At 40.6% G+C, this 144,179-nt stretch overlaps 3 protein-coding genes across 9 annotated transcripts; 2 read left to right on the top strand and 1 right to left on the bottom strand.

Annotated features, from left to right (window-relative positions):
- The first annotated feature begins 921 nt into the window (after positions 1–921).
- Positions 922–47,588, top strand: abcb5 (ATP binding cassette subfamily B member 5). Of its 4 annotated transcripts, NM_203923.1 has the most exon segments (29): positions 8,857–8,870; positions 14,358–14,470; positions 14,647–14,698; positions 15,373–15,523; positions 15,674–15,716; positions 17,160–17,351; positions 17,438–17,609; positions 18,541–18,665; positions 19,910–20,084; positions 20,658–20,771; positions 22,481–22,591; positions 23,676–23,801; positions 23,900–24,103; positions 24,857–25,027; positions 25,572–25,733; positions 26,858–27,007; positions 29,619–29,762; positions 29,868–29,972; positions 31,725–31,802; positions 32,227–32,310; positions 33,373–33,576; positions 34,107–34,207; positions 36,520–36,660; positions 37,750–37,906; positions 41,202–41,399; positions 42,601–42,807; positions 44,377–44,523; positions 44,986–45,453; positions 47,179–47,588. In NM_203923.1, coding segments are annotated over 27 exon segments (3,786 nt in total). In that variant the 5' UTR covers positions 8,857–8,870; positions 14,358–14,396; the 3' UTR covers positions 45,184–45,453; positions 47,179–47,588.
- Positions 47,589–54,018: 6,430 nt separating this feature from the next.
- On the top strand, positions 54,019–88,248 carry LOC116406449 (ATP-binding cassette sub-family B member 5-like). 2 transcript variants are annotated; one of them, XM_002933288.5, is made up of 28 exons: positions 54,019–54,101; positions 57,676–57,792; positions 58,645–58,702; positions 59,056–59,206; positions 59,428–59,470; positions 60,751–60,942; positions 61,196–61,367; positions 61,704–61,828; positions 62,432–62,606; positions 63,877–63,990; positions 65,236–65,346; positions 66,207–66,332; positions 66,843–67,046; positions 67,238–67,408; positions 68,873–69,034; positions 69,879–70,034; positions 71,324–71,467; positions 71,576–71,680; positions 72,611–72,688; positions 72,783–72,866; positions 73,185–73,388; positions 73,686–73,786; positions 75,372–75,512; positions 79,090–79,246; positions 84,335–84,532; positions 85,301–85,507; positions 86,054–86,200; positions 87,142–88,248. In XM_002933288.5, the coding sequence occupies exons 2-28, from the start codon at positions 57,719–57,721 to the stop codon at positions 87,337–87,339; spliced, it is 3,798 nt and encodes a 1,265-aa protein (XP_002933334.2). In that variant the 5' UTR covers positions 54,019–54,101; positions 57,676–57,718; the 3' UTR covers positions 87,340–88,248. The 2 variants fall into 2 exon arrangements, with proteins under 2 accessions (XP_002933334.2, XP_017950082.2); XM_018094593.2 differs by lacking the exons at positions 54,019–54,101; positions 58,645–58,702 and having other exon boundaries at positions 57,704–57,792.
- A 37,717-nt stretch (positions 88,249–125,965) lies between these two features.
- Positions 125,966–131,815, bottom strand: sp8 (Sp8 transcription factor). Of its 3 annotated transcripts, XR_004223084.1 has the most exons (3): positions 131,618–131,815; positions 127,330–130,289; positions 125,966–127,183 (listed from the first exon to the last, which is right to left on the bottom strand). XR_004223084.1 is itself a non-coding variant. In XM_002933286.5 (2 exons), the coding sequence occupies exon 2, from the start codon at positions 130,254–130,256 to the stop codon at positions 128,748–128,750; it is 1,509 nt and encodes a 502-aa protein (XP_002933332.1). In that variant the 5' UTR covers positions 130,257–130,289; positions 131,291–131,813; the 3' UTR covers positions 125,966–128,747.
- Between the last annotated feature and the right edge of the window lie 12,364 nt (positions 131,816–144,179).

Here is a 144,179-nt window from a genome sequence, read left to right on the forward strand (position 1 = left end):
GATGACATCCCCCCCTAAGTTTTATATTTTGTTTTTTTCCCATTGTATTAAAATCGGTCTTTGAATAGTCATTATTGAAAACAGTTACGTTTTTGTTTTCATGTTGTTTGTATGTATGTATATATATATATATATATATATATATATATATATATACATACAGGTATTGTACCCCTTATCCAGAAACCCATTATCCAGAACTGCAGAAAGGCCATCTCCCATAGACTCCATTATAAGCAAATAATTCCAATTCTTCAACATGATTTCCTTTTTCTCTGTAATAATAAAACAGTACCTGGTAACTGATCCCAACAAAGATATAATTAATCCTTATTGGAGGCAAAACAATCCTATTGGGTTTAAATACTGTTTAAATATTTTTTTAATAGACTTAAGGTAGGAGATCCAAATTACGGAAAGACCCCTTATCCGGAAAACCCCAGGTGCCGAGCATTCTGGATAGCGGGTCCCATACCTGTGTATATATATATATATATATATTTGTATATGCAAATATAGATATATATATATGCAAATATTTGTCACTACTGCATAGCTTTTAGGCTGAGGCTAATGCATGTATTTACATACACCTTGATGAAAGTGAGGTTCCTTGAAATTTACACACAATATGTTAGAAACACATTCCTAGTAAATACTGTTTTTCCATGGGAACATTGGATGGAGATGTAGAATTTTCCTAGTGTGCAAGGCTAAGGGATTTGTATAGTCACTCATCATCATCTCAGGTTGCGGGCATGGTGCCCTAACAGTGCCCCTGAGGCTTACAGTATGGCAGCTGGCACAGTAGTTGGCTGTAAGTGTGCAGCAACAGAAGGCAGAAATATTATCCTATCATCTATAAGAGGCGTTCCCTATTGTGCACGTGTTCTGCAGTACAGAGTATGGAGCATCCCCACATAACCTCAGTTGTACATGGTCTTGCTTTATGCCTGCTCCGTTCTCTCCTTGTGCTCTGACCAAATATCACTTTCACTTCCTTTATTAACTCCGGATGCAGGAAAGGAGCGTCAGAGAATCTCTGCCAACCACCACAGCTCAGAGGTAATGCTTTGTTATTTTTTTATTCCTTTTGGTGTCTAGTTGTCACCCTGCTAAAACGTGATACAGTTTTCCTAAAACTTCTTAAGGGCTAAACTTCATTTAGTATATGTCTTGGTAGCAACTGGCTCAGCAGTGTGATCAGTGAGTACTGCTGGCTTCATTCATTACTGTGTTTTGAATCCACCTAGGATTCTCTGAAAGTTTATATATAAATAGCCTGCAGATTGGGTCGCACTCGGGTGTCATGTCTGTTCAGCCAGAAGGTCAGCCCAGGAACTGATAATTCATCAGACTGACATGCACACTGGTTATATACATGCTGTCTGGCACCAATATATAAGCACCTAACTCCCTGACTGTTGCTGCAGGCCATCCTGCACTATAATCACGTTCAAGCAGGGCCATCTCAACCAAAAATGCTTCTAAAGCAAAAGTGAAGCTTGGGCAGCATAGCACATTGCTGAAAATTACAGGCCACTTCTGCTTCGGCCATAATTACCAAAAAATGCCAGTACAGGTATCGGACCCCTTATCCGGAAACCCATTATCCAGAAAGCTCCGAATTACGGAAAGCCTGTCTCCCATAGACTCCATTATAATCAAATAATTAGGATTTTTAAAATTGATTTCCTTTTTCTCTATAATAATAAAACGGTACCTTGTATTTGATCCCAACTAAGATATAATTAATTCTTATTGGATGCAAAACAATCCTATTGGGTTTAATTAATGTTTAATTGATTTTTTAGTAGACTTAAGGTATGAAGGTCCAAATTACGGAATACCCCTTATCCGGAATACCCTTGGTCCCGAGCATTCTGGATAATGGGTCCTATACCTGTATAATAATTACAGAAAATGAATAAGGAGCCCAGACGTGCCAGTAATATCATCAAATGCAGACAGTGCCTTTATATACCTGGTGTTAGGGAGTGTAATGTGGGGGATTTGCTGCATTTGCTTGCTGGATCTGATTGCTTGACCTGTTCCTTTAAATTCCATGCTCTGGTGAAGTTACATGTTTTACTAATCACCAGCGGCCAGCTGTTCATCAGATGTAATAATCTCCCAGTGCTTTAGAGCAACTGCATCCAGCAGTTGGATTTGTTTTGCATTGTAATTTAGTTTGAATTTGTGGTTTAGCTTGATTTTCAAATTTGAAATAGTTTCTATGCAATATGAACTCCAACAATGGTAAAAAAATGGTCTCTACTGGAAGGTCTTCGTATTATGGATAATTGGTAATCAAATTTCTCACTGCCAATAAGCCATCTGCATGTGGGATACATGTGTACAGGATTTGTGCATGCATTGTCACCACTAGAAACACATAAACAGGTATATTAATACTATGCACCTCTTTTGAAAAATCACCAGTGCCTTCTAGGTAGCTGCTAATATGCCTGATGCAGGGTTGTATTAAGTAATCAACATATTGTGCAACCTGTTTATTCAGACAGCCTTTTGACTCTTATCAAATATTTCTGAATCTTAGGCAATGAATAAATAATTGGCACCTCTGGGCATTCTAGAATAAAAGAAAGTTACCATATTATGAGTAATCCAACCTTGGCCTGCAATAGTCAAATGACTAGAGATTTCTCTCTTGAATTGTTCCCTTGGATTAATTAACAACTTTTCAGTATTCATCAATAGCAAGTAATTCAGTATGATAGTCGCTACAGTCCATTAACACCCCCCCCCATCAGAATTCTTAATGATAATATTTAATTGTCTCTCAAAGATTTAATGGCAGCTTTTTCTGCCCCAGTGATGTTTCCATCTATATTCATGCTTATCCAAAGATTGCTGGTCATTTTTGATCACAAGGTGGAAAGTTTTTATTGAAGTGTAGGGGATCAGAGAACCCTGCTCCTGTTCTGCCTGTGACATCATCCAGCCTGGTTACAGGCGGGGGAATGAACTGATTGGCTGGGAGGCAGAAGAAAGGCCAGTCCCAATGGACACCTGGGAAAAGAGGAGGGCCTGGGGAGAGCCAGGGTTTGGAGGTGGACAAGAAGTTAAAAAGAGTCCCTTTGCAGCAGTGTTGAGTCCAGCCATGGTTAGGCCTAGAGCTCCAGCTGTACAGAGAGCCCATCCTGTTCCCTGACAAGCTTATAGATAACCAGGAGGTGACCGGTGCCACTGTGGAGAGTGTCTGCCCTGCAGAGATGCCTGTGAATTCCAGATATCTATTTGGTTTATATATGCAGAAGAACTAATATCCTAAAAAAAACAATATATCCTCTGGCCGGATTTTGCAGATGATCTCTGGTGCCTTGCATTTTAGTCACACTGTTTATTGTAAACAGTAATCATCAGTTTTCTGAATGACTAAGTTGATTCCTGTGTCACATGGTATAATCCTTAAATGCACTTTCCTTGGCTGTTTTTCAGTCTTACTTGGGTCATGTTGACCGATATGTTCCTATCTGACAAAGCTAGTTCTGGTTAGAGGCGGAACAGCAGGACCTGATCACAACCTCATTTAAACCAGTACATGCCGGGTAACATAGTATCTACAGTATCAGCATAAAAGTGCCATCTTGGCAGTGCTGTGGATTCTATAGGGTTTGTTTTATCTGGATTATAGAAGACCTATATAATACTGTATATTATAGAATATATACATACAGAACATAGAAAGAATACCTCTTTATATATAACAAGACACCTTGAATATGGTTTAAAGTTCTGTGTCCCACTATACCATTAGGACAAGTGATTCTGTAAGCTTTCAGAGAAGGATTACTAAGCTTATGAGTCAAGAACTTCTCATTAAAGGCATCTGATCTCAGCTTGTTTATTCTAGCTATTAAAAAAACCTGCCTTAGGTCACGTCACGGTACACACAGGGCCTTTTTATAAAGCTATTTAAAATTATTTATGCATTAAAAAGGTGGTTAAGATAAATGGTGTATTTGCAGAGCTGTGATTTTATGATGTGTTCATGAACATAGAAATCAGTGTCGGCATTAGGGGTAAGCAGAAGAGACGCCTAGGGCACAACAGAGAGGAGGCACCAAGCATGTACCTTTTCTGCCTTCCTTTAGTTTGGATAAAGTTACCTCAGTGGCAATGGGATGCACGACGGATGCAATGTGCTCTTTATCATCGCGTTTTGCTACTAATGCACCCCCTTGACCTCCATGTGCTTCTTAGCAACCAAGCAACCGACCCCCCCCACCACTTGTCACTTTGCTGTGGGGGGGAAGGGGGGCGATTGAGGTGTTGGGCACCAATTAAACTGGGCCCGGCACTGATGGAAATAATCCATTTATAAGGACTAGTCTTAGTATTTAGAAAAGCATTTTCTTTTACCCCACCCAAGTGCTGTAATGGCTGCAATGTACACCGTTATTTTACACCACCTTGTGTAAGCCACTGAAGTCAGTATAGAAAAGGTGGCATATCATTGCTGGACAAAGTGGGTCTTTGCACTAGAGGGGGAGGTTATCATGACCAGATGGCTAGACTCTGCCTTCTTGAAGAAGGCTGTAGAGCTTCATTACCATATAAAAGATAGTTGTAAGGGCTACAGTCAATAAAAACACTAAAAAAAAAACAAAGCAAATAACAAAATGTGGGTATGAATGGCCAGGAGGCAGGGAAGGTAAATTGGTAGATTTGCTAGAAAGAAACCTAACAGGGTAGCCCTTTAGTCCAGCAAAAGTTCTGTACTGTTCTTTACTAGGTCCATTCATATAAATCCTCTTGAATTCTGTATTTATTGCTTGTTAAAGCAGAGGGGATGTACAGTTTAAAGCAGCAGTTCCCAACCTGTGGGTCGGGACCCCTTTGTCAGGGGTCGCCTAAGACCTTTGGAAAACACATTTTTCCGATGGTCTTAAGGTGGCCATACACGCACCGATATTATCGTACGAAACCTCGTTTCGTACGATAATCGGTGCGTGTATGGCATGTCAGCGAGCCGACCGATATCGCAGGAAGCTGCTGAAATCGGTCGGCTCGCCGATCGGCCAAGTTAGAAAATTTTGATTGGGCGCCATAGAAGGCGCCTGACCAAAATTCTCCCTTCAGAGCTGAATCGGCAGAAGGAGGTAGAAATCCTATTGTTTCTACCTCCTTACCTGCCGATTCAGCCCTGAATGGTGTGTGGCGGATCTGACGATGTTTCGTGCGACCGACGGTCGTACGAAACATCGTGAGATCGCCACGTGTATGGCCAGCTTTAGGAATAGTTTTATGGTTGGGGATCACCACAACATGAGGAACTGTATTAAAGGTTCGCGGCATTAGGAAGGTTTAAAGGAATATAATGACTTACCTCAGACCCCAGGCTGGTGCTCCTCTTCAAAATTGGCTTCACTATATCTGTCCAGCACCAGAAGATGTCTCAGAAAGGTATGCTCTAGTGTATGTTGGGGATCTGGTTCCTAGCAGAGTGTTACACTTTGCCATAACCAGCGCCGATCTGACCAAAGAGGTGATTGTGCTGCTGGTCCATGCTCCACCAGTGGGTGCTATTACTGCACCTTTGTTTTGCCACCCCTACCTACTGTGTTGTGTTATGGGTAGCCTTGTCTGATTGAGTTGTGAATAGGGATTGTTATATTGCTGATTGGCTATATAATTGAACTGCCTCTAAATGCCTGCTTCTAGGACAGCTGGATTATGCCCTGTAGTTGAGCACTTTGGTCCACTAGGAAAATGCATTGCCTCATTCTCTCTGTCCCTATTTGGAAAAAATATAATGTCGCTTTTGGCATGTTTCACATTGCTTTGTTGAGAATAAATAGCTGTATAGTCCCATCTTTATGAGATTATTGTTAAGTATGTAACCACAGGGAAGCTGTCAGGTTCCCTGATACTGTAGAACAGCCATATAATGTGTTTATCTTTTGATAATAATATACATTGTGTCTTAAAAGTTTCACCCAATCCTTTTATCTATTTTTAACAATGGGATATTGACTGTATGTTTTCATTTACACTGTTGGTCTATTGTTGTTTACTTTTGTTGCTATGTGACTAGTTTGCATTTTGGCACCTCTTTTTCACAGAGAAAGGGTAATGCACTTATTCCATTTGTGTCTCTGAGGAAGATACGCGGCCTAAACACTGAATTTTATGTAAATAAAAGTTTTAGTCCTGACGCAGGACTAAAATGTAGTTATACATTTATTCATATTATATATTCATATTATTCTTATTGAACCCTGACAATTGTAGGGGTGTTTCTCTATACTAGGGAGTGCTGAAGGACGCAAAGGGGTGCCCTATTTGTAATGCCTGCCTGCATTTCCTTGTGCCAACATCCCAACCAGTCCCAACCACTTCTAAACCCTCAAGAGTTTTTATATGGGCTCAGAGAGGTGCAGTTAAACACTCCTTAGCACTCCAGCACATGTAGACGCATTGGTAAATGAGCCCTTCTGAGCATTATTCTTATGGGGAATGATATACAAACTTACTGCCAATAGCAAACAATTATCCACTATCTACTGCAAGTTAGAAAATGTAAAACTTTTGGATATGGATATATCATACATATACAGATAACTAAATGTGCCATTATTACAAAAGCTTACATACCCAAAAAGATATGGGTTCAAACCTGCTTAAGGGCTTTCATTCTAGTTGCATTTTGCCTAAGAAAAGGATGGCATAATTTACTTTTTACTTACTGATGATCGCTTTCCGCTGCATTCTGTGTAGCATGACTCCAGCAAAAATAATGATACATGCAAGAAATTACGCTCTCTCTAGGCATATTCAGTATACAAGGTATATTATTATTATCTTTTATTTATATGGCACTAACACATTTATGCAGCTCTTTGCAGGGTTTAAAGAGAAACTATTGTGAAAATAAAAATGTATATAAGCTGCATTTGACAAAATAAGAAACTTTTGAAATATAAAAAATGTATATAAGCTGCATCTGACTTAAAGGAACAGTAACACCAAAAAAGTAATAAAGTAATACAAATATAATGTACTGTTGCCCTGCACTGATAAAACTTGTGTGTTTGCTACAGAACCCCTACTATAGTTTATATAAATATGATACTGTGTAGCCATGGGGGCAGCCATTCAAGCTGGAAAAAAGGAGAAAAGGCACAGGTTACATAGCCAATAACAGATAAGCTCTGTAGAATATAATGGTGTTTTATCTGTTATCTGCTAAGTAACCTGTGCCTTTTCTCCTTTTTTTGTACCAGTAGAGGGCATTATAATTTAATTACTTTTATACGCTTTCATATTTTGGTGTTACTGTTGCTTTAAATAAGAAATCTGTGCTGTTTCTGAGGGTGAAGACACACAGAGCTACTAGTAGCAGCTACTTGTCACAGCTACTAAAATAGACAATGCTGATCATTTACTAATAATTGTCTCTACATGTGTTTTAACAGATGCAATTCTCAGTATTGTCTATGGCAGGGGATTTTCTGAAGATTCGTATCCGTAAAAAAAAAGCTGCTACTATGTAGCTCCTTGTGTCTTCACCCTGAAATAACGAGATTACTCTTCAGTATCTCCCTCTCAGCAGGAGTTGAAGTTAAAATGTGATTGACAGTAAGGTCTAATACATCATTTGGGGGGAAGGGTTGCACCCTTTGCCTAGAACAGTGTTCCCCAACCAGTGGCTCGTGAGCAACATGTTGCTCACCAACCCATTGGATGTTGCTCCCCGTGGCCTCAAAGCAGGTGCTTATTTTTGAATTTCTGGTAAGGAGGCAAGTTTTGGTTGCATAAAAGGATAATGCCAAACAGAGCCTTCTGTAGGCTGCCAGTCCATGTAGGGGCTATTAAGTAGCCAATTATAGCTCTTATTGGCACCCCCAGGAACCTTTTCATGCTTGTGTTGCTCCCCAACTCTTTTTCCATTTAAATGTGGCTCGCGGATATAAAAGGTTGGGGATCCCTGGCCTAGAAGATGTAGTAGAGCAAACTTTTTCAAAACATCTGTCTATGACAAATACTCTCTCTGTCTACATGTGGGATTTGGGCCAGAGTCAGTTGTTTTGTTGAATTTAGCTTGTGCTGGAGTTATTTGAGTAAGCTCTAATACATCTGCTAGGAAAGGATCCCCCCAAAAGGTTATTAGACCTGCTGATCAATCAAATCTGACCCTGACTTCTGCATGAAGAAAGAATGAAGAAATACACGTTTCTAAATGGGGGTGATAGTGAATAACTGGATTATTTAAAAAAATGGTATAGAATTTTTATCTGATTATATTTAGAAATTTTCATGTCATGAGAGGAAGCTTTAATTAAATTTGCATTTTTACCATAGATCCTCTTTAACAACCCTCAGATAAAATGTAACTTTTTTTATTAACATTGTGGGTAAAATGGGAAATGAACAGCTGTGGTTACTGTATTTGTTTTAGTGTGAAAATCAAAAGTTGTTTTATATGCGACCTTTACTTTTATGGCTCACTTTGTCCTTGTTTACTGTTGGCTGCTGCACCGGGGGAAAAATACTGGTGCCTGAGACTACAGTAAAAGGTAATCAACCTTTATCCAGCTTGGAAGGAAAATTTATGATAAAATAAATTAATGTTTCCTTAAAAATGTTGAGAATCAGACTAATTGGTCCAGCGTCTGGGTTGTTGATATCTGTAATCTCAGTGGTTTGTGTTGTGAGCCAGAGAACAAACCATTTGCTCATTGTTTTACTAAAAGGAGGAGATAATTATATGGGGGAGGGAGCAGCTAACTGTCAGCAACAAATGCCCAGGAACTGTCCCTAGAGCGGCAGTCACTCCTCCTCCAAACACTCCAGCTGAGCAATAGATCTCAGGCACAGTCCCTGATACAGCACCGGACAGAGAGGTTTGTGCTAATCTCATGTATGTACAGTATGTGTGTGTGTGTGAGGGGTGGGGGGTGGAGGGGAAGATATAAATATAGAAGGATGCAAAGTTCTCTTTAAAACACAGTTTATGCAAAATCCATTTTTTTTACGTGTACTGCCTTAGTTTTATGTATCTGTTAGTTATCCTTGTTATTATGCATAGATGAGCTGGTATACATAGGGATAGCACTCCTGAACTTTTGTGGTGATTACAGTGTGGATTTGGGAAGGCTAATGCTTTCCTAATACTGTTAATCTACAACCCCCAGATTCCCAGATTGGATAAAGGATTGAGTTTCAACACAAACAGTTTTTGTTGCGTCATTTCCGAGATATGATTTATGTTATTCATACTTGCTTTCTAGTATAAATAACAGATCAAAGCAGATGTATCAATCCACACCAGGCGTGTTTGCCGGCCTGAGTTATAGCCTCCAGCAATGAGAAAGGGCACTAAGGGGCCCGAATCATGTTCTGTTTGCAGTTATAAAATAATAAAGCCCAACTTTAGCGGGACATTACTGTGAGAAGGGAGCTCTCGGAATTGTTAAAAGCTATTAGCTATTCATGCTGTTGGAAGAGGGGGTGGGGATCAGCAGTGTATTGTTCTATACTGTATTGCCTGATCCCATTACACATTATCCTTTCTTAGGAAAGATGTGTGAAGTCAAATGTAAATCAGATAATCTGTCCCTGTATCCTGAATGAATACACTGCATGGATAATGTTGTGGCTGCTGAAGTAACGTAGGGAGCCAATCCATATCTGCAGGGTCTCTACCATTCTGTTCTGTAAGCGCTGCCATACTGCTGTATCATGTGTTTATACAGTAAGCCTGCTAGCAAAGAGGTTGTGTACAGGGAGATTGTCTTTCTTGTAGTAGAAATCACTATGTTACAGTGCTGCAAACCCACACACTTCAAAACTTACATAATAAAACTGAAGGCTGGGATTATTTTTGTTTAAAATGATTTCACATTTGTTCATAATATTATTTTTAGCCTGATTTTTCTTCGCCAAATTCAGCTGGACAACTAACCCAGGGGTTTAAAGGGTTGTGCATTGTGGTACAGGATATGGCTGACTGCCATATCTTGGGTTCCTAACCCATAGAAATACCTCTCTCCATGCATGTAATTCCATAAAGGGATTATTCACCTTTAAATTAACTTAAACTATGATGTAGAGAATGCTATTCTGAGACAACTGGCAATTGGTCTTCATTTTTTATTATTTGTGGTATTTGAATTATTTAACTTTTTGTTTAGCAGCTTTTCAGTTTGTAATTTCAGCAGCTATCTGGTTGCTAGGTTCTAATTTAACCTAGCAACCAGGCAGTGGTTTGAAAAAGAGACAAAATATGAACAGAGGAGGGCCTAAATAGAAAGCCAAGTAATAAAAAGTATAAATAACAATACATTTGTAGCCTCACAGAGCAATAGTTTCTTAGCTGCTGGGGTCAGCTTTTTCATTTCAAAGCTGGAAAAAGGCACAAAACCATAGAAAATAAAAAAATGAAGACCACTTGAAAAGTTACTTGAAAGTGAATTGCCCCTTTAAGGGTGAAGACACACAGAGCTACTAGTAGCAGCTACTTTTTTATGGCTACTAAACACCAGAAAATACCCTGCTATAGACAGTACTGAGAATTGCCTCTGCTAAAACACGTAGAGACAGTGAATGATCAGCATTGTCTATATTAGTAGCCAAACACACTTGTTAAAGCCGCACACCTGTCGCTACTATACTCACTGCAATATTGGTGCAAGCCTTCCGCAGGACTGGCAGGTCCTTGTCCTCAATCGAACTGTTTCTGTAACGGAGCCGCACACACATACGTATGCAGTCGGGGAGCTTACCCCATTTATTATGACCATCTTGATCTATATTAGTAGCCACCACAATTAGCTGCAATTAGTCTTCACCCTAAATCATAATCACTGACCTGTGTGCAGCGAAACTTTCCTGAGACTTATTTTAATCATCAACCATCAGGGTAAAGACAGACAGAGCTACTAGTAGCAGCTACTTGTCATGGCTACTAAAATAGACAATGCTGATCATTTACTGATAACTGTCTCTTTGTGTGTTTTCACCCTGAACAGTAACACCAAAGTGTATAAGAGTAATTACATTCTGTACTATTTGCCCTGCACTTTTAAAAGTTGTGTGTTTGCTTTAGAAACCCTACTATGGTTTATATAAACAAAGCTGCTGTGTAGCCACGGGGCAGCCATACAAATTAAAAAAAAGAGAAAAGGCGCATGTTACATAGCAGATGAGCTGTGTAGATTCCCATTGTATTCTACAGAGCTTATCTGTTATCTGCTGTGTAACCTGTGCCTTTTCTCCTTTTTTTCCAGCTTGAATAGCAACCTCTTTGGCTACACAGCAGCTTATTAATATAAACTATAGTAGTCTTTCTGAAGTAAACATAAACAGTACATTATATTTTAATTATTTTCGGTGTTACTAGTTCTTTAACACAGGTGATTTTTTTGGGGACACAAAAGCAAAACATTAGGCATGTTAGGCCTAAGTGACTTTAATCGCTTACCTTCTACCCCGGGGTGGTGCCCCTGTACAGAGAGAACAGCACCAGCCCGGGGTACCTGTAGCGCTTCCTACTTCCTGTATCGCTGCACGCGCATGCGCAGTAGAGTGAATAGCGGAACTTTAACAGAGAAGTCGGCTTTTCACTCTACTGCGCATGCGTTTGTCCGGGAGAATTGGCTAGGGAGCGAATAGGAAGAAGAAAGTGCTCTCTACAGGTACCCTGGGCTGGTGCTGTTTTCTCCTAACAGGGGCACCAGTCCGGAGTACAAGGTAAGCGATTAAAGTCACTTGGGGGTGCCTAACATTCAGGGGGGTTTGTGACTTGGGCTTTTCCTTGTCCTTCAAGGTTCCCCAGTGTTAATAGGTGCACTTGTTCTCAATTCAGGGGGGTTGTCAATAAGTGCAACAATTGTGGCAAATTTGAAACGGCATTTGTAAATAAGCCCTACAAAGTTTGCACCATGCATAATAATAGCAGCAACTAATTAGTAAACTGCATTTAAGTTTAAAAACAATAATCTTATTACAATATCTCTTGGCTTGGTACCTACACCTTTATTATGGCAGTGCCTGGCAATCAGATGGTGACGTGTGGTGTATTTTTCTTCTTAACACAGTTTGATAAATAGGCCCCAATACATTGCAGGCATCACAAGACCTTCCTCAAGCATGCATACATTCTAGTAAAGCACCAATTTACAATTGGAAGTGCCTCCCACTAGTTATACCCACCCCAAGTTGTATCAGATGTATTGGTAGTTTCTTATTTTAGTACAGTAATATAAACAATGCAAGGTCTATTAAAGGTATATTAAAAGTCCATATATCTGTATAAATAATGTAATATTAGTTAGATATATGCCTTGGTACAGCCCATATTTAGGTCTTGTCTTAAAGGACACCATAGGGCACATTTACAACCCTGGCACAAGTGCAAGAGCTTATTCAAGCTTCAGCTATTATAAAGGCCAAAAAGACCACTATGTGAGTTATATGAGAGAGCTTACATTGCTGATAGCTGGCCAGCCAATATTTTGTGTATATAGTCTGTTCAAATAAAAAAAATTTCTTTACTTTTGCATTAAGACCTGTGAGTGCGGCATCTTTTTCCTTTATATATATATATATATATATATATATATATATATATATATATATATGTAATGGTTAATAAATGTTTATATTGAGAAACTTATTGGGATAGTTTAGACGCAGAACTGGCAATCAATTAGGATACCAATGGGGAGAGTGAGCCAAAACATTAGAGGCCTTCTCCTCACTCTCACGTAACACATAGTATGGGGCGTAGCACTGCAGCCTTGCGCACTGGAGATCTGAGTTCAGTCCCGAGCAGGACACTTCAAGCCACTTATGGAGTCTCTATGTCCTCCCCGTGTATGCAGTGGGTTCCGCCCCCACAACAAAGACATAAGTTGCCAGTTACAGTTCCCGGGAATTGGCCACCGTTGGCTGCTCAAAAGTTTTTTATGAAGTGCAGTCAAAGAGTAGTTATGTGACATATTAAAGCCAAGCGCCTTAATTTATTAGATCTATTGCAATTTACCTATTGCTCCAATTCATCTACGGTGTCTCATTTGGACAAAACAAAATACTTATGTGAGGATGTAGTTTATTGATTTTAGTTCTGCTTTTAACACTGTAATTTAACAGAGGCTAATTTGTAAGCACTGTAAAACTCTCCCTTATATATATTTTGAGTTAATTTTAAAAATGACCTCAATGTGGGTTATAGGAGAGAGAGAGAAAAGCATCCCTAAACGTAAACCTGACATATAGATGCAGAGTTCACAGGCCCCATTTTCTATATCTTTGGATCCTCATCTTTCAATTTGCTGGCAGACACAGCTTTGTTGCACACATGCATTTGGAGCTAATTCTGGACTGGCTCCAACTGTATGTGCACCAGAAAGCTCCATCTGGCAGCAAACTTATAGAATGGACAGCCACATGTAGTTCTGTTCCAGTGCCTGGCTGAGTTCCAGTTGTGACACAATTGTTGGATTTTTGTGGTGAATTCTAGATTAACGTTTCTATGTTGGTTTTGGCTAAAGCTATTGAAATGAATGAATGAGTGAAATGAGGTCCACTGTGCTATTAGAGATGTGATCCAGTCATTACCCAGGCAGCAGGGAACTAGGCTGGGACATGTGCAGTCCTTAGGCACACATTTACTGTGGCAATTAACGTAGGCCCCTTCAGAGGTCACTAGCTCCAGAATTCACCAGTATTTAAGGATGGATTAACTGATGGCCCAAATCCTGCCATCCAAGAGGCACCTCTCCAGTTGCTGGGCCCTTGATATCAGGTTCTCAGCATTAAAAAGCACGATAGGAAAAATTTGGATTAAATCCGATAATTTCTGATGTGCGCTAATAGTGGTCGTAGGAAAATATTGTGGTACGATCAGAAAGTTCTGAAATTTTCATATCCGAACGATCGTAAACGGCGCAAAAAACTTTCTGAACAACAAAACGTTCGTACTCGGTTTAACGGAAATTAATGAAACTATCGTAGAAAATATGCACAGTTCTAAAACTTTTAGTATTCGGACTCAATCGTACATTGATGAATAGGCCCCCTAAGCCTGCTAAAAATAATTTAAATATTGAATAAACCCAATAGGCTTATTTTGCCTCCAATAAGGATTAATTATATCTCAGTTGGGATCAAGTACAAGGTACTGTTTTATTATTACAGAGAAAAACATTTTTAAAAATTAGAATTATTTGCTTATAATGGAGTCTATGGGAGATGGCCTTTCCATAATTTGGAACTTTCTGGATAACGGGTTTCCGGATAAGGGATCCCATACCTGTACTTGATATCAAGCACTAACTATCATGCTTACTGTAAATGCTGTCATTTTAACTATGAATTTCCCCACCTAGGACCTTCAGGCTGCCTATGAATATAAAAAAAAGGAAGACATGGACACAGAGTATGCAGTCAATACATCCAAAAACACAGACACTTTATTGGATAATGCACAGTATGAAACAACGTAAGTATCAAAAATACATATGAATAGAATTGTTTGCCTGGGGTGTGGAAATGCACTTTTTTTAATACGGTAGGCACCAAAGTTTAAACAATATGTAATAACCTGTTTCATGTTTCTCTGAGGGTAAGAGAAAAATCCCCACAACTAATACTTACTTTATTATTTTCTGTTTAAAGGAAAGAAAATGAAAAAAATAAACAGGAACAAATAATTGGTCCAATCAGCATTGTAAGTCTCACAATTGTTTTTTACCTTGTTCAAATAACATTTTCCTGTGCAAGAAGGGACCACTTTGATTTCTAGAAATAGATAGTTAGGTAGATACATATACAGGTATATATTATTAATTCATATATATATATAATATATTCACGTGATTATTGTGTATTTAAATACTCCCACTTCCCTTTGGGGAAAAAATCACCAACGGTGCATACTATTTAAATAGAAGTGTAGTAGAAAAATGATTAGAATTGCTGCCTGGGGTCCTAGTTTTGATTCCGGTCAGGGCACTATCTGCAACGAGTTTATACAGAATGTTTTCAATAAATAGTAAATGGGTTTCAGAAAGGGAATCTATTAGTCATATCCCACTGATAAGTCCTGAATCAAATATGAGAATAAACAGCAAAGATTTCAGTGGAATAAAAACGATAACATTTATTGGCTCAAATAAACAAAAGCATAACTCATAAAAAAAGCATACTATACCAAACAATGACCAGGTGCATCCTAATCTCCTCCTAGAGAGAGAGAATAGTCTTTGTATAAGTTATATTTAGGGGTTAGGTGTTATACTGTAATAATGGTAAAGCAGAACAACAGGGACAGACAAATACTCACAAATACATTCAATCATTACTTTTCCGTTGTTTCTGTGTTCCTCCTTTATCTCCTACTAGTTCCAGTTTGCAGATTGGCTGGATATTTTCTTAATGATCATTGGAACACTGGGCGCAATTGGATGTGGCTCCTGTTACCCCCTCATGAATGTTGTGTTTGGGGAAATGTCTGACAGCTTCCTGTGCCACAACTCATCTCTTCAGAACTCCTGTAAGACCCCTGTATTAGTATCTGTGTGCACCATAGTGTTTTATTTGTTGAGTTAAGGGGGTTTAGCCCAAAAAGAAGTTTTTTTTTATAATTTCTCACCTGTGGCGAACAAGTTTTCTGTTAATGAATCTTTAATTTTTATATCTTCAGCGGCATGTGCAAAGTTTAAACCAATAGAAGAAGAGATTCAAAAGTAAGTTTTGAAAACTCTTTATCTTGTTTTTATTTTTATGCAAAGATAAATTGAAAATTGGCCTTCATGTTATTGACTTAAATAGTTACATAGTTAATTAGGGTTGACAAAAAACAAAGGTCCATCAAGTTAAACCTCTCCAAATAGCCCCACTCACTGAGAACCATTTTTGATGTTTCAAATGAAAGTTCAGTTCCTCAACTATAAACTTGTCAATAGTGATTTATGAATTGCAATCAAAATATTTTCCCACACAATGCCTCTTATATTCCAGACTAGACATGGTCTGGATTTTACAGTAATATTCATAGCTTTTGTGTACATTATATATTATGGAGTCACCAAAGACAGGATTAGCCCATTCCTAGCACTTTTTTGCCGGATTTGGATTACAAAATCCTTAAAAGAATCTGAACCCAATGTGGACTTTTTCCACATGGTATTTAGAAGGGAAAATTGCTCAAATGCAATGTGGATAAACATTAGTGGAGGATTTTGTATTTGCCAGAATCCCAAAATTCTGGCTTTTGTGCATCACTTACCAGGAATCCTGTTTACATACACATACCAATCAAGCCAAACCATCACTTTTGGGTTTTCCTTCCTCCCTGTTTAAGGTGGATATTTTACAAATGCTCTGATTCCTGTGTGAGCTCAGTTTTTTAACACTAAGCCATGTTGATCTTGTTGTTGAAATAACACATGAATGGCACAGATCAAAGAGAAAACTGTATATCTATAGCAGGGGTTCCCAAACTTCTAACCCAAGGGCCCCTCAGACTGTTGGGGGGTGCTGGTGATTCAGGCCCACATCCTCTTTCATATCCCGCCCGTCGCCGCCAACCATCAAACCTCCCCCCGGCGAGTCCTACCTGTACCAGTTCCCCCGGTTCGTCCTTCTCAGCCCTGTGCCGCTCCCCGCTGAGTCCTCTCTCTCCACTGCCAGGTGGGAGGACGCAGCGGGGGGCGGGTAAATTGGACTGGGGGGCTGGATGCGGCCCGCGGGCCGTAGTTTGGGGACCGCTAATCTAGAGCATATAGGGGGTGAATCACACCCTAACGACAAGGACATGTGGAGAAGCTGGGTTTTTGTGAGTGTTCTAGGGCAGCATATGAACCTCCTATACTTAACACAGAAATGACTTGGTGCCAGACAGGTATTTCTTGTATGACCAACTTGAGATTGCTTTTCTGTTTGTGGTAGTTGTACCACATTTGCCATAGACCAAAACCAGAAAATACAGAGTAGGCAATACTTGTTTTGGCTAATTTAGAACATCGTAACATGCATACTTTAAGTATATTATACCATGCCTGTAATTTATTACCTACTAAATTAGCCAATAAAATGTACTAACTCTATATTTACCAGTTTCTGTTGATATATTAAAATCAGTGGTACCTATTTACAGATTTTGTATGATTGCTTGCTTTTTTTCCCAGATTCTCACTGTACTATGCAGGACTGGGTTTTGCCGTTTTATTCTGTGGATATCTCCAGGTCTCCTGCTGGGTTGTAGCTGCTTCCAGACAGACAAGAAAAATGAGGAAAGCTTTCTTTCATTCTGTGCTGTCTCAAGAGATTGGTTGGTTCGATGTCACAAAATCTGGAGATCTCAACACCCGACTCACCGAGTAAGTGCACTTGACTAATTGGTATGGACACTTAGACACAATATTTAAGCTCTTAATGCTTACCTAATGTTCCCATTTTCTTCCAGAAACATCAATAAAATAAATGATGGAATTGGAGATAAAGTGGCACATTTTTTTCAAAATACCACAATCTGCGTATCTGGCATTTTAATTGGATTAATCCAGGGGTGGAAGCTTGCACTTGTCATCTTGGCTACTAGCCCAGTCCTAACATTGGCATCAGCAATGTTTTCAAGGGTAAGTAAGTAAGAAAATGGTGAGATCTACCCACAGATTTTCAGTCATGTTTAAGTCAGAGGACTGTGAGGGCTCATGGTTGTTTTTTGAGATGTGTTTAGGGGCTAGATCAAACTGTTTAGTGCTGGCTGTTTCACAGTGTCATAGTTTGCTGATAATTTGTCAGTATTTGCAGCCATTTAATGGAATCTCTTCTTCCCTCTACAAGTACAATGGATTCATCCCCATGTTTACTGGTTGACAAGGGGTATTATTTTCATTAAAAGCTGCTCCTTTTTCTCTCCAAATGAACCTTTGGTGATGATATCCTTACTTCATCTGTCCCTGTATATTTATAACTAAATATACTAAAAGAGTTCCAGGATGCCCAATTGGTCCACTTGACCTGGGTGCTACAGCAAGACAAAATCAAAGATACCTTTAGCGGGTGCACACTGGGAACTTCTATAATAAAAATGATAAACTTTATTTAATACGCTTAAAAGTAGTAACAGGCCAAGATTTCAGTCAGACTCTCGAACAATTTCAAGACCTTATTTTCATATACTGTATAGTGCTTTTACCTGACGAAGATCAATTGTTATAAATAGAGAAAGAGTACCGCACGTTCAGGGACTTGGTGCAAAAGAAAAAAAGTTTATAGGAAAAAAACTCCAACGTTTCGAGTACAAACAGTACTCTTAGAAGATACAGAGAGGATTATGCTTTGTAAAAGTGTCTCCAGCAACTTTCTTCATAGAGTCAGTGAGAAGGATCCCTTTTTGCAGTGTATCCTCTCTGTATCTTTATTTGTTGTTTTTTTATTCTTTGTATTTATCGAGGGGTAAATATATATTTTTATACACATAAAGCATGATGCATCTGTATTATCATAATTGTTTTCAATGCATTCATTTCTAGTTGTACTTATAATACCCTACTTTAATTTTAGATAGTGGTTTCCCTAACCACTAAGGAACTCGCAGCGTATGCAAAAGCAGGTGCAGTGGCCCAAGAAGTACTTTCATCAATAAGGACTGTTGTGGCATTTGGAGGAGAGGAAAAAGAAATTAAAAGGTTAATTTTTGTATTTTTCTCTGCATTTTGCCTGTTCACAATTTAGTGAGCCTACTAATACAATACAGCACACACCAAAAAGATACATATCATAGGAAAATAGTGGTATTACACCTGCACTACCATAAGTCATATTATAGTTGTTTTATATCTAAAGCAGAGGATATATATTAGATAATATACATAGTCTTCATTACTGACAGTCCATGCAGGCAGCTGCTATTTTGGACTTGGTTAAACTGGTAGACAATCACCCCAACCAAAACAACCACCTTCTGGACTGATATCTAATGTAGCATATCTAAATATTGATTTAGCCGTATGAAAAAATCCATCAGGAGAGGACTTAAAAGAGGCAAATTTATTTGTTTACTTTATTTCGTTTAATTTATTAATGTAAATAGTTAAACCTATGTGCAGGGCTGACCAATAAGTGGTGCCAAGTGCATCTGGAAACATATATAAGGCAGTGCAGCAGTGTGCACTTCTTCTTTTGGCTGACCACATGACGCCAGGTAGCCTGGGGCTAGCTACCTCAGTAGAAAGAGTAGGATAGATAGCAATAGCAAGATCTGGTGGAGCTCGCTGAAGTTGGTGAGAGCTAGCAGCAGGGTCAGCGCCGATTTCTACTGGGGGTGCCCCAAGGCCGCCCCCATTCGGCACCCCCCTATCGCCACCCCCCTATGGCCCCCCCGCCACGCAAACGTGCATGCGTGAATGCTAATGCACAAGCGCCAACCTTAGAACTCCCATACAGAGCAGTTGGGAGATGTCCCCATTGCCCTGTGGTTAATATCAAGTACTGCGGGTGACTAATCTCCCAAAATTCCTTTCCACTGGCAATAAAGTTAATATCAGTTGGTAAGGCATACGGGTCGCTTCTTTTTCCAACGTTGAACAAAGTAGCCTGCATATGCCTTTCTACCGGTGATTCACTTTCTTGCTGCAGTAGCAGAGATTTATCCACTGGCGACTAATCTTCCTGTCAGACATCAGGCTAATAGTGAGAAAATAGCAGTCAGTACTTGTGTGCTATATTTAAATTGTATTAAAATTATCAATACTGAGGGGGTTTCTCACATTTTTAGAGATGCCACAGTATACTACCCAGACCCAGATGGAATACTTTGTACTTTTCTGCATTTTTACACAACAGAACAGGACTGCCCAAAAAGGCAGATGGAATAAAATTTATATTGGTAAAATATTACTTTTTTTACTGTTTTTATTAAATGTTGTTTCAGATACACAGAGAACTTGAAACAAGCCAAAGACATTGGTATAAAAAAGTCAATTGCATCTCAGTTTGCCCTTGGATTAGTAAATGGTGCCTTTTATGCTACTTATGGAGTTGGCTTTTGGTACGGCACTACCTTAGTTTTAGAGGACGATGATTATACAATTGGAGATGTCATGGCAGTAAGTATATGGTTAATAGAAACGATGATTTTCACATGCTGGGGGGACAGAATCTCCGGCCAGAGTACATGTTCTCCCCAGTTTATTTGTATTCACTGTAAGCTGAAGCTGAGGGTCCAAATAAAAAAGGGAACTGCATAGAGCTACACCAGGTAATGCTTAGGGGAAGGGGAGAGAGGGGTTAATTTGTCAAGTTGAAATTCTGGTATGTTCCTGTCCGGTGGCATAACTAGATGTTACTGGGTCCCACAGCAAAGTAATTTTAGGGCCCCCCAATGTCCAGAGGTTGGCCTGTATTACCAATATATATTGAAATTGCTCATTAATTAGGGCCTCATGGAGCCCCCTATACCCTCTAGGCCCCCTGCAGCTGCAGGGTCTGCTTCCTCTGTAGTTACACCTCTGTCCCTATCCCATGAGGACTTTAACCGCTAATGTATGATATGTCCATAATTCACTTTTCAACAGCCCATTGAAAGAGGTTCTAAGCCACAGACTGTGTAGCTCATTTACATTTTTTTAAGGAAACCTTGACAAGAAAAATTAGCTTATTCATTTTTTTTATATTTGCAGGTGTTCTTCAATGTGAGTTTTAGCAGTTATGCCATTGGTCAGGCAGCGTCTCACTTTGAAGCCTTCCATATTGCAAGGGCTGCTGCTTCTAGTATTTTTAAAGTCATCAAACAGGTAAAAACCCAGGCTAAATACAAAATTATTTACAATAAAAAGTTATTTGCTAAGTACTCTCAAGTGAGTTATAAATCATTAGCTTTTAATATGCTTTTTATATTGAAAGTAAAATACCCTTTTGGGATTGGCAGTGCAAGCTGCTTTGCATTAAAGACCACTAGTAATATTCACTAATATAGGTTTAAAGGAGAACTAAAACCCAAATCAAGCAAAAACCCCTTTAGCAGTGAAGGCCTATGCCTCTGAAGATGCTCCAGGAGCTCCCCATCATCTTTCTATTTGTTTTTACGGTTTAATTTTCTTTTAAGGTGTTGGAGCTCATTTCCAAATCAGCCACGACAAACTGCTCCAATATGGAATATCCCTCCTTTCCAATGATATAACTATTAGTCACTAGTCCCCAAAGTAAAATCATTCTAGGGCCCTTTTTAAGTAAAACATTTTTTCTAAGTAAATATTGAAACATCTTCCTGCCCTTAGTTATTGCATGCCCGCTGCATTGCTCCTTCAGCCCACAGCAACCTAAGGCACACATTAGTTTTGGAAGTTTTGCCTGAAATTGCAGGCAAGTGGAATCATGTCACAACACTAAAAATGCATTTACATGCTATAGGCCTTTTGTGTGTTACAGGCACAGCGGCTATCAGGGGGGAGTTCAGGGGCTATTTCAGTCATGGGCCCTGGGGCAGCTGAGATGGAAACATGTGATTCATGGTTTAAAGAAGAGGGCTTACAGAGAGGGTGGGTTATGTTTGGATGTTTGGCACAACTTGGTAGAGGCTGGTGTGGTATAGGACCAGGGGCAGTCCATGCAAGGGACATTTTTGACCAATGGGCTAATAATTGGGCAGAGGACCCTTAGTTCAGTAAGTAATAAAAACTCTTGAAATACCACTTCTTCTCATATATTAAAAGGCTGATCAGAGTTTTTACAGTAATCATGCTATGAACACACTATACTGCAACATCTTGGAATCTCTCGTAGGAGAATAGTGGCTCTGGAATATTTATAAACTAGCTGGCCAAACAAGACCTAGACCTGGAAGATCAAGCAGATACACAACATCAAACAAACATTATTTTTGTTAAGATTTGGGTGAAAAAAAACATATATATATACAATACAATAAAATATATATATATATTTGTAAATGTTATACAATAAACCTTTCAAATTTATCAACTTTTATTATACTATTTGTAGTCATTTTGAACTATCAATTACCAATATGTGGTTCTTTTACTTTTGGTAAAATCGCCTCCATTTGGATTTGAAAAACTGCAAGCTGGCCTTCCTGGTTTGCTCCCCAGATTATTTAGAATTATTTTGATTTGTACATTTTTCATATCTCAAAGTAAAAGTTTTTATACTTATATTGAGAACTTGAACGCTTGGCACAGAACATGACCAGGCAAGTATATAGTGGTATACATTTATTACAGAAGCTTTATACTTTTTATCCTGTTACTAAGAGCTATCAGGTTTTATTAACCACGTTTCCATAATAAATCTATACTACATCATATTGGCCTCGGGTGTTCTGTGAGTGCTTACCATTTAAGTTTATCCTCTCCCCCTGGCTGTAGGTTTGGGGCTTAAGTACCCGACCCCATGGGGTTACTGGTAACCATATTATACTAATACAACTTAGTTGTGTGGAATTGCTCTTTGCAATGCTATTTTGTGTTTCTTTTGATTATTTCAGTCTTCTTCAATTGACAACTTCTCAAATGATGGCTTTAAACCAGATAACATAAAAGGAAATATTGAGTTAAAAGACATTTACTTTTCATATCCTTCAAGACCAGGTGTTAAGGTAATAAAAAAATGAAACATTTTCAATCTATTATCTGTTTTATCATATCACAGTCATCTCCTTTGGAGCTTTTGGCCCTTGGTACATTAAACCACAACAGAGCTCTCACTGAGAACCATTTTCTTAGAAAATTTTCAGTTGGTCTTCATTTTTTAATTTTTGTTGGTTCTTCGGTTATTTAGCTTTCTGTTCAGTAGCTTTCCAGTTAAGTTTTTAAGCAGTTATCTGGTTGCTGTGGTCTTATCTACCCTAGCAACCAGGCAGTTGAATATGAATAGCTACAGTACTGAATAGAAAGTTAAGTAAGAAAAAGTAAGAAAAACAATAAAATTGTAGCCTCACAGAGCAATAATTTTTTGGCTTCTGGGGTTAGTGACCTCCATTTAAAAATTGGAAAGCATCAGAAGAATAAGACAAATATATAATGAAGACTAACTGCAAAGTTGCTAGAAATAGTATATTCTGTAACTTAAAGGTAAACCACCTGTTTCAGCTGAATGTCAGGCAGTATGATCAGAATTAAAAAAAAAAAACTAAGGGGCATATTTATAAAGGCATCTTAAATATTTTATGCCAAAATAATGTAAATATATGTCCTGTTTGTAAAGCTCATCATCATCATCTTGTAAATAATCTTATACAGGGATACAGGGAGCTAATAAGCATAGTTTTAGGTATGTTTTTTCACACTAGGCTAAGACACTTTTATTTACACAACTTTAGGCCTGCTGTAACCAGGGCTGAATTTCAAGTACACAGAAGCCCAAACAGCCCCCATCAGCCAATAAGTAGTGACTGTCTGTGGCATCTTATAGCAACCCCTTTGGTACTTGCCAGAATCTACAGACTGACAGTCTGGACCTGGGTGTAACCCCTTAACGTCAATGGGCCAAATTTAGACGGCAAATCATTTTTAGTATGAAGAGTAGTATAAAACACTATAATAACAGTTGCAGCACCTAAGCTAACATATTGGTTGGCATATTGGTTGGCATATTGTGGCAATAAATATTTTTCATGCATAGTTTTTATAATTATAGGTTTTACATTATATATATTTATAGATTTTATTATTTCTACAAAGGTTTTGAATGGGCTTAATCTGAGTGTAAAATCTGGGCAGACTGTGGCCTTGGTTGGGCAAAGTGGATGTGGAAAGAGCACAATAGTCCAACTCCTACAGAGACTGTACGATCCAAAAGAGGGAACAGTAAGGCCATTTTTAGTTTCTCTTTTAATTTATTAATAGAGAAATACTTCATCTATATACATTGCAAGCCTGTTTAACTGTAACTTTTTCTTATTCAGTTGGCTGTGGATGGCCATGACATCAAATCTCTGAATGTGACATACTACAGAGAGCTAATAGGAGTGGTCAGCCAGGAACCTGTCTTGTTTGGAACAACAATTAAACAGAACATTAGATATGGAAGAGACGATGTTACGGATGAAGAAATTGAAAAGGCTGTTAAGGAAGCGAATGCCTACGACTTCATTATGGCTCTGCCAGATGTACGTATTTCAGGTCTAAAGGTGCAGTTACCACCCAAAGTGTTCTCTTTTTCTAATGGTATATGAACTGCTTCCCCCACCAGAGGAGTGGGCTTATAGAGCCTGCACTCCAGTTTTTTCTAAAAAAAAAAAAATACCCCTAGGCTGTCCGCATCGGGAGGGTGCTCCTGGTGCAGGCAGCCATGGTCATAAGCGTGTGCCATAACTTGCTCATTAGGTGGGTGAGATGCGAGTTAGAAGCATCCACCTCCCATATGTCACATGCATGCGTATAATGAGCGAGCAGGGAGTCTTGCTCATTATACTAATGTTCACTAAATAACATAGCCGCCTGCTCTGGGAGCTCCCTCCCTGTACGGCAGCCTAGTATTGGTGGGGGCTTTTTTTTTTTTTTAGAAAAACAAATTGTTATGGGAAATGTGCTGTTAGTTTCAGTGTTAGGCTTAGTAAATAATTATAAATAGTTATGTATTAATTGGTATTTTGCATGAAATGTACTGGGGCTGCTGGCTTTCCTGGGGCCTTTGCAGTTACAATGCCTGGCATGCCCACTATATACACAAGTATATGCCTAATGCTGGGAGACACTTGTGAGATGTGCAAGTTTCAATCAGTATGGCAGCATGCATCAGAACAATGCAGCTGCCACTGGCCCCAGGCCAAATGCTGTCTATTTTCATATCTAATGGTATACTTTTCTCCATATGAAGCTGGCAAGGGGCAGCTTTTTTAACATACATTTTTTATTTAAAGAAATATGAAACGCTGGTTGGAGAAAGAGGGGCACAGCTGAGTGGTGGGCAGAAACAACGTATAGCAGTTGCCAGAGCCTTGGTGAGAAATCCAAAAATTCTTCTTCTGGATGAAGCCACCTCTGCTTTGGATACTGGAAGTGAAGCTGTTGTTCAGGCTGCTTTAGATAAGGTAACTTGTAACTGTGTTAAATGTTTTTTGCCTTGTGTGTTTTGTTTCACTATATTATTATATTATAATATGCCTGAAGCAGGGACCTAAGTAGTCCCGAACGCTTGCATTTTTAATCTTCTCAGTTAGCCCGTAAATGGTATCACCTTGTCTGTATATTCTGGTTTTGTGCTATGGGTAACACAGTGCAACACTATACCACTATAATATATTATTATTACAACAGGACGCCATACAGGGAAAATCACCTCTGAACTGACTGCAATGCCACCAGTTTGTATAGAATTGCCTGCAAAATGTGTGTGATACATTGCATGGTCTACCAGACTCATAAGCTTGCTTATGACATTCACCCCTGTTTCTATATCCCAAAGGGGCTAAAATGAAATACGTAGTAACCAATGGCAATGGTCACAGTTACTGATCACCAAAACAAACATCTGATTCCATCCAAGTATTTCTGTGTTGTATCTTTATAGTTACAGTGTGCTCTAAGTGCAGCTCAATATGTTGCCTAAAATGTTCTAATGATCTTCATCTCCAGGCACGTAAAGGTCGGACCACGATTGTTGTAGCTCATCGTCTCAGTACAATATGGACAGCCGATGTTATAGTTGTGATTGATAATGGTGCTGTGGCTGAACAAGGAACTCATTCTGAGCTGATGGAGAAAAAGGGTATATACTTCTCTCTTGCAACAGCACAGGTACATTTCATATTCTTAATTCAGACTAGCTAGATTTTTAACAGCAAAAGCTATATTCATCTGAAACTGCTTTGTAGCTGTCCCATCTTATAATAAATCTGTCAGAAGAGCAGATGTTGGGATCTACCTATAAGCCAACCACTGGGAATTGTGGGGATTTAAGGGTAATAAGATGGCCATACAACTAAAATCTGCTTTAATCAGGTCTACAAACAAGCTGAAGCTCAATATCGCCAATGAAGTGATTGGTCAAAATGAGTTTAACTGCGTTCTTGGCATTCTTCTGTAAATCATATTCACAACTTTAGGCAGGCCTAGAACATGGGACACAGTAACACCAAAAAATGAAAGTGTTTTAAAGTATTCAAATATAATGTACTATTGCCCTGTACTGGTAACACTAATGAGTTTGCTTTAGAAATGCTGCTATAGTTTATATAAATAAGCTGCTGTGTAGCCATAGGGGCAGCCATTCAAGCTGGAAAAAAGGAGAAAATGCACAGGTAAAATAGCAGATAACAGATAGCTCTGTTGATACAATGGTATTTTATCTGTTATCTGCTTTGTAACCTGTTCCATTTCTCCTATTTTCCAACTTGAATGGCTGCCCCCATGGCTAAACAGCAGCTTATTTATAAAAAGTATAGTAGAGTTTCTGAAGCAAACACACCAGTTTTACCAGTGCAGGGCAACAGTAACTTTTAATAACATTTATACATTTTCGCTCTGGGTGTTATTGTTTCTTTCAGCCCTGTCTGATCAACGTATTTGTGTGGTGTGGCTGCTTAAAATATCTCTTACCTCCTTTACTTCACGTTTTCTGATTAACCCTGAGATGTCAGACAAAAGGAACAATATGAAGATAAATAGTATTAAAGATTTATTCCATGTTCAAGACTCATATTATGAAATACAAGACTGGTCTAAAGGTAATTTACTGAAATGGTTTTTTTTCTACATGACTGGGGGTCCATGAGTGCAGAAAACGTACCCTTAAACAACACAAATGCAACCTATTTGTCATGCTGGGGAAAAGTGCTATATATTGTATATTTGTAGCTTGATGCCAAGAATAGAACCAGACCCACTGCAGTCAGTACATACTACTCTGCTTTCTTTTCTAGACTGTACAGCTTTCTGATGATAATGAAACTACAGAAAAAAACCAAAATGGAATAATATATGAAAAGGCTTCCCTGATACAGCGTTTTAATTCCCAAACGTCCCTGAAAAGTAAAATATTGGAAGATGAAGATGAAGAAGAAGAGTCCAAGGTAACTTTTACATTTCTGTGATATTCTTTTGATATCCATAGTATGTCAGCTACCACTAACATACACTGAGCACCAGTATCAGGGATCCTCAAACTATGGCCCACACCCCAAGGTAATTTACACGGCCCCCGGTGCGTCCTCACCCCTAGCATTGGGGAGCGGGAGGGGGGACCTGGGAGAGGGACTACAGAGCGGGGAGCAGGAGGACACAGCAGGGAGCGGGGGAGCTGGAAGAGATAGGACAGAGCGGGGAGTGGGGGAGCTGGGAGAGGGAGGACGGAGTGGGGAGTGGGAGGACACAGCAGGGAAAGGGAGGACACAGGAGCGGGTCGTAGTTTGAACTTGCAGCAAGGGGCAGGGAACAGGCAGGAAGAGTGAGGAGCTGGAGGGAGGGGTAGTCAAAATATTTTTGACTACAATAGTCAAATATTTGAGGGACCATGAACTGGCCTCCTGTTTAAAAAGTTTGAGGACCCCTGACCAATAGTGACACAGCTTTTGGTTGCTGGGAAAAAGTCCACGTGGAAGTCAGAAAGCTCTGGGAATAGCAATAATTGCAATTACTTAAAAGTTTATGTTTAAGGAAGCAAACTGAATACACAGTGTTGCATAAGGGAACCATACATTTGTTTCTTTTCCAGTAACAGTTAATTTTTTTTTAATCCAGGCAGGATTATTGAGAAAGTTTACAACAGTATCAGTTTACATGAATAACACTGTAATGCAAAGTTACACAATATAGTAATAGTTAATTTAGTGATTAGCAGGCCAAGCCATAAGTAATAATGCAGGTACAAGCTGTTATAGTGATTGTTTTGATATCTGCAAGATTGGCAATTAGGCAAAACATTTAGGGGCAGATTTATTAGTAATCGAGCATCATGGTAGGGGGGAAATTGTAAAATGTACAATTTGTGACTGAAGAATTACTCATTTAAAGCAGTTTATCAACTTTGGAAGTTTTATCAGCAATGTTGGATGAGAGCAAAACCATCCCTCATAAACACTGAGCTCTGTATATTCATTGAAATCTTTTGTCTGCATTCAAGGGGATGTGTAACAATGTATAATGATCTGTAAAATAAATCATTTATGTTTGTTCTTATAGCCTTTGACCTCAGCTTTACAAATGTTCTCAGTTTGTTAACCTTAAGGGGCATATTTATTAACACTGGAGATAAACATCACAGGTGATGTTGCCTATAGGAACCAATCAGCAATTACATTTGAACAGTCACCTAAAAGTTAGAAAACAAAAGTGAAGATCTGGTGATGTTTATCTCCAGTGTTAATAAATATGCGTACATCATTCTATTGAGTTCAGACTCAGAAAAGACCTCAAGTGATACAAGAAAGTGATACAACTGGTGATCCCATTAGCCTGAGAAGCCTGAGACTGTCATATATATGACTTATTGGTTTGTCAGCAACCCCTATGCAGTTGATACCCAGACTAGACATCCTTTCTTTATTCCAAGTGGTAAGTCAAACCATACACAATCTGGAGTAAATGGGTTGGCAATTGAATTAGGGATAATCAGATGGCAGGGGATCTGCAAAGCATATATCCCATTATAATATTAAGAGCAGTTATTGGACCTGTTGTTCCTGATCTCCTCAGAGATACCTTGTGCATTTGCTTCATAATTGAAGGGATGAAAAGAGGATGTTATCCTTCTGTCCCTCAAGACCCTGCATACTAAACTTGCTAGTCCGAGTGTGAAAGTTTAAATATATGACCCCAATCTGCAACTTTTTTCCCCAAGATACTTTTTGTCCTTCTTTTTAGAACAGTAAGCTATAAGCTACTGTATTTGTCCCAATCAATTGCTAGATGTAGACAGGCAATGCCTAACTAGCTCAAATTTGCCAAAAAAAAAAAAGTGCCAATCCCTGCACTGGCTTCCCCTACCATCCAGGATAAAATTCAAACTAATGACTCTCACATTCAAAGCAGTTCATAACTTTGCCCCACCCTACATCTCTGAACTCATCTCTAGGTACCATCCAACCCGCTTGTTATGCTCCTCTACTGACCTGCTCCTCAACTCCTCTCTCATTCCCTCCTCACACACTCGCATTCAAGACTTTGCAAGGGCTGCCCCCCTTCTCTGGAATTCGCTCCCACAAACTATCAGACTTTCTCCCAATCTCTTTGCCTTCAAGAGATCTGTAAAAACGCTTTTATTTAGAGAAGCTTACCCTAACCTTGTTTAAAATAACCTCAGTGTGCTGCTAAAAGCAATACCCTGTGCCACACCTCTCACAACTCTTTCACGCCCATTCCCACACCTTGTGTCTCAACCCTTTTTCCTTGCAGATTGTAAGCTCTTTTGGGCAGGGCCCCCTTCACCTCTTGTATCGGTTATTGATTGCTTTTTATGTTACTCTGTATGTCCAATGTATGAAACCCACTTATTGTATAGCGCTGCGGAATATGTTGGCGCTTTATAAATAAATGTTAATAATAATAATAATAATAATAATATATTTCTCCTAGTTTTCTTTACAAAATAGAACGCAAATTTTATATTTACAAAGCAAAGTGTTTATATCTGTGCTCTTCCAAAAATAGAAGTCAAAACCATTATGTGTTTTTTTGTCTTTTCAGAAAGATCTTCCCACTGTGTCCTTTTTCCAGCTTTTGAAACTAAACAGATCAGAGTGGCCTTATATTCTACTTGGAATCATTGCTGCTGGGGTTATTGGGTCACTCCTTCCATTATTTTGTATATTTTATGCCAGGATTATAGCTGTAAGTAATCTGGAAGCGAGTGATAATTTAACCATTTTACATCACATTAGTATGCACATGATCAGCCTGAATATTTATCAAAATAAATTATTTTCTCCCTTACAGGTTTTTGCATCAAATGATCCAGAAACAATCAGGAAAGAAAGTGACCTTTGCTCACTTATATTTGGACTCACTGGTGTGGTAATTTTGCTTGCATACATTGCACGGGTATGTCTTTCAACTTGTCATTTGTAATGGTACATTGGGTACATATTGTAATTGTGTTGCTATGTGTATTCTTTTGAAAAATAAATTGGGAAGTTTTTGTAGTTTAGATGTTTATAATTAGAAAGTAAAACAATGTCTGTGTTATTGTTGTTTTGTAATTCTATGCAAACAGCAATTCATTTACTTATAAGTATAAGCTGCCATTAGTGATGGGCGAACTCAGGGCATTTCACTTCATGAGAGCGTTTGCAAAATCAGAAGGCAAAATGACACTGTAGTTAAAGGACATGTAAAGCCTACATTTGCCTACAATGTATATCAGTTGGGCACATCTCCCTCACCCAAATGGCATCATTTGTACTGCATATATCCCCTCCGCTTGCCAGCACCATCACATTTTCCTAAAGCAAATAGCAGCTTTCACCTGGTGGCCATTTTCCCTTTGATACATAATTGGATACATTTAAATCTGCAAACAGCCTACACACACACAGACCCTTATTCAGCATACATTTCATCAAGAATACAGGCTCACACAGGCACAACTGTCTCTGATAAAAGTTCTGCTTTGTTTGAGCAGTGTAATGGTAAAGCTGAGCTCAGGAGAAAAAAATTGAAGCAGACAGCTAGAGCTGAATTTCTATGGGAACCAGCAACTCCATCTCTTCACTGGCTGCTAGACTGGGGGGCATGTTTAGTAACCTGGGCTTAGAACAACTGAGCATGCCCACAAGCCAACAGCCAAAGCAAATTCCTGAGGGGGGAGGGCTCAGTAGGGTACAGGAGTAGAAGCAAATCTAAGTGATTAAGGAGATATTGCAGCCTTACTATTAACCTCTGGACAAGATTTCAAAGAGGCTGTTCACTGATTATATTTTTGTGTGTTGGGTTTACATGTCCTTTAAATCATTTTAGATTGGAGTTAATGGCATCTGCTGGGAGTTTCTTTTTCTGGTGAAAACATTTGCTGGCAAACGCAGATTTTGCTGCCAGACAACAGTTACACCTAAGGCTTTTAAATGGTAAAATGGCAAACTTGTTTAATATACAGAACCAACCACAGGAAACATACTGTGGTCAACAAATAAACACAAGTGAAACTGTAAAATTAACTCAGAAACTAAATTGAAGAATTAATTCATCAATGGGGGTGCAAATGGATATTGCTAATGATGCACATAAAATGCTAGTTAGTATGTTGTAGTTGCAATACCTAAAAAAATGTCAGCCATGAAAATTTGTATGCACTAGATTTTTGAATCTCTATATATCACATACAGTATATTGGGTAATCCTATGCATATTGGCAAACCTGCAAGACTCACATGTATGGTATTTTGTCTTTGTGTCCAGGAAAATATGAAGAACAAATCTTGTGTTGATTTTTAGAATATTTGTGAAAAAGATTTGCAATTTGGTACAATGAAGTGAAAAACACTGTGTTTTTCACAATTTACATGTCATAATCTATTCAAAGGGTTGTGGTTTTCATATTTATAGTTTTGTATTTGGATCCAAGAACAGTGATGAGTAAATGTTTTTCTCCAGGTAGGGATTCATGGCAAAATTCTGCTTTTTGTGGAATTGGTAGCCTTGGGCTGGCACAGAAGCCCATACATAATGTACAACATTTGTCTAACACATGCCAACATTCTGGCTTTTTTGGATTATGTTAATTTAGTTGCAGCAAAAAACCTGTTCACCTCCATTTTTTTTTCCAAATTGTACCTTTTGGTGTTTCTGCTCTGACAGGGTTATATGTTTGGGAGATCTGGAGAAACCCTGACAATGCGGTTAAGACATATGGCCTTCAAAGCAATGATACAACAGGTCAGTGAGAAATGTCTATGAAGATTTTCATTCATCCAGGTCATGGTATATCTAGTATAAATAAATCTAAAGCAACTGGACTTGTTTGGTAATCATTGAAGACGTTTCACTACTCATCTGAGCAGCTTCTTCAGTTCAACTGACTGGTATGGGAAGTCCTCAGCATATATACTCTTCCACTAATCCAATGATTACATAGTGCCATTGTGATTGGATTAGTGGAAGAGTATATATGCAGTTGAACTGAAGAAGCTGCTCGGATGAGTAGTGAAACGTCTTCAATGATTACCAAACAAGTCCAGTTGCTGTAAATTTATTTATACTAGATATGTCAGTGAGAAATATTCCTTTACTGCATGGCAGGAGAAAGGAAATGATGCCGGGACATCTCATTCACTAAATGGCGCTTTGTTGCACTTTGTAGGACATTGCGTGGTTTGATGACAAGGACAACAATACAGGAGCACTGACGACAAGACTTGCAACAGATGCTTCTGAGATTCAGACTGTAAGCTTATTTCTATTCCTAACCATTTATGTACAGAACATTTTTAACTTCATGGTGGAAGAGTTTTAAAACATATCAGTAACAGTTAATACATAATATGGTAGCATTTAAATGCTTATTTTCTCAAAAGGAATGCCACCTATACACAACTTAAGCCTTTCGAAAAAAAAAAAACCATAATTTCATGCAACTTTGCAATATACTGTACATCAGTTAAAAAATATCCATTTATGTACAGAACATTTTTAACTTCATGGTGGAAGAGTTTTAAAACATATCAGTAACAGTTAATACATAATATGGTAGCATTTAAATGCTTATTTTCTCAAAAGGAATGCCACCTATACACAACTTAAGCCTTTCGAAAAAAAAAAAACATAATTTCATGCAACTTTGCAATATACTGTACATCAGTTAAAAAATATGCAGTTTTCTTCAACATTTTTAATGTAATAATATAGTTTGGAACAGTTACCTATGCCTCGCCCCCTGTTCTCCTGCTGATCTGGTGACTACTTTGACACTCAAAAAAATGTACCAGTAGTTGACTGTCCGCATGCCTGCCTTCAGCCTGCATCCTCCAAATCTTCTCAATCCCCTGCACACATGATGACAATAAGGAAAGGAATATTACAGTGCAATGCATTATGGGTTATGTAGTTATTGCATGCTGTCTGTACACTGAGAAGTTGTTACAATTTGAAACATCAATGTTTTAGTCCCTCCTCCCCTGTAAGGATTTGAAATGATGCAAAAAGCGAAGAACTGTTTTGGCCAAATGGACTGAGCATACACACTGTATGGTTGCCTTTCTATTGATCTGATCGTTTGTACAGCACGCAAAAATCATTGGAACAACAGAAAGGAAGAGGAGGTGCAGCTCTATGTACTGGCCAACATGCCTGATGCCCAGTGGTGGGCCAGCATACAAATTGTGTAGATATAGTACTGCATTACTTTTTATTGTATGCAATATGTGTACTTTCTTCCCATTCTATGTTATATTTCTTTTTTTGGGAGGAATACTCAGGCTGTTGATTTCTTTCTGTCATTTCTATTTAGGCTACAGGCTACAGACTCGGTTTCCTTGCAGAAAATTTGATTGGTATTGTTCTGACTGTTATTATTGCATTTGTATACGGATGGGAATTGGCTTTGCTGGGTCTGGCAATGGCCCCTTTTATGGTTATCTGTGGATTGCTGGAGTTTTCTGCACTGACTGGCTTTGCTACTCGGGATAAGAAGCAACTGCAGAGGGCTGGAAAGGTGAGACTTTGTATTAAATATTATATATATATATATTACCTTAGTTATCATCTTCTAAATAGCAGAGCAGCATGTGTTGAAGCAAATGGCAGAGCCAAATGGAAATTAAATACCTGGCAGATTTGTCAATGTTTGAAATGAGAGGTCACCAAAATAAAATTTCCTCACTATCAATTCATTCTTGTGGGATTTTTAAAACATATTTATCTATGGTTATCTATAACTTTATTAAAGTAAGAGTTCACCATTTGATAAATATGTTTCTAAAAATCCCATAGGAATAAACAGAGTGACAGACTGATGTTTGTCAATTTGTGGTTAAATTAACAGATAACATAAAAACATGCCCATGCATAGCCAGATTTATTAGAATTGCCTGAATGGTAATAACCATTTTGGCCAAAAAAAAGTGTTGATGAACTCATTGGACTTAATAAATATCACACAAAAAAAACTAATAAAAAAATGTTGAATTTTTAGTTAAAATGTTACGTACAATCACAAATTTCATTTTTTTCTTCTATATTTAGATTGCAACAGAAGCAGTGGATAATATTCGCACTCTGGTATCATTAACCAGGGAAAGGACCTTTGAAGAGATGTACTCTGAAAGCTTACAGAAACCATACAGGTCAGATAACAAATGCCAAGTTGCGAGGCAACGTTGGGCGACTTCGGGAAACCGAAGCATCGTGTATGCCATCCCACCGTCAATTTACATACTTGCCGGTACCATATATACCAACATCAATATATATGGCATGTTGGGGAGATTAGTTGCCCACAATAGCAAAGGTTTGTCTCAGGCGACTAATCTCCCTTTGTGCCACTGTTCTTATGTGCTATGTATGTACACAGAAGCTGCATTTTCTTATTTAGTTGGAACAATTTCAGTGGAGCAAATCAGCCATTTAGTGTTGTGTAACTTGACACTGAATGGTGTAAGGAGTAAAGTTGTTCCATCCATTCCTGCAGGAATGTTAAATGTTTATTTTAATGTGCATTAGCAGCTTAGCACTGGGTGGAGTAATGGGAAAGGTTATGCACACAGGAAGGGGAAGTGAAGGGGAGGAGCACAGTATGTGGAAAGAACATCCAGCAATAAAGCTAAGTTCTACCATGCAGTCTCACATCTCTGTATGGATTCTTCTAGTTCTGCTACACCCTGCACAGGGTCATCAAGTGGAGCGTTTGCTCTGAAGCTGTGATTGTCAGTGCAGCTACAGGGATATGATGATTAAACGGATTAATGACCGCAGGCAGTGGAACAAGCACTTGACCTTAAGGCTAAACTCAACAGGAGCTTTTGTAAGATGTTGTTAGATCAGCAGAATGCATCTCACAAGTCAGATATAGTAGCATGGGACTGATACAAAGATCTGATGTGTAACCTACATGAAAGGATTAGCACCTGTCGGAAGGGAATGCTGCACGCTGCGTCTTCATCCGACAAGATAAAATTTGATTGGGTCTGACAGACTATTTTTCTTATTGAAATACATTAACTGTCAGATGTAGATGCAAGAACAAAATACACCATCTGACTTTACCGCCTACGGAGATTAGATTTTGTGGAATCCTACAAAATCTTCTGCTGTTGCACGGTGTTGCATGGTGTTGCGAGCTGTTGCAGGATAAGATCAGATAAAATTTGACCCACAAATCTGATCAAAAGTTCTGTTGGAGTTTAGCCCTTAGAACTAAACACTGAGTACATAAAAATCCATATATTGCCTTTATATGTTTTTTAACACACCTCTCAACACACCTGTTTATATCAGTTCCAAACTCAGCCCCCTGTTCTGTTGTCTTCTGAATGCACATCAGGTGCATGAAAATGCAGCATGTGGCATCTAAAAAAAAACATGATTACATGCGAATGCCATAAAATGCAAGTCTGAACACTTATGAGTACAAAGCCCCACCTTGAGTATGCAGTGCAGTTTTGGGCTCCAGTCCTTAAGAAGGATATTTATGAGCTGGAGAGAGTGCAGAGACGTGAAACTAAACTGGTAAAGGGAATGGAAGATTCAAACTATGAGGTTAGACTGTCAAGGTTGGGATTGTTTTCTCTGGAAAAAGGCGCTTGTGAGGGGACATGATTACATTAGAGGGGATTATAGATAGATAGTGTTATTTTTTCCCATAAAAATGACCAGCGCACCAGAGGCCACCACTTTAGATTAGAGGAAAGGAACTTTCATCTGAAGCAGCGTAGGTGGTTGTTCATGGTGAGGGCAGTGAGGTTGGGGAATGCCCTTCCTAGTGATATTGTGATGGCAGATTCTGTTAATGCCTATAAGAGGGGCTTGGGTGATACTTACATCTACAGTTAGTATTGATGTTGGTATATATGGTTTCTGTATGTGAGTGTGTAAATAGGTCAGTATAGGTTTACGTGTGTGTGCTGGGTTCACCTGAAAGAGTTAACTTAACTGTGTAACTGTGTAACCAGGCAGAATACAATGGAATAAATGTAGGTGTGTTTAAAACTGCATCTCAAATGTGCATCAAAGACATAAAAAAACACTTGTGTGCAAGAAGGCCAAGGGAGTTTATAGCACAGCTGATAGCTGTGGTGGTTGTAAGCTATAGGTGGTTATAAGAATAACCAGCTGGCCTGAGACAGTAGCAGACCGGGCAGAATAAAGGCCTTTTTTATTGCACCTGGCAGACTACTGCTAATGCTGCTCAATGAGATGCGCCATGTGTGATGCATGTGGAGAGGGGACAGATGGATCTCTGCACAAAAAATAATCAATTGAGCATTTTTAAGCAGAGGTTGGACAGTAACTGCTCCTTGTGTATCACCGAATAGCATTATCAACAGTGACAGGCAGATATAGAATTTTGTATAAATGTAGCAAACTTAATAGACAAATTAGCTGACTTTAATCCTAAATCTTTTTAAATATTGTGTTCTTCTTAAAATCTGTTTTACAGGAACTCCCTGCGTAAAGCACAGATATATGGACTGTATTTTGCAATTGGCCATGCATTCTACTATTTCACCCATGCAGCACTTTTCTGCTTTGGGGCGTATTTGATCAAATATGAACGGATAAATGTAGAGGAAGCACTCCTGTAAGTATTAGCCCTTGGGACTGAGTGAATAATTTTAAAACATTGGCATCATGATCAGGCACCCCAGTCACAATTAATTCAAGTCTCGAGAGTAGATCAACCATAATCATCATTTTTTATATACAGTATTCCCTAATTTACTGTTAGATATACTGTTATATATTGTTATATATTTATTTGTTTTATATAATTTCTATTAAAAAAATTTCATTACTCTACCTAACCGTAGTAGAAGAAGACAGGCAGACTGAATAGGATATGAGTACATAGATCAGTCTTTTAGTAAAATAAGCTAATTTCTGAACCACCCATACAGTGGTGCCCATGTGGGATCATTCTATTGGCACCTGATCATATTTTTACAGTTGGACTGTACAGACTGTCCATATTGCTGCATTTTCTCCATTAGGGGAATGTTAGAAAAGAAATTCAAAGTTTCCATTTATTAGAATGGCAATTACTTCATTCATGGGTCAGGTCATTGGCAGAGGTCAACATTGGCAAGTGGCAGTGGTTTGATCCATGCACTGTGGGGATTTAGGCAATTGCCATTCAAGTATATGGAGGGGCATTTCAGAGTGTTTTGTCCAGCTGTGATCCACTTGAACAAAAACCACTTGGAATTGCCTGATGTATTGTCCATAGCTAGTCAAGTAAAGATTTTGGACCATTAGGCTACACATGTGGTTGGTCAAATTATACAGATCCACTTGTTTAGGCCTTTCTGGAACTCTCTGGCCCAGATGGCTATGGCATAAAGTTGTAAAGCATCAGCTTCTCCAATTTTATATTTAGAAAGGGACAAGCAGGTAGTGAGAAATGAGTTTGAAACAGCAAACTGTAACACCAACAGCTAAAAGGTGCTTTATCTTCTGCTTTTTTGAAATGTCTACTTAATGGACTAAATGAATAGAATATACAGATGTTTAATATGCAGATTAACAACACATCGGAAACAGGCCTAAAAAATGCAACTTAAAAAGTAATTATGTGTTTGCTTCACAATTAAATGTGTCATAATTGCAGCACTGAATTATATCAGATTTGGGTATTTGCACTGAAAGCATAATTTTGCCTCTTTCTGCACAGAGTATTTAGTGTCATAACATTTGGAGCCATGACACTGGGAACCACGTTAACCTTTGCACCTGACTACGCTAAGGCCACATCTGCTGCTAGATACCTTTTTGCCTTGTTTGAAAGCAAACCGGCAATAGACAGCTCCAGCCAGCAGGGGCAGAAACCCGTAAGTACACATTTCTCTTTGCAAATAAAGAATTGATTAAGGTTATTATTTGCAAGCCACTGCAACTAAGACATAATTAACTGTTATTTCCTTAGGGGTGTTTACACTGACAGTTACATCAAAATATTCCAATAGTCATTGCAATTGTATTATTGATTTAAATTCATTTAATTTGTTTCACTGTATGGGGTCGATGTATGTTGTACATCAGCCCAGAGCAACTCAGTTTATGCTGCTGCCCTTCCCCCCCCCCCCAATAGTACCAACTGACAAAAAATATATTTATAATACCGTGCCTCTCTTCTGCCACTTCCTGAGCAACTACAATTCCCAGGAGAAAGTGAATTCTAGGTGGGACGTGGTACGTGGGATTTCTACATCCACAACCAGCCTTAGCAATACATATAAAAATTGTACTTACAAATCACAGAGAGCAGAATTAATCACATTATATTAGCTGCAACTCAGCTGTACTCACAAAGTATTCAGCATACCCTTAGCCCCCCCCCCCCCATTTGTGTATATATATTTTATTATGCCTTTCTAGGTAGAAGCAGGTGGGACTTCTACTTCCACATAAAGTAGAATAAAATACATAATGTTCTATTTAGTCCAAGTGTAGCCACCTAGGTGCCCAATACAGACAGACAGAAAGATAGCTAAACATTACACACAGAGCCCTCAAATCAGCCAATTGTGCTTTAAGAACATATTCTGAGCTGAAAGGTCCCACCTGTGTCCCTTGGGATGCTTGCACAACAATAACACTCTTTAGGAAGGAGAGCTTGCACATAAAGGGGGGTACATTTTGCACATGATTGAAATCTAGTTAAGATTTAACCAGAAGAAACAATCACTTATGTCAGGGCTTTTCAACTGTAGGCCTTCAGACTGCTAAAGGGCTCCATCTCAAACACAATATAAAATAAATAATATTAGAGTGTTAGAGAGCACTAACTTATGTAGCTATCCAAGCTGCAACTTATATAAAGGCCCAAAAGACCACAATGTGGGTTATATAGGAGAGTTTACATAGCTAATAGCTGACCAGACACTATTTTAGTGTCAGGCTGCAGAAGCTGCCAGAAAGATGGGCAGTATTATGAAGAGAGAGATCCAGAATCAGCACAAGCTGAGTTTTTAAACATCATTATGGGACACTTGTTCTTGCCCAGTTTGAGGGGGGAAACTCCAGGGGGGCAAATGCCCCCATCCTTGCCCCTTACTGTGGACACCTATGATGCAGATCAAAACACCTTTGCATTGTGGAATAGTGATGCAAGGCAGTCCTAACCTATGGGTGTTCATAGCTCTCTGGCTTTATGGCAAATGAAAATATAATTCTAAGCTAACTGAAAAATTGTAATTTGTGCATATTAGAGAGTTACATACAATAATATTTTCTTTTGTTATGCAAATGTATGTAGGACACCATTAAATATATCTTTATTTTTTTTTTTTATTTGAACCTAGTCTAAGATCCCCTCTTTTGGCAGGATCACTAAAGGAGTGGATTTTCTGCTATGCCCACCTAAGGCCAGATATCAATGGGGAAGGCCCAACAGGGGGGCCTATACATGGGCAGATAAGCATTCAAGTCGATCTAAAGCTGGCCATACACGTGGCGATCTGACGATGTTTCGTACGACCATCGGTCACACGAAACATCGTCAGATCCGCCACACACCATTCAGGGCTGAATCGGCAGGTAAGGAGGTAGAAACAATAGGATTTCTACCTCCTTCTGCCGATTCAGCTCTGAAGGGAGAATTTTGGTCAGGCGCCTTCTATGGCGCCCGATCAAAATTTTCTAACTTGGCCGATCGGCGAGCCGACCGATTTCAGCAGCTTCCTGCGATATCGGTCGGCTCGCTGACATGCCATACACGCACCGATTATCGTACGAAACGAGGTTTCGTACGATAATATCGGTGCGTGTATGGCCACCTTAAAGGACTCGAATCAGCAGCTTAAATCTGCCCATGTATGGCCACCATTATATAACTAGTGCTTGCTGTCTCCATGAAATGCATCTACTGGGCTATTGGAACAACCATTTAATGTTTATACTAGGGGTGCACCGAACCCACTATTTTGGGATGCGGCCGAACCCTGAATCCTTCAGAAAAGACTCAGCGGAATACTGAACTGAATCCAAATTTGCATATGCAGATTACATTACAGAATGGCTAAAGAGATCCATGTGTGTTCAGTTTTCATGTTTATATGACAAAAATTCACGTGATTTTAAGCATTCAGATTTGGTTCAGTCAGGCAATCGGATTCCACTGAATCCTGCTATAAAAGGCAGAATCTTGGCTAAATACTGAACCCATTTGGATTTGGTGCATCCCTTAGTTTTTTTTTTTTTTGTAACTTAAATTTTTATTGAAAGATTTATCAGAAAGAAAAAGGTAAAACATCGTGGTCTGTTGTACGTTATAGTCCGTAATGTTACACAATTTTGGTACATTGTTTTATCTTAGTACTGTTTTAGATCATGTATGATATACTAGAGGGGGTATAAACCTGGATGTGTTAACCGGGGGGAAATAAACCACAACATGGCTTCATTGTATATGAGTTTTGTGTTTGAGGGCTAATACTTTCTGTTTATGAGTCTAGGCTGCACATAGTTCTTTATATACATCTGTGGTTGTAAAAATGTCCCATCTAGCCGATACTTTATTGAATCGGGGGATTGTACCCCGTATTCTGGCTGTTATGTGTTCCATTTCTCTCATATCAGTAATCCTGGGGATGATTTCTGAGAATGTTGGTGGTTGTGGGTTTTTCCACCGGTATGTAATCCCCATTCTGCATGGTGCATCCCTTAGTTTATACACTAAACTGAATAAAATCTTCATAAACTTAAGGTGGCCATAAAAGGTCGCCAAATGAGGGGATCTTCTCACTATATGCCCACCTAAAGGGGCAAACCCTAGGGCCAAATGATCAAATTACAATGGGGGCTTAGGTGCAGATGTAACGAGCTGATGCGGTCCCCAATCCGACTGAAAATCAAACCTGCCCAATTGAGATCTTGGTCGGCTAGGCCCGTCAGGGGTGCCCATACACGGGCAGATAAGTTGCCGAATTGGTCGGACCAGAGTTGGCAGCTGGAATCTGTCTATGTATGGCGCCTTTATGTTTCTTCTAAGTTACAAATATACCCATGATGTAAGAAAATGCCCTTTTCCTTGCATGTTAACCAATAGTACATCCTTATGAAAAATAATATTTTTTATGAATCACCAGATTTCTAATGCAACATTTTCCTTTTTCTTTAAAATAGGATTGCTTCTCTGGATCTTTAGAATTCCGTAATGTTTCATTCAATTATCCGACTCGTTCAGACGTCAGAGTGCTCCGAGATCTATGCGTTAAAGTAGAAAGTGGGCAAACGGTGGCATTTGTTGGAAGCAGCGGATGTGGGAAGAGCACTTCTGTTCAGCTCCTACAGAGGTTCTATGATCCAAAGGAAGGAGAAGTGGTAAGATCCAAAGGCAATATTGCATTTACATTGCCTTATAACAATGTACAGGTGCCACATTTTACAATAACCCAAGCGGTATAGCATACAATAGTTTATACTAATACTCAGCATATGCTGCATGTTAACAGGATTGGGAGTTTCAATATTACTAAAATTAGTGTATGCTAATTCCCACAAGTTAAAAATGAATGCGTCATCAGATTTACTAAGTACAATCACTTGCAAAATCTTCTGTAATAAGATTGGGCCAAATATGGGACCAAACCTGAACCTACATTTGAACATTTCAATCTGAGTAAAATAAATGTCATAATCTGGGTCCCAAAATTTGCTGCTTTTAGTTATCCAGAGCTTTAAAGTCATTATGAATTTTAATAATTAGTTTTGATTCAGCTGAACACAAAGAATTTGACCAAAGAGTGCAAAGATCTTTAGCAAAATCCTGGATTTGGTGCATTCCTAATCCACAGGCATGGAATAAGGGGCCTAAAAATATCTAATAACACTTCTCCACCCGAAAATGAAATTTTAGTACATAAGGCAAAGATTCCCAACTTCAGTTTTGGCAGAGTGCTACAGTTTTAAGTATGATCACTGGCGAAGGCTACAGTTCAGCACCAAATGAAGGGTTGCAGGTTGGACTTTCCTGCTGAAAAGGACATTCATTCAAATGATTCCCATATATGAAAAACAATAGCATTCCTTTGTAGTTCTGCTAAGTTTACTGTAAGCGTCAGCCCCATTAATGTCATTGACAAGCTATATTGGCCAGTTCACTATCTAAAAGCGATTCATATTTCTTGCTGACCTAAGTTGCTCCAAGTCTAGTAGCCCATAGCAACCAGTCAGATTCAATTATCAGTTCGTTAACATGTGTCTGTGCCAGCTGGCTTAGATCCAAGAAAAAAAATGGTCAGGTTAGGTACCATGCATCTAGTGCTGTAGACTCTATGATATGTAGAACATAGGCAGTTAAATAGTACCTGCTAAGTGGTTGCCATGGGTAATAAAACTTGAAGAACCTGTTATTAAATAATCCTATTAGTTCTAGTGACACTTTTGTTAAGGCACAACATATATCAGCAGGAAGTTGTACAGTTTTTCCAGCAGAGCCAAGGCCTGCTAGTTAGGCATCTGTGGTAAATAACATGTGGCATGGTGTCAGTGTGCTGCTAACCTGTCATTCTCCTGTATGCAGCTGTTGGATGATGTGGATGCCAAATGCTTCAATGTCCAGTGGCTTCGTTCTCAAATGGGAATTGTGTCCCAAGAGCCTGTCCTGTTTGACTGCAGCATTGCTGAAAATATCGCCTATGGTGACAACTCCCGCACTGTGTCTATGGATGAAATACAAAGTGCAGCCAAAGCGGCCAATATCCACTCATTCATAGAAGGACTTCCTCTGGTAATTTATACTCTGGTGGCAAAATGCAATCGAAGGGAAATGTGCACAGTGCAAAAATGTATTCATCATGCATAAATTTAGTATACCATTTGCAAACTTGCAAATGTTGCAACTCATGCACCAGTACAAAAAAGATTTAAAATTCTATAGTGTATATAATACAACTGCTTACTGAAATAAAGTCACATTTAAAAATGTTCTACATGCAAACAAACTTTGTATGTATGTATATTTTTATTTATAAAGCGCTACTTATGTACGCAGTGCTGTACAGTAGAATAGATTCATACAAACAGGGGGTTATTAAGATAATAATAGATCAATACAAAGTATAACAATAAATACAAGGTACAGTTGCAATAAGTTAAGATGGAGCTCCCTGCCCGTAGAGCTTACAATGTAGATGGGAGGGTAACTTGCAGACACAAATAGGCAAATATAATTATATATTACATACATACAAAGTTTGTTTGCACGTTGAACATTTTTAAATGCAGTTTTAAAAGCAGTTGTATTATATAAACTATAAAATTTAAAAAAAAATTTTGTATTGGTGCACGAGTTGCACCATTTGCATGTGCTGTAGGTTACAGTGAATGACACTGCAAAATAAGTGCTAGTTCCCAGATCAGGTGCTGTGCGAGTGCTCCAAGAGGTCATTAAGTGTCTAATGAAGAACCCTGATATATATATATATATATATATATATATATATATATATATATATATATATATATAGTATGTAGTATGTTCTTATTTATGAATTCTTTCCTATGAAACTCAGGACAGGCAAAGTAAAAGGTTATGCCTCAGTTATTTTTCAGAGCAGAGTGCAATAGTTTAGGGATTATAAATGGTCTTTTGAATACTGGGGCAAAAATATTATTCTATAATCACTTCTTTAACCATCTAAAGTTTTTTTTTTTTTGCATGTACTTTTATAAATATAAGTGGTTTCACTGAGTTTGTATCGTTAAATCATTCTAGGTGACTTGCAATATAACTCCGAAGCAATTTGTTATTAAATCTAAACAAAAAATAACACAAATGTAGCCATCATAAAAGGGTAAAAGGTAGGGTCTGCATTGTGGGTACCAGTGGGTATTTTACATTAAAAGTCAATTCCACCCTCTAGGTGTTTTGTAGATAAATAAATGGGTAATTACCACATGGAGACGTCCCAAAATACTCCAAATCTTAAGTAAACAAGGGACCAGTGAGTTTGATTTTTAGATAGCACTTACAGGTGAGAGTTGGATCTGCTGATCTGGGCCACAGTACAAAGCAAAAGAATACTACTGAATACTGGTAGTTTTTTTAAGCATATGGTATAAGCACTACTCAAGAACTCCACTAGTCTCTGCCATAAGCCACTAAGAAATACATTTTTGACTTTTTATATCCCTGTAGAAATTATGTGTTTTTATATTTAACCACATGCATGTGGTATATTTTCCCTTTCTCACCCTCCTTTCTGTGCTTTGTTGTATTCATTTATCCCACTTTTTTCTTTTGTTTTTGGAAGATTCTACCTGATTTATTTCTCTTCCAATGTCATTTTGTCATTAGAAATATGAAACTCTGGTTGGAGCAAAGGGAACCCAGCTCTCCGGGGGACAGAAGCAGAGAATAGCTATTGCCAGAGCACTCATCAGGGCACCGAAAATTTTACTTCTGGATGAAGCCACTTCCGCACTAGACAATGAGAGTGAAAAGGTGAGAAGGAAAATCATATAATACTCTTGTTACATTGCTTTATACATGCTAATGTCATGTCACATATGTGTAATTTCAGTCTCAGAGCTGTTTTTAAAGGAAAAAATACAGACATAGCCATTCAGGTAGTGTAAAAATGATTCCAAACACAATTAATTTTTATGCTTTGATAATTATGCCCCAAACTTCTTTGGAAAGGGTAAGTCAGATACTCTTCTAATGGTTGTGAATGGCAAATGATTGTCTGGACTAGGTAGGGATGTTTGAAATTATAATTTGGAAAAAGACACTACCACAAAAACACAACATTTATATTAGTGATTGGGAACAAACTGTAATGTTTAGTAGAGTATACATTTGAATATGTTATAGTTACTGCTAGTATGTGTTTTGCATCTGTGGGGTGGGGTGCATCATGGCATTGAATTTCCCACATTGTATTGTATTGTTTCTCTCCTGTAGGTTGTACAGCAAGCTCTTGATCAGGCCAGGAAAGGAAGGACCTGCATCCTGATTGCGCACAGACTGACGACCGTACAGAATGCTGATATTATTGTGGTTATGAACAAAGGGAAGATCATAGAACATGGAAGCCACCAAGAGCTGCTCGCCAAATGTGGTGCATATTACGATCTAGTCAATGCCCAAGCTATAATCTAATTTAAATGGAGAAAAATGCATTAGTAGGTTTATAAATGCTGCACTATGAATGCAACGTAAGATGCAAAATGTAAAAGTCGTTTCAGTGTTTTATTATAACTAGTTTGCACTAGATTAATCACAGCTAATTTCTGGTTGGTTGCTGTGCTTAATATTGCTACTTCACAGGGTAACAGGCCCCACAAAAAGTAGCCATAAACCACTGTGCCTGCCATAATATTTGTTAGTGGGGCTTTCAGAAAATAATTTGACTTTTAAAGAACATGTCAACCCCAAAATAAGATTTTACCTAATATAAGAAAATATAATTCTAAGCAACTTTTCAATATGAATTTATTAGAAAATTTCAGTGGAAGGTTATTTGTAAATGTAATTGCTATTAAAAGCAGTTGCTGAACTCCTGGTTGTTACTTTTTAAACAATGTTGCAAATGTCAGGTCTGTCAGTCTGCTGCCTTGTGTTACATTGTTTCAAATGCCAAAGCCACCGGGGCAGAGAATAGAAAAGGACAGACAAATACTGCTTTTAATAGCAATTATATATACAAATAACTCAAAAACCATTAAAATGTGAAATGAATATATATTGCAAAGTTGCTTGGAATTTCGCTTTCTTTTATTGGGTCTGTTCTTTAAGGTCTTTTGTAATAGTTGCAAGGTCATGTGACCATTATAGTCTAGAGCCAAATATGCAAGGGCTATAAATGCTGCACTATATAAGTAAAACTGAATTAAGAATATAAGGCTTGTAAATGAGCCCCATTGTATTTATGTACTGTAGCTTTAAGAATCATATTCAGGGAAAGTGTTGATCTGCCAATATACACTACATTGTGCAATGTGTTGCTTGGAACACTCTGGACATTTGCTTCTAAGGCCATTGGGCTGGTGTGTATTGGCCTATAGATATCAATGCTCCCATTATCCATGTGTACCAGTGCAGTTTGCACTGGGCAGAGAAGCTTTGCACTGGGCAGAGAAGAGCACTTTTGCACTTTTTCTACAGTTTAGGGCAACAAGGCACACAGGGTATTTTCCACCTGTGTTAAATGATGGACAACAAAACATCTGACATACCATACCATCATCTGGCTACAGTGTAAATAGACAGGCAAGACATTCAAAATTGCACATTATTGTGTAAAAATACATTGGTGAACATTTTTGCATGATTGTGCAATTTGGATGACTTACCCTTAATAATTTACATAAATGGCAATAACAATGCATTTTGGATGTTTTGTTGTGCAATTTAAATCACTGGAGGCAAAATTGTCCATGTGTCATTGCCCTTATAGTTACCTCTTTTTTATTTAATAAAATGCTGCTCATTTGTTTATTTTTTTTATTTGTTTTTAGAATGTTTTTAGTGAGTTGTCATTTAACCCATAGTACCAAAACTGTTGTATTGTATTATAGCACCAAATGAGAGCCTTTTGGGCTATACTGGTATCATTTTCTCTTTCTTAAAAGACATGTAAAGACTACATTTGCCTTCAATGTTTATCAGTTGGGCACATCTCCCCCACCTAAATGGCATCAAAGCCAAAGCAAATTCCTGAGGGAGGGGGCCGAGTGGGTTACTGAAGGAAAAGAAAATCTAAGTGCTTAAAGGAGAAGGAAAGGGAAAGTCACTTGGGGGTGCCAAAATGTTAGGCACCCCCAAGTAACTTCATTTACCTACTCTTTACCCTGGGCTGGTGCCCCTGTAAGGAGAGAATAGCACCAGCCCGGGGTAGCTGCCGGCGCTTCCTCCTTCCGTTCTCGCTGCACGCGCATGCGCAGTAGAGTGAATAGTGGAACTTTAACAGAGAATTCGGCTTTTCACTCTACTGCGCATGCGCCGGCCCTGGGAAATTCACAGCAGCGCGAGTAGGAAGGAGGAAGTGGTGTCTACAGGTACCCCGGGCTGGTGCTGTTTTCCCCTAACAGGGGCACCAGCCCGGGGTACAAGGTAGGTGATTTAAGTCACTTGGGGGTGCCTAACATACGGCACCCCCAAGTGACTTAGCCTTTCCTTCTCCTTTAAGGGGATGCTGCAGCATTACTATTAACCTCTGGACAACCAGAGTGGCAGGTATTAAAAAAATCAAAGATTGCTGTTCACTGATTACAATTTTGTGCGTGGGATGTCCTTTAAAGTTTTTAAGATCCAATATTAATTTCCCGAGCCAAGCAAAAAACAAAGGGTGCCCATAGCAAGCCTGCACCCCCTCCCAGAATGCTAGATCATGCACGGGCTAGAGAAAGAAAAAGAGGTCTGTGCCTAGGATCTTAATACACCTGAGGCACATTCCTATGCATTCCTCCTAGTTCCAGCCCTGTATATTTCATGTTTAATTCTTTTATATTAAAATTTGTATTTTTTTTTTTTGTATTCAAAACAATAAAATCCACTGTTTTTAAGTTACTGTGTTTTGGCAGCATTTTATAAATCAACCGGGTAAAGCATAACTGCATAGCAGCAAGCAGGGCAATGGAAAGCTTACGTTAACTATACAGGGGTATTACATAACATTTCTAAGCACCATTAAAGTGCAGCATAGCAGCAAGCAGGGCAATGGAAAGCGTACATTAACTATACAGGGGTATTACATAACATTTCTACGCACCATTAAAGTGTTTAAAAAAAAATCACAAGTTAAACCATAATAACATAGTATTGTTACTGAGGCTGAAGCCAAGTCATAACACTGCGCTTACATAATTGCATAATTCCAATTAAATTTTAAGTTGGTCAAGAGGAACAGGGGAAATCACATACAGCTTAACTAAGAAATGTACCACGAAAATGTGTTTGTTCCTCACAGTTCCCAATCAAATGCATTAAAACATACCTCCCAACATTTCATTAAGAGAAAGTGGGACAAAAATGTGACACGGGTAGTGCAGCAATCAAATGCATTAAAACATACCTCCCAACATTTCATTAAGAGAAAGTGGGACAAAAATGTGACACGGGTAGTGCAGCAAAATTTGTGACCACACCCCCCACATGCCACAACCATTTTACATGCCCCAGACGTGCCAGTATAATCACTAAATAAAAAGAATAAAGGACATATTAACTTCAAAGGTGCCAGTATGACTACATTAAATTGATAAGGGGCATATTAACCCCAGACATGCCAGTAAAATTACTAAATTAAACTGATAAAGGGCATCAACTTCAGACATGCCAACAGTTCTGTGCATTTTCCAAAGATATAAACAGGGCCAATTCCAGTGGTACATAAATCTATTATGTTATTTCCTTCCAATCTTAATCAGTTGAAAGCAAAACAATATTAATATACCACTAGAATTTCTAGCCATATTAACAAGGCCAGCCTAAGGTTCCCAAACTTATAAGGGCCCCATTTAAATGTCTTCTATATTTTATGAACGGATCAGTGATACCTCTGTCTCCTCCTGCATGCTGTGCTCTGCCAGAGATTCCCAGGCGTGAGAGATATATGTTAGGGGTGGAAAGGTGAAACTGTCCAGCACACAAACAAAGACAGCAGCCTCTTCTGCCTCATAAAAGACAGAGCACACTCCCAGCCCCTGACCCGGTGAGCAGGAGCAAGGAGAGAAATGTGTGCCAATGCCAGGACAATTAAACATCAAGGTAAACCTGTGAGCTTAGCAGGGGAGATTCAAGAGTTAAGGGGACGGGCTTTTTTTCGGGGGCAGAACAGGCACAGCAATCAATTAAATGGCAATGCTGAGAAGCGGGACATCTAACAATGAATCCGGGACAGCAGGTAGTGCTATAAATATCGGGACGGGACGGTTGGGAGGTATGATTAAAATATGTGTTCACCAAGTACATCATTTTGCAATTTTGCCAAATACTGAACCAAATCTAAACCAGTAATTTGCATGTTCCAGAATGGCAGCATCTTTGAGCTAATGTATTTGTCTCTGGTTTCAGTTCAGGCAAATAATCATTTAGGATTCAGTACATTGCTTCATTGTTCATAGCCATATAAGTTCTTATTTTTTAATAACTGAAGCTTGGGTGAAAGTTCAGCTGATCAGTTTAGCAGGACTTGACCAAAACATTGTTTAAAGCCTTGAAGGAATACCAGTGACCAGCTGCTAACTGTAAACAAATTAAATCTCTACACAGTGCTAACAAAATTATATCAGAACAGAGCTATTGTTTCTATGAAATGATTAGTAAAATAAAAGGAAAAACCTCATGGACATCCCTAGGTATTTTAGAGGTTATTTTAGGAAGCATGATATCTTTGTTTAAACATACATTTCCTTTGGACAGATTGTCAGTTCAGCCATATACTTTCCATCAGGTGAAATTTTTGATAGTGAGATTCAAAAAGTAGCAGTATTTTTTCTTTTTCCTATGCATTTTATGCATTTAAACAAAGGGCTTTTGATAATTACTTGTGAACTAGATTACAGTGAATCTAGTTCACAAGAATAAGCAAATGTTTTTAAGAGAAAAATACTTTTACTAATTCATTAATTTCATTAATACTTTAATGAACTTAAGGTCCCCATACACGGGCCGATTTTAGCTGCCAATATCGGTCCCTTAGACCAATTCGGCAGCTAATCAGCCTGTGTATGGGCACTCCCGACGTTGATGCGGTCCCCAGACCAAAGACAATTTGCAATTAATCTTTATTTTTTATAATTGGTATTTTTGAATTATTTAGATTTTTTTTAGCATCTCTCCAGTTTGGAATTTCAGCAGCTATCTGGTCGCTAGGGTCCATATTACCCTATCAACCAGACTGTGGCAGCAATAACAATAAGATTGTAGCCTCACAGAACAATAGTTTTTTTGGCTGCCTGGGTCATTAAAAAATAAATACTTCAAAAGTTATAAAAAATAAAGGCTAATTGAAGTTGCTAAGAATTGGCCATTCTAAGAATTGCCTCTTTAAGCAACTTCTGCGATTTCGGCAAATCGCCGATTTACATTCTCGCCGGTGGGATGTCATATTGGGGAGATGACGCCCGCGACAAGGGAGATTTGAGCGTGTGCCACAGCCCTTAACAAACTAAATGGCTTTTTTTGCCATTTAAATGCTTTGTGTGCCATTGCCCTTAAGCTGGCCACACACGTGGCGATTTTTGATCTTTGCACGAAAGATCCTTCCAACCCTCCACTGACGTTCAGGGCTGAATCGTCAGATATGGAGGTAGAAACAATAGGATTTCTACCTCCTTCTGCCGATTCAAAATCTTCTAACCCACCGAATTGGCGAGTCGACCAATATCAGCAGCCTCCTGCGATATAGGTCGCCTCACAAGGTTTCGTACAATATTATCAGTGCGTGTATGGCCAGCTTTGCCGGTGCAGGCCTGAGTCTAAAGGGAAAATGAAAAAAAACTGTAAGGCTGGGGTTATATAGCAGAATTTCATACAGTGGCTCCTGTACATCCTGTACGCTACTTTTCTGTGATACAAAATTATTTGTAGGAATATGTTAGCAGAGTTGTAGCTTTCTGCCAGATGCCTCCCCTATTTTCACTGCCTTATATAGAAGAATTAAAAAGAACAGCATACCTAGAATGCAATAAATGTATTCTTTTATTCTAGGGCAGTGCTGCAGGTTGAATGTGACTCTCAAAGCAGTTTTATGGCCTCAGGGACTGCCTTGAGAATTCACAGGCTTTTTTATATAATATAACTTTATAAAAATGTGGCCTAATATATATATATATATACACACACATCAGAAGAAAGGCGAAGAACAAAGCTGAATAGTTAAAAAAAAATATTTGAAGTTGCAGGGTTCACATATAAAAAGGGCATGCAGTTTCATATGCAGAATCCTCCAATATCTGTTTATGCAGGGAATATTTCCTAACGGGCGCCTATATAGAGCACTGCATAAATTAATGCTGCAGTAATAATTTTATGTATCTGGTTAATTAATACAGTATCTGGGTTATTGTGGTCTGTAATCTGTGTTTTTGTGTTGTGAGCAAAATACTATACATTGGAACTATTGTATTACTAGAAGAGGTGTTGGTGACACAGCAATGGACACCTAAGTAGCAGGAACAATTACCAGGAAATGCTCTCCTCCCAGCACACCAGCTGAGCAGATCACAGGCACCAACAGTCCTTGAGAGCAAAAACAAGGAGGTAGGTCTTCGCTTATCTGAGCTTATGTGTGGGGAAACATCTGTGCAACACAGCAGGGTCCATGCAGAGCAAAGTAAGAGACAATGGAAAGCTATACATATAGAACAGTATATACATTTCCCTTTATAAGGCAAGCCATACCATGTCCCGCTCCTTTTATATGCTTTTTTTTTTTATATGCTCTTGGTACATTCTCAACAAGTTAAAGATGTAAAATTGTCCAACTTTCTTGCCTTGATGTACACGTGTAAAAAGTCACGCAACTCCTGCACATTTACATTAAGGAATGCAGAAATTTGGATAACCTGACATGTTCCCACTATTGCTGCCATCATTGCACTGTATGCAGAGGTCCCATTTACAGGCCTGCACTTGTAAAGCTGGCCATACACGCACCGATAATATCGTAAATGTAAAAAGGGAAATGTATATGCTGGAGGTTGAGCTTACAAAGGTTGAATAAAGGGCCATATTGTTAAATCACCTGCAGTTTCTTAGCATTTTTGCATTTTTAAGGATATTATTACTTGCTTTTGTAGAAGGGGTAAAGTAGAGCAGCAATGAATGAGTGGTTTGTTCTAGAATTAAATCTCTGTGCAAGATTACAAATTACACCGTGAACTCAAAATATATATAAGGGGCAGTTGTACAGTGCTTACAAATTAGGTCCTGTTAAATATCAGTGTTAAAAGCAGAACTAAAATCAATAAACAACATCCTTATATAAGTATTTTGTTTTGAGACAAAGATGGAGAGCAGCAAAAATGGCCTCCACATTAGATGAATTGGAGCAATATGTAAATTGCAATGGATCTAATGACTTTAGGCGCTTGGCTTTAATATGTGACATAACAACTCTTTGAGTGCACTTCATAAAAAACTTGGGAGCAGCCAACAGTGGCCAATTCCCTGGAACTGTAACTGGGGGGGGGGGGCATAGAGACTCCATACGCGGCTTGAAGTGTCCTGCTCGGAGCTGAACTCAGGTCTCCTATTATGCACTGAGCCACCGTGCGGCCCAAGGAAACAGGCTCTCAGTTTGTATATGTCTTTCAGTCTGTGTCTGCCTGTATATGTCTCTCTCTCTCTGTCTATCTATGTTTATCTCTCTATCAGTTTATGAGTAACAATTTTGCTACCCTATTTCATTATTTTATACAGCCTAAACCTCAACTGAAATACAGTACCTGAGTGGAATATGTGTATTACACAGAATTACATTCCATTTGTTTAATTATATAAACCACCTATGTCTCACAGCATAGGGCAGGAAGCTATTACTTAATCTCAGTGATGATATATGCCTATAATGTCCTCTGCAATTTTCCCAACTCTTTGTTTATTTCTTATGGTTTGTTACTGTCAGCAGCATTGGCATCCACAGTAAGGGACAGGGGGACTTGCCCCCCAGAATTTCCCCCTCAAACAGGGCAAGTACAAGTGCCCCAGGTCAGCCATAATGGTGTTTAAGATCTCAGCTTGTGCTGATTCCGGGTTTCTCTCCTGATAATACTGGCTGTCTCTCTGGCAGTTGCTGCAGCCTAAAACTTGTTCCCTTGTATCTTCTCTGAGCCCCAGTCTGGTCACATGATGCTGTGTGTGTGAGAGAGTAAGGCTGGGTCAGAAAATGGCTCTGCTTAACATTGTGAGAAAGGCTTCACCTGTTTATGTCACGAAAATTTCCCCCGATACCTGGATGCGAAATGCATCAGATGATGTCACTGAAAACTTACTGTGTACGCACACCCGAAGTTCACTGCAGGAAAAAATAGCTCTGATATTGTATATAAAGGACTTCCATCAGAAATCACGGCCTACCTGGAATAGTAATGTTTAAGAACCAAAACACAAATTGGTGACCAGGGGCCCTAATAGTCCCAGGTTCTTCAATAAAAGAGAAACCTATTTCTAATATACATTTATTTAAAAAAAAAAATGTGATCCCTTGTCTGTGATTCCCTCCCTTCACTCCATTAGCTCACAGCCAATGGCGTGAAGGAGGAAATTGCAAGCAAAGGATTGCGTTTTTTAATTAAAACAGTATAGTTTTTCAAATAAATGTATATGAGAAACAGTTTTCTTTTTAAAAGAGAACCTGGGACTATAACAGCTCTTAGTTTTTTTACTTTTCTTACCCTTTAAATCATTATCTTGTAACTACCACTCTCACATCACTTAAAGGGGGCCCTGCAGTGCTGCACTTACTTGGATTAGTCGGGGCCCCCCTGTTGCCAGTGAGCAGCAGACATTGGGAAGGGAGAGAGCTCTGGTGCCTGCATGTTTTCTACCCCTACACGGCTTTACCGGGACTTAACCTTCGCTGGCAAATGAACTTACACAAAGCTGTGTAGCAGAAAGAACATGTGGCACCAAACTCCTGCCCTCTCTTCCAAAGGCTGCAGCTCATTGACAGGCTAATCCAAGTAAGTGCAGCATGGCCAGCCCCCCCCCCCCCACCGAGGACCCAAAACTCTCAGGGTCCAGGACAACTGCCCCCCTCAGCGGGCCTGAGTCTATGCATAGATTGGCTTACACAGAATTACATTTTGTAAATATATAAAACACCTATGTATTAAGAAGTCACACAGCATAGGGAAAAAACTATTACATACTTTCTGGGAAGAGACACACCTATAATGTCTTGCTCATTGTATTACTAAAAGGAGGAGATAATTATATGGGGGAGGGAGCAGCTAACTGTCAGCAACAAATGCCCAGGAACTGTCCCTAGAGCAGCAGTCACTCCTCCTCCAAACACTCCAGCTGAGCAATAGATCTCAGGCACAGTCCCTGATACAGCACCGGACAGAGAGGTTTGTGCTAATCTCATGCATGTACAGTATGTGTGTGTGTATGTATGTGTGTGTGTGTGTGTATGTGTGTATGTATATGTGTGTGTGCGCAGGGAGGGTGGAATGGAAAGCTGTAAACATGGAAGGATGCAAACTTTGCTTTAGGGCAATGATATATGGTGGGACAGTGAATGTTTGCCATCTGTGCTGTCCCCAACTCAACAGGTGGGTGGCAAAGCACTTTGCATTTGCCTCTCTATACACTTTCATTGTAATCTACCTGATCCTGCCAGTGCAGTCTTGGGTCTGGCGCAATGGTTACTGATAATCACCTGACCCACAGTCATGGCTATTATGAAAATGTACAACAGAACTGCAACTCTCAAAATCCTACAACAGACATAGGTTGCAGAGCATTTGAAAGAGAGGCAAGGTTGAACATGCAAATGTTGGATAAACTACTGAGTCTTTTATTCCTTCTTGCATGATTTCAAAAACACGATTATATTTATTGTTTAAAGGGAATGCAGATTGGCAGTGTACTGTTCTAGAAAGTATTGCCTGTGAAAGATCCAATTGCACATTATTCTTTCAAGGATTTGTGAAGAAACAAGTTAATCAAATAATCTTTCCCCATGTCCTGAATGAATACACTGCATGGATATTGCCTTGACAGAATTTTGACCTTGGGGGCCCTTTTTAATCCTTTTTAATCCTTTTGGGGGCCTATTTATTATAATGTGTAAAATAAAATTTGCTGGAGAAAATGTGTCAAAAGGGTTGCAAAATAAATGGTGAATTTACCAATGTGTATTTTATTTTATGCTGTACACACTTCCTGGCTTTTTAGCAAGTGAGGGAATACAGGGTTATGGGAGATAGCTCTTAGTACAAGTTGATCCAGGGACTGGTCCGATTGCCATCTTGGAGTCAGGAAGGAATTTTATCCCCTCTGCGGCAAATTAGAGTGGCTTCAGATGGAGTATTTTGCCTTCCTCTGTATTAACTAGCAGTTAGGCAGGTTATATAAAGGCATTAAGGTTGAACTTGATGGATGGAGGTATGCATTTTTTTACTTACTAGGTTACTATGTAAGTAAAAAAATGGGTAAAAAATTATGCAGCAAAGCCAGGCAATGTGCAGTGAATTCTGTTCTATGTTTTTTTACACCGCATAAGTTCTTTCTTATAAGTATATTGTTTTCTATAAGGGCAAAGACACACTGAGCTACTTAGTAGCAGCTACTAGTCATGGCAACAAAATGCCAGAAAATACCCTGCCATAGACAATACTGAGAATTGCCTCTGCTAAAACACACATAGAGACAATTAGCAGCAAATCAGAATTGTCTATTTCAGTAGCCGTGACAAGTAGCTGCTACTAGTAGTTCTGTGTGTTTTCACCCTAGTGCTTAACCCAGATGCAGCAGTGACCCTTGTGTCACTGCCCTAAAATTTTCCCCTTGTAAGTCATTTGCTTGCAAGCTTAGGTTCTAATAAGTAAATGCCATACTAATGAATAGGGGTAATTTTAAGCCATAACAATCCTTTTGGGTTTATTTAATGTTTAAATGATTTTTTAGTAAACTTAAAGCATGGAGATCCAAACTATGGAAAGATCCCTTATCCGGAAGAGCCCAGGTCCCAAGCATTCTGGATAACAGATCCCATACATCTATAACTAAATATATTAGATGTATGGGATATGAAGCATATTATGGCATTTTTGCTTTTTATCAAAAGTGTCTCTACTGGCCACTCATGTAAAGATCTTCTTGTTTGGCTTATCACTGTATCTTTTCTCAATATCTCAGACAATCCAATTGCAATAGTGGTATGCGGGCTCTCGGGGCAAGGACCACATCAACAAGCCAATGTGGTCTATGCCCTGATAGGATTCTTAAAGGAATACTGTCATGAGAAAACATGTTTTTTTTTTCAAAACGCATCAGTTAATAGAGCTTCTCCAGCAGAATTACATTGAAATCCATTTTTCAAAAATGCAAACAGATTTTTTTATATTTAATTTTAAAATTTCACATCGGGCTAGCCACATTCTTCATTTTCCAGGGTGCCACAGTCATGTGACCTGTGCTCTGATAAACTTCAGTCACACTTTACTGCCGAGCTGCAAGTTGGAGTTATTTCACCCCCTCCCAGCAGCCGATCAGCAGAACAATGGGAAGGGAGCAAGATAGCAGCTCCCAGTAGGTATCAGAATAGCACTCAGTAGTAAGAAATCCAAGTCTGGCTTGGGACTCCAGTTACATGGGAGTAGGAGAAACAATAGGTTACCTGAAAGCAGTTCATATGTGTAGCACTGGCTCCTTCTGAAAGCTCAGACGCAGGCACAATGCACAAGATCACAAGATGCTTGTTTGCCTAGTCTGTAGCTGCATGTTCTCCTATAATGAAACCTTGAAATGTACCAGAAAAAAAACAAATTATTTTCCATATATATATATATATATATATATATATATATTTTGAAATTCTTTTGCACTTCCACCCAGGTTTTATAATTCTAAGCAACCTTACAGAATATAAAATGCAGGTGAAACTATGACCCATGGAGTGTATAAGGCTATCGCCACATGGGGATGATTCTAGATCTGCATTTATACTTTGGCCTCTACCCACTCCTATACCTGCACTCGTAGGCACTGTGTTGGCCTGGGTGCAGACACATGGAGCAAATTTTGGCATGAAAATGCTTATTCAGAAATCCACTCCATGTGCCTGCACCCAGGCCATTTCAGTACTTGGGCGTCTCATCGCAGGACTTTGTTGATTTGATCACATATCCGTTTTTTCCCAACCATCCTGCAGCTTCAAAAATACAACTTTCTGTTTTCAGGGTAATTTATGACTTTTCTGTGCTAATTAATGCAATATGAGGGGTGTGCTCCCTTAGTTTAAAGACAATAGCATACGTAGTGCCTTGTTGCCCATAAGACATCACCTTCCTGAGGGGCTCTGAAAATCATATAAACTAATCAATAAACTTTATGGGAAAGTCAGCCTCCTGTTGGCAACAAAGCACTACATTTACCATTGCCTTTAAGAGTATGCATTAAATACAAAGTATATTGCACATACAAGCGTAGCATTGACTTATCAGACACATAATGTAGAGCACAAGATACAATGATCACAAGTTTCTGAATCCAACACTTGAAATACATTGGGTCCTGTACTTTGTAGTTAAATATTTAACTTTTTTACACTGTGGGAGTGCACTCCTCTTATTGCATTTGTTTGTAGATTTTTAGGACTAGACCCGTACATGGGGAGGCTGCATCCATAGTTCTCTTTATGGTATGACTGGAGCTTTGCTTAGAAGTAATTTGTATATTTGCATGATAGTGAGGACCAATGGGTGTAAGCTGCAACAGTGCCTTGTGCTTGCCACCTTCCCAATGCAAGTGCAGAGGGCAGCCAGACCCTGGACACAAGCACTTTTTGCGTGAGCCCAAAGAGGGGTTATTTTGCAGAGTAAATGATCTCTATGTTATCTACATCTATAGAAACCAAAGGAACCCATGAAGCCTAGAGAATGTAACCACTTGTGTAAATGCTGTCAATTCCTTACCTAGTGCCTTGTGGTTGCCTGCATCAACGTGACAAACCAAAGAAGACATGGACACAGAGTATGCAGTCAATACATCCAATAATACAGACACTTTATTGGATAAAGCACAGGAGGAGACAACGTAAGTATCTACAGTATGTATGTTCAGTATGTATGTCTATTTATTTATTGATATAGCACAACAACTGTATGCAGTTCTTTTCAAGGCATAAACACACTGTTATTTTAAGTTATACAGTAAAAAATATTTAAACCTATGCTTCAGTGCTTAGGTGTTTCAATATACAATTTGGATGAGTTCCCTGCCCCAAAGCTATTACAGTCTATTAGGTAGTAGTATTATTTATTGTTTATGGATAATTTACCTATTGTTGTTTTGCATAATGAAAAAAATATAGCAATTTACAAATACATTAAACATTTTCAGTTGTCCTCTAAGGGTGAAGACACACAGTGCTACTAGTAGCAGCTACTTACCTAGCTACTAAAACAGACAATGCTGATCATTCACTGATAACTGTCTCTATGTGTGTTTTAGCAGAGGCAATTCTCAGTATTGTCTATGGCAGGGGATTTTCTGTAGTTTCGTAGCCGTGAAAAAAAAGCTGCTATTAAGTAGCTCAGTGTGTCTTCACCATAAATGTAATTGTAATTGAAATCTATATTTATCATCCATTTCTATTGTTGGCACTGCTGCCAACTAATTAGACAGAACATGCAGTGCAAAAAAATGGATCAACAAACAGTTTCCAATTGCAATGATAAATATCCATATGTAAATTATTAATTGAAATGAGAAAGTTTCTTATAATTACATTTTATTTCATTATGTAAAAGAATGAGTGAGGTTTAAAAAAAACTTTGAGAAATAATAAGAGCGTTCTGTGTCATAATCTGTACTAAACCTTGGGGGGGTGGATAATCCTCCTGGCATTTTGCTAATCCTTATTTTATTACTTTCTGATTTTTAAAGGAATGTAAATGAGAAAAGTAAACAGGAACAAATAATACCAGTTGGTCCGATCCAAATTGTAAGTCTTACATAATTGTTTTACTTTGTACCAGTTTCCATTTTAGATATAAATATATCTTGTTTACATATGTAAATAAGATCTGGGTACACTTATATTCCGGAGTCGGTCTGGGCCGCTGGGACAACGGGAAAAATCCCGGTGGGCCCCGGCTCTAGTGGGCAGTGGCAGCCCAGACCCAACTCTTGCCGGTGCTCCCCCTGCCCTGACGCCTTATATTTGCGCGTCACGTGGGGGGACCTGCAAGGGGGGTTGGGGGGGCGCGGGCACCTGCACCCCCCAGTCCGACCCTGCTTATACACTGTATGTCATTTATGCTGTCTCTGTGTCTATGATATATCTTCTTCTTCTAGTTCCGATTTGCAGGCTGGCTGGATATTTTCTTAATGATCTTTGGAACACTGGGCGCAATGGGGTGTGGTTCGTGTTTCCCACTTATGAACGTTGTGTTTGGGGAAATGGCTAACAGCTTCCTGTGCCACAACTCATCTCTTCAGAACTCCTGTAAGACCCCTGGATAAATACCATATCAGTATTTCACTTGTTTCCCAGTTCATTGGTCATTTTAAATTAAAGAGGGTTTGCTTTGTTTGCATTACTCCTCATACAACATTTTAAGGGAACTTTTGCCTAGTAATTTTTTTTTTTCAGCTGACTTTGTCCAGAATAAATTATTCTTCATCAATTCTTGTATTGCTAATTAGTCATTAATTTTTCATCTGCAGCCTTATGTGCAGAGTTTAAACCAATAGAAGAACAGATACAACTGTAAGTATATATCTTATTTTAAATTAACTGCATGCAAATTTGTAATGTGTTATTTGTGTTTCTGCTATTTGTAGCTCAGCGTGAAGGCTATCATGTACACATAGCACTTTTGTGTGCTTTGATAGCTGCATTTTGAAGTTGCCAAAAATTAAGTGCCCAAACCACCTCCCCACCAAAGGCTTCTATTGAAATAGCCAGCAAGCCTGCCTGCTAGAACTCGTCAGGCCATAGTTGCCTAGAAACATGGCAGTTCATATTTTTAGGTGGCTGTCTCCTGACAAGCATTGGCACAAGTACACACAATCTATTTTAATGCAAATGTTTGGTGTGGAGGCTGTTTCTGGCACTTAGATGGTTCATCTTTCTGGCTACTTAAAACCCAGAGCTTAAAGCACCTTAGAAGTTCTTCTTGTGCCATTTCCCTAAAATAATTTTAAGGTTGCTACAATGACTGGAATTTAAAACTTTAGAGAGTAATGTAATAAAAGGGGCAAAGTTTGTGGACCTATAGAAATCAAATGATAGGACATCTTAAAAGTTGCTGTTTATTACTGCACCAGGGCAAACCTTGTGTCTCTTATTACATATGGGGGGATTAATAAAAAAAGGATGTGCATAAAACTTGATCAAATATCTAATGTACCAATACAGTATATTTCACACACTCTTACACCTATATTGATCTTTAAAATCAATTTGCAGTTAAAATGATGCTAACTGAACTGCAAATACAATAATTTTAAATATTCTGTTTGTTTCTGTAAAATGGGCTCAACATGCCTTATACAGGGCATTATTCCTACAATGGGCATTGTGGGGGTTGTTTTATACTTTAATTTATACCAGTAAGGAAATCAAAGGCACATACCACCCAGTTGTCTCTATTTTAGGAGAACATTCTCATTCCACAGACCCCAAAGTGCACAAGGCCAACTCAAAAGTGGTCAGGGTTCATCTCTGGGTGGCTGGCCAAGGTGAACACACATGCCTAATGTACTTGGTCACAATGGCCACAATGATTACAATGGGCACTGATGAAAAAAGTGCACTTGTTTAATCAATGGCATATGGACAGGTTTACAAAGGCTATGGAGGAGTGGGATTCCTACCACAGTTTCAGGTTGGCACTTGAACCTCCCATGCTGTGCTCACCAACGTCAGTGCTGCTAGATGGGCACTTGTAGCTTTGGATGCATTTTCTGTAGGTGTATATAGATAGGGGAAGCAGTAAATATCTAGATCCACTACAACTTTCTATAGGTTCTTGCTTATTTTCCCAGATTCTCACTGTACTACGCAGGACTGGGTTTTGGCGCTTTAGTCTGTGGATATCTCCAGGTCTCCTTCTGGGTTTTAACTGCTTCCAGACAGACAAGAAAAATGAGGAAAGCTTTCTTTCATTCTGTGCTGTCTCAAGAGATTGGTTGGTTCGATGTCACAAAATCTGGAGATCTCAACACCCGACTCACCGAGTAAGTGGTCTTAATTAGTTGGTATCGACATTTATGCTCAGCGTTTCATTCTTAAGGGGTTATGAAATAAAAGGCACTAAATTTGCCCAGGAGCAGTAACCCATAGCAACCAATCAGCAGGTAGAATTTACTGGTCACCTGTTCAAAAACAAACATCTTAATGGTTGCTATGGGTTACTGCTACTGTGCAAACTTAACACCTTTTATTACATTTGGGGGTTAATGTTTACATAGTGTTGCCATTTTCTTCCAGAGACATCAATAAAATAAATAATGGAATTGGAGATAAAGTCGGACATTTTTTTCAAAATAGCACAACCTGTTTATGTGGCATTTTAATTGGATTAATCAAGGGCTGGAAGCTTGCACTTGTCATCTTGGCTACTAGTCCCGTTCTAGCATTGGCATCAGCAATGTTTGCGAGGGTAAGTAATGGAAAATTGGATATACAATTTTCTTGCATCTCTGAAGTTATTACTGACATAATTGATGTTTTAGAATGCCATTGCTTGCAGACTACCAAACCCTTTTATATTGCTTTCATTCGCCTGCTGTTGCATTTTATCCAAGTCAGTGGTGATATGTTGTAGTGTTGTTTAGTTTTTTTAGTTTTACAATTAGCCAGTTACGGAATTATACAGTCATAGCTGCCTTATTAGCAGCCCAATAAGGTATCACCACTATATTGTATAAGCATTATCTTTTTTCTTGTCAATCAAGAAATTTCTAGATGTAATTATAATGCTGTACTTTAATCTTAGATATTGGCCTCCCTAACTACTAAGGAACTCGCAGCGTATGCAAAAGCAGGTGCAGTGGCCCAAGAAGTACTTTCATCAATAAGGACTGTTGTGGCTTTTGGAGGACAGGAGAAAGAAATAAAAAGGTTCTCTACTGGATTTTATTCTGCATATTTTCCTGTTAAACTATAGTGGGCCTAATCACATTTGAAGAATATCAGATTTCAGTAATACAGATAATGTACGCACTCTTCATTACTGAAGATCTTTACTTAAGATACCATGATATGTCTGATAAAAACACTATACATATAATGATTACTATAACATGCCCATACAGGCAAACCTCAGCTGATATTTTGGCCTCTCTTGACTAAATCGATAGCCAGTTGACTTAACCAGTTCATGTTCACATGGAAATAAATTTGCTAATATTTTTTCATGATATGTCTGGAGCAAGTTACAATGTAAGTAAGTGTTGTGTGATTTTATGAAAATGTGTAATGTTGGGTGCATTTGCTGTCTGTTTAAATGATCACTACATATTTTCAACCCTTTTGTGGTGTCATATCATGCTAACGATCCCCAGGAGGAATCCTTTGTGCTCCTCTGCTTGTATCTACCCCATTTACCTTCAGAATGACTTCTCTGGTTCTCAGTCAGGTCAGGTGGTAGAAAATTGGTAGAAGCTCTAAAAAAAAAAAAAGATGTCTTTAACATTTTGTATGTTTTCAAAATAATCTTTTTAGATACACAGAGAACATGAGAGAGGCCAAAGACATTGGTATAAAAAAAGCAGTTGCATCTCAGTTTTCACTTGGATTAGTATATGGAGCCTTTTATTCTACTTATGGACTTGGTTTTTGGTACGGCACAACCTTAGTTTTAGGGGATGATGCTTACAGAATTGGAGATGTACTAGCGGTAAGTACTGGGTCAGTTGTCCATATCACATACCTCTGGAGTCCCAGCTTTCCCGTATAGTGACAGAGCTATGTGGCAGCTGTATGAAGGTGCATAGGGCCCCTGGGAAGGTGGAAATTTTAAGGTGTTTCAGTGATGTATTTGCCTCCTAAAGTAATGTATATATATATTTTGCTTTAAAATAAGTTCATCAGAAAGAAACACATTCCTAAATGCTCCTCAAAACATTTTTAAACAGTATATTGGTAACTTGTTTACTGCAGGTTTTATGCACTTTCTTTCATGCATGTTCTAACCTTCTTCTGGTACTCATAATCTGTATATTTCCTGCTTCTGTAACACATATTCTACCCAGTAACTAGCAAGTGCAGATCAATAATAATTAAAGGCAATACTCTGCATTCTCCATAGCTTAAAGATAGCATGCAGGTTCTATATAACCCACAATGCATTGCACTGTGATGTTTCTTTCCTTATTGACATCACATGTGCAGGGGATTGTGGGATTTGAATGATGCAGGCTGAGGACAGTCGACTACTGTTACATTTTTGAGTCTCAAAGTACTCACCAGATCAGAAGAAGAACAGGAGGCCAGGCTTAGGTAACTGTTCCAAACCATATTATTACATTAAAAATCATTAAAAGGCTGCATATTTTGTAAATTATGTATATTGCAAAATTGCTTGAAATTACTTTTCAAAAAGCTTAAGTTGCGTTTGGGTTGAGTTCCTGTTTAACAATGTAATAATTTTATAGCTGCACACGTACTTACCCCAAAGAGAACAGGGCATTGCCTGGTGCAAATCTGAAAAACTCACACAAAAAAACAAAGCAGATTTTGTTGCATGCGGTCTGATCAACAGATTAGGATTTGATTGATTTTGTTATTTATGCAGACTGTATGAAACTTTCATCCAACACCACATGACTGCTGGAAACAAACACTGCATGCTGCATTTTCATAAAATAAGAAAAGTCTGACATTCTTCTGCATTGAAATACATTGGCTGGCAGATGTAGATGCACAAAAACAAGAAACCATCTCAATTTATCTGATCAGGATACTGTATATCAGATTTTGTTGCATGCCACAAAATCACATGTTGTTGTATGGCAAGATTGTGTCAGCCAATTAATGCCTGACCCACAAAATAAGTACAAAACTTACCACATACTTTTGCCCTCAGTGGGAACATCAGATCTTTGTCAAAACTGGAACTGAGTTTACTTTCCATACTATTGTAAAGTTAGCTTTGTTTGTTATTACAGGTATTCTTCAATGTGACTATAAGCAGTTATTGCATTGGACAGGCAGCTTCTCATTTTGAAGCATTCAGTATTGCAAGGGGTGCTGCTTACAGTATCTTTAAGGTTATCCAAAAGGTAAGAACCCAGGCTAAATACAAAACTACTGTAAATCATATTGTTGTTTCCAACATGTGATCTGTTGAGCACTCTCAAACAAGTGTATGCTTATTAGCTTTCCATAATGTTGGACTCTCTTCTTGCTGTAGTTTATCTTCTACCCATTATCTGTATGAGTGTCTGTCTGACTTCCTCTCATCCTCTGTACTGACAGCCCTGCAATCATTCTTCATGATTATAGCTGATTATCCTTCAGTCTTGGCCCTATCCTTTTGTTTGCCTACCCACTTTCTTTATATTCCATCCATTGACAAACGCACCAACTTATAAGGAAAGCCACTTTCAGGACCTAATCTTTGCCAAAAATGTGTATTTTCTCTGATTTTAACAGTGAACCCTTAAACCTTTATGATCATCTCTTTACAATTTCTATGTCATACTCACGTACCCCACCTACTCCTTCCTCTCACTGTGCTATTGAGTTCCCTGGCCTGGTTCACTCTTTCATTACCAGTCTCTCCTTCTAGTCAATAACTATAGCACATTCTGTCATCCATCAGCACCCTTGCAGGCTCAATGTATTTGTGCTAAATACCCCCACACCTGGATTAATACACAAATGAGACGTTTGCTCTCCTGTACATGATGTGTGTGTGGGGAAAACCCCATGCATAAGAGGAACAGAAATATACAATACCTCTGTCCACCCTCTGAAAAGGATAAGAGGAACAGAGGCAAAATAGCTCTCCTTGCAGAGAATTTAGATAAATTAGTTTATAAATATATTTTTGAACAATTTAGTTTAGTTTTGGTGATCATTTTGGACTGCTGTTGTTTAACCTCCATTATTTAGGACTTCTTCTTAGGACAACAACCAGGCCTGAATTTGTGGGAAGGCCACTAAGGACCAGGCCTAGGAAGGTGCAATATTAGGGGTGGCATGATGCCCAGCCACATTTTTTTTTCCCCGGAGCACTGGGGAAATAGACGAGCAGGAGATTTAACTCCCCTGTGCACCAGTTCCTCAGAAGCGTGAGGGGCAGTGGGTGAGCGGTGGGGGGAGATGAGGAAAGGAGCTACTGCTTATGTGCAGGGGGTGGGATGTTGTAAGGTGGCCTAGGGGCACACCAACTATAAATTCAAGATGATTGCAACTGGAACATTACATGTTGGGTATCCTTGGTTTATTATGCCAGATAATATTTAACTTTGTAACTTAAACTTGTTATTTTGTTATTTTGTTATTTCTTTTGATTTTTCCAGCCGTCCTTCATTAACAACTTCTCAACTGAAGGCTTTAAACCTGATAACATAAAAGGAAATATTGAGTTGAAAAATATTCACTTTTCCTATCCTTCAAGGCCAGATGTTAAGGTATAGTTACATAGTTACATTGTTACATAGGGTCGAAAAAAGACCAGAGTCCATCAAGTTCAACCCTTCCAAGTAACAAAACAGTAAAGCATTATTTAATCATTATCTTTATGCATACCTTAACATTGGTGTATTAGGCAGAGTTTTAATCACCATAGTGCTCTCACAGAGATCCACAGAGGTAGACAATGGAGATATCAGCTACAAATTGTTTAGAAACAATCACTGACCAATCACTGACCATCCCCACACATACCTTACAACTGTCTCATTTTTCAGAGCCAGCTGTCCAGGATTGTAGCTTACATGCCCTGCTCAACTTTACTCCAAAATGGCTATATATTTCGCTCTGGAATGCACAGCCATCTTAGATTTACAGGCATCTAAGCCAGGCAGAGGGAGGCAGTGTACCAGCACTAGATACATTCTGCTTTCCAATTGCCTAAAATCATGAAACAGCTTAGTTACCACATGGCTTTATAGGGGAGAAATCACCATCACGTTTTTTTGTGGAGGTTTCGCTTGTTTGAGTTAGGCTGTAAGCCTCCAAACTCATTAATTTAGTAGGTTTAACACATGGCTTTACACATTATAGGGCTCATTTACAAGCACTGAAGCAGTGAGCAAAATGAACTTAATTAATTTGGAACAGGAGGCAGGCAGAAGGCAGTAGTTACCATCACAAATATAAGGAAGTGTAAGGAGGGCCTTTTGACACAATTATCTTTAATGAATGAGATTTTGTGCACCAATTTATCAGACCCACAACTGCAGTCGTAAAATTACTATTATATGTTTTATGGTAATGTTTTATAACTTGATTTTTTTTATACTGATATGTTTACATTATTTCTGGAAAGGTTTTGAATGGGATTAATCTGAGCATAAAATCTGGGCAGACTGTGGCCTTGGTTGGGCAAAGTGGATGCGGAAAGAGCACAATAGTCCAACTCCTACAGAGACTGTATGATCCGCAAGAGGGAACGGTAAGGCCGTTTCATTCACCAATTTCATTCATTAAGGGGAACTAAAGCTTCACCAAGAAGTACCAGCCCAAGGCAACCACAGCCCTTAAGCAGGGAAGATCTGTGCCCCCCAAAGATGCCCACAGTAGCTCCCCATCTTCTGCTGATTCCCAGCACATGCTCTGGGTTACTGTCACTTACTGAGCTTAGGGACCAGTAATAATCAGACCCGTAGTTTCAGCTTATATGAAAGACAGACCTCATGTTCTGCTTGATAATTTGCGATGACCCCTAAGCTTAGCTTCTCAACAGCTGCCCAGAGCACACTGAGCATGTGCCCCGTCCTAGAACAATGGGAATCTCCTGTAACAAATGTACAGACCTATATCCTTACTACTATATGGATGCTGCAACTTTAAGCTAGTGCAATTAATTCAGTGTATAAAATTTTTAGCCATATTCATCTTTAATTAGAAATATTTAATCTATAAACACTGTAACCCTGTCTGACTGTAACTTTTTCTTATTCAGTTGGCTGTGGATGGCCATGACATCAAATCTCTGAATGTAAGATACTACAGAGAGCTAATAGGAGTGGTCAGCCAGGAACCCGTCTTGTTTGGAACAACAATTAAACAGAACATTAAATATGGAAGAGAAGATGTTACGGATGAAGAAATTGAAAAGGCTGTGAAGGAAGCGAATGCCTACGACTTCATTATGGCTCTGCCAGATGTACGTATTTCTTAAAGCTGAAGTTACAACCAAAAGTATGTATGCATTTTTACTTTCATAATTTCAGGGACCCCTGGCCCCTGCCTGGTTGCGCCATTGTAAGTAACAGAACCATTTCCACTGCAGCTTTAGTTTCGTGGCAATAGATGCTCTTTGTAAGGTTTTTTTAATCATGCACTTTTCATTTAAAGAAATATGAAACTCTTGTTGGAGAAAGAGGGGCACAGCTGAGTGGTGGGCAGAAACAACGTATAGCAGTTGCCAGGGCCTTGGTGAGAAATCCAAAAATTCTTCTTCTGGATGAAGCCACCTCTGCTTTGGATACTGGAAGTGAAGCTATTGTTCAGGCTGCTCTAGATAAGGTAACTATCTTTTAATTTTTCCCATGTAGATTTTGTTACATAACATTATAATAACTAGATATCTGGGAGTATAGGCTGACTGCAGTACCACCAGTTAAAACGGAATTCTCTGGAAAACAATGTATTTTACAGTACTTTAAAGTTGCAACAATCATGCATTGCATTTCTTGGTCTATCATTTATTCAACACCAATACATTCAGCAGCATTCTACAATTAATGGGTGTATCTGTAAGCTTACACAAAAACATACAATACAACAAATAACCAATACAAGAGCTAAAGAGGGCTCTGCCCAAAAGAGCTTGCAATCTAACGGGTTAGAACACATTGTGTAGGCATGGGCAATATCAGGTGAGAGATTTAGAACTAATCATTGCATTTAGCAGCATATAGTGTACACTGAAGCTATGCTAAGCTAGATGAGGGTAGGCTTCTCCAAAGAAATGTGTTTTAAGAGACCTTTTGAAGGTAGGGAGATTGGAAGATAGATCATGAGAGAAAATTCTCCCCTCTTTGGTGAAGCCCTTGCAAAATCTTGTGAGTGTGTGCAGGCCCAGATTTGTGGCGAGGCCACAAAGGCCCGGGCCTAGGGCGGCAAAAATTTAGGGGCGGCATGCCGCCCCGCCGCAATAAAATGTGTAAGTTTGCCTCCCTTACGGAGCAATGGGGACCTCTCCCCACTGCTCCATATCGGACTTTAAATGCTTGCGCATGCGCGCTCGCGACCGGGGGGTGGTGGTTCAGAGTTCGCGCATGCGCGCACGGGGGCAGTGGTTCCACGTTGCGCATGCGCACATGGGGGCGGTGGTTCCGCATTCGCGCATGCGCACACGGGGGGGGGGGCTTAGGGGTGACCAACGGGGGTGGCCTAGGGGCGCCGAAAGGACAAATCCGGCGCTGAGTGTGTGTGGAAGTAATAAGTGAGTTATAAATTAAGGATCAGGCCATTAGAGAAGTGTTGCAATCAGTTTGGTAAGAATCTGAAAAATGAGTTTAGAGATGGGGCAGAGTTATAAACTGCTTTGAATGTGAGGCTCCATAGTTTGAACTATTCTGAAAGATAGTGGAAGCCAAGGCAGAGACTGTCAGAGAGGCATGGGTGAGAAGGAGTGGTTACTGAGGTGTATAAGCCTAGTGGCAGTATTTTTTTTTACTAGAGTGGTGGCAGTCTGGAAGGGAAAGCCAGATTAGAGAGACAATAATCAACATTCAAGCATTCTGGATAACAGGTCCCATACCTGTTAAAGTTGAAATGTTTGTAAACTTACACTGGTTAACGGTATATGGTCTCTAATGTGTAGATATAGTTGCCTCCAATAACTGTAACGTATGCCATGACTGTGTAATGTGTTCCGTTCAATTGTTTTTACTATGTCTACTTTATTTTTTATCTTGTTATTGTAACTTTTACCTGCAAATTACAAATGTTTAACATTTCTTCTTACAATGTCTTCATGTCCAGGCGAGTAAAGGCCGGACCACGATTGTTGTAGCTCATCGTCTCAGTACAATATGGACAGCCGATGCTATAGTCGTGTTTGAAAATGGTGCTGTGGCTGAACAAGGAACTCATTCTGAGCTGATGGAGAAAAGGGGTATATACTTCTCTCTTGCAACAGCACAGGTACATTCTGCAGTGTAAACACAAGCTGTTCTTATCTGAAACTGCTTTTCATTTATCCCATTTTGTTATAAATTCCATCAGAAGAGCAGAAGATATGGGAATCTAACCATAGGCAAGTTCTGTGAACCATACCTACAGCCTGATGAAGCCCTAGGCTATTTGAATTTCTGTCTGATCCAACCAAAATCTAAAAACACCACAGATAGATATCCACCATAAAGTGCATTTAGCAGTGCAGTATAACTGTATAAATGACATACAATGCATAATATTTATGGCTTTTACTTCATATCTAACAGATTTGCTTGTGATCAGTTTCCTGATTAAAGCTCATGTAGTAAATAGAATAAAGGCCATCCTTATGTTAAACATGAAACAAATTGTGACCCTCCAACTTTTGTTACCAAGAGCTTGCAGGGTACCAGTGGCCAGGTGGTCTTGGATCAACTTTAAATATCATTTAGGATTAACTTTAAAAAGGAAGGTAAAGTAAGATATTTTCTTGTGGCACCCATACCAAAGAAGGGCATGCCAATAGCCCACCCTGTGGTCGCGAAGGGACATGGGCATAGGGGGCTTCATTTATAGTTTTTAGAAATCCCCCCTCCCCAGTCAGTTGGCTGGTGAGTGGGGGACGCAAGTGGGTGGATGGAAGGAAGGGCCGGGTAGGGGCTGCTGTGTGCGCTGGGCTCCTCAGAACATTTTATTGCAGGGGCTGATGTGGCTAGCGTACTGTTGTTATGCCATTGGCCCCACTGTAGAAGTCACAAGCTTCTAGTTACCACAAAGAGCGAATGCTAGCAGACAATAGTTTGTATACAGACATTGCTGCTTTCTCTTTTAGACTGTACAGCTTTCCGAAGATAAAGAGATTACAGAAACAAAGCAAAATGGAATACATGAAAAAACTTCCCTGATACAACGTTTTAATTCCCAAGCCTCTCTGAAAAATATACAATTGGAGGAGGAGGATGAAGAAGAAAAACCTGACTCAAAAGAGGTATTGTTAAGATTTTCCAATTTCTCTACAGCCACAACTTTTTAGCAGTCCATAATGACAAGGCAAAATGGCCTCCATAGCCCTCGATGGAAACTGAATGCACTTGTAAAGGGAGACATGCATCTATAACAGAATAAATCTTCTTTTATAAACTAGCTATAAATTTATTTCCATTTCCATTACATGTTATTTGACCTATGCTCAGCTCTGTACATGAATTGCTAGCTATCTGTCAATTGATAAACTTTACTTTTACCCATAATGTATGTTTGCAGATGCCATCAGAGCTGCACTAGTGAGGTTATTTTTTTCTGATTACCTTTACATTCATTGAAAGAGTCTATGGGCTAAGTGTCTTGGTGGCATCTCTTATGGCAGGGCATCCCCAACCTTTTTTACTTGTGAGCCACACTCAGCTGTTAAAAGATTTGGTGAGCTACACAAGCATGAAATAAGTTCTTTGGGGGTGCCAAATAAGGGTTGTGATTGGCTATTTGGTAGCCCCATGTGGACTGCTGGCCTTCAGGAGGCTCTGCTTGGAGTAAAACTGTGCTTCCAAAACTTGTCTCCAAGCCAGGCCATTGGGAACAATATCAAAGGAGTGGTGAGCAACATGTCGCCCATGAAACACTGGTTAGGGATCACTGTTATATGTTATACCACCTAAATAAAGCTGTTTTACAATACTAATTTTTTCAAAAGTTATGATGTCTATTGTCCATGTTAATAAGGATTTTGTGTTATTGTCCCTCTGCCTTAATGCCCAGCAAGCAAGTATTGCTACATCCAGTCTAGGCACTGAAATATATCCCCATTATGCAACTGTTGTGCCCCTACAGATAGCAAATGGGTCAGAGGGGCCCACACGGGGTATGGTCACTTTCCTGCTGTGCCAATGGTTTGTGTAAATTGAACAAATGATTGTAGCAAAACAAAGTAAAGAGAAACTAAGTATCATCTACTCCATACTTCATGAACTGGCCAACACCGTGCAATTGCAGATTACATTTTCCAAACTGCCATAACAAACTAATATCCATAATATATACGTTATACATGTACATGCATTTACATAGCATGGGCCACCATACTCGTATACCATTAATTGTATGGTATCATTGGTATGGGCAAGTGCATGGAGAAATAAACATCTAATTCCACAAACAGTATTTGTAGGGACCCTGGCAGAATGAAAACTTCTACAGTTTTGTGTATTTTAAGTTACCAAGCTTTGTTCTCTTCCAAGAATGGAAAGAAAATCATTAATTCATTTTTTTGTCTGTTTTTAGAAAGATCTTCCCAGTGTGTCCTTTCTCCAACTTATGAAGCTAAACAGATCAGAGTGGCCTTATATTCTCCTTGGAATCTTTGCCGCTGGGGTTAATGGAGCAATAAATCCATTATTTTCTATATTTTATGCCAGGGTTATAGCTGTAAGTAATTTGGCAGAACAAAATGCCATAACTATTTTGTATCAGTTAGCAAATAATCAAAATACATTTTTTTTAAATTAATATTTCCCTTATTTTTTTCCTGGACAGGTTTTTGCATCAAATGATCCAGAAAGAATCCGGCATGAAAGTACCATTTACTCAATTTTATTTGTAGTCATTAGTGTGATCATTTTGATCGCATACACTGTACGGGTACGTATTTTAACATGTCATATTGGTTTAATTGTTAATATAAGTGCATCTTATTATTGGGTTACAATTTGTTCTCTTTTAAAAAATTAAGGGATGGAACAATATAACAAATATTTGTGTGAGTTCTGTGGGTTCCCTGGCAGTGTTCTACTTGGATACTTGGATGTTTCAAGCACAGATGACATAAGCAAAAGCAATTTCTTCATAATAGACTTGTTACCTCATAAATAAATGCAAATAGCAGTGAATGTGCAGTGAAAGTGATTTGAGTACAGTTACACTCAGACTCACACTTGTGCTTCATTGTGGGTCAACACTTCTGTTTCATTGTTGGTCAAAACATGGCGATTAGTGATGACCGAATTTTTTCGGCAGGCATGGATTTGCAGTGAATTTCCGCATTTCGCAATTGGCAAAGATCTCTTATCCGGAAACAAAACTCCAGGTCCCAAGCATTCTGGAAAAGCAGTCCCATACCTGTAGTATGATAATGACACTCCTACATCTGATATATACTTCATTCAAAATATTGCCTATCAAAGCTGAACAGGGTTGTCCCATTATTTAAGATAATATGCACACTGGATTGTGTACATTTCTTGGTGGGTTAGGTAACCTCCAGACACAATCATGGTTTATTCTACTTGGTTGAGTAAAGGCAAAAGTAAAGTTCCTTTTAAAGAATAATCTATACAAGCACATTTGCTGTATACTTGAAGTGCTAAGAAATGACAAATCATTGTATATGGCAGCATGTCTAGCATATCTGGATTATGTTTAGCTGGTAAAGGAAATTATAGATGAGTTTTAATGGATTCTGGTGGACTTTGAGGAACTGCTGAAATATAGGCGAAATATAGTCCAGTTTTAAAAAACAAACATTTTAAAGACATGCATATATGTTACATATTTTATATTAATGGCCAACAGGGTTATATGTTTGGGAGATCTGGAGAAACCCTGACAATGCGGTTAAGACATATGGCCTTCAAAGCAATGATACAACAGGTCAGTGAGAAATATTCCTTTACTGCATGGCGGGAGAAAGGAAATGATGCCGAGACATCTCATTCACTAAATGGCACTTTGTTGCACTTTGTAGGACATTGCGTGGTTTGATGACAAGGACAACAATACAGGAGCACTGACGACAAGACTTGCAACAGATGCTTCTGAGATTCAGACTGTAGGCTTATTTCTATTTCAACCATTGTACACTTTATTATTATTTTCATATTAGTATGCAATCTTTATGTTTATGGTATACACCCATTTACTGAAAGTGCTGGAAATGCAGTAAAATATATTGGCACTTTATAAAGCTGTAATAATAATAATTATAACAACAACAACAACAATGATGATGATTATATTATAACATTTATTTATGAAACATATATTTAACATATTATATAACCATAAATTCTCAGTGATGTGGAAGTGCTATCCTACTTTTGAGTATATTTACTCAGGCTTTCCTTTTCATTCTGTGATTCCTGTTTAGGCTACAGGCTCCAGACTCGGTTTAGTGGCAGAAAATGTGGTTGGCATCATTTTGACTGTCGTTATTGCTTTTGTGTATGGGTGGGAAATGTCCCTTCTGGCTATTGCAATGGCTCCTTTTGTAGTCATTGCTGGAATGCTGGAGTTTACTGCTGTAGCTGGCTTTGCTACTCGGGATAAGAAGCAGCTGCAGAGGTCTGGAAAGGTAAGATCCTGCCTCTAAATTTAATGGGGAACTCTACCCAAATGCAACTTAAGATTTGTGTTAAGAATTGTACATATTTTCACCTCAGTTATCATTATCTTTTCACCCACAATGCAAGCAGTATATAGCCTGTGTGCTATTTATGTAATTTGCATAGTATCACAGCACGGTTTATTGTACAGTGCTGCAGAAATGTTTTTAACCAGCTTGTGTACATGGCATTTTCTAATGTGGCCAAGTTTAATGCTGGCTGCTACATACAAGCAGTAATTTTAATTGTTATTTTGTCCTTTCTAGATTGCAACAGAAGCAGTGGATAATATTCGCACTCTGGTATCATTAACCAGGGAAAGGACCTTTGAGGAGATGTACTCTGAAAGCTTACAGAAACCATACAGGTCAGATAATGATCTAGGCATATATTTGTTATACACACATTAACTGCAAATTCTTAATACTGATTAAGAAATAGCTTTAGGAGTTAAAGTAATTTCAGTAGAAGAAATGGGAGGTGTGTCTTAGATGAACTGTATTATTTCATAGCTGAGCTTATTAAACTACACCCCATCTCTAAGCACTGGAGTAAATAATTCTTTAGGCTGCCTTTCAGTTATAAGGTGGTTTAATATGTTACTATTGTAACATTAAGGGGCAGAGTTCTCCTGGGTTTAACTGGGGAAGGATTTACAGCAGTTTGAACTTTTTTGGCATTTATCAACAATATAATGAAACCTTAATGAATGTGCCCATTTAGCAAAGCTAATAAATTTGTCAGTGTGTGATTGACTGCTTTAAAGACATGTAAACCCTCAAAACAAATTGATGTAAAATAACTGGCAGTGCTCTTTTAAGCACTTTGGCAATTTACATTTATTTTTTTCTCTAGATTTCAAAATATTAACATTGTTTACACTAAAATAATGAAACTAAAACAGCTCCATCTTCTGGTCAGTTTTGACATCAGGCTAACAGTTGGGTAAAATTTTAGAAGAGGATGAAACTCTTCTTATGTTGCTATGCTTGCAAAAGAGCAAAGATAAGTCATCAGAGGAGGGATATATTTGGTGATAATGAAGGTTGTTTCCAGCCAGCCTAAAGGTGCCCATACACAGTCAGATTTTAGTCTTCTTCTGGCGATTGTTCGGATATCGATCGTACATTTAAATGCGACAATATAAAACCAACATTAACATTGAATTGTAGGATAAAGTACAGGTATGGGATCCCTTATCCGGAAACCCGTTATCCAGAAAGCTCCGAATTACGGAATGCCCGTCTCCCATAGACTCCATTTTAATCAAATAATTCAGAATTTTAAAACTGATTTCCCTTTTCTCTGTAGTAATAAAACAGTACCTTGTAATTGATCCCAACTAAGATACAAATAATCCTTATTGGATGCAAAACAATCCTATTGGATTTAATTGCAGTTTTATTGATTCTTTGGTAGACTTAAGGTATGGAGATCCAAATTACGGAAAGACCCCTTATCCGGAATACCCTTGGTCCCGAGCATTCTGGATAACGGGTCCTATACCTGTACTAAAATAAAACAAAACGGAGAATGTTCTGAACATAAAATAATCGGCAGACGAAAGTGTCGTCCCAAAAATGTACTGAAGGTCCCCCAAGGATATCGTCAGATACATGCACAGATTTTACCTTTATCCGAACTAAATTTTTTTGACCTGTCTGATCGACTAAATGGCTAATCGTTATGGTATGAAAATCACTGGGATGATAATTTGGAGCCCACACACAGTCCAAAATTCTGTGCATTTATGGCCAGCTTCAGACATTAGCAGCCTTGGCCAGACTTGAGGTGGTTGTTTACACAGATAAGGTGAGCAATTTGGCCTATACCTATTATAAGATACCTATAATATAGTAAACTTAAAAAGTGTAGGGAAATAAGTTACAAAGTAGCTGACTGATTTTCAGTCATTTGGTATAATGTGTTATTTTTTGAAATCTGTTTTGCAGAAATGCCCAACGTAAAGCACACATGTATGGAATGTGTTTTGCAACCGGTCAGTCATTCATGTATTTCATTCATGCAGCAGTTTTCCGCTTTGGGGCATATTTGATCAGAGTTGAACGGATGAATGTAGAGGAAGTGTTTCTGTAAGTATTAATCCTTGGGACTGAATAATTATTTCCAAACTCTTCCACAGGTTGCAGTGGTGGTGCAATCATTAGATAATAGTTTTACTCAGACTAAGGCCAATGTCCCATGAGAAGATTTAGTTGCTGCGATTTTAAAAAAAGCGAGTTCCAGTGATAACTCGCATTTGGTACCTCAGATCTGTCAGTGTATGTCCATCTTTAGAACTATTCTACAGATCTGTTATCTGCTGTGTAAACATGTGCCTTTTTGCCCTTGAAACGCTGCCCCCCAGGGCTACACAGCAGCATATTTATTTAAACTATAGTATTGCTTCAGAGGCAAAAACAGCACATTTTATTTAAATGGATAGAAAATACTTAAATTTTTGGTGTTACTGTTCCTTAATCAGTGTCTAGGAATATATTCTCTAATTTGTTCATTCTGTATTCTGTATGCTTGACAGAACTAGTAAAGCCCTTACTACAGGGGCGCTGCTGCCATTCTTGCCCCAGTCCTCTGTAAGTTACCAGGGGTGCAGTGGCGTAGCGAGGGGGGTGCCGAGGGGGCCATGGCCCCGGGCGGCGTATCAGAAGGGGCGGCGGCAATCACCATGATATAACGTACCCCCAACAGACCATCGGCGGCGGCTCCTTCTCTCTTACAGGCAACAGGCGCTTTTATAAGGTTGCGCCCGTGCGTATGACGTCACACGTCAGCGACGAGGCGCAACCTTATAGAAGCACCTGTTGCCTGTAAGAGAGAAGGAGCCGCCGCCGATGGTCTGTTGGGGGTATGTACTATGGGGGAAATTGGGGGCACTGTGTGGGGGCTACTGTCTATGGGGAAATTGGGGCACTTTCCATGGGGGGGGCCAGGTCTTTGTGGGGTATTGTGTATGGGGGCACTTCCTATTGGGGGCACTGTGTATGGGGCAATTGGGGCTCTGTGTATGAGGGCACTTTCTATTGGGGGGAAAGGTCTTTGGGGGGTATTGTCTATGGGGACACTGTGTATGGGGAAATTGGGGCACTTTGTATGGGGCAATTGGGGGCACTGTTTATGGGGGCACTGTGTATGGGGGCACTTTCTATTGGGGGAACTGTGTATGGGGCAATTGGGGCACTGTGTATGGGGGCACTTTCTGTGGGGGGGGCAAGGTCTTTGGGGGGTACTGTCTATGGGGGAACTGTGTATGGGGAAATTGGGGCACTGTGTATGGGGGCACTTCCTATTGGGGGCACTGTCTAAGGGCAATTGGGGGCACTGTGTGGAGGGGGCTGCTTTTTTTATTTTGTCTATTTTTTTTTAAGAATAACTAAATAGAGGGGCGGCAAATTTCCGGTCGGCCCCAGGCGACGAAAGCCCACGCTACGCCACTGCAGGGGTGGCAGAAAACACCCCCTGGTAACTTTAAGCAAGGAAAATCTGTTTTTTAAGAGTAAAACCAGAGATGTGGCCTCGAACCACTCCTGTTAAAAATCTAAGTACAGGGGGACTAGGTAGGGAGTAGCTGCATCAGTAAAAATGTGAAAACTTGGTGGCAAAGCTTTACTTAGGGTGGGGGGGTGGGGTATTCCAGTTAGGAAGGCCTAAGAGTGAAAGGAATTTTAACTGGCACGTGCCTTGGGTGCAATCTACCCCTAGTCCGGGCCCTTGTGCCTTCCTAAATTGCCTCCACCATGTTGACCCCCCCACAAAGCGATCACATGCGCCTGCTTATTCATGAATGTGCGTGGGGTGGGGGACATAGAGTCCTGCCTGGTTGCCTAGGGGGTTCAGTTGGCTTGGCCCAGCTCTGTCAGGGGACTGCCCTTTATATGATACTGCAATAGGAGACTGCAAAAAACGTTGTCATCTTCTTTGTTTACGGTTTGCCAATATTCTGATGATTGAAGGCCACATAAAATAAAGCTCAGTTACAGGAATCCTGTAATTTTTTAGTTATCTAGCGAGCTTATGTAGCTAATGCTATACTGCATGTAATTTTACACACTGATAGTAGTAGGTGCTACTTGGAGTTGACTAGACATATGTTTAATTGCTCCTATGGTGCCACAATAGGCTAACAGCCTTATGACAGACAATTAATACGCAAGCTCTTCTCACATCTCATCAGGCAAAGCTGGTTCAGTCTGTCCAATAGAAGGGACTTTGGGTAGAAAAGACAGCCTTCTGCCTCACCCAAATAGTACCGAACTGTATTTGGCTAGTAGACCATGTTTGCTATTTATATATTTGCCTGTTAATGAGCAGTATAAACCCTTGTTAATCATGCCTATTGCTTTAGGGCAGGGGTCCCCAACCAGTGGTTTGTGAGCACCATGTTGCTCCCCAACCTCTTGGATGTTGCTCCCAGTGGCCTCAAAGCAGGTGCTTATTTTTGAATTCCTGGCTTGGAGGCAAGTTTTGGTTGAATAAAAACCAATTGTACTGCCAAACAGAGCCTCAGTTAGGCTGCCAGTCCACATAGGGGCTACCAAATAGCCAATCACAGCCCTTATTCGGCACCCCCAGGAACTTTTTCCATGCTTGTGTTTCTCTCCAACTCTTTTTACATTTGACTATGGCTCACGAGTAAAAAAGGTTGGGGACCCCTGCTTTAGGGCTATAACACATGGGGAGATTTGTTGGCTGCAATAAAACATCTCTACAGTGGGTGGCAGATCTCCCTGAAAATGCTTTGCCATGCACTAACATTTAAATTGGCGCAAGTAAAGTACATTACTTGCAGAGATTTGACTTACTCATATTTTCACATTTTCGCCTAAATCTATGGTGTTGTTACTTTCTGTAGCTAAACAGGATAAAAAGGGAAACTGCCAACTCCATGTTTCGTTCTTATAAGGTTGATAATTAGATTACTAATTCACCGATAATTCCCCCTGCATAATGGTTTCCTGCTCTGAAATTAGAAATAAGAGAAGTAGAAGGAAACAGGTTGCAGAAATCTAATTATCTATCTTAGACAATGTTATGCCTAAGGTGGCCATATACATTAATAGAGAAGGAAAGAATTGCTTTTCTCTTTTTTTGTAAACATGATGTTCCACTGTCTGACTTCCTCTCTCAGAAACATCCTTAATTCCCTGGGCCAGAGTCTGCACAGTTCTCTCCTCTCTCCCCTCTCCTGCTTCTTCCTTCACCCCCCCCCCCCCGCCAGAATGCTAAGAACTCCCTCTCCCCTCCCTTAGGAATGTGTGATCTCAGCTATAAGGGCTAGAGACTGCAGGCAGGAAGCAACTTAAAATGGCAGCCGCGATAATAATCAAAGGGAGAAAGCTTTTAAAGCTGTTTACTCAGATATGTTAATGGTTTCTGCAGAATAAATATATTGTTCTAGGTGGCACTAATGTGGCAAATCTATTGGCAGTAAAATGCTAAAATGACTTTCCTTCCCCTTTAAGATCAGAAGACAAACTGCAAAATGTCTTAGAATATCAATATCTACATCATACTAAAAGTTATTTTAAAGGTGAACTACCCTTTTAAGAAAGATAAGTATAATGAAAACCAGATGAGCAACACTGAATAATAACTAAATTTGGTAATAGCAGAGTTTGCAGTGATTTTATTATTGTGCCTCTTTCTCCACAGAGTATTCAGTGTCATAACATTTGGAGCCATGACACTGGGAAACACATTATCCTTTGCACCTGACTATGCTAAGGCCATGTCTGCTGCCAGATATCTTTTTGCGTTGTTTGAAAGAGAACCGACAATAGACAGCTTCAGTCAGCAGGGGCAGAAACCGGTAAGTGACACTAAGGGGCACATTCATGAAAACACAAGTTCGAATCCCGAATGGGATAAATTCGGATTGGATACGATAATTTCTTAAGATCGCAAATATCACGAATATGCTTACGAAAAAATTGTATTAGTCACTATAATATCGTATTGGCGATCCAAAAAGTCACAAAATTTTCATACTGAACGATCGTAAAATGCAGGAAAACCTTTCCGACTTTGATCCTTCTGTGCATGATTTTGGAAGCCTCCCATAGGCATCAATGGCACTGTGCAGCTCCAACCTGGCCCAAGGAAAGTCTCCCATAGGGCTCAATGGCACTCTGCAGTTCCAACCCGGCCCAAGGAAAGTCTCCCATAGGGCTCAATGGCACTCTGCAGCTCCAACCTGGCCCAAGGAAAGTCTCCCATAGGGCTCAATGGCACTCTGCAGCTCCAACCTGGCCCAAGGAAGGTCTCCCATAGGACTCAATGGCACTCTGCAGCTCCAACCTGGCCCAAGGAAAGTCTCCCATAGGGCTCAATGGCACTCTGCAGCTCCAACCTGGCCCAAGGAAAGTCTCCCATAGGGCTCAATGGCACTCTGCAGCTCCAACCTGGCCCAAGGAAAGTCTCCCATAGGGCTCAATGGCACTCTGCAGCTCCAACCTGGCCCAAGGAAAGTCTCCCATAGGGCTCAATGGCACTCTGCAGTTCCAACCCGGCCCAAGGAAAGTCTCCCATAGGGCTCAATGGCACTCTGCAGCTCCAACCTGGCCCAAGGAAAGTCTCCCATAGGGCTCAATGGCACTCTGCAGCTCCAACCTGGCCCAAGGAAGGTCTCCCATAGGACTCAATGGCACTCTGCAGCTCCAACCTGGCCCAAGGAAAGTCTCCCATAGGGCTCAATGGCACTCTGCAGCTCCAACCTGGCCCAAGGAAAGTCTCCCATAGGGCTCAATGGCACTCTGCAGCTCCAACCTGGCCCAAGGAAAGTCTCCCATAGGGCTCAATGGCACTCTGCAGCTCCAACCTGGCCCAAGGAAAGTCTCCCATAGGACTCAATGGCACTCTGCAGCTCCAACCCGGCCCAAGGAAAGTCACCCATAGGGCTCAATGGCACTCTGCAGCTCCAACCCGGCCCAAGGAAAGTCTCCCATAGGGCTCAATGGCACTCTGCAGCTCCAACCTGGCCCAAGGAAAGTCTCCCATAGGACTCAATGGCACTCTGCAGCTCCAACCCGGCCCAAGGAAAGTCTCCCATAGGGCTCAATGGCACTCTGCAGTTCCAACCTGGCCCAAGGAAAGTCTCCCATAGGGCTCAATGGCACTCTGCAGCTCCAACCTGGCCCAAGGAAAGTCTCCCATAGGGCTCAATGGCACTCTGCAGCTCCAACCCGGCCCAAGGAAAGTCTTCCATAGGACTCAATGGCACTCTGCAGCTCCAACCCGGCCCAAGGAAAGCCTCCCATAGGGCTCAGTGGCACTCTGCAGCTCCAACCTGGCCCAAGGAAAGTCTCCCATAGGGCTCAGTGGCACTCTGCAGCTCCAACCTGGCCAAAGGAAAGTCATGATACCGAAGCTTGAATGAATCCGAAACTTTCGTACTTGGCGTGACAATACGATTTTGTCGCTCAAATTTTGTCGAAAAGTACGAAAAAGTCGCTAAAAATACGGAAAAGTTGCGCAAGGTACAAAAAAGTCGCTGAAAATATGCTCGGAGCGTTCATGGATTAGTAAATATCCCCCTATGTAAACGTTTTACTTTTTGCCAATAAAGAACACAGCGACTGGATGACACACTGGGCATTTGATTAAGGGTGAAGACACACGGAGCTACTAGTAGCAGCTACTAATGGCTACTAAAAAAAGACAATGCTGATCATATAGTGATAATTGTCTCTACGTGTATTTTAGCAGAGGCAATTCTCAGTATTGTTTATGGCAGGTTATTTTCTGGAGTTCACTAGCCTTAAAAAAGTAGCTGCTACTAGTAGTCCAGTGTTGTATTCACCCTAAGGGTTCCACTGCAGACCTTGCAGACCTGTTTTTAATTGTATTTTCTGATTAAAGGGCTGTTGTTAAGCCCAAAATATTGCCCTTTATTCTACATAATGCAAGTCACCTGCCATCACTTTATTCTGTGTGTGGCAGATGAGATTCAATGTGGATAAATGTAAGGTCATGCACCTGGGATGTAAAAATATGCAGCCACTTATACCCTTAATGGAACTGCACTAGGCAAATTCCTAATGGAGAAGGACCTTGGAGTCCTTGTAGATAATAAACTTGGCTGTAGCAAGCAATGCCAGGCAGCAGCTGCAAGGGCAAACAAGGTTTTGAGCTGTATTAAAAGGAGTATAGATTCACAGGAGGAAGGGAACATTCTTCCAATTTTTAGAGCGCTGGTAAGGCCTCATCTAGAATATGCCATTCCCAAAGAATTGCATCTTAGTTGGTAAAGGGTAAGGAAAACCTAAGTTATTAAGAAAGACTGGCCAAGTTGGGTTTGTTTACATTGGAGAAGAGGCGCTTAAGGGGGGATATTATAACTATGTATAAAAACACAAGGGGATCATATAATAATACACAGTATCTAGTAGAATTAAGTCTAAAACAACTGGACTTTTCTGAGTTTTTCTTGAAAACGTTTCACCACTCATCCGAGTGGCTTCTTCAGTTCAAATGACTGGTAGGGAATTCCCCGGTATTTAAACTCTTGATGGTAGTAGAGTCACAAACATCCAATCACAATGGTTCCATTGAACTTGTTCAGTTAGGTGTTAGCTGAAACTGACAGGTGTAAGAAGGTATGATCCAATCACAATGGTACCAAGATTCTCATTGATGAAGGTGTTAATCCTTCAAAGTACATGACTGGAAGTGTGAACTGTTGTGAAACTGCCGGGGTAAGGATGTCAACGCGCCATTGTATGTTGGTGACAAGCGGTGTCTCAGGCCCCCTCCTCTATTCAGGGATGGTTTTTCCAGGCTGGCATAAATGGCCTCTTTCACACCTCTTTCAAACCATCTGTCCTCTCGGTCCAAAATATGCACGTTACTGTCCTCAAAAGAGTGACCTTTTTCTTTGAGGTGTAGATAGACTGCTGAGTCTTGTCCTGAGGAGTTCACCCGCCTATGTTGGGCCATTCTCTTACAGAGAGGTTGTTTTGTCTCCCCAATGTATAAGTCTGAGCACTCTTCACTACACTGGACAGCATAGACCACATTACTTTTCATGTGCTTGGGTGTTGGGTCTTTCGGGTGCACCAGCTTTTGTCTCAGGGTGTTGCTGGGTTTGAAAAACACAGGAATGCGATGTTTGTTGAAAATTCGTTGACATCCTTACCCCGGCAGTTTCACAACAGTTCACACTTCCAGTCATGTACTTTGAAGGATTAACACCTTCATCAATGAGAATCTTGGTACCATTGTGATTGGATCATACCTTCTTACACCTGTCAGTTTCAGCTAACACCTAACTGAACAAGTTCAATGGAACCATTGTGATTGGATGTCTGTGACTCTACTACCATCAAGAGTTTAAATACCGGGGAATTCCCTACCAGTCATTTGAACTGAAGAAGCCACTCGGATGAGTGGTGAAACGTTTTCAAGAAAAACTCAGAAAAGTCCAGTTGTTTTAGACTTAATTCTACTAGATACTGTATATCATGACCTGGATGAATGAGAATCTTCATAGACATATAATAATACAGTATCTCTAAAGTTCATTTACCAGTATCTCCACAAGGGCATCTATTCTTATTAGAGATCGATATGAACAGACACTCACGTCTGGAGGTAATTAATATGCCTGGGTGCAGTGTAGAAAATATCATATAGACTTGAAAAAGCATTGTGAATAAACCTTATTCACAATCTCACTTGTGAATAAAATCCTTTTTTGTATCGTAAGTCCTGTGAGTGCGGAATGGTTTTTTAAGTCTACATTCCTATTAGAGGAAAGGAGGTTCCATCTTAATATTTGGAAAGGGTTTTTTACAGTGAGAGATGTGAAGTTATGGGATTCTCCCCCTGAATCAGCCGTATTAGCAGATACATTACACATTACAGATACAGTAGCTTCAAGAAGGAGTTGGATGGCTTTATAGCAAGTAAGAAAACACAGGGTTATTGAAAATATCTTAAAAGAATTGTCTCCCCTCTGCAGCAAATTAGAGAGGCTTCAGATGGGGATTCCTCTGGATCAACTTGCAGTTAGATAGATTTTATATAGACAGAGGGTTAAACTTGATGGACACCTGTCTTTTTTCAAGCTATTTTACTATGTAGCCAATTAGAGGTATCACTTACTACTAACTCTATATTTGACAGTTTGCATGCCCAGCTACAGTACCTAGCATATTACCTTGAACTCAGAATTCCTTGTGCGTTCCCTTACAGATCACTCCAAGGTCATTAAAGGAACAGTAACACCAAAAAATGAAAGAGCTTTAGAGTAATAAAAATATAATGCACTGTTGCCCTGCACTGGTAAAACTGGTGTGTTTGCTACAGTAACACTACTATAATTTATATAATAAGCTGCTGTGTAGCCACGGGGGCAGCCATTGAAGCTGGAGAAAAGGAGAAAAGGCACAGGTTACACAGCAGATAACAGATAAGTTCTGTAGAATACAATGGTGTTTTATCTGTTATCTGCTATGTGCCTGTGCCTTTTCTCCTTTGAATGGCTGCCCCCATGGCTACATAGCAGCTTATTTATATAAATTATAGTAGACTTTCTGAAGTAAACACACAACTTTTACCAGTGCAGGGCAGCAGCACATTATATTTTAGTTACTTTTATACACTTTCATTTTTTGGTGTTACTGTTCCTTTAAGTCATTAGACATGGATGCAATCCATATTGCTGTAGGGGATACGTGTTTTTAAAAATCTTAAACCAGTTGTTCTCTGTTGTTCATACACTAAACTGAATAGCAGCCTCATACTTGCATAGGTTACTCCTTACAGGAAAATACAGAAACGTAGCTAACTGAACATAATGCTCTTTTCCTTAAAGATAATGGTCCTTTCTACAAAATAATCATTTTCTGTGAATCAACAGATTTTAAATGCAACATTTTAATTTTTTTCTTTTCAATAGGAATACTTCTCTGGATCTTTAGAATTCCGTAATGTTTCATTTAATTATCCGACGCGTTCAGACGTTGCAGTGCTTCGAGATCTATGCATTAAAGTAGAAAGTGGGCAAACGGTGGCATTTGTTGGTAGCAGCGGATGTGGGAAGAGCACTTCTGTTCAGCTCCTACAGAGGTTCTATGATCCGCAGGAAGGAGAAATGGTAATATCCAATGGCAATATTGCATTTACATTGCATTTACAGCTGCCACATTTTGGGTTTGCATTAGCCCAAGCAGTCAGACTTGCATGCTTTAGTTTATACCATTACTGACTGTATGCCAATGACTGCAGGTACAGGCTTTAGAATTTTACTTAAATTAATGTATAAATAAATGTGTTCCCTAATGTTGAAGTTAAAACCTTGGCATATTACTAGTTACATATATTACTAGTGTACATCTGCATGCTCTGATGCTAAACAAAATCTAGAAAATTTAGTAAAATCTAGAAGGGATGCAGGAAATCCATCATTTTTAATTGAATACTGACTCTTCCACAAAAGATTTGCCTAAATATCGAACCAAATCTGAACACTAAAAATATTTTCTTTTCTCTAGCCAAAAAAATGTAGGATGTCCTTTGTAGCACTAGTGATTTATGTTAAGCATTCACCAGATGTTTGCAATATTAGGGAAAAATAAAGAGATAAGACAGTTGCTGAATTGGAAGCCTATGTCTGTGAAATGGTCAATGATGCTCTGTTTTGAAATAGCAATTAAAAAAATTCCTACAGCAAAACTCAGCAACTGGTTATTCCCACTCCCCCCTCTGATTAATAGTTAGTAATGAGTAACAAATGTTATCACAAAAGCAAAAATGGCAATGCAAACCTAAGACAGAAGATTAACATTAACCCCAAAATCTAACTGTGATTTATGGTGCTGTATGGTGTCAGTGTGCTGCTAACCTGTCATTCTCCTGTATGCAGCTGTTGGATGATGTGGATGCCAAATGCTTCAATGTCCAATGGCTTCGTTCTCAAATGGGAATTGTGTCCCAAGAGCCTGTCCTGTTTGACTGCAGCATTGCTGAAAATATCGCCTATGGTGACAACTCCCGCACTGTGTCTATGGATGAAATACAAAGTGCAGCCAAAGCGGCCAATATCCACTCATTCATACAAGGACTTCCTCTGGTAATTTATACTGTACTGGTATAATAAAATAAATGTTCTTAAGGGAAAAATATTTCCATTGTGTGAACTTTATATAGCTTTTATGAACCTGCAAAAGTATTTAGCAAATGTTGTAATTTGCACTAGTGTGCGTTGTATGTTATACACCTTATAGGTTGATTTTATTTGGAAAAGTTGGTTACAAGTAAAGCTGCAAACAAAAAAGGTAATGGTTTGGATGAGGGTTGCAGGTATCAGCAGGCATAACTTCTGGCCTCCGTTTCAGTTAGCGGTTGCAGGTGAGGGTTGGTTCTGCTGAATCAGGCGATGAAACAAAGGAAGAGAATACTGCTATATATAAGCTGGCTGCTGTCCAACAACCTTTGTTAAGCAGAAGGTGTGAGTACTAGGTAAGAACTGTACAAGTTTCTATCACAAGCCGATAAGAAACTTACCAAATAACTTTCTCTCCCTTTCTTGCTTTGTTGTCTAAATATACAGTAATACACTTTCTTTTTGGAAAATGTTTTCTGATTTAATTCTCTTCCAATGTCATTTTATCATCAGAAATATGAGACTCTGGTTGGAGCAAAGGGAACTCAGCTCTCCGGGGGACAGAAGCAGAGAATAGCTATTGCTAGAGCACTCATCAGGGCACCGAAAATTCTACTTCTGGATGAGGCCACTTCCGCACTAGACAATGAGAGCGAAAAGGTGAGAAAGAAAATCATATAATATCCTTGCTACATCACTTCATACATACAAATGTCTCTGTCATGTCACATATGTGTAATTTCAGCCTCGCAACTGTTTCTAAAGGAATAAAATACAGACATAGCCACCCTGATACTGTAAAAATGGATCCAAACACAAAAATCACACAGGCACAATTACACTGTGTTTCTAGACATTTCCATTACCGGACAAACGGCCTCAGAGGGAACTGAATTACGCTCCAGCATAGGCTATGCAATTTTCATATGGCATTTCTGCACTTTGCTTTCAGATTTTTGATTCTACACTAATCCCAGTTAGGCCACTTCAGGCGGCTGTGTTGTAAGCAACAAATACTTTATTTTCTGGTGATTATAAATAGCAAATGGAAGTCCTGACTAGGGAAGGATGATAATTTTCACATATAAAAAGACACAATGGTAAAAACCAAGCCTGTGTTTGTGGTTGGAAACAATGTGTTTAGTATGTAAAAAAAATTACATGTATGTTGAATAAGTTATAGCCAATTTTGAACTTGCCCAGGGTGGTAAAATCAAAAGGCATCCTGATTTGGTGCCTACATATGGAGAGTGTCACCTGGAGATTACTAATCCCATGTTCTCTTCTTGGTGGAACACAGAAGAACTGTTCCTGCTAACTATTCGTGTGCATCACACACTTGTAGGATGTTCTATAGCAGGATCCAATCCGTCACTTTCTAAATCTTATTCACTGGGCCCTTGCTTCAGCAGCTTATCTGGCCTCCAACAGGACTCCCCAACTGATATCTGGCCAAAAATTTGCCAGTCAATCAGACAGGTTTGATTTTTCTGTTGGATTGAAAAAAAAGTTTTAGAAGTTATTGTTGGCTTAGCATCTGTGGGGTGGGGTGCATCATGGCATTGAATTTCCCACATTGAGTTATTGTTTCTCTCCTGTAGGTTGTACAGCAAGCTCTTGATCAGGCCAGGAAAGGAAGGACCTGCATCCTGATTGCGCACAGACTGACAACCGTACAGAATGCTGATATTATTGTGGTTATGAACAAAGGGAAGATCATAGAACATGGAAGTCACCAAGAGCTGCTCGGCAAACATGGCGCATATTATGATCTAGTCAATGCCCAAGCTATAATCTAATAGAAATGTAGAGAAAAGTATTAGTAGGAATATAAGCGTACAACTGTACCAGTGACTATGTTATATGTTAGGCTTCATATCAGTTATGTGCCTCTGCCTTTGTAACAACTGCAAGTCAAGTGACTATTACAATTTGGAGCCTACAAACAAGGACTATAAGTGCTGGATCGCAACCAATCAGGCAATCACGTTTCAGTATTTCAAACTGCACTGGACCAATGATAACTATAATGTCAGTTACATTTACATTTCTATGTTTTAAATGAGCATGTGTTGATCTGCCCCTAAGTGCCTCTGGATATTTCCCTGGTTGCAGGACCCCTGCTGGGCTGATGCTGTCATTGCAACATGGAACCAGAGGGAAACTGTCTAAGAATACTTGAGAAAAAAAAAGCATTTTTGCACATTTTCAACAATGTATAGTTACCTCTTAAGGCTAATGTCCCATGGAGAGATTTTGTTGCCTGTGATCTCTCTAATCTCTCCAAAATGCCTTTCGGTAAGGATACGAATTACTGGTAGAAAGACCGCAGCATCGCTTTGGTTTTCCAAAATCGCACAAAGTTTCCTCCTGCACGCGACTTTGCATTGTGTCTATTGTGGGCGACTAGATCTCTCCATGGGACATCTGCCTAATCTGGTCATTCTTTTATGAGATGCTGCTCATTTGTTTGTTTTTGATTTGTGTGTTTATATGTTTTATCTAATATTTTTTGGCATTTCAACAGAAAAACATTGTTACTAATAGCCCCTTTGTATATACTAACTTTATTTTCTATTTGCTTCTTGTTCTCTTCACAGGGAAAACATTTCAGTTTTAGGTATAACCTTTTTATATAATATTTTTTTAATGTATTGGAATTATTATTGTTCTGTGTGTGTTTAACACAATAAAGCCCATTGCTTTTATGTTAGCTTGTTATGGTTTGTTTTGATGCCAAAGCGCATGAATCCCCTCACACTTAGGGCCATGTCTGACAAGGATTTTCTTTTCCGCCATATCTATGTTGAGGGAGAAAGCACTGATCTCTTTCCAGTCGAAGCAATTGACAGTCACGGCATTGTGACATTTGCACGAAAATGCAGTCTTTCGCGGTTCTGTGTCTGCCAGAAAATGCCTTATCTGACATGGGCAGAAGTAAGTGAGGGCACCTGCAAAGACTCTCAGACTGGTATGGGACTTTTTAGCGGGAATGAAGGGCTGACAATAATTGATCATCAAAAGGGGAACTTGAGAGGCAAAAAATCAATCTGCAAAGATTGCACATAACTGGGGCACTGGGAATAAAATGGTGGGCCCGTCCAGCTCACACCCGATCCTCACCAGTGCACCCCCAGGCCACTGAGCTCTATCCCCAATGGCCAGAAGGTAAGCATTATGTACATGCGCTTGGGGGAGGGGGCTAGAGGGGTGATCGATGGTGTGGGGGGCATGATGGGGTCCCTGGGTGGCAACCCTGGTGGGCCCTGTACCTCCCAGTCAGACCCTGAATCTGCAAGAGGATGTTTTATGACTCTTTGGATGGTTTTACTGTTTATTAAAATTTCTGGCATTAAGCACCAATCATCAGTTTTGTTAATGACTATGTTGATTCCTGTGTCACATGGTATAATCCTTAAATTCATTATCAGACTGTTTTTCAGTCTCTTTTGGGACATGTTGACCTAGATGTTCCCATTTGACCATGATAGTTCTGGCAGCTGTCAACCAACCCCATGTCATGAGGGAGAAAATAATCCAGTCCTAAACTCTACTTCACACTAAATAAAGAAGGTCTTGGGGCGGATCATTATCTCCCTCATGACATGGGGCTGGTCGACAGCTCTGTTCTGGTTAGAGGAGGATCAGCTGACCCCACAATCACATTTAAACTATCAAGGAATGCCAGTGACCAGTTGCTGACTAAATAGTTTTACTTAAAAGTAGTAGTAAAAATTATATAAAGGAACAGAAAATACTAACATCAACAAACAAATAATCCAAAAAAAATACTGCATACGATAAACTGACAAATTCTACTGATTGTAACAGTGATTTAAGGACCCTGTCTGTAATGTGAAGCTATCTTTGTGCCAGTCTGTAATGGGCACCTAGCTGGGACTGTTGGCTACAGTTGGACTGAATGCAATGTAACTTTATATGAATATAGAGGTCCCATCTGCTGCCATCTGGACTTCACTTCATCTTCTTTCATTATGCAAAAATAGTTTTTAAGTGGATTTCCCCTTTAAATCTATAACCAAATATTTATTTTTATTTTTCTGGCCAATATCACACACAGTGGGTCTCGTTTATTAATGTGGCTAAATGTAAAAAATTGATAAGTTTTCCCCCACACTGCACGATGGGAATGCTGTACTTTCCACCTGCTCAGGGACTCAGGGGTCTCTTTTGTCTCTGTTCCTTGCACCTCATTCAGACTGATAGGCACAACCGGTGTTTTGTGCAAGATCAAAATTCACCCTTTTGTGTCAATCACCTTTTAAGCTATTGACCCAGCAGGGTTAAACCAGGACAATTGTTAGTTTCAATTACCCAAACAGACAGCAGTAAGGAAAAATGCACAGGAAACCAGACTGGTCACTGTGACATGTATTGTTAATATTTATCTCAGCTACCGGGTCTGTATGACTAACTGAGCCTGTCTTTGTTACAAGCACCACAATACTACCAGGGTTACTTCTCAACTCAACATAGCTGTTTTATGCTGGAGGGGGTCACAGTGCTGTGCCATGATCCATCCCATGCATCCCAGGTTGGGGAGCCCCTGAGCCCTTTAATGCTGGGGGAGTCACTGTTACATTTGTTTTGTGGAATCACTATACATTTACCTTGCAGACAGGAGAAAGCATGAATGAAATTTTATATACAGTATAATACCTCATACATGGTTTCAAAAGTGGGAGTGGTTTGGGCTAGAATGGATGTAGTTCATGGGTTATAGTATCTTACAATATATAACAGGCTAAGAAACAGCCATGTCTGACATTAGCCTTTTATGCTCCCCAATCCCCCTGAACTCACTCTACTCCTGTCACCCTGCACCCTGAATAAACCCCATTTTAAAGGAGAAGGAAAGTTACAATCACTAGGGGGTGCCAAAATGTTAGGTACCCCCCCAGTGATTATAATCGCTTACCTGAAACCCCTAGGTTGGTGCTCCTGTTAGGATTAAAGTGCACTGACTGCATAGGCCACTGGACAGCAAGGATATTCTCTTTAAAAATTCCACAGAACTTGCACTTAGGGGCCGATTCACTAAAGGTCGATAAAACGAGCGCTATATATTTTTTGCGACTTAACGGTCGATTCACTAAAAGGACAGGAGTCATAATTAAGATGCGATGTTCTTTGCTTTATTTAACTCGTGATGAGCATTTTCCTTGCGTTACTTTCCACCGCGTGCGTTATTTCCCGCTGTGCATGATTTATTTCGCCGCTTGCTATATTAGCACATGATTTTATGCATGTAACCATTATTTTCGGAAAACTACTGTTCTGAAAATGACCATTTCCCTGAAAACTGGAGGCTACATCACTCTAGGGCCAACACATACTTGAAAAAAACGCACTGCAAAGTCCATATTGTGTTGCCAAAAGCTCACGAACCACAATTTTCTTTTAAAGGAGAAGGAAAGGTTAAGTCACTTGGGGGTGCCAAAATGTTAGGCACCCCCAAGTGACTTAAATCGCATACCTTTTACCCCGGGCTGGTGCCCCTGTTCAGAGAGAACAGCACCAGCCCGGGGTAGCTGCGAGCGCTTTCTCTTCCATATTCGCTGTGCGCGCTCATGCGCAGTAGAGTGAAAAAGCCGAACTTAAACATAGAAGTCGGCTTTTCACTCTACTGCGCATGCGCCGGCCCACGGATTTCGCCGGCAGCACGAAGACGGAAAGAGGAAGGCTCGCTACAGGTACCCTGGGCTGGTGCTGTTTTCTCCTAACAGGGGCACCAGCCCGGGGTACAAGGTAAGCGATCTAAGTCACTTGGGGGTGCCTAACATTTTGGCACCCCCAAGTGACTTAGCCTTTCCTTCTCCTTTAAGTACCGCCTGCCCCAAGTAGGTGTTAATATTCGCGCAGACTAATGCGATATTTAGCGTGTTTAGCGTATTTAACGCAAAAAAAGCATGCGATAAGCGTTATCAACCTTTAGTGAATTGGCCCCTTAGTATTTTTTGGTAGCCAGGAAACAAGTAATACACATTTTATTCTCTTTAGATGCAGAAAAAATAATTACGTTTACTGTTAAAAACAAAGGACCCTGGGTCTCAAAAACAGTTCTGCCTCCTATGGAAAAAAACTAAATGCCTAAATACATAGATGTGATATATCCTAGTATGTCTCTGCTAGATACCAATATCAAATGTATTAATTAATACAGTGGCCGAAAAAAACCTTTGGTGGCTCTACATTTTAAGCCAATAATTAACAATATATATATAAATTTTTTACTTACAAATCACAGAGAGCAAAATTAATCACATTACATTAAATGCAACTCAGCTGTACTGACTAAGTGCCCATTATATACTTAGGGTAGGCCTCAACTAGGGGTAGGCAGAAGAGGCACCTGCCTAAGGCGCAACGGTGAGGGGGAGCTAGGCAGGTACTTTTGTTGCCACTTCTAGTCCGGGATCTCTTACCCTGACATTTGATTTCCCCGCGCTCCCTCCCTTGCTGACATAGGCACAGTGGCTTAACGAGAATGCTTTGAGCCCCTATGCAAGAAAACCTTAAGCAGGACCCAGCACGCACAGGTACTTGGACACCGGCCCCTTCCTGCCTGCTCTTATGCGTGCACCGGAGTTATGCGCACCCCATACAAATATTAAGCAGTAGGCATGCCTAACTTTGGCAAGGAGAGTGGCTATAGAGGAAGCAGACCCTGCGGTCCAGACCCCCTGTCCCCCAATAATAAATACAGTCCCTAGACACAATCTTGTTTACCAAGTGTCACGTTCCCCTTATTACAATAACGTGTCCTGTAGTTACACATAAGCAATTTCTTGAGTACGTTTGAAGTTTTTTTCTTTATGGTCCGACATGTTATTTTCTTTTGGTAGATCATTTTTATAATAAATCTACAATGCTAAGCAACTAAACAATTAGCTTCTAGTAACTGCACATTATTTTTAACAGAAAATTCTTGTGAGTTGAAATTATAGGCTGCAGAATATTGTAATAATAACAGCCCTTGTTCCTAAGTTGATAGCAAGTTATGAAAATACTTTAAGGATATGTCAAGCGCTGTTTCTGTTTGTGGCACATTTTTCAAAGAAAATTGCCTGCTGCTAATTTGCAAAATGCTTCTTTATTGTCCATATACATTGCACAGACAATGCCTTGCAACCTCACCCTTAATATATATTCCTATATATACACACACACACATACATATATATATAACCGGAGTTCAGGAACCGCTCACTAAGGTCTTAGGAATTTTATATTAATTTATTCAAGGTGAACAGACAACTAGTTGTCTGTTCACCTTAAATAAATTAATATAAAATATCCTAAGACCTGTGTGAGCGGTTCCTGAACTCCGGTTATAATTCGTCTTTGAATTCTTGTGGCAACTGCACCCAGGTGAAGTATTCCATTTTAACATGAGTGCTGGCTTCCCATGATCGATATATATACAACATGTGTGTGTGGCCAACATAGAATTAATGGAGGTCAACCTAACTGGAACTGGTGCTTCCAGTACAAGCTTTAGAACTAGAATTTCTTTTTTAATTATAAATGAGCATTTCAGTTCCAGATCTGAAAGGGACTTAACTCAGAGCTTGAGCCAATATTGCTCAGTTCATAAGCAGTTCCTTTACAGGCCTATCAATGCTGCTGAGTGCTGCATATTCCTGATGTGAAAAGCAGCCACTAGACAGATAAATTTCTAATCAGCACAATAGAAATATATAACCAAGTGGGTGACACTTCTCTAATGTAAATAAATGCGCTTGTAACAGCAAATAATTCATAGGCTACCCACCGCTGCAGTAGAGGTGGCTGCTTTTACTTTTGATATGGGTTATAGAGCTATTAACTGAAATGGACTCCTTGGGTAGCATCCTGATACTGTACATGCCACTTCCCATTCACTTTAATGCCAAATGTCTGGCCCTAAACTGTGTACAAGGCAGCAAGGACAGTACAGGCGATCACATACAGTATGTTTTCAACGGCTGTGCAGTCATGAGCGAAACTGCCCCATTTTGCCCCAAAAAATGTGGGACCAATGAAGTCAATAGGCATTTTTATGCCACCTTTTTCTTGTACCATATACATTCTTGTCAGTGGGGTTTTTTTTCTTGCATTTTTCCTCAACCAAATACATAGGAGGCAATAGGCATTTTTTTCCCATGTGGAAATTTTTTTTTTCAGGTGAATCAAAACACATGACAAAATTCTAGTTCTGATTCGCAAAAACAAATCTGTATCACGTGAAAAAAGAATGCTCATCGCTCCTGCCATGGCATCTTATTCTAAATGAAAAAAACTGTTTATATTGCTTTAAGAAGGGACTGGATGGATTCTTAGCAAGTGAGGGAATACAGGGTTATGGGAGATAGCTCTCAGTACAAGTGAGGGAATACAGGGGTAGGGGAGATAGCTCTCAGTACAAGTGAGGGAATACAGGGGTATGGGAGATAGCTCTCAGTACAAGTGAGGGAATACAGGGGTAGGGGAGATAGCTCTCAGTACAAGTGAGGGAATACAGGGGTATGGGAGATAGCTCTCAGTACAAGTGAGGGAATACAGGGGTAGGGGAGATAGCTCTCAGTACAAGTGAGGGAATAGAGGGTTATGGGAGATAGCTCTCAGTACAAGTGAGGGAATACAGGGGTATGGGAGATAGCTCTCAGTACAAGTGAGGGAATACAGGGGTAGGGGAGATAGCTCTTAGTACAAGTGAGGGAATACAGGGGTATGGGAGATAGCTCTTAGTACAAGTGAGGGAATACAGGGGTATGGGAGATAGCTCATAGTACAAGTGAGGGAATACAGGGGTAGGGGGGATAGCTCTCAGTACAAGTGAGGGAATACAGGGGTATGGGAGATAGCTCTCAGTACAAGTGAGGGAATACAGGGGTATGGGAGATAGCTCTCAGTACAAGTGAGGGAATACAGGGGTATGGGGGATAGCTCTCAGTACAAGTGAGGGAATACAGGGTTATGGGGGATAGCTCTCAGTACAAGTGAGGGAATACAGGGTTATGGGAGATAGCTCTCAGTACAAGTGAGGGAATACAGGGGTAGGGGAGATAGCTCTCAGTACAAGTGAGGGAATACAGGGTTATGGGAGATAGCTCTCAGTACAAGTGAGGGAATACAGGGGTATGGGAGATAGCTCTCAGTACAAGTGAGGGAATACAGGGGTAGGGGAGATAGCTCTCAGTACAAGTGAGGGAATACAGGGTTATGGGAGATAGCTCTCAGTACAAGTGAGGGAATACAGGGGTATGGGAGATAGCTCTCAGTACAAGTGAGGGAATACAGGGTTATGGGAGATAGCTCTCAGTACAAGTGAGGGAATACAGGGGTATGGGAGATAGCTCTCAGTACAAGTGAGGGAATACAGGGTTATGGGAGATAGCTCTCAGTACAAGTGAGGGAATACAGGGGTATGGGAGATAGCTTTTAGTACAAGTGACGGAATACAGGGGTATGGGAGATAGCTCTCAGTACAAGTGAGGGAATACAGGGGTATGGGAGATAGCTCTCAGTACAAGTGAGGGAATACAGGGGTATGGGAGATAGCTCTCAGTACAAGTGAGGGAATACAGGGTTATGGGAGATAGCTCTCAGTACAAGTGGGGGAATACAGGGGTAGGGGAGATAGCTCTCAGTACAAGTGAGGGAATACAGGGGTAGGGGAGATAGCTCTCAGTACAAGTGAGGGAATACAGGGTTATGGGAGATAGCTCTCAGTACAAGTGAGGGAATACAGGGTTATGGGAGATAGCTCTCAGTACAAGTGAGGGAATACAGGGGTATGGGAGATAGCTTTTAGTACAAGTGACGGAATACAGGGGTATGGGAGATAGCTCTCAGTACAAGTGAGGGAATACAGGGGTATGGGAGATAGCTCTCAGTACAAGTGAGGGAATACAGGGGTAGGGGAGATAGCTCTCAGTACAAGTGAGGGAATACAGGGTTATGGGTGATAGCTCTCAGTACAAGTGAGGGAATACAGGGGTATGGGAGATAGCTCTCAGTACAAGTGAGGGAATACAGGGGTATGGGGGATAGCTCTCAGTACAAGTGAGGGAATACAGGGTTATGGGGGATAGCTCTCAGTACAAGTGAGGGAATACAGGGTTATGGGAGATAGCTCTCAGTACAAGTGAGGGAATACAGGGGTAGGGGAGATAGCTCTCAGTACAAGTGAGGGAATACAGGGGTATGGGAGATAGCTCTCAGTACAAGTGAGGGAATACAGGGTTATGGGAGATAGCTCTCAGTACAAGTGAGGGAATACAGGGGTATGGGAGATAGCTCTCAGTACAAGTGAGGGAATACAGGGGTAGGGGAGATAGCTCTCAGTACAAGTGAGGGAATAGAGGGTTATGGGAGATAGCTCTTAGTACAAGTGAGGGAATACAGGGGTATGGGAGATAGCTCTTAGTACAAGTGAGGGAATACAGGGGTATGGGAGATAGCTCATAGTACAAGTGAGGGAATACAGGGGTAGGGGGGATAGCTCTCAGTACAAGTGAGGGAATACAGGGGTATGGGAGATAGCTCTCAGTACAAGTGAGGGAATACAGGGGTATGGGAGATAGCTCTCAGTACAAGTGAGGGAATACAGGGGTATGGGAGATAGCTCTCAGTACAAGTGAGGGAATACAGGGTTATGGGAGATAGCTCTCAGTACAAGTGAGGGAATACAGGGGTATGGGAGATAGCTCTCAGTACAAGTGAGGGAATACAGGGTTATGGGAGATAGCTCTCAGTACAAGTGAGGGAATACAGGGGTATGGGGGATAGCTCTCAGTACAAGTGAGGGAATACAGGGTTATGGGGGATAGCTCTCAGTACAAGTGAGGGAATACAGGGTTATGGGAGATAGCTCTCAGTACAAGTGAGGGAATACAGGGGTAGGGGAGATAGCTCTCAGTACAAGTGAGGGAATACAGGGTTATGGGAGATAGCTCTCAGTACAAGTGAGGGAATACAGGGGTATGGGAGATAGCTCTCAGTACAAGTGAGGGAATACAGGGGTAGGGGAGATAGCTCTCAGTACAAGTGAGGGAATACAGGGTTATGGGAGATAGCTCTCAGTACAAGTGAGGGAATACAGGGGTATGGGAGATAGCTCTCAGTACAAGTGAGGGAATACAGGGGTAGGGGAGATAGCTCTCAGTACAAGTGAGGGAATACAGGGTTATGGGAGATAGCTCTCAGTACAAGTGAGGGAATACAGGGTTATGGGAGATAGCTCTCAGTACAAGTGAGGGAATACAGGGGTATGGGAGATAGCTTTTAGTACAAGTGACGGAATACAGGGGTATGGGAGATAGCTCTCAGTACAAGTGAGGGAATACAGGGGTAGGGGAGATAGCTCTCAGTACAAGTGAGGGAATACAGGGGTATGGGAGATAGCTCTCAGTACAAGTGAGGGAATACAGGGGTATGGGAGATAGCTCTCAGTACAAGTGAGGGAATACAGGGGTATGGGGGATAGCTCTCAGTACAAGTGAGGGAATACAGGGTTATGGGGGATAGCTCTCAGTACAAGTGAGGGAATACAGGGTTATGGGAGATAGCTCTCAGTACAAGTGAGGGAATACAGGGGTAGGGGAGATAGCTCTCAGTACAAGTGAGGGAATACAGGGTTATGGGAGATAGCTCTCAGTACAAGTGAGGGAATACAGGGGTATGGGAGATAGCTCTCAGTACAAGTGAGGGAATACAGGGGTAGGGGAGATAGCTCTCAGTACAAGTGAGGGAATACAGGGTTATGGGAGATAGCTCTCAGTACAAGTGAGGGAATACAGGGGTATGGGAGATAGCTCTCAGTACAAGTGAGGGAATACAGGGGTAGGGGAGATAGCTCTCAGTACAAGTGAGGGAATACAGGGTTATGGGAGATAGCTCTCAGTACAAGTGAGGGAATACAGGGTTATGGGAGATAGCTCTCAGTACAAGTGAGGGAATACAGGGGTATGGGAGATAGCTCTTAGTACAAGTGACGGAATACAGGGGTATGGGAGATAGCTCTCAGTACAAGTGAGGGAATACAGGGGTATGGGAGATAGCTCTCAGTACAAGTGAGGGAATACAGGGGTATGGGAGATAGCTCTCAGTACAAGTGAGGGAATACAGGGGTATGGGAGATAGCTCTCAGTACAAGTGAGGGAATACAGGGGTATGGGAGATAGCTCTCAGTACAAGTGAGGGAATACAGGGTTATGGGAGATAGCTCTCAGTACAAGTGAGGGAATACAGGGGTATGGGAGATAGCTCTCAGTACAAGTGAGGGAATACAGGGGTAGGGGAGATAGCTCTCAGTACAAGTGAGGGAATACAGGGGTAGGGGAGATAGCTCTCAGTACAAGTGAGGGAATACAGGGGTAGGGGAGATAGCTCTCAGTACAAGTGAGGGAATACAGGGGTAGGGGAGATAGCTCTCAGTACAAGTGAGGGAATACAGGGTTATGGGAGATAGCTCTCAGTACAAGTGAGGGAATGCAGGGGTAGGGGAGATAGCTCTCAGTACAAGTGAGGGAATACAGGGTTATGGGAGATAGCTCTCAGTACAAGTGAGGGAATACAGGGGTAGGGGAGATAGCTCTCAGTACAAGTGAGGGAATGCAGGGGTAGGGGAGATAGCTCTCAGTACAGTGAGGGAATACAGGGTTATGGGAGATAGCTCTCAGTACAAGTGAGGGAATACAGGGTTATGGGAGATAGCTCTCAGTACAAGTGAGGGAATACAGGGTTATGGGAGATAGCTCTCAGTACAAGTGAGGGAATACAGGGGTAGGGGAGATAGCTCTCAGTACAAGTGAGGGAATACAGGGGTAGGGGGATAGCTCTCAGTACAAGTGAGGGAATACAGGGGTAGGGGAGATAGCTCTCAGTACAAGTGAGGGAATACAGGGGTATGGGAGATAGCTCTCAGTACAAGTGAGGGAATACAGGGGTATGGGAGATAGCTCTCAGTACAAGTGAGGGAATACAGGGGTAGGGGAGATAGCTCTCAGTACAAGTGAGGGAATACAGGGGTATGGGAGATAGCTCTCAGTACAAGTGAGGGAATGCAGGGGTATGGGAGATAGCTCTCAGTACAAGTGAGGGAATACAGGGGTAGGGGAGATAGCTCTCAGTACAAGTCAGGGAATACAGGGTCATGGGAGATAGCTCTTAGTCAGTGTTGCACTGGGACCCCAGGGGCCCACCAGAAAACCTTATACCATAGGCCCCCTCTCCAAACTATTTTTCCTCCTTTCCTCACCCAACCTCTTTATTCTCCTAGTCTCTTTTATTTACTGTACATGCTAGCATCTATTCTTCCATCTATTTCTCCTCTTCATTTCCATTTAGAAATAGGTAATGGCCATATAGCAGGCCATTTGGTAAAGGGCAGGAGGGCCCACTGACACCTGGGCCCACCGGGAGATTTCCTGGTATCCTGGTGGGCCAGTCCGGCACTGAGTAGGTCAGTAGAGGAGCATAACAAGCGGGTCGGTTGGTATCTAGAGATAAGTTCAGAGATGTAGGGTGGGGCAGAGTTATGAACTGCTTTGAATGTAAGAGTCATGAGTTTGAATTTTATCCTGGATGGTAGGGGAAGCCAGGGGAGAGCTTAGTCTCTAATTGCATCTATTGAATAGAGATGTATACTCCTGTACTTTAGCTTGCTGGGTGCCCACTACAATGTGTTTTAAAGTGCATTAGTAACAATCCATGAAAAGTAATGTCTGTTTCTAGATGTCAAACCTAACAGCCAGAAACATTGTCTTCAAAGTACAGTGGAGGCAAAGGGTTACGGTAAGGGGCAGCAAATACTTTCTAACTAGAGAGACTTGTATCAAATAGCAATGTAGCAGCCATTACAAAGGGAAGAACAAACTGCTCGAGCGCCTACTCTACAACCGACTGATTCTATTACTCTCTGACAATAACCTCCTGGATCCCCTACAATCTGGTTTTAGACAACAACACTCCACCGAAACTGCTCTAACCCAACTAACAAATGACCTCCTATCGACTAAAGCCAAAAAACACTACTCGCTACTAATACTTCTCGATCTCTCTGCTGCTTTTGACACTGTGGATCACCCTCTTCTCCTTCAGACTATCCGCTCTCTCGGCCTTTGTGACACTGCCTTATCCTGGTTTTCATCTTATCTCTCAGATCGATCCTTCAGTGTCTCTTACAATGGGGAATCATCTTCTCCCTTGCCTCTTTCTGTCGGGGTTCCTCAAGGCTCTGTCCTGGGCCCCTTACTATTTTCTCTCTATACCTCCTCACTTGGCAAATTAATCAATTCTTTCGGCTTTCAGTACCACCTCTATGCTGATGATACTCAGATCTATCTTTCCTCTCCTGATCTCAACCCAGAGCTTCTAACTCGCGTCTCTTCCTGCCTGTCCGCTATCTCCACTTGGATGTCCCAGCGTTACCTTAAATGATACCTCTCTTTCCCCCATCCAACGCCCACATTGTTCCCGAGGTATCTATAACGGTTAACAATTCTACCATCACCCCATCTTCCCAGGCCCGGTGCCTTGGGGTTATCCTTGATTCTGCCCTGTCCTTCACTCCTCATATCCAATCACTTACCACATCATGTCACTTTCACCTAAGAAATATTTCCAAAATACGATCATTTATCACCCAAGATGCTGCCAAAATTCTTATTCACTCTCTTATAATATCTCGCCTGGACTACTGTAACTCCCTGTTAATTGGCCTTCCCCTCCAAAGACTGTCCCCACTCCAGTCCATAATGAATACTGCTGCAAGGCTCATACACCTCTCCAACCGCTCCTCCTCTGCCGTGCCACTCTGCCAATCCCTGCACTGGCTTCCCCTACCATCCAGGATAAAAACTAATGACTCTCACATTCAAAGCAGTTCATAACTCTGCCCCACCCTACATCTCTGAACTCATCTCTAGGTACCATCCAACCCGCTTGTTACGCTCCTCTACTGACCTGCTCCTCAACTCCTCTCTCATTCCCTCCTCACACACTCGCATTCAAGACTTTGCAAGGGCTGCCCCCCTTCTCTGGAATTCGCTCCCACATTCTGTCAGACTTTCTCCCAATCTCTCTGCCTTCAAGTGATCTCTTAAAACACATTTATTTAGAGAAGCGTACCCTAATCTAGTTTAGCAACACCCTGTGCCACACCTCTCACAACTCTGCCCATTCCCACACCTTGTGTCTCAACCCTTTCTCCTTGTAGATTGTAAGCTCTTTTGGGCAGGGCCCTCGTCACCTCTTGTATTGGTTATGTATTGCTTTATATGTTACTCTGTATGTCCAATGTATAAAACCCACTTATTGTACAGCGCTGCGGAATATGTTGGCTCTTTATAAATAAATGTTAATAACAATAATAATAAGTAGGCTGCCATGCTTTTTGAATCTGCTTCTAAGTTCTGGTTTCAGAAAAGAAAATATGGATCCTAATATCTCTCTTTCTCTCCCCAGTTTGATGGCCATGCTTTATGAATATCAACTGGTAAAGTCCACAGAAGTGTTTATCTGGTTACCCACTAACCCACTGGCCAGTTCAACATGCTTTATATGCGTTTCAAAAAGCATCAGTTAATAGAGCTTCTCCTGCAGAATCCTGCATTGAAATCTGTGTGTTTTCCCATGCCAGATTTCCTTAAAAACTACCGTTCTACCTACTACAGTATTGCACTAGAGTCCCTGACTTTCTTATTAAATCCTTTACAATAAATCAACTAAGAACTTGCTATGCCACAAAGATTAGTAGTGTTTGCAAGGTAATGTTTCAGGGCAAATGCACCACGCAGCATGGATTAGAAGCTGAAGATGATTTTGATTTAGCGCATTAATAGACAGAACACTGGGGGCTATGTAAAAAAAAAGTGACTAAGTTTTCCCAGGAGCAATCACCCATAGCAACCAATCGGCATTTAGAATTGCTGGTCACCTATTTAAAAACAAACATCTTAGTGGGTGCTATGGGTTACTGCTACTGGGCAAACAGTGATTTTTTTTTACTTATGTGGCATCCTTCCATTTATTTTATATTGTACACAGATGTCCTGGGTATGATAAGTATTTAACATACATTGACCAGCCAATGAATAGATGGGCCAATGACTTCTAGAAGAAAAGTAAAAGTCATTTGCCAGATCTGTAGGGGGTAGAAAAGTTGTCAAAAAAGTGCAAGAGTGCAGATAAGCGCAGAATGAACTAGAAAGGGAAGTTTGAGAACAAACTTCATGTTGGGTTGAAAAACATGAAGTCACTGAATGGGCTCTGCCCACTTTCTCTAACCTTGGACCACAGTTATACAGTAAAAACTACTGTCCAAAGTTTGGGGACCCTGGTTTTAATAGTGTCTGCATGGCAGCAACTTAAATTTCCCCACTGAAAGTCAATGACATCTGATTGGCGGTTGGTGGCTCCACCCTCTTTTTCTAACCTGGAACTGCAGTTACCCAGTGACTAACTCTGCAAAGTTTAGGGGCCCTGGGATTAATAGTTAAAGAACGGCAGCAATTAAAATTTAAACCAATAAAAGTCAATAGGTGAATTGTGATTGGTGGTTCTGCCCACTTTTTCTAACCTTGAGTCAAAGTCACCCAGTGACAAACAGTGGGCACCCTGGCATAAATAGTTTGAGAATGACAGCATTTTAAATTTAAACCAATAAAATTCAATGGATGAAATCTGATTGGCTGTTAGTGGCCCAACCTACTTTTCCTATTTTTGAACTGCAGTACCCCAGTGATCAACTTTGCAAATTTTGGGGACTCAGGCATTCATTGTGAGGCTGACAGCATTTTACACTTCACCATTGAAAGTAAATTGGTGAAATGTTATTGGCTGTTGGTGGCTCCGCCCACTTTTTTTTTAACTTTAAATGGCAAATACCCAGTGACTAACTCTGGAAACGTTAACAACCCTGGAATTAATATTTAAATAATGGCATCAGTTTAAATATAAACCAATGAAATCTAATGGGTGGAAATGGATTGGCTGTTGGTGGCTCCTCCCACTTGTTTGGGAACCCTGACATAAATAGTGTGAGCAAAGCAACATTTCAAATATAAACCAAAAAAATTCAATAGGTGAAGTCTGATTGGCTGTTGGTGGCTCCACCCACTTTTTAAAACCTAAAAATGCAGTTCCCTAGTGACCCTGGTGTTAATACTGTGAGAATGGCAGCAGGTTGAATTTCCTATTGAAAATCAATAGGTAAAATCTGATTGGCTGTTGTTGGCTCCACCCACTTTTTCTAACTCTGAACTGCAGTTACCAGGTGACTAGCTCTGCAAAGTTTGGAGACCTTAGTATTAATATTTGAAGAATGGCCACAGTTTAAATTTAAACATATGAAGTCTATAGGTGAAATCTGATTGGCTGTTGTTGGCCCCACCCACTTTTCTAAACTTGGAACATAGTCACCCAGTGACAAACTGTGCAAAGTTTGGGGACCCTGACATTAAACATGTGAAAATGGCAGCAGTTAAAATTTTCCCACTGAAAACAATGAAAGAAATCTGATTGGCTGTTGTTGGCCCCACCCACTTTTCTAAACTTGGAACATAGTCACCCAGTGACAAACTGTGCAAAGTTTGGGGACCCTGACATTAAACATGTGAAAATGGCAGCAGTTAAAATTTTCCCACTGAAAACAATGAAAGAAATGTGATTGGCTTTTGGCGGCCCCACCCACTTTTTCTAACCTTGAGTACAAAGTCACGCAGTGACTAACTGTGCAAAGTTTGCGAACTCTGGCATCAAACCAATAAAATTCAATAGGTGAAATCTGATTGGCTGTTGGTGACCCCGCCCACTTTTTCAAAACTAAAACTGTAGTCCTCTAGTGACCAACTGTGAAAAGTTTGGGGACCCTGGTGTTAATTCTGTGAGAATGGCAGCAGGTTGGATTTCCCCATTGAAAGTCAATAGGTAAAATCTGATTGGCTGTTGGTGGCTCCACCCACTTTTTCTTACCTTGAAACACAGTTACTTGGTGCCTAAGTCTGCAAGGTTTGGGGACCCCGGTGTTATTACTGTGAGAATGGCAGCAGGTTGGATTTTCACCAAGTCAATAGATAAAATCTGATTGGCTGTTCACAGCTCCGCCCACTTTTGGGCATCCAACAATCATCATATTTTCATTCAGGCTGAGCCCATGACTATGTGATTCAAGTTTGGGGAGTGTAGCCTCAAAGCTGTAAGATTGGCAGCAGTTTCAATTTCCCCATTAAAGTCAAAGGGTGAAACTTGATTGGCTGCTGAATGCGTAGTCACCCAGTGACTGACTGTGCAAAGTTTGGAAAATCTGGCATCAAACCAATAAATGAAATTTGATTGGCTGTTGGTGGCTCCGCCCACTTTTCAAAACTTAAACTGCAGTCCCCTAGTGACCAAGTGTAAAAAGTTTGGGGACCCCGGTGTTAATTCTGTGAGAATGGCAGCAGGTTGGATTTCTGCCAAATCAATAGGTAAAATCTGATTGGCTGTTCACAGCTCCACCCACTTTTGGGCATCCAATAATCATCCTATTTTCATTCAGGCTGAGCCCATGACTATGTGATTCAAGTTTGGGGAGTGTAGCCTCAAAGCTGTAAGATTGGCAGCAGTTTCAATTTCCCCATTAAAGTCAATGATTAAAATTTGATTGGCTGTTGTTGGCCCCTCCCACTTTGGGGTCATCCAACAAATGTTGCTGCTTCATACGGGGTGACCCCATGATTATGTTATTCAAGTTTGGGGGGTGTAGCTTGAAAGCTGTAAGTGTGGCAGCAGTTTGATAATCCTCCCTGTCAAAGTCAATGGGAAAATTGGGGGGTTCGGAGCGGCGCCACAAAAAGATGGGGAGCCGGATCGCTTAGAAAAGCACAAGCTACCTGCTCCGCTATAGGGCGAAGAAGTGTGGGGAGTTTGGGTGTTGTACCCCTAAAACTGTAGGAGGAGTAGCGTTTAGAAAATGGGGGGCGCTAAGAAGAAGAAGAAGAAGCGGAAGAATAAGCCAAAGTGGGGTTTTCAACCCAACATAAATATTTACTTGTCGCAGGAAACACATCTGCTGGTTGTGGACAAAAAAATAAAGGCAAACAGAACAAACTCCTTTTATTTAGTTTAATGGTAACTACAGCCCATCAGTTTGCCCAGATGCAGCCCCTTTCCACCTGCTCATGTGAACAGAACATATGTTGCCCATCTTAACTCGGCACAAGGTGACAATTAAAGAGATTTTATTGTTCCCTCCACCTTTATATCACTGGCAAACAGTCTCAGTGTTTTTAGTTATTATAGAGATCTGGAAAAGGCTGAAACCCCTCTAACATCAGTCTGACCACCCAGGGATATTTGATCAAATAACTTTCACATTATAATAGCCTTTGATGAGACCCATCATGTCTGGCACTATCAGGTCTTAGGGGGCATCTTGCAAAGGGCAAGACGCATTGGGACAGGAATCGTCATGTTTCCCCCCCATGTATAATATAAGGTTGAAGGGAGTTGTTGCTGGCAGGAGGAGGGTCGTACCATAGTATCCAACAGCTAGTGCTTTAATGGAGACTGTTACACAGTAGAAGCTGCGTGGAAATAAAAGTGCTGGGAATGAGACAACTGCTGATATTGGGGCACAGTATAACCTTCCAGTTTGGGGCAGCGCCACTAAACACACACTTGGGCTGCTGCAACTGCACAGTTCTGTTTGTCACTTACAGTTATGGCTGTTTCTTGTGGGAGAGGGAATGGACTTGCCCAGCCCTCATTAAAACAGTAAAACACATTGTAAACCAATTGTATATTTGACATTATACAGTTAAAGGAAGGGGGAATATGATACTAGGAGAAAAGGCTGCATTTTGGGATACTGTCAGCCCCAGTGTTGCTCCATAGAACAAGTAGCCCTATCTGAAAGCTGCACTGATGACATCATGAGCTGTAAAAGACAAGATTACTATATGGGCAGTCAGTTAACTGGGCAGCACGGTGGCGCAGTGAGTAGCACTGTCGCCTTACAGAAGCACTGGTCACAGGTTCAATCCTGGCCAGGGCACCGTCTGTAAGGAGTTTAAGTGTATGTTCTCCCCGTGGCTGCGTGGGTTTCCTCCGGGTCCTCCGGTTTCCTCCCACACTCCAAAAACATACAGATAGGATCCCCCTTCCCTTAGTGTGTGAATGTGTGAGTGAGTGATAAGCCAGTATGAATAATCTCCATGGTCGTGGAGGACTATACTGGCTTGAGTGAATGGGAGCCAGTATGAATAATCTCCATGGTCGTGGAGGACTATACTGGCTCGAGTGAATGTTTTCCTTTTTATCATATGGGTTGTTTTGCAATATGAAATTTCAACATGCAACAAAATTTACCTAATTTATCTATATTTTTGGAGTTCATATAATACATTTTCTGAAAAATTTACATTCATATATTTTCATAAAGGACATGTCAACCCCAAAAATATTTTTTTGCCTCATAAAAGAAAACATAATTCGAAGCAACTTTCCAATATCAATTTGTTAAACATTATTAGTGCTTTAATAGTTATTGTGTTGGGTTGAAAACCCCACTTTGGCTTCTTCTTCCGTTTCTTCTTCTTCTTAGCGCCCCCCATTTTCTAAACACTACTCCTCCTACAGTTTTAGGGGTACAACACCCAAACTCCCCACACTTCTTCGCCCTATAGCGGAGTAGGTAGCTTGTGCTTTTCTAAGTGATCCAGCCCCCTGTCTTTTTGTGGCGCCGCTCCGAACCCCCCAATTTTCCCATTGACTTTGACAGGGAAAATTTTCAAACTGCTGCCATTCTTACAGCTTTCAAGCTACACCCCCCAAACTTGAATAATATAATCATGGGGTCACCCCGTATGAAGCAGCAACATTTGTTGGATGACCCCAAAGTGGGAGGGGCCAACAACAGCCAATCAAATTTTAATCATTGACTTTAATGGGGAAATTGAAACTGCTGCCAATCTTACAGCTTTGAGGCTACACTCCCCAAACTTGAATCACATAGTCATGGGGTCAGCCTGAATGAAAATATGATGATTGTTGGATGCCCAAAAGTGGGCGGAGCTGTGAACAGCCAATCAGATTTTACCTATTGACTTGGTGGAAATCCAACCTGTTGCCATTCCCCAGGGTCCCCAAACTTTGCAGACTTAGGCACCAGGTAACTGCGGTTAAAGGTTAGAAAAAGTGGGTGGAGCCACCAACAGCCAATCAGATTTTACCTATTGACTTTTAATAGGGAAATCCAACCTGCTGCCATTCTCACAGTATTAACACCAGGGCCACTAGGGGACTGCATTTTTATGGGTGGAGCCACCAACAGCCAATCAGACTTCACCTATTGAATTTCTTTTGTGTAAATTTAAAATGCTGCTTTTCTCACACTATTTATGTCTGGGTTCCCAAACTTTGCACAGTCACTGGCTGACTACATATTCAGGGTTAGAACAAGTGGGCGGAGCCACCAATAGCCAATCCATTTCCAGACACTATTAAAACCAGAGTCCCCAAACTTTGCATAATGGTTTTTACTGTATAACTGTGGCCCAAGGTTAGAGAAAGTGGGCGGAGCCCATTCAGTGACTTCATGTTTTTCAACCCAACATGTTCTCAAACTTACTTTTCTAGTTTGTATATGTAATTGCTATTGAAAGCAGCAATTGCTGAATTTCTGGTTGTTACTTTTTAAACAACGTTGCAAGTTGCTCCTCCAGCAAGTCAGGTCTGTCAGTCTGCTGCTTGTGTTACACTGTTTCAAATGCCAGAGCCCCAGGGCTAACCGCACTGCGCAATACCTTTTGTGTATTATTTTGGTGTTTCTACTACATTTTCTGTGATTTTGGTGCATTTTTAGGTATTTTATTGCATTTTTAGCCATTTTATTGCATTTTCAGTTATGCATAGTTGTTGTTCGCTTGATTTTGTCCGTAAAACTTATTTGCCCAAGCCAGAATACTCAAATTGTTATTCTGACCGCAGATATTATTAGGCAAAAAAATGATTTTAGTGATTTTTTTTATTTTTATCAATTTTATTGCATTTCACATTGTTCTTTATTACTTGTCTTTGCACATGGACAGATTTACCAAACTGTTCAGTAGACCCCTGGCGTTCATACTAAGAGTGTTTTATGTTGGTACGTTACTAAATGGGGGGTACATAATGGGGCAACATGCAAGCTTTGTGATGATTTTCAGAAATGTCACATAAACCGTTCTGTTTAGCATAGCTTTGTAGTTTGATAGTTTTCAGTAGAAAGTTGTATTTACCTACTTTTGTTTTGTCAGAATGTGTACTTTCAGGAAATGTATGGTTTTCTAGTGTCTCCGTACTGTTAGGGGGTCTTATGGCACATAATGCACATGCTCTCACATCTTATGTGAAAATTCATATGCACTATTTTTACTTGGGTGCCCCTGTACCCCACATAGTTGGCCAATATATGCATATAGGGCATCAAACTGTTCAGTAGACCCCTAGCGTTCATATTTAGAAAGTTTTATGTTGATACGTTACAAAATGTGGGGGTACATAATGAGGTGAAATGCAAACTTTGTGACGATTTTCAAAAATGTCATAGAAACCGTTCTGTTTAGCATAGCTTTGTAGTTTGGTAGTTTGCAGTAAAAAGATGTATTCACCCATTTTTGTTTTGTCAGAATGTGTACTTTCGGAAAATGTATGGTTTTCTAGGGTCTCCGTAGTGTTAGGGGGTCTTATGGCACAAAATGCACATGCCGGTAGCTTATATTGCTGCGTATACACTTTGTATGCACTAACTTCCTTATGGGGTCTCTAAATGCCAGATACATCGGTGATCCTATGCACAATGGGCATCAAACTGTTCAGCGGACCCTTGGCTTTCATATTTAGGGTGTGTTTTCTTGGTACCTAATGTTATGTGGGAGATATGATGTTTGAAAGTGGAAGATTTGAGGCGATTTTTTAGAATTTTCTTAATTTTTTATAGAAAATACTAAATTCAGTAAAGCATTGCCGTTTGGTACTTAGGAGTTGGAAGACATAGTTACCCATTTCGGATTCGTCAGAATGTGTACTTTTCAAAAATGTATGGTTTCCTGGGGTAAACCTAATGTTCCAGGATTTTTGGCTTTGGAATGTAAAGTATGCCGTATTCTGCTGTAATGCTTTGAAAATTTAGTAATTTACTGCTGGGAGTTTTTGATCTATAGAAGTCAGAAATCTCATAAAACTATATATATCGGGTTTTTGCACGTTCTGGAGACATGAGGCTTTCCAAATCAGTTGAATTTTTGTCCATAAAATAAAATATGTTTCTGGTATAAATCCTTATATCAAGAAAAATAGCATTTTTTTAGCAGATTTGGAAAGCTCAGGTTCTCCAGAAAAAAACAATATATAGTTTGCCTACCTAAACTTAACCTAACTTAAGTTGCTTAGAATTACGTTTTCTTTTATTAGGCAAAAATTTATTATTGGGGTTTACATGTCGTTTAAACCTGAAATTAATACATTTTCTGAAATCTGAATACTCCCAGCACCGAGTACCTTGTCCAACATTGAGAAACAGGAAGATTCACTTTTAGTCAGAGTGACTGCAGCTGTATTACATAGTGAATAAATGCCGATAAATATTCTGTCAGCTATACACACTTGTACTTTAATATCCGCTCAAAGGAAAACTAAATTATTGAAAAACATTTTGAAATAATGTATATTTTCCATGTATTTTTTTTAAAACTTCCCAAAATATATTTCTCTTAGTCAGTGTTACTAAAGGAATCATAAAGTGGCTCAGCCAAAATTCAGCGTGAGGAGCAGAGTACATTGTCCACCCGGTTTCTCCTAAGTAAGCACTTTAGCATTTGTGTCCTGGGCTAAAACGAATGCCCCATTATGTGTAATAAAATATAGAGAAATTCCTATAATTCCTACGCTGACATTTATGTTATATCTTTGCACAGACAGACATTAGGCCATGCCCATGAATGATGCCCCAAGAGCTTATTATTATTAACATTTATTTATAAAGCGCCAACATATTCCGCAGCGCTGTACTATAAGTGGGTTTCATACATTGGACATACAGAGTAACATATAACGCAACTAATAACCGATACAAGAGGGGAAGAGAGCCCTGCCCAAAAGAGCTTACAATCTACAAGGAGAGAGGGTTGAGACACAAGGTGTGGGAATGGGCAAGTTTAGAGTTAAGCAAGGTGAGAGATGTGGCACAGGTTATTGCTTTCAGCAGCACACTGAGGTAATGTTAAGCTAAATTAGGCTAAGCTCTAAATAAATGCATTTTTAGAGATCTTTTGAAGGCAGAGAGATTGGGAGAAATCTGACAGATTGTGGGAGCGAATTCCAGAGAAGGGGGGCAGCCCTTGCAAAGTCTTGAATGCGAGTGTGTGAGGAGGGAATGAGAGAGGAGTTGGGGAGCAGGTGGGCCCCAGGGGCCCACCAGAAAACCTTATACCATAGGCCCCCTCTCCAAACTATTTTTCCTCCTTTCCTCACCCAACCTCTTTATTCTCCTAGTCTCTTTTATTTACTGTACATGCTAGCATCTATTCTTCCATCTATTTCTCCTCTTCATTTCCATTTAGAAATAGGTAATGACCATATAGCAGGCCATTTGGTAAAGGGCAGGAGGGCCCACTGACACCTGGGCCCACCGGGAGATTTCCTGGTATCCTGGTGGGCCAGTCCGACACTGCTCTTAGTACAATTTAATCCAGGGACTGGTCCGATTGCCATCTTGGAGTCAGGAAGGATTTTTTTCCCCTCTGCGGCAAATTAGAGAGGCTTCAGATGGTTTTTTTTGCCTTCCTCTGGATCAACTAGTAGTTAGGCAGGTTAGATATAGGCATTATGGCTAAACGTGATCAGGGCCGGATTTCTACTTGGGGCGCCCCGAGGCCGCCCCCATTCGGCGGCCCCCCACCCCCGCCGAGTAAACGCGAATGCGCATGCGCGAACAACCCCCCTACCGCTAATGCGCATGCGCCTAACTTAGAACTCCCATACGGAGCAGTGGGGAGATGTCCCCATTGCTCCGTATGGGAGCAAAATGTTAAAATTTGCTTGCGGCGGGGCGGCATGCCGCCCCTGTGTGTGGACGTGATGGACGTACGTCTTTTTTCAACCCAACTTACTATGTATTGCTTATGTGGGATGGGTCCCATGTAGTTTATTTAGAAGGTTATGTTAAGGATATGATTTCTGGAGCCTTTATGCACAATAGACACGGTGGAAGCGCATAAAAAACAAAAAGAATCAATATATAGTGTAATACATACAAATAAGTGATAACACAACCAACTGTGTGTGACTACACAAACAAAACCAAACAGTGATGATATAGGGTGTGCCGCCACCTCCTCAATATGGTAAGTATAAATGCTCACCAGAACACAAAACAACTGTGCCAAAAGACACAAAGATCAGATTTTTGATTGAAGGATAAGCCGGTTCCTCAATGTGTGAGAAAGGCAAGAGAGAACAAAAATAGCATGATACCATTTATTAAAGCATATAAAGCAGTGTTTAGATGTGGTATAATCATAAAAACAATTTGCAGCCATTCCACTCTGCAAGGATTTTAACATAGTTGTTATTTTTCACATTGTGGCAGAATAATAATGTATTAATATATATGAGTTACAGGTTGGTTTAACCATGTCGGTACTGTGGTTGGCTCTATCACCTGTATTTTGTACAAAATTTTACAGTAACATATAATATGGATAATATGTCAATAATTGTTGCTAAAGATAAATAACTTCAGTGAATATTACCCATTGCAACCACAAACTTGATTTTTGTTGACAGAGGCCCTTAAATCTTTGCCAGCATACAAAGATTTGCTTATTATTAGCTTGTTAGGCACTTGCCAGTCTGGCTGCTCACTACATACTCTCTTTGGAAAATAACTTCAGAAATGTGCTTCCAGAGACTTCTATGGTCTATTTCTCCATTGCTTACATTATCTCATGTAATTTCTTAGATGACCACTAGAGGGTACTAGGTTACTGAGGAAAGCATAAAGTTTAAATTTAAAGTAAAATATTACTGCTTTGCTACCATCATCCATGCTACTATATTCAGATGGCTGTATTTATTGCAGGTAATGTATACCATTGTTTTATGCTGGCCTTATATTGATTCATTTGATCTAGGAGAAACAAATAATCAATGCTAAAGAAACTAAATGTTTATGAGACACCTTTAGAAAGGACGCTTAGAAAAATCCATGTTGGTTGAGTTTCTTAGGTAACTCTGGAAACTAAGTTCTGGTTGCATTTCACCACGATTACTGATTAGCCCTTATGTTTGTAGCCCTGGCTAATGATAAGCAATGCTTAAGAAAGAAAGTGACCTCTCATTGAAGATGTACCACCAGGCCCTGACTGGCAGTGGCTATCTGTAGATTCTGGCAAATGCCAGAAAGGCTGCTGCAATATACCATAGTCAGTCTGGGCCTGTGCACCACAGAAATTGGATCCAGGGAATAGTCTAATGGTCAGAAAAGACTATTTTCCACAAGAGGCAAATTGAGAGAGGCTTCAAACAGCAGTTTTTTGCTTATCTCTGAATTAACTTGCAGTCAGGCAGGTTTGACTTTGATGGACGTTTGTCTATTGCATCTAATATGTTACTAAGGGTGCTACCAACAATCTCCTTACAGAAATTCAGCAGGATGTGTAGCCTAGCTGTACCTGAGAAAGGATAAGCATACAAAAAGAGAGGGGGATTGATCAATGCACATTCCCTGGTCCCCTGTTTCATAAGTAAATTATCTATGCTAGTGCCTGTATTGACAAAAAACAGGGGTTTTTAGTTACAAAATTATGATCATAAGATTGGTAAGCCACCATACCACGTCAAGGTAAACCCCGTATGGTGGTCCTATCTATTTACCTCTGGTCATATTTTTCAAAGGCTGGCACTCCCGTGCACTGTTACCATTCTTGACCTGGGGGCTGGTTTGCCACCCACCCCACACATCTATAAGCCCACCCTAAAATTGACTGAGTGCTCCTCTTGCTTTTTAAAGCTGTTTAAATGGCTAGTTCCTGAGAGGTCACACTCAGCAAACACTAAGCAAACCAGCAGTAGCAACATTCCGCGTTTGCCCAAGGCATATGAGAAGGTATCATAATATTATCTAGGAATTTAATAACATGGGAAGCTTGTACCAGACCAAGAAATCTATAACAGCCAATAGCATTTACTGGCTTTCTGTTTGATATAAGTTCCCCCAGTACGGACCAGAGGAATATGGTGACATTTTTATCTGGCAAATAAATGTGAATGTTATAGTTATACAGGTATTGAATCTGTTATCTGGGAACCCATTATCCTGAAAGCTTCAAATTACAGGAGTCTGTTTTAAGCATCCCAACTAAGATATAATTAATTCTTACTGGAGGCAAAACAATCCTATTGGGATTATTTAATGTTTAAATAGGTTTTTAGTAGACTTAACCTATGGTGATCCAAATTACAGAAAGACCCCTTATTTGGAAAACCCCAGGTCCAATACCTGTATATGAAAATGTGGATGTATGCAAAACCCAAACTGTTAAATAGATTAAATACATCAGTAACTCATAGATCTTTAATTGTCTTTCATTATGTTTTGTAGTGTGCAATTTGTTTATTGTTATTATGAGTTAATGGTCAATCTTATGATATAAATACATCACACTGTTCATTCTTGCATGAATGGCCATGGGTAATTTACAAAATATGGCAACCTGTTGAACTCTGCGAATATTATGGAGGATAAGTATCAAGTTCCGGGCAGAAGCAATTCAGGCTAATTACTGTAGGATGTGTTCCATTCTCACCTCCTGGCTTGACAGATGCACTGCTAGGGAACAAAAAAGGTGACAGGGTCGAAGGTAAATCATGACACGTTTCAAAGCTCGTGTCTGTGTTATGACATGCGCGCTTCTCTTTACATCAAATCCTTGTCAGGTTAGGCCATGTTGGTTAAAGTCCAAAAATTCATTTAATTGCTGACTTCCTCTTCAATATAACTAGCTGTTTACTGCAAAACCCATTCAAAGAATATTATATTCCTGAGCTTTAACAATAGAGTGGATTAGTTTACCTTTATTACCCCCTTATCTCATGTAAGCCTGACGGTCACAGCCATTATATTATGTCAAATGTACTGACCTGTTAAGCTACAACATATTTTACTGATTTACAGTTATGCAGTTTCCCCTCATTTTTTGTAGGTATGCAATAAATCACTAGGCAATGGAAACAGAGCTCCTGGGTATGTGTTATTTTTGATGTGCTCTAAACAGTAGCACCGACTGTTCTCCTTATTTCAGAATGTAGAAATGTGCAGGCCAAGGTACAAAGTGCTAAAAGTATGGCAGTTTAGCTCTAGAGTTTATAATGACATTCTATGTATCATGTACAGACTGTGTAATAACTAGAACTCTTTACAGCAGGACACTTGGGACACTAATAGAAGGGTTTGGGAGTATTCTTGCTCCTCACTAGGTAGCAACTAGAACTAGAAGTACCTTGGGCTCTTGTCTGGTTACCATGCATGCTTTGTTTCAATGCACTAACAGTGGCCATATGCTGGAAGATTTAGGCTGCCAATTTGGGCCCTTCAGACTAATATTGCAGCTTATCTGCCCCTGCATGGAGCCTTCTGAAGGGCCTACCACATCGATTTCTGGATGAAAATCTGGCACATATTTATTGGGCAGGTTTGATTTTGAAATTTAATTGAAATTGAAGACAACATCCTTGCTCTGACACCTTGTATTTCCATCATTGTAATCCGATCACTTGACCCTAGGGCAAACAATCAAAATAGTCATATTAGGGGAAATATTCATTCGTTTGGCACCTGGCCAAATGAATGGATCTTATAGTGTACGGCCAGCTTAATGTACACATTTTTTTCCTCCCCCCATTTCCTTATTTTCCTCCCTTTCCACTTCTTAACCACTTTCTTCTTCTTATACTTCTCTAAACTGACCTTCGATTTTTTATTTCCTTATCTCACCCTTTCACTTTCCCTTCTGTTTTGCCCTTCGCTTTCTATTTTGTTCTACCAATTCTCTTCTTCTTTCTCTATCCTACCTTCCTTTTTATCTATGCCCCTATTTTCCCTTTTGTACTATCCTTCTCTCTTTCAACTTCGCCTCTTCTTAAACCTTCATTTTTGTCTTTCATTTCTCTTTCTCCTACTCTGCTTCTACCTTCCCTTTTTCTTGCCCCGTCAACAAGTACTGGAAGATTGCAGGTACTGGATTTGTTATCTTGTGTAAGTGGTGAAATTATCAACCAGTTCTTTAAGATGCATTCATCAAGCTAATGGAGTTATGTGAAATGCGTGGCTTGGGCATTGGTGTATATATTATGTACAGCGAATCTGTCCCGTTTTCATTCGACTAAAAATTCATAAAAACGACAGCAAAATTCACGTAACAGCGAAAAACTCACAAAACATGTTGTTTCATGTAATTTTTTTGTCGCCTGCGCTACAGCCTTTTTTTAGGCGATTGTGCCTTTTTTGAGGGGACTGCGCCTTTTTTTTGATGCGACTGCACCTTTTTTTGATGCGTCCATGTCCATTTGTACGCGACCAGGCCTATTTTGACGTTCAAAGGATTTTTCGGTGGTGAATTTTCTCTGAAGTTTAGTAAAACAGTTTCCCAATGGCAAAATGCGAAAATTCACTGGGAATCTATGCCTGGCGAAAAAATTTGCTCATCACTAATTATGAACTGCTGGTTGAATTGTCCTGTATCCCTGGTAAAATTACTAGGCTGTGGAAGTAACCTACGGTTTTATTGTTTAGGCACAGATACTATAAAGTTGACATATCAGCTAGGTCCTGTGAGTGCGGATCTCTTCTTTGCTGTATTTATATTCTTATTTGGACCTGCACCCAGGCTACTGTGACCCAGCTGACGTGAGTGCCAGCTCTTACTCAATGTTAATATACACTCACCTAAAGGATTATTAGGAACACCTGTTCAATTTCTCATTAATGCAATTATCTAATCAACCAATTACATGGCAGTTGCTTCAATGCATTTAGGGGTGTGGTCCTGGTCAAGACAATCTCCTGAACTCCAAACTGAATGTCAGAATGGGAAAGAAAGGTGATTTAAGTAATTTTGAGCGTGGCATGGTTGTTGGTGCCAGACGGGCCGGTCTGAGTATTTCACAATCTGCTCAGTTACTGGGATTTTCACGCACAACCATTTCTAGGGTTTACAAAGAATGTTGTGAAAAGGGAAAAACATCCAGTATGCGGCAGTCCTGTGGGTGAAAATGCCTTGTTGATGCTAGAGGTCAGAGAAGGGTATTAGTATGGTGTTCCTAATAATCCTTTAGGTGAGTGTATATAATGTATATAAAATAGAAAGAGTGCCGCACACATGGGGGCTTGATACAAAAGAAAAAGTGTTTTTATTTAAAATTCCAGACCTGTGCTCAACCTGTGCCGGTTGTGCTTGAAATGTTGGAATTTTTATTATATTTTTATATATATATATATATATATATATATATATATATATATATATATATATATATATATATATATATATATATATATTATATCAAGCCCCCATGTGTGCAACACTCTTTCTATTGTATTTTTGTTTTTGAACTGCACCAAGGGCATTTGGACTTGGTGGTATAGGGTGTGCGCCTCTCTGTGTACTATATATATATATTTTTTTGTTTTGTTTTTTGTTTTGTTTTTTGTAAAATTATTTGGGCAAATGTGTTTTTTACATTTTGTATATCCAATTAGTATAGCTTTATAGTGGATGCTTATTGGGCATTTTAAAAAATCTAATATTGTTACGAAGGATATGCCTAGTTTGTTGGTTGCCTATTGAAGTTCCCTGATTTATTAAACAAACAAAAATCATGGGAATTGCATATTTTCAGCCCACAAGCAGACAGAGCTGAAAACTGTAAGTTTCTCTCTGTGGGTTTTCTGAGGCAGATGACAGTTGAGGATATTAGTCAACCCGAGATTAATCTCCTCTTGTGATGGCAACTAATCTCCTCGAATGCTTTGCTACCAGCGAGTATGTTGATCGTCAGTAACAAAACATACATGTTGCTTCGTCTTTCTGAAGTTGCCCCATGTTGCCTCACAAGGAAACTTTGGAAGCCAAAGCCCAAGCAACACTTTTTCCTACCAACTATTTACATTGTCGCCAGTAGGATCAGCCAGTTCTCCTGGCTCTCCTATTCGCCACCTGTGTTGAATGTTATCCTGTGTACCATATTGCTTATTTCTCTTCACAAAGGATTTAACGTGCCATTCTAACCTACTGAATATTTTTTTACAGATGAAACTCCCTTTCAGCAAAGGCAATGTGGGCTGCAGATATACAGTATGTACCCCTATGCACTGCCACTAATCAGGAATCTGCAAAAATTGTGGGCATTGGTTGTTGTTATTAAAATATGAGTTTGGGGCAGGTAAATAGGTCTGCAGGCCTTGCAAAATGGGCTGTTCCTCCCCACGTGACCCCTACCCTCTGCCAGTTAAATGGTTTACGATTTTAAGACAGATTATGCCTAATGTTTGCAGGTTTTGTCGGGTAGCTGGTCTAAGCAGTTAAAAATGCAGGTTGCACCCAATTAGACCAAGATGCTATATTAGATTTATTATTATGATTTATGTATTAGCGCTGCTGTATTAAGATATTTATGGGATTATCACTGTGATTGTAGCATTTCCTCTGACTGCCTTTCTGCCTGCTTGAGCAAATATTTTTATAAAAGTGCACGTATATAGAACAAAAAAAGAGACTGAAATATATGTTTGTGGGTTAGTGTGTACATGTGTGAGTGCGTATGTTTTAGTGTAGGTGTAGGTGGGCATGAACAAGTCAGTAAATATACAGGAGTGAGTGTGTGAATGTGTGGGTCACAAAACACTACCCCATATGTAATACAAGGCACTACATTTGTAAGTTTGCCCAGGAGCAGTAACCCATAGCAAGTTGCAACCAATTGACTTTTAAAAAGGTGACCAGTAAATTCTAGCTGCTAAGTTGCTATGGGTTACTGCTCCTGGGCAAACTTAGTGCCTTTTATTACATATCCTCTTTTTAATTTTTCTTTTAGTAGTTGTTCTATTGCAAATACCAGTTATTAGAAAGTAGAAAGATGAAATATATATATAAAAACATGGCAGCCCTGCAGCTATGTTTAATAATGTCCAATTTTGGATGCACTTATGATTAATTAAAGAGCTACCCTGAGCTGTTGGCTGGGCTAGTACAACACAGGCTCCTATAGCAATGGAAAAGCCTGTCAGTCACTCTTATCCAGCTCTAGGGTTCATGCTGAGTGCTGTAAGGCAGCCCTGGTTAATCCTATTATCCCACTTCCGACCTAAGTGTCAGGGTCACAACTTTCTAAAATTCTCAAATGACTTCTTTTCATTAAAAAAAATGTTTGAGAAGATAACTAACCCTGTCCTTGGGAATCATGTTTTTTAATGCTTAAAATGGTATAAGCACTACTTAAAACAGTAAATAGCATATATATATATATATATATATATATATCTTTATTTATAAAGCGCTACTTATGTACGCAGCACTGTACAGTAGAATAGATTTATACAAACAGGGGGTTATTAAGATAATAATAGATAAATACAAAGTACAACAATAAATACAGATAGATAAATACAGTTGCAATAAGATAAGAGTCAAAGACACAAGAGGATGGAGGTCCCTGCCCCGTAGAGATTACAATATATATATATATATATATTAAAAGCCAGGAATGGTGCACACAGAAAACTCCAGGTACTGCCTGGGTACATGGTTAACATAACATAATTAGTAAGAATTAATTGAAACGTTGAATTAAACACCATTTTGTTGCTTCATACAAGTCCTGTGAGTGCGGTTTGTTTGTGCTTACTATATATATATATATATGTGTGTGTATATATAAAATATTTCTAGCTTTAGTTTGAAGCCTTTGCAGTGTGGTACTTATCCCTTCATTCTCTTATATACAGTAATATAGTGACTGACTTCCTTTGACTGATGCATTTTGTAATGAACAAAATGCATTAGCCTTTATCAAGTGCAGGGCAGGGTGCAAAGTGCAGGAAATGGGTGCAGTTGCCATGTTTTCTACATTTTGCGCCCGGCTCTGCCACAGGTCTCTGCACAGCAAAGTGGAGCACAAAGACCAGCATTCCCCTGAGGAATATGGTGAATATGGCCCTATGGCCTGCAGTATACACAGGGCTGTCTATGAGCGCTGCACCTTCATCCAGTGCAAGGGGGAATGCACAACCAGACCCCGACACAAGTGCTCTTTGAATGAACACTAAAGAGCTCATTTACTAACCATAGATTTTTAATTTTAAACTCGATTAGAATTTTTTTCAAAACACTGCGACTTTTCAGAGATTTACTATGTATTTAAATGGCTAAAAATCTGAAATTCGACCATTCGCCAGATTAAATTTGCCAAGTTCATGTAGAAGTCAATGGTGAAGGTCCCTTCCTTTTCCTTGAAGTTCTTTGTTTTGTCTTGAACTCTGGAATTTCGTGATGACAATTCAAAAAAGTTGAGTTATTTATGACTTTTCTTAGAGTGACTTTTCCTTGCAACTTTTTTTTTAGTACATATCAGACATTCAGGCAAATGAATTCAGTAAAATTTGAAAATAAAAAAAAAACAGAAATTATGAAGTTTTAGTAAATCTGCCCCTTAGTCACTTGTTTTTTTTGCAGCCCTTTCAGCTTTTGCACTTGCATCTGGGGTCTCTGTAAATGACCCCCATTGTATTTTATGAGAGATTCACCCTTCTCTTCCTTTTGGGAATAAAAGGTTAAATGAGATTCCAGTATGGCATTATGGGATATAAGAACTTGGGAATGTAATCAATTTTCATGGTTAGTTTTCTGGTAACCACCCTATTTGACATGCTGAATGTAAAATCATAAAAGGGACATTATTTCAATAAATACAGTGAACCTACTTTTAGCATACTTTAGGCAAAATGTATCAGCAGAAGCCCTGTTTACTGAATCAATGTTGCAAAAGGAGGTAAACTGCCCCTTTAAACTTAAAACAGGAGGACACTATTTGATAAACACAGTCTTGCTCTACAGAGATAATTTGTGTCAAATTGCACAGGAAATATTAAGATGGATGTAAACACAAAAATACCATTTTGTTTAATGAAACACGATGTAATTATAACTTTAAAAGGAACTTGCCATTATCCATTCAGTGAAAATTGTCAGTGGTCTTTCGGGTATTTGCCGGTGTAATTGCAAGTAAAAGCAGCATCTGTCTGGTTATAGACTGCGTGATTCTCTACAGGTCTGGGAATCAGCTGCCTGCTACTTTGTTCTAAAGTCACAAACTCAGAGAAGAGAATATAACGGAATACTGTCGAATACCAGTTCCTTAATAAATAACTACAAGTGACATATTGAATGAATTCACATTCGTAAGTTGCTTGCAATTTATTTAAGAGGCAATACTTTATTTTTGGCTTTACATCCCATTGAAAATAATTTGTGCCCACAAAGAGAAGAAGAAAAAAAAATGGACGATGTGCGAAGGGTAAGATCCCCTGCTCTGCCAGTACATTGCCAGGGTTTGTGCAGGTGGGAGACTGCCCTGAGTTTGCGCCTCATTGAGCATCGGGCGCACTGGGGAATTGTGTGTGCGCTACAAACTGCTGAGTGTAATGCACTGGGGATTGGTAGGCCAACAAGCCATGAAATGTTACTGCATAATTATTCTTCTACCCAGGGCCTATTAGTGTGATCCGCAAAGAAAGGAAATTAATTAGCGAGCAGCCAGGAGAGGTTAAGCGTTTATGGGCCAGTCATTTGGGAAAAGAAGGAGGGAGGCTCCGTGGGGACTTATTCCTACTGCTGAGACAGCGCTACGGGCACTTGTATCCTCAGTGGGGCCGACGGATCCACTATCCGGAACTGTAGCCTGGTCCCTCTTCTACCCTATAGACAATGAGCATTCCTTTCATATTGGTATTACTATTTTATCTTTATCATCATCCTCCTCACATGATCATCATGTATAAGCGAATACAGGCTATGGTTCTGGGATTTTAACAGTAGGTATTCTCAATATAGTTCCCTAGAGCGGAACCACCGGGTTTGTCACATAATGAAATCAAAAGAACTAGAGAGTTTTCCCATAGCAAAACCCGGGACATAAAAGAATATCACGGGGTGGTTCCCATTTCCGGCCACTAGGTGTCGCTGCTTCCCTAAATTCAGCGGAGTCGCTGAGCGATCATTCCCACGGAACACCTGTGGCTCCCAGTAGCCTTTCTTATACTTCGGGCTTATTTCTATATTTGTGGAATTTATTGACACATTGCCTTATCTGATAACTCTTGCGAATGATTGGCTTTATTGAAAAATGATAAATCGAGTCGGTGTACTGCACAGACATGCAAAACCGTATATATAACATCGTCACACACACACGGTGAGACAGGCCCTGGGCATGTAAGGACATATCGCTCTGTGCCCGCCAGTCTGCCAGGGAGGGGACACAACACATTGCTGGAGCCTTATCCCCCCATGTACTGTAAGGGCAGAGTTGGGCAGAGTTGGGCAGATACACATTTATACCCGCTCAGCTCACATGAGGGGCCCCGGCCAGTGGATCCGGAGTGCCGGGTATTTTTGCCCATAGGCGCAGTTGGCTGGGAGGGTGCCAGGGCCGGGGATATACCCAGCCGGACTGTGCTGCTTCCAGCAGGGGATGCGGCCCGGTAGCTCCTTCCCAAATCTCTAATCAGTGAGGAGTGAATGGAGTTTGGGTTAGTAATGAAGGTTTAATCCTGGAGGGAAGGCGGATGGGGGGGGGGGGGGGTCACCATTCCCTGTTACCTACTCAATACAGAGAGGAACTCCGGCCTTTTGTCATCTCTGAGAAAGGAACAAGTGAATGTAGATTTATTTCTCTCCTGCTGAGAGCCAGGGACATGTAACCCCAACAGGATGGTCTCCGGCTCCAGCTTTGGCCACTTTCTCAACCACCAGTCCCGGTGTCAGCCAGCCATATTCTTGGCTTAGTCTGGCCCAGACCCAATGGCTCAGCCTCACTCTGCTTAGTCTGGCCCAGACCCAATGGCTCAGCCTCACTCTGCTTAGTCTGGTCCAGACCCAATGGCTCAGCCTCACTCTGCTTAGTCTGGCCCAGACCCAATGGCTCAGCCTCACTCTGCTTAGTCTGGTCCAGACCCAATGGCTCAGCCTCACTCTGCTTAGTCTGGCCCAGACCCAATGGCTCAGCCTCACTCTGCTTAGTCTGGCCCAGTCCCAAATGGCTCAGCATCACTCTGCTTAGTCTGGCCCAGTCCCAATGGCTCAGCCTCACTCTGCTTAGTCTGGCCCAGTCCCAATGGCTCAGCCTCACTCTGCTTAGTCTGGCCCAGTCCCAATGGCTCAGCCTCACTCTGCTTAGTCTGGCCCAGTCCCAATGGCTCAGCCTCACTCTGCTTAGTCTGGCCCAGTCCCAATGGCTCAGCCTCACTCTGCTTAGTCTGGTCCAGACCCAATGGCTCAGCCTCACTCTGCTTAGTCTGGTCCAGACCCAATGGCTCAGCCTCACTCTGCTTAGTCTGGCCCAGACCCAATGGCTCAGCCTCACTCTGCTTAGTCTGGCCCATACCCAATGGCTCAGCCTCACTCTGCTTAGTCTGGCCCAGACCCAATGGCTCAGCCTCACTCTGCTTAGTCTGTCCCAGACCCAATGGCTAATGCCTCACTCTGCTTAGTCTGGCCCAGACCCAATGGCTCAGCATCACTCTGCTTAGTCTGGCCCAGACCCAATGGCTCAGCCTCACTCTGCTTAGTCTGGCCCAGACCCAATGGCTCAGCCTCACTCTGCTTAGTCTGTCCCAGACCCAATGGCTCAGCCTCACTCTGCTTAGTCTGTCCCAGTCCCAATGGCTCAGCCTCACTCTACTTAGTCTGTCCCAGACCCAATGGCTCAGCCTCACTCTGCTTAGTCTGGCCCAGACCCAATGGCTCAGCCTCACTCTGCTTAGTCTGTCCCAGTCCCAATGGCTCAGCCTCACTCTAATTAGTCTGTCCCAGACCCAATGGCTCAGCCTCACTCTGCTTAGTCTGGCCCAGACCCAATGGCTCAGCCTCACTCTGCTTAGTCTGGCCCAGTCCCAATGGCTCAGCCTCACTCTGCTTAGTCTGGCCCAGACCCAATGGCTCAGCCTCACTCTGCTTAGTCTGTCCCAGATACAATGGCTCAGCCTCACTCTGCTTAGTCTGGCCCAGACCCAATGGCTCAGCCTCACTCTGCTTAGTCTGGCCCAGACCCAATGGCTCAGCCTCACTCTGCTTAGTCTGGCCCAGTCCCAATGGCTCAGCCTCACTCTGCTTAGTCTGGCCCAGACCCAATGGCTCAGCCTCACTCTGCTTAGTCTGGCCCAGACCCAATGGCTCAGCCTCACTCTGCTTAGTCTGGCCCAGACCCAATGGCTCAGCCTCACTCTGCTTAGTCTGTCCCAGTCCCAATGGCTCAGCCTCACTCTGCTTAATCTGACTCAGCTAAAAGACTGATTTATCCTTATGGTCACTAACCTTACTTAGTCTGTCAGGACATCTCAATGGCTCAACTTTGCCTACTTTGACTAGGCCACTTAATTTGGTTTATCCTTACCCCTCTTAGTCTGGCTTAAACCTTCACTATACTGTGCCTCAGTGTAGCCTCACTCTCAGGGACATTATACTGTGCCTCAGTGTAGCCTCACTCTCAGGGACATTATACTGTGCCTCAGTGTAGCCTCACTCTCAGGGACATTATACTGTGCCTCAGTGTAGCCTCACTCTCAGGGACATTATACTGTGCCTCAGTGTAGCCTCACTCTCAGGGACATTATACTGTGCCTCAGTGTAGCCTCACTCTCAGGGACATTATACTGTGCCTCAGTGTAGCCTCACTCTCAGGGACATTATACTGTGCCTCAGTGTAGCCTCACTCTCAGGGACATTATACTGTGCCTCAGTGTAGCCTCACTCCCTAGCCCACTAATAGCCCTTGTTTATTCTCAGGCTCCCTGTGCCCCTGGCTCGGTCTCAGTCTCTCCTGCGATAAGTGTCAGACACAAAGGCTACACAAAGTACAGCGAATCACTTCCAGCTGATTTACCTTACGGAAATTGCTGCAAAGCCAAAGGACTCTATAATTATACAACCCGTACATTTATATACAGGTCACATAAAAAAGCCACTCACCATCTGCATTTTCACCCAATTCAAAGGAATTCTGCATATATTCTAATCCTGGAAGCCGAGCGGTTAGATGCATATCTTTTCCCAAGAAACATTTACCTGCCAGGGGCAAAACCAACGAAATACACTCGATTTTTTTCTAAACCAAAGAACCAGTTCCATGGGGGCGATTGTCTTATCATTCTCTGCGCTGGGCAAAACAGCCGCAACTTTAGTTTGAAACTGGCGCAAACTTCTTATACAAAACATCGCCCACTCCCAGGACAGTTACATAGAGCAGTGCGGTGGGTTAAGCCAAGCTTAAAGTAAATGTTGGCTACTGAGTAGGAATTGGATAGACACCAGTGTGACCCTAAGGTCAGTCGCTGTTTTGGCTGTGAACTAAGGCAACCGATGCTTCCTGACGCCTGCAACCGATAGCTCTCCGCCCGGCAGCAGTTAGTAAATAAACCCTGGAGCTGGGCTTAGTGCCCTTAGTGCCCTGCAGTCGGTTGGTTACCCTATGCCCTGCTTTATGTAACTGGGACTAATACAGAAATAATCAACCTGTGGCTCCTTAACTGCGTTTTTACTAATATTTAGAGCATCTCCCGTAGCCTTGGGTTATGTGACAACAGCTGGTGGGCCGCCAGTTACACCTAAACTCCATACAGAGGGATGTAATAAACTCCTTCCTGGGCAACAGCGCTTGGGGCCAGGGGGCAATTTGTAACACTGTAATTTTGTTATTGGTTATAGTGTTGGGAATAAAAAAAAAAAAAAATATATATATATATATATATATATATATATACACACACACAGAGAGAGACTACTGAAATAATTTCGTACATAGAGTTTCCAATTACTGTGTGGAAATATTAGACAATTAAATAGATATCACACTTTTTAACAAAATCTACTAGATATTTATCACCTGTTTCTCTGTATAATATTCATATATTTCTATCATCTAACTTTATTTACCCCCTCCTATTTTATCCGATAATACTTGTATTATATCCAATATATTTTTCTGTATCGTTCATATCGTTTTGATCATCTTCGATATTATCTATTAATGTATCTGTCCTGTTTAACGTCTTATATCTGTTATCTGCAACCCTATTTTCCCATGTTCCATATTCCTTTTCTATTAAGTTATCTGTCCTTCTGTCTTCTCTCCGACTTTCTCTTGCTCTCTGTGTGACCATTTATCTATCTTGTTTGCCTACCTACCTGTGGATCGATTTAAAATTACTTTCCTATTTAACAGAAATTCAGACACCCAGGTACACATGTCCCTTTTGTAGAACAAATACGAAATGCCCATATATAGAAGTATTTACAGGTATGAAATTCCACCCCGATATTAGTTATCGATATAAAGGTGTTCATGGAAAAAGAGAACATTGAATTTGGCCCTAAGGGAGAAAGAGAAAACATGATTGCTGCGTTACCAGCATGAGTGCGATTGCTAGCCTGCCTGGCTTCTTTCTGTAAAGCATTTAATACTGTTAGGGAACAGCATATTCTGCACAAGCGATGGGAATTAACAGGTTCTTGTGTAGGAGATTAGTACTAGTAGGAGCTGTATTAATAATAATGATAGTAATAGAAAAATCGTTCTGTATTTGTTGTGGATAACTACCGTGTTTACCCTTTATAAAATCCACATGTTGCTGCCCGCATGGAGTTGCCTATATGCAGCCTAATTTATAGATCTAACAAATGAAATGAAATGACCCGCCTCGTACTGGCTTTGCTTCCATTCACCGACTCCCCTCTACCAAGATGTATGACAGGGCTAAGGGAGTTCACTCTATTGATAATAACATTTACTCCTTATTAAATTAGGCAATCGTGTATAGTCAAGGGGAATTAGGTCCCATCATCTCTTTGTATTTATGGGAAGAAGAGAATATCATTCTTAATTTAACTAATGTACATTCTCGGGGACGATATAAATAAATAGATTTTCAATATAGAAACAGTCACCCGAAGAAAATGACATTATTTCATTAGGTGAGAAGAGAGATTTCGAACGAATGATCGTCACAGAATTCGGTGTTTATTGTTCCCCAGCAATATTCCCAAATAAGTATTAAGTAAAGCCGGAGCCAGAAAAAGTGGATTCATACAAATTAAGTAAAACATATAGACGCACAAAAAAGACTTAACATTTTTCTTTTTTTCCAGAGTTTATTAATACCATTATTTAAAATATTACAAATAAAACCAATTACATTTCATGCATTTATAATGCAATCTAAAACGTCCCAGCGAAAGGCTTTTTTTCATTTCAATGTGAAATATCCAAATTATTTCAACATTACAACAAGAGGAAAAAATCAGTCTGCAGTTTCTGCAAACTATGGATATCTTCTTGTCAGTGGCTATTTAACATTTCATAATGTGTTTTTTTTCATCTTTATTATTTTTTAACATTTTTTTCTCTCATTTTTTTTTCTTTTTTTTACATTTTAGCAGGAAATACACAGGCCACCTACAGTATAATTAATATGTGAGTGTTTGGGGTACTCACTTGTAATGAAATCAGAGGAGGACTGTTACTTTAGCTATACCAGCAATTGCAAAGAACATGCTCCATTAAATAAAATGGCATTCAACATTAATCAAATATCGCTTTGCATTTTCCCCCAAAGATTATTCCCATCTAAATTCATATTCAAGCAAAACTAAAATCCTCAAAGTGCCTTTTTTGTCTCATAAACACTTCAAGGGACAAATAAACCCCAAAAAATATAAAATAAACGTCAGTTAGCTGTAACAATAACTCGATTTATTTCATTGCTGTGACAAAAAGAAAACTGTTGCACTTCTATATATATATTTCAAATATTTACTGCGATTTATGTACAAGAAAAATACTATACAAATAGCCTCCGTGATTCACCTCACATTTTGGCGGAAGCCTTTAAAAGAGACCAATTTCCACAGCTATTAGATTATTTTTTGTTCATTATTATTTATAATTTAATTTTATGGAACTGGTTACCGGGCAAGAACTTGCACATAATAAAATCAATGCCCAGGACAAGGAATCTGAGGGTAATTATTTTCCTACTACCAAAGTGAATTAGATTTAGTAGATAGATGTGAGCACCTTCATGTAGAACTGATCGTTAGGAAGTGTAAAATACAAGGTTCAGATAGGAATGGGCAGAAAGGAGGAGAAGCACAAGTGAACCGACATTCTTTAGTCCTATTTAGGAACATCCCAGTATGTATGAAAGAGAGAGAGGGACAAGTACGGTAAAGTACAAAAATTTTTATCATAAATGGAAATCTCTCCCCTGCCCAAGCAATTGGTGTCACTGGGCAACTACCTCTGGCCCTCACAGGGTTATAGAGTGGGTAAGTGTTACTGGGAAGCCACCTCTGGCACTCACAGGGTTATATAGTGGGTAAGTGTTACTGGGAAGCCACCTCTGGCCCTCACAGGGTTATATAGTGGGTAAGTGTTACTGGGAAGCCACCTCTGGCACTCACAGGGTTACAGAGTAAGTGTTACTGGGCAGCCACCTCTGGCACTCACAGGGTTACAGAGTAAGTGTTACTGGGCAGTCACCTCTGGAACTCACAGGGTTATAGAGTGGGTAAGTTTTACTGGACAGCCACCTCTGGCACTCACAGGGTTACAGAGTGGGTAAGTGTTACTGGGCAGCCACCTCTGGCACTCACAGGGTTACAGAGTGGGTAAGTGTTACTGGGCAGCCACCTCTGGCACTCACAGGGTTACAGAGTGGGTAAGGGTTACTGGGAAGTCACCTCTGGCACTCACAGGGTTACAGAGTGGGTAAGTGTTACTGGGCAGCCACCTCTGGCACTCACAGGGTTACAGAGTGGGTAAGGGTTACTGGGAAGTCACCTCTGGCACTCACAGGGTTACAGAGTGGGTAAGTGTTACTGGGCAGCCACCTCTGGCACTCACAGGGTTACAGAGTGGGTAAGTGTTACTGGGAAGTCACCTCTGGCACTCACAGGGTTACAGAGTGGGTAAGTGTTACTGGGCAGCCACCTCTGGCACTCACAGGGTTACAGAGTGGGTAAGTGTTACTGGGAAGCCACCTCTGGCACTCACAGGGTTACAGAGTGGGTAAGTGTTACTGGGCAGTCACCCCTGGCACTCACAGGGTTACAGAGTGGGTAAGTGTTACTGGGAAGTCACCCCTGGCACTCACAGGGTTATAGAATGGGTAAGTATTACTGGGAAGTCACCTCTGGCACTCACAGGGTTACAGAATGGGGCTAATGGAAGGTCCTTCTGAAGAATCAAGTGCATTTTAGGTGGGATTTGAATAGGATAGGATACCAAGTACAAAGCCTCCCCTTTGTTTTCATAGCGATAACCTCCTGACTGATAACCCCCCCCCCCCCACCCCACAAGTCCCAGCAATCACTAGGCTACTAGTTTCTGAGTTCCTTCTTGGGACAGGGAAATTGTTGCGCGACAGAATCGCAGCTGAGTACGAACTACTGTAGCTGAACCATTTCACACAACTTTGCGAGGCTTGCCCACACACAATAGAAGCACTTACTGTGGCATTTTCATTTGGCATTTCCAGTCTCCATTAAAACCTGGGTTCTAGAGAAGCCTGGAAAAAAGCAACTTGCGAGGGAACCAGTTCAGACAGCAGAGCGATCATATTAAACGCATTGGGGGCACCCGGGCACATTATGCCACCCAGCAGCACCCACCCTCACACACCAGTTCAGATAACTTGTCCTTATTAGTTTCCTTCTTGTCCGCTTCAGCAATGCTGGGAGGGGGGAATTAGCTTCCACATTTTTGGACAAATCCTTTAAAACGACTTTTGATGTGCTAAGTGGGGCTCATTTGTGCAATAAAGGAGTCAAGCTGCGGGGGAACAATGCCAGTTAGTGCCATGTCCGTGCCCTTACACAGTGACCACTGAGTGTCCGGGGCCTGCTGGGGGGCTTTACTCCAAGCCATTGCGGTCAGGGGGGTGCAGGAGGTCCGGGGAGTGGCATGGTGGGCTAGTGGAGGGGCTGTGCTCGCTGTCGGTGTCGCTGCCCTTCTTGCTGCCGCTGCCTGGCCCTGTGGAGCCTGCGCCCCCTCCTGCCCCCCCGGCACTGTGCGTCTTCACGTGTTTGCTGAGGTGGTCGCTGCGCATGAATCGCTTGTTGCAGACGGGGCAAGCGAAGCGCTTCTCCCCAGTGTGGGTGCGCAGGTGCCTCTGCAGCTCGTCGGAGCGAGTGAATCTCTTGCCGCAGAAAAGCCAGTTGCAGACGAAGGGCCGCTCCCCAGTGTGCCAGCGCAAATGCGCTTTTAGGTGCGACGTTTTGCCATAGACTTTGCCGCAGCCCGGGATGTGACAGCTGTGCAACCCTTTCCTTCTCAAACTGGCACCAGCGGGGCCCAGTCTCTCGGCTTCCTGACAGTTGGGGCAATCACAGGTGGCCCTTCCCGAGTAGCGCCGGGCTGAGGAGCGGGGAGACCCACCCAGGGGCCCGGTAGGTGCCAGCATGGAGCCTGCTGATAAAGGGGAGGAGGATGGGTCAGGGTACGAACCAGGTCCAATGACAGGTTTAAATCCGTCCATTATGTGCTGTCCTCCCGAGCTCAGTAAGTGACTTCCCGGGCCCCCTCCTCCGCCATTGCCTGCCCCGGCCGCTCCCCCTCCGCTTCCTGCACCGCCGCCACCCCCAGCACTGAAATGTCCCAGGCCGGCTGCACTGTAGTCCGTACCGTATCCCCCCAGCGGGGAGTGTAGGGAGCCCTGCAGCGCCCCAGGGTGAAGAGCGGCACCGGCCCCGGGACTTTGCACATCGATCCAACCGGCTCCAACTTCCCACCAACTAGAGGCCCCTCCGGCCGCAGCCGCACTCACTTCCCCAGGGTGCGAGGGTTTGAACCAGGACTCGTAGGGGTGCGCCATTCCCACCCGGGGGTAGATACTCTGCAGTCCGTCTACTGAAGCGTGCACCTTGGACAGGAACACCGGCTGGTGGTGGGAGGCGGCCGCAGCCGCCGCAGCTGCTGCAGCTGCCGCCGCCGCCGCTGCCTCCTGGGACCCCCCGCTTACCGGGAACACAGAGTACTCGTTAGCAAACGGGGAGGCGGCTGATACCGATCCGCTGCTCCCTCCGCCGCCTCCTCCGCCACCGCTTACTCCAGAAGTGAGTGAAAAGGCGCTGGATCCAGGAGAACCCCCGCAGCTAAAAGAGTCCGAAACTAGGGCAGCTGCCGCGGCAGCCGCAGCAGCAGCAGCCGCCGCCGCTGCAGCGCTGGACGATCCGTTTCCCCCTCTGGATGAGCCCCCAACACTGAAGCCAGAGAGAGAGCCTGAAGCCAGAGTGCAGCTGCTGGAAGTGGACGACGATCGTTTCCATGGGTGAAAGCCCTTCCCGAATGAGGCCGAACTGTCCGACAGGGAGGATGGGGAAGGGCTGGGGCTGCCGATCTTGTTACAGGTGGCGGCCAACATGGCCAGGGGTGTGGATCCCAAGCGGGGCTCTTCCTGGGGAGAAAACAGAAGAAACAGAGATGGAGAGAGTTAATAAGTAATTCGCATTTCTTACAGCACAAAGCGATAATATCACCGGGGCACAATGTACAACGATAACTCTATACTAGGGGGTCGCCCCTGTACTGGGGATCATCCCACTCACTGCACAGGCCCTGACACTCGGGGTACAAACTCCTCACAACTTTGTGATACATTACTCTTACTACTGACAGGCTTAGCAAAGGGCGAATAGGTCATTTTAAACCAATTAAAGCAATTTTAATATAACATGTTTTGACCTTTGGTAAAATGCCACGAAGTTGCACACACAGTGGGTGGTAATTTAGTAAAATCCGCCGAGTTTCACATACAGTAGCAGGCGATCGAATAAGTAAAGTGCCACAAAGTTGCGCGTACAGCAGCAGGCGATCAGTTTAGTTAAACGCCACAAAGTTGCAAACTATCGTTAACTTTAGAATTTCCTGTCAGAATGATTTGTAGCTGCTTGTAACCCAGAGATAGAGCGACTCCATGTAACTTGCCAATTGCTACGTCTGAATTCCGCTTCCATTTCTATATAATTTGTGCAATGAAACAGCAGCGGAACCGGGGAACTGGAGCAGAATAACTTGGAATCAAACTCACTCTGGGCTTGGGATTTCTCTAAACAGAGGCTAAAATATTCCCTCAAAATAACAATTCTGTCTAAATAAATCTAGTTATAAAAACTAGATATTTTGAATGTAATAAATATTCACATTTGTATTTAATTCGCATTAACCACTGGTTTCGCATTTTCTTACAAAAAAGAAATTATCCTAGAGCATAAATCCATTTCATATATTTTTTTTTCGTTTGGTACCAACATTGCATAAAACAAGGTAATGAAAATTAAATGTATGTTAACATTTCTGACTTCAAAAGGCCGAACATTTAAGTGCAAGTTGTAGCGCTTGTGTAATGGCCGGCTCCCAGGCCGGGGAATGAGAGGAATAAAGAGAGATGGCACGTACCTGGCAGAGGAGAAGGCTGAGGGTAATGCCAGTAGGAAGTCGAGCCTATAAACCTGTCCCTGCACTCATGTACCGAGCCTGCAGCACCGAGCTCAATGCTTCTTGCTCCAAATGCCCTTAATACCTTATCCAAAGTGACTCGGCCCCCTTTAAGTTCCTTCCTTTTTTTCCTCCTCTCTCCACTCCCTCGTACTAAAGCGCTCAATGGGAGACTGATAGCCCCTGTCTGGACCCAGGGCTATTTTAACCCCCTCCAACAGGCAGTAAAAGAAAAGGGGGGAAGAAGAAAAGAACTAATTAAAGCAACAAGAAAATCCTCAGACTCACCCCTAGTAGAGAAGTTGCCATCACAAAAGTGCCCTCCTCAGAGGATCTTTTTTATATGTATAAATCAGAGCAGTGTTTTTTTTAGAGGTGTGCAATACAATGATCAGGTCCGCCCATTCCACCTCAATTGTAGCTCCTCTCCGGCTTTGAAGTACCGCTGAGTGGCAGCCCACCAATCAGCCTCAGCGCCGAACCTCTCAGGCCCTCTGCCGTGTGATGTCATCCCCACAGCCCGGACAGCCCACTCCCAGCAGAGGGGGCACTGGGAGCAAGAGGGAGGAGAACCAATACAATGACATTTCCCCAGTGGCTCCCCGCCTCCCCCAGTCCTTTCCAGGCACCTATTCTGCTCCCAGTACATTCTCTTTTCTTGTCCATGTTGTTTTTTATTCGAAAGGACCCACTTTGAGTCTGGGAACTTCCGTTTTCTCTTTCTAGGGGGATGTGAATATACTTTAATCTGAAGGGTTTGGGCTGGAAGGGGTGATGGTGTCGTGTCCATTGAGTTACTCCCACACACTTGCAGGGCTCTGATGGGGTTTGCCGACACTTACAGAGTTAAGGGAAACTTTAATTGTTTTTCTTCAGCCAATGACCCCCTATCCCCATCATGCACCACTGCAGGTCGGATCTGGCATTTGCCTAAATTGTTTGGGGGCAAAATGAGGGAGGTAAGGGGACCCTGGTCACTCGCAGTGGCTCTGCCAATTCCCCATGGCACCTCTGAATTCTTTTTTCCACTGAGGGTTAAACTCTGCAATCCATAAGTACTGCAGCTCTAATTAACAAGATAGTGGCAGGGGGATAAGGCAAGACATGGCTTTACACTGGGGACACTGGTTGCTCTGGGGAGCAGTTTGACATGCCCATGTTCTGCCCACACCTGGGGCACCGAGAAGAGCACAGGCAAGGGACTTGTTTACATTGTTTCATTAAATTGATTTATTAATTCAAAACTTTTGCCTGGACAAACCCTACGACTAGGGAAGGTGGACTAACCCATATGCCATTCAGCATGGCAGTGCTACAGGTGTGGGTGTCCCATGATAGAGCCCACGTTGGAAGTGAATGCTTATAGAAATGACAGTGTAAGCTATGAGAAGCTGTTGGTATAACTGACTGTCTAATCATTAATCATAGGAGCCGCGGTGCCCAGAAAGGCATTACTGTGCCACCCAGCAGGCATCTGACTGTCACAGGGAAACGTTCCGCCCTGACAGACCCAGAGCATGCCCTTCTCTCCCTGGTAAAGCGCTTCCAATTTATTTCGGCGGGGGATTATGGTGCCTGTTTGGACATGATACCTATTGATGTGGGGGGTGTGTGAGGCACCTTACACCCTTCTGATTGAGATGGGAAGCGTGGAGCCAAATGAATGGGCCGCTTTCTCCCTGCGCTCTGACTGATTCCAGCCTGTAGAGAAGGCGTGCCTGCCCGGCCCAGAAGGAGGGAGAGGTGGGACCAGGAGGAGACTCCCGTTTAACAAATAAAAAAAGAATTAACTTCATTGCTTTGCCTTGCTCCTGTAATGATATTCATTCCCACAACCTAATACACACTTGTTTAAACTTCCAGCCTTAACACTTTCGCTGCTAGCGATTGCAGCTGCCTTACTGGCGGAGAAAGGGTTAATACATCAAAAACGTACTCATTTCTTTAATTAAACTGTGTGTATTAGTAGGACCCGTAAGAGAGGCGGGAGAGAGCGATAAAATGAAAGGCTACAGATATGAAACAAATGTATTATGCTGCTTGCTTGTTGGCAAACACCGGTTATATCTGTATACTTCCTGTGTGTATCTTACCTGTCATCCATAAATCTATTTATATTGTTTCACTATCGTGTCTATAATCTATTTTTTGTCTTTATCAATTGTCTATATACATATATTATTCTATATCGTGAAATAGCGTATTTGTGTTTTTTCTCTTTATCTGAATTTGTCATTTATTGTGTCTGCTTATTTATAATCTATCTATCTATATCTATCTATCTATCTATCTATCTATCTATCTATCTATCATCATCTATCATCATCTATCTATCTGTCTATCTATTAGCTTTCTATCTGGAATCATCTCTATATAATTGATTTATATATATTTATATAAATTCTATAATGATCAACTGTATGTCTATCTATAATTTTCTATGTCTATAATGTATCATTATTAATACATACAATTATCTATCTATCATCTATCTAACTATCTATCTATCTATCTATCTATCTATCTATCTATCTATCATCTATCAATCTATCATCTATCTATCTATCTATCTATCTATCTATCTATCTATCTATCTATCATCTATCTATCTATCTATCTATCTATCTATCTATCTATCTCTATCTATCTATCTATCTATCTATCTATCTATCTATCTATCTATCTATCTATCTATCTATCTATCTATCATCTATCTACCTACTATTTTGCCCACCCAATCACCCACTGGATCATACAGTGCACAGAGCAGTATGCCCCAGGCATTACAGTACAGGCATTGAGTGCAGGCATTTCCCGGGCGGAGGGGTTACACAGGCGCACCGCTGGGTGCTGAGGGCTGGGGGTGCCAGGCTGATACCCGGCGGTTCCTGTGCGCCCATTTCCCAGTCAGTGCGAGAGAAGCTGTTGCAGGAGCCGAGAGCAGCGATCCTACACTACCAGATTAGTATTCTGAGCGCATCTGCAGCATAAATTTCATTTGAATTTCAAATTTAATAAAGCAGGAGGTTTTTAATCATCCCTGGTTTTATTTGGTTGATATTAACATGCTTATTGACCGGGGCTGTTGACCAGTTTGATCATTACAGGACAGCAAAAAGTTAATTAAAACGACCACAGCTCCTTAATCATATCATCTGCCTCATCCCTGTCGCTGCCTTTATTACAGCCTATGATGGATGGGATCCCTGATTAATTTCTCTGTTTCTCCCATTTGGACAACAGCTTTTGGGACCTCATTTACATCCTGGAGAAAACCTTCCCAAGATCAACGCGTCTCCCACTTCTTTCTAGCCCAGGAGACTGCCCGTCGGGCCCTGATTCCCCTGTCCCAGTGCCCAGTGCACCCATCTTTAGCTGCACCCAGGCACCCTCCTGGCACAGAGACTGGCACTTATAGGGTGCGGGCAGAGTTGAGGCCCAGACTAGGAGCCTGTAGTGTGAGGAGAGGTACAGAGTGAAGTGTGGGCACCTTAGGGGCAGGAGTACGGTTGTGGGTACAGCAGGGCAAGAGAGTTTACCGGATATAATATGAGCACATCAGAGCTAAGAAATATTAGGGGTATGGGTATGGTGTGGGCACACAAAATCTGGTACAGTTTGGACTCATAAGGATGAGACAATATGTCGAATATAACATAGGCACTTTAGGGTGATAGTGAATATTATTTAGGGCATATTCTGGGCACATTAGAGTGAAAGAACAGAGTAGAGTGTGAGCAGTACAATTTAGGGTAAGAGAATATGTGGGATTAAAGCGCAAACGCCTGATTAAACAACATTACATGAAGCTACATAACCAAATACAAAGGATATATAATTACTTATGATTCTGTGAGTAAGGTCAGGAAGAAGGGGGATAGGAAATTGGACATGGTGTAAAACATAGTGCGTACAACTTTGCTACCGACTTATTTTAAACTGGAAACAGTCTAGTAATAATATGCCTGGGATATACAGATATTCCTAACAAACAGGCAGTTCTCTCTTTTTTAGCAATATATTAAAAATACAGCAGTACAGGAAGAGCAGCTTATTAACACTACACATCACAAGCACACTCACTGACTCACACTTGCACAAACACACTAGCACCCTCATAGTATAACCTCATATATACAAACTCCTGCCCACTGTCACTTTGCAGATAAGAAGTCCAGTCCTGCTTACTGTTTGTCTACTTATAAATAAAAATGTTAAAAACGAATTAAATACAAGTCTCAGCATATAGCAAATGGCAATTCTGTTATTGCAAAAACAATCAGCAACGATCAATAAAAAGCCAAATAAAAAGCCCGATTGTGCCGGACGTACCTGGGCGGACAAGTACGGGTTAATGGATATATGTGCCCTATAAGTGCCTCGGTCGAGTAGTTGCAAGCCAAGCTCCTTCCTTTCTCCAATTATGTAGATCTGCTTCTATTTCACACTCCCTTCCTATCAGTGCCACTTCATATCCTCCAAGTGCTTGATCCCCCCAACCTGCTAATCGCACTTACATCTATTTGTCCTACTCCAACCAAACCCACGGCTGCCTCCCAGGGCTGCACTGTATCTTTATTGCCTCTAAGTAAAACGTATCAAAACCCCACGTCTCATTACCGCGGCCGGGCGAATTTACTGCACTCACGGGTTAAATGCCGCGACAAATTGCTCTTCTCGAAATCTTTGTGCCCAGTAATAATACATATACATAATATATGTCTGTCTGGGACTGTATGCACTCACTAAATGAAGCATGTACATTTAGTAAGATTAAAATCTATGCCATTCACTTATAACCCTACAAATCATAGCAGGGAAACCTGGGCAGGTACTAGGAGTCAATAAAAAGATGGATAGAAATAAATTCTCTTGGCTAGTCCTCCCTACAGTATCAGCCAGATGCAGTCTTCCACTTTTCTTTAAAAGGGTCCTCAACACAAAAACTGTTTTTTTGTACAATGAAAAAATACAATTCAAGGCAGCTTCAAGCTATAAGATAAATACGCCTTTTAAAGTTATTTGTAAATGTAATTGCTGCTGAAAGCAGTATTCCTTTACCCTTTTATGTTCTCTGCACTCAGCCCCAGTTCTGACTCCTGATATAGTGTATAGTGCAGAAGTCAGTTTTCCTTTTAGTCTGGAGTCTGCTACATTGTTTCAGAAATCAGAACCAACAGTGCATAGAAAGGAAACAGACTTTTGTATTTTGGAAAGTTGCTCAGAATTATATTTTATTTCATTATGCAAACAACAGTTTGTGGGTGGTAGGCCACTTCAACAATCTTCTGTACAAAAGAGGAATTTACTGGGTTTTAACAAAAACAGTCAACGTTGAAAAAGTGCAATTTAATGGCACAAGGCGCTCTAGGGCGCCTGTGCCATTAAATGACACTTTTTCACCGTTGACTGTTTCTGTTAAAACCCAGTAAATTCCTCTCCTGTACAGTATTGATTCTGTCTCAGAGAAGAGGAAAGGCTTCCAGATTGCACGACGTCTCCCCCAGACGGGTTACAATTGCAATCGCACTCGCCCAAGATAAATGTTACTTTGGGAACTGAGTTTAATTACACATAATCTATGAGTCGCTCAGAGTTTACAGGTTTAAACACACAGGCATGTTCCAATTCATAGTGAGTCCTGGACGTTTGGGGGTGACCAAGAACCAAGGTGTATGTGTGAGGGGATTAATATATATATTTAGTATAATATAATACATATTTGCAAACAAATAAATAAATAAAAAAACAACTTTGACTTGTTTGTAGAAAATTTAATTGGTCTACCAAAAACAAATAGACTGATAAGTGTCCGCTGCTTTCAGCTGTAGGGAGCGACCGAATTTGCTGAGATTGTTGGTCAGTGCCTGGGCACCCTTCCTATTGGCCCTGGGGCAGCTCAATCCACTTTCACTGATATTTATAGTTGTATCTCACCTCCAGTGTATTCTCTGCCAACTGATAGCTATACAGTCGGTTACCCACTTGCTTTGTGCCTGTTTTCTGAATAATAAACTTGGTTCCATACCGAACCGACCAATTAGCGCTTTGAACCGCCAGTGTTATATTCCCTGAACTACATGTTATCCTCATGGCCAAGGCTATTGCAGAGAACAGGCACTCACACAAATATGTGTATGGATAGACTGATAGAATAGATATAGATAGAGGGAAAGTGAGATAAAGCATAACAATGTGTTTATTTAAAAAATGAATGGCCCAGTCTCTAATGGCGTGACTATTATATTTTCAAATGAACGCAGTTATATGACCTGTTGAGTGTGTATATGTGTGTGTGTGTATTTCGTGTATACAGAATAGACTGATAGGTAGACAGATGATAGATATACATAGAGAGAGATGATTAGATGATGATAGATAGATAGATAGATAGATAGATAGAGAGAGATAGATAGATAGATAGATAGATAGATAGATAGATAGATAGATGATAGATAGATAGATAGATAGATAGATAGATAATGATAGATAGATAGATAGATAGATAGATAGATAGATAGATAGATGATAGATAGATAGATGATAGATAGATAGATAGATAGATAGATAGATGATAGATGATATAGATAGATAGATAGATAGATAGATAGATAGATAGATGATAGATACATAGATACCGAACCAACTAGTTAGAGCTTTGAACTGCCAGTGTAATATTCCCTGAACTACATGTTATTCTGATGCTTCCTTGCACATCATGGACAAGGCTAATGCAGAATGAACGCATTTATTTGACCTGTTGAGTGTGAGTGTGTTATATGTGTGTGTGTATATGTGTGTGTCTATGTGTGTGTGTATAACTGTGTGTGTATTTCATGTGCATGTCTGTGTACACGCATTTGGACACACAGTCAGAATTTTACTGAGTTAACAAAGGTACAGACACCCATGATTAAATTGTACATTACGAATTACAGACAGGAACACATTTTCCACACATATAACACAGTAAATTCACAGTAAATAACCCACGTATAAAGGCAAAGTTAACTTATTCACAGTAACACAAACCCTCACCCCCCAATCCCTCTCACTCATACAGGCGCTACTGATTTACACGCACAGAACTGTGCAGACACCAATAGCACAATAAATACAATTCCAATTGCAGTTATGTACGTAATTCTTACGTCTGCACAGAGATAACCCTGTTTTAATAACGCGAGTGAATATACAGAATGGCTTCTTTTCACTTTGCATTTCGGATCTAGTATATTGAATGGAATAATAAGGCGAGCCTAGCAGCCCTCTCCTATAGAAACCAATTATAATTACCAGTCAGAGCAATTAGCTGGCTATCAGGAAGCCATTAGATCGCTCAATGTAGCATAAATAATGCGAATAATTTCGTAACAAAAAGAGGATAGGGGATCAAGAATTCGTCAAGAGCGGAAAGACGGCTTAAAATCTAAACCTTGGCAAGTATAGAGATAGCTAGCAGAATCATGGTTCCGACCCAGTGTAATTCCCAGGTATAAATAGTAGTAACTAGCAGAATCATGGTTCCGACCCAGTGTAATTCCCAGGTATAAATAGTAGTAACTAGCAGAATCATGGTTCCGACCCAGTGTAATTCCCAGGTATAAATAGTAGTAACTAGCAGAATCATGGTTCCGACCCAGTGTAATTCCCAGGTATAAATAGTAGTAACTAGCAGAATCATGGTTCCGAGTGTTACTCCCAGGTATATATAGTAGTAACTAGCAGAATCATGGTTCCTACCGAGTGTTACTCCCAGGTATAAATAGTAGTAACTAGCAGAATCATGGTTCCGAGTGTTACTCCCAGGTATAAATAGTAGTAACTAGCAGAATCATGGTTCCTACCAAGTGTTACTCCCAGGAATAAATAGTAGTAACGAGCAGAATCATGGTTCCTACCGAGTGTTACTCCCAGGTATAAATAGTAGTAACTAGCAGAATCATGGTTCCTACCAAGTGTTACTCCTAGGTATATATAGTAGTAACTAGCAGAATAATGGTTCCGAATGTAAATCCCAGGTATATATAGTAGTAACTAGCAGAATCATGGTTCCTACCAAGTGTTACTCCCAGGTATAAATAGTAGTAACTAGCAGAATCATGGTTCCTACCGAGTGTTACTCCTAGGTATATATAGTAGTAACTAGCAGAATAATGGTTCCGAATGTAAATCCCAGGTATATATAGTAGTAACTAGCAGAATCATGGTTCCGAATGTAAATCCCAGGTATATATAGTAGTAACTAGCAGAATCATGGTTCCTACCAAGTGTTACTCCCAGGAATAAATAGTAGTAACTAGCAGAATCATGGTTCCTACCAAGTGTTACTCCTAGGTATATATAGTAGTAACTAGCAGAATAATGGCTCCTACCGAGTGTTACTCCTAGGTATATATAGTAGTAACTAGCAGAATAATGGCTCCTACCGAGTGTTACTCCCAGGTATAAATAGTAGTAACTAGCAGAATAATGGTTCTGAGTGTAAATCCCAGGTATATATAGTAGTAACTAGCAGAATCATGGTTCTGAGTGTAAATCCCAGGTATATATATAGTAGTAACTAGCAGAATAATGGTTCTGAGTGTAAATCCCAGGTATATATATAGTAGTAACTAGCAGAATAATGGTTCTGAGTACTCCCAGGTATATATAGTAGTAACTAGCAGAATCATGGTTCCCAGTGTTACTCCCAGGCACACATAGTAATGGCTAATAAAACTAATAGAGAGGGTACAGCAAATTTACATATCTAAACAGCTAGTAAAATTAAGAGCTCAGGCACATAAAGAAATGGCAAATAGAATTAATGGCTGAAATTAATTGCCCAGGTATATTTAGAAATGGCTAATAAAATGAATGGTTTGAGTTTAATGTCCAGACACATATAGAAATGACTAGAATAAATAATGGTTTTAGTGCAGCCTCCCTGTTCAACACCCAGACCTGTAATAATGATAGGTGGATTAACAGCCCCATATGTCACTCATACCTGTGATTGTTGTTGATTGTTGAAGGAAGGCCTTACAGGGCTATCATAAAAAATGCTGGTGGGATTTCTAGTGCCAGTAGAAGACCCAGATATTTATAGCAATGGCTAGTGAGAATATTGCCCCCATTGTATATTTCCTGGTCCCCACAGGGTAAAAACTATTAAGATTGTTGTCCTCAATGTAAAGCCTATGCATTTATGGTAATACCTATTTCTCCTTTTGTAAAACCTATGCATCCATGAGATGACTGGCAGGTTCTGTCCCTAATGCAGCACTCAGGGTACTCCCTAGATGGATGGTCCAGACTGGCAACTTGGAAACTCTAGCAAATAACAGAGGACTCGCTTTATATTAGTCCATCGGGGTTGTTTGGGCCTTGAAATGTGGAGGACTTCTTTGAAACTTGCATATTAGCTGGCCCCAGGTTAAGCCTGTGCAACCAAGATAATAACTTGCGGGGTCCCCAGTAATAAGCCTGGACACCTATAGTAAACTCCTAGTGGAAAGACCCAGGGCACCTATCAAAGGGGAAATGGGTGCAACTGTCAATTCCAAGCTTCTAAAACAACATTTAGCAGAACTCTAGTTCAGTGATCCTCAACCAGTGGTTCATGAGCAACATGTTACTCACTTACCCCTTGGATGCTGCTCCCTTTGGCCTCAAAGAAGGTGCTCATTTTTGAATTTCTGGCTTGGAGACAAGCATTAATTGCATAAAAGCCAGTGTAAAGCCAAACAGAGCCTTCTATAGGCTGCCAGACCACATAGGGGCTACCAAATAGCCAATTATTGCTCTTATTTGTCACCCCCAGGAACTTTTTTCATGGTTGTGTTGCTCCCCAACACTTTTTCCATTTGAATGTGGCTCACAGGTATAAAAGGTTGGGGGATCCCTGCTCTAGTTCCATTTATTATTATTCAGTGTGACTCATGGAACCTCCAATGCTAATCATTTCCTCAGCTAAGGCAATACCTGTAGCTAGTGGGCATTTGCTCCCACTGCAAAAACAGCAAAACCCATGATCCTTGCTCAGAGTAAAGTCTATGCTGAAATGTGAAAGGGTTTGTGGGAGCACTCCAAAGCTGATTTAAGTACAAAAGTGCAATTGAAAATTACTTCAAACCTTAGAAACAAAGGCACATTCCATGGTTCCATGTTTTTGAAAATGTATGCACAGAATGAATGGATAATAAAACAAGGGGCCAGGAAATGATCATCATTCAGTTGCCCTTTTCTGTATGTTGAAAACCAATGTGCCCATGGCAATAGCTATTGTTTACTCGGCACATATGAAAATGCCTAGTGGGTCCTTACTCCCAGCATTAAGTCTTTACACCAGTTGCAATGGCTAGTTTTTATTTTTGAACCCAATGTAAAGTCAATGCCCCCGTGTGTATATCTGCTCCCAGTGTAAAGCCTATGCACCCATGGTAATGTCAGTGAGTCCCCTTTCCCACTGTACAGTCTGCACACAAATAGTAAAGCCTGAGGTTCATCACTTGTGAAATTTACATATGCTGAGGGAGTCAGAATCGCTTCTTTCAGATCACAGTAATTATTAACACAATAGACATTTCAATGGCAGAACCTGCTTTGCCGATGTTTTTTACAATGGGCTTTATGTCAGATTTGGCACTTTCAATAGCCAAAGTAGTTTCCTGGCTGCCTTTTTATTAACATCTGTTTAGCAAATTTTCTCTTTCTATAAAGGACAGAGATCTGTAATTGCGAGCAAACTGTAAGATATTTATAGCAGAGCTGTAACATAGCTGGTACTTGTTTGATAGCATGTACTGTCCACTAGGAGCCCAATTTAAAACAATTCAGCAAAATGTACTTGATTCATGAAAATGCAGACTCGCAATACTGTTAAGTTTCACTTTTGGCTCACAACAGGACTTTGTTAGCAATAAAACACTGCTATTTGTGTCCAAAATCTGTGCACTGTGGTTGTGAAAAGGACTAAGAATCAGGGTCATAATGACTAATGGTAACTGCAAATGGGCCCCATCAAAGAAAACAAAAACCCTACAGTCTAGGGGCAAATTCAAATGCCACAATGCAAGGAATGAGGGATATGGGTGCATAAAAAAGTGGACATCAGAAACTGGTGGTAAAGGGGCACAGATGTTTCAGGTTGATACAGAAAAGACCTGCACCATATTTACACAGAGTAAGTGTGTCTCTACCTCACCCCTGTTTAAATTACAACATATACAATAGGCTTTCTGCCTAAAGGAAATAAGGCAGAAGGTTTAACTACATCTTTCTTTTCATAGTGAGTGCTGGGTAGTGCCTGCTCCTGTGCATGCTGGACTGCATTGCTGTACCATTAAATAGATTTTACGGAGGCAAAATTAATAATAAGCATATCTTAATATATATATATATAACATATTTACATTTATTAAATTTTTGCACATATTACATTTTTGCTTCTAGGAAACTTTGCATGACTTTGGAAAGTCAAAGTGATGCGTAGGCCTTTCCACCTGTTTAAAATACAATCTATCATCTAAAAATAAGAAATGAAGAGTGAGAATAACAACAACATTGTAGCCTCTCAGAGCAATAGTTTTTTGGCTTTTGGGGTCAGTGACCCCCATCTGGCAGCTGAAAAGAGGTAGAAGAAAACAAATAATTCATAAACTATAAAAAATTATAAATAAAGACCATTTGAACATTTTCTAATAATAGGACATTCCAAACATACTAAAAGAAACATACAGTAAAGGTGGACAACCCCTTCAATATGATTAATATATTTTTACAAATCTTTACTTTTTAAAACACACTGTTATTCATTGTGTGTTATAAATACACTTTGCAAAGCTGATGAAAGGAGATATGTGTACTGTTCTTAGCTGTACTGGATATGCATAGTCAGATTCCTTCATAACATGGAAGAAAATGTTTAATTCATAGGGACAGATTTACTCTAACATTTAAAAAAAAAATGTAAAAATTTGAATAAACTCATTCTATAAATGCCTGAAATTTACTATAAAATCTGAAGTGATAAAGAACATGCAGGAAAAGTCGCAGAAAACTCCAAATTTTTTACATGTCACATTAAAAAGGCAACTCTTTCAATTTCACATGAAAAACCAGTGTCAAAAATTCAAAGCCTCATGTTTCGAAGAAAAGAAGGATCCTCCAGGGAAGGGAAGGGGCATCAGCCATTGACTTTACATGATCTCTGCAAGTTTTAGCTGGCATAGTAAATCTCGGGAAATAAAAAAATTCTACGATTAGTAAATGGCCCCCTAAGTTTAATGGGTAAATAACCACCATTGTGAGCCCTGCACGACAAATACATTATAAAGTTGAACTTGTGTTCTTCAGGAAGAGGAATACAGTACGTATTCTATTGCAGGAGCCCTGTTAGTGCTGTGTTCATAGATGATTTCCAGGAACTTCCCGGGTCACATAGCGTTGCTGTGCTCTGCCACTTTACTGAATATTACACAAATTGTTCAGACACAAATAAAACCCATTGGTTTCCATAGTATCCCCATGGTAAAGTCCAAAGCTTTAAATATTTTTAATGACATTCACACTATAAAAGAAGGGGCCATTAATGCTGGCTGCTTTCCATAAGGTGTCTGTAAAATCCAGACCAGGAATGCAGTCATTAATCCAGGGATAGGGCACAGGCAAAACAACATGCATTTACCATAACAATATCCTAAAACTCACAGTCCATGTTTATCCAAATACAGGACATTTTCCTACTTGGGAACATTATAAACATGAAAGCCATAACTTAGATTCAAAGTTAAACTCAGGATTCAGCCAATACTTCCAAGTGTAATATGCATTATAATAAGCAAGAGGGATTCCTGGATCTGCTTGC

Source organism: Xenopus tropicalis, chromosome 6 (genome assembly GCF_000004195.4).
Source record: "Xenopus tropicalis strain Nigerian chromosome 6, UCB_Xtro_10.0, whole genome shotgun sequence".
NCBI classification, from domain to species: domain Eukaryota; kingdom Metazoa; phylum Chordata; class Amphibia; order Anura; family Pipidae; genus Xenopus; species Xenopus tropicalis.

Coding starts and splice junctions, on each gene's coding strand:
- LOC116406449 (XM_002933288.5), top strand. CDS start 57,719: ATGGACACAGAGTATGCAGTCAATACATCCAATAATACAGACACTTTA. Junction 69,035..69,878: donor TCTCTCTTGCAACAGCACAG/GTACATTCTGCA, acceptor TTTCTCTTTTAG/ACTGTACAGCTTTCCGAAGA. Junction 71,681..72,610: donor TGATCGCATACACTGTACGG/GTACGTATTTTA, acceptor AATGGCCAACAG/GGTTATATGTTTGGGAGATC.
- sp8 (XM_002933286.5), bottom strand. CDS start 130,256: ATGTTGGCCGCCACCTGTAACAAGATCGGCAGCCCCAGCCCTTCCCCA.
- abcb5 (XM_031903298.1), top strand. CDS start 937: ATGGTCTTGCTTTATGCCTGCTCCGTTCTCTCCTTGTGCTCTGACCAA. Junction 25,734..26,857: donor TCTCTCTTGCAACAGCACAG/GTACATTTCATA, acceptor TTTCTTTTCTAG/ACTGTACAGCTTTCTGATGA. Junction 36,661..37,749: donor AATGTAGAGGAAGCACTCCT/GTAAGTATTAGC, acceptor CTTTCTGCACAG/AGTATTTAGTGTCATAACAT.